At 44.6% G+C, this 122500-nt stretch overlaps 2 protein-coding genes across 4 annotated transcripts in view; both read left to right on the top strand.

The window, feature by feature from the left end:
• Positions 1 to 26436, top strand: part of SLC35E1 (solute carrier family 35 member E1) — a 74143-nt gene extending 47707 nt beyond the window's left edge. Inside the window, exons 2-6 of the mRNA XM_068271289.1 lie at positions 3832 to 3902; positions 3993 to 4130; positions 8308 to 8433; positions 11703 to 11948; positions 25474 to 26436. Of these exons, the coding sequence (XP_068127390.1) occupies positions 3832 to 3902; positions 3993 to 4130; positions 8308 to 8433; positions 11703 to 11948; positions 25474 to 25701 (809 nt within the window). The 3' untranslated portion in view covers positions 25702 to 26436. The remainder of the gene's footprint in view (positions 1 to 3831; positions 3903 to 3992; positions 4131 to 8307; positions 8434 to 11702; positions 11949 to 25473) is intronic.
• A 31394-nt stretch (positions 26437 to 57830) lies between these two features.
• Positions 57831 to 113846, top strand: CHERP (calcium homeostasis endoplasmic reticulum protein). Of its 3 annotated transcripts, none has more exons than XM_068234208.1 (19): positions 57831 to 57986; positions 65942 to 66088; positions 69167 to 69351; positions 69439 to 69576; positions 77030 to 77181; positions 81421 to 81532; positions 85024 to 85113; positions 91710 to 92115; positions 92202 to 92380; positions 92567 to 92999; positions 93514 to 93752; positions 96509 to 96642; positions 97408 to 97494; positions 99666 to 99815; positions 100478 to 100588; positions 102266 to 102360; positions 105747 to 105932; positions 112756 to 112809; positions 113247 to 113846. In XM_068234208.1, the coding sequence occupies exons 1-19, from the start codon at positions 57941 to 57943 to the stop codon at positions 113282 to 113284; spliced, it is 2982 nt and encodes a 993-aa protein (XP_068090309.1). In that variant the 5' UTR covers positions 57831 to 57940; the 3' UTR covers positions 113285 to 113846. The 3 variants fall into 3 exon arrangements, with proteins under 3 accessions (XP_068090309.1, XP_068090308.1, XP_068090307.1); XM_068234207.1 differs by having other exon boundaries at positions 65942 to 66115; positions 99669 to 99815; XM_068234206.1 differs by having other exon boundaries at positions 65942 to 66115.
• Positions 113847 to 122500: the final 8654 nt, after the last annotated feature.

The following is a 122500-nucleotide window of genomic DNA, read 5'->3' as shown; positions in this document are numbered from 1 at the left end:
GTACGTACACACACACACGTACGTACACACACACACGTACGTACACACACACACGTACGTACACACACGTACGTACACACACACACACACGTACGTACACACACGTACGTACACACACACACACGTACGTACACACACACACACACACGTACGTACACACACACACACGTACGTACACACACACGTACGTACACACACACACGTACGTACACACACACACGTACGTACACACACACACGTACGTACACACACACGTACGTACGTACGTACGTACACACACACGTACGTACGTACGTACACACACACGTACGTACGTACACACACACACACACACGTACGTACACACACACACACACTCGTACGTACACACACACACACACACACACACACACACACACACACACACACACACACACACACACGTACGTACACACACACACACACACACACACACGTACGTACACGTACACACACACACACACACACACGTACACACACACACACACACACACGTACGTACACACACACACACACTCGTACGTACACACACACACACACTCGTACGTACACACACACACACACACACACACACACACACACACGTACGTACACACACACACACACACGTACGTACACACACACACGTACGTACACACACACACGTACGTACACACACACACGTACGTACACGTACACACACACACACACACACACGTACACACACACACACACACACGTACACACACACACACACACACGTACGTACACACACACACACGTACGTACACACACACACACACACACACACACGTACGTACACACACACACACACGTACGTACACACACACACACACACACACACACACACACACGTACGTACACACACACACACACACACACGTACGTATACACACACACACACACACACACACACACGTACGTACACACACACACGTACGTACACACACACACACACACACACGTACGTACACACACACACACACACACACACACGTACGTACGTACGTACGTACGTACGTACGTACGTACGTACACACACACACACACACACGTACGTACGTACGTACACACACACACACACACACACACACACACACACACACACACACACACACGTACGTACGTACGTACGTACGTACACACACACACACACACACACACACACACACACACACACACACACACGTACGTACACACACACACACACGTACGTACACACGTACGCACGTACACACGTACGCACGTACACGCCTGCACGTGCGTGCTTTCCATAAAATACTGTGTGAGTGAGATAAGTGCATAGTAATCTTCAAAAATCCCACCAAATTAACTGAATAAAAAGAGGGTTAACTTTATTTTTATCAAGAAATGTTCTGTTTAACCACTTGAGGACCCACCCTTTACCCCCCCCCCTTAAGGACCAGCGCTGTTTGTTGTGATCTGTGCTGGGTGGGCTCTGCAGCCCCCAGCACAGATCAGGGTGCACGCAGAGCGATCAGATCGCCCCCCTATGGGGATGATGTGCTGGGGGGGTCTGATCGCTCCTGCGTGCAGGCATGTTGCGGGGTGGGCACCTCAAAGCCCCCCTCCGTGGCGACATTCTCCCCCTCCCTCTCCTACCTTTCCCCCCCCCCCCCCTGTCACATGGCGGCGATCCCCGGCCGCTGATTGGCCGGGGATCGCCGATCTGCCTTACGGCGCTGCTGCGCAGCAGCGCCGTACAATGTAAACAAAGCGGATTATTTCCGCTTGTGTTTACATTTAGCCTGCGAGCCGCCATCGGCGGCCCGCAGGCTATTCACGGAGCCCCCCGCCGTGAATTGACAGGAAGCAGCAGCTTCCTGATTAATCAGCCTGCAGCTGGCGACGCAGTACTGCGTCGCTGGTCCTGCAGCTGCCACTTTGCCGACGCACGGTATAAGCGTGCGGTCGGCAAGGGGTTAAAGGACATTCAAGGTAAGATGTGACATGAGATAAACCTTTGTATGTACAGTGCCAAGTACACCAATAACTAGGCTGGGTTCTTTTTTTCCTTTCTCTGCCTGAAAGTTAAAAATCAGGTATGCAAATGAGTTTGTTTGGGTCGGGACCAGGTCGGACTATAGTTTAACCCTCACTGATAAGGAATTGCAGCCGTAGAACACTTTCCTGGCAGTAAATGGCTTCTGCTAGCAGGAAAGAGATAAAAAAAATCATTTGTTCATAGATTTTAGCTCTGGCATACTTTAAAGGGAACCTTAACTGAGAGGGATATGGATGTTTCCTTTTAAACAATTCCAGTTGCCTGGCAGTCCTGCTGATCTCTTTGGCTGCAGTAGTGGCTGCATCACACACCTGAAACAAGCATGCAGATAATCCAGTCTGACTTCAGTCAGAGCACCTCATCTGCATGCTTGTTGAGGGGTTGTGGCTAAAAGTATTATAGACACAGGATCAGCAGGACAGTCGGGCAACTGGTATTATTTTAAAAGGAAAAATCCATATCCTTCTCAGTTTAAGTTCACTTTAATGAATGTCACTGAGAAGAGGCCATGCAACATTTTAAAAAGTATATTTAAAGAGAACTTGTAACAAAAAAGTTCCCCTGGGGGGGTACTCACCTTGGTATGGGGAAGCCTCAGGGTCCCAATGAGGCCTCCGCTGTAGCTGCAGGCAATCCAGCGCTGGCTCCCCAAAGTCTCAGGTAATCCAGGCCTGACAAGCTGCGCCTGCACAGTAGAGCGGCCTGACAGTGATCGGCTATTTCCGCCTATCTCCGAGTGGGGGGGGGGGGGGGGGTGGGAAGGTAAATATTTACATCCTCGCCGTTCGGAGGGCCAGAGCAGGACCACCGCGGGACACGGGACGGGGGGAGGCCTCGATAGGATCCGGAGGCTTCCCCCTACCGAGGGGAGTACCCCCCCAGAGGAACTTTTTGTTACAGGTTTTCTTTAAATATGTAATAAAACTGGGATGGCTCAAGTCATTTTTAGAAGGACAGATACAATTGTTTATCATTAGTTTTTTTTTTCACCTCGGATATCCTTTAAGGTTAGGCTCGATGGCAGTTGCTTTGCATAATCATTAGCCTGTGACAGCAGGATAGCAACTGACCTGGAAATGGGCACCCTACATTATTTACATGTTGTCTCATACAGTTAATGAAAAGTACGCTTCACGGTTAATGCACATTTTACAGTAACAATGCCAGTATGCTGCAATGCACCTGCCTCACTGTGACTGTCACATAGGTGGTGCACTGTTCTCTCCAGGCTCTTTTAGCTGGGTGCTCCACCTGGCTAGTTTTGGCGAGCAACCGGCTGTCATCAGCTCCCCTCCTATCCACAGAGAGGAACCAGCCCTGCATTCTCTCATTGCGCCCTACCTGGCTATTTTTTCATGCCACCCAGCTGGAGAAAAAAAAATCTGCGGAGAACACTGTGCTGCATTGTAATGGGCCAACCTGTGTGGTAATGTGTGAAGATGGCTAGTTTATCAAGAATGGATTCAGCACAGTCTTCAAAGTTGTTCAGATAAGCTTTAATACACCAGAAACATGGTTTACAAAGAAAGGGCCATGTTCAGGTTTGTTTGTAAACCAGGTTTCTGGTGGATTAAAGCTTATCTGAACAACTTTAAAGACTGTGCTGGATCCATTCTTGTTTTGCTGGCCACCTTCATTCATATGACCCAGAGATCTGGAAGGGTGAGCTAGGGTTATATGATTTGCTGGACAGAAAAAAAAAAACCTTTTTAAAATTTTAAGTTGTTCAGTCCAACAGTCATGGGATTTATGGCTAATGTTATGTTTATTGTACTCTTTCTTTCTAGTGAAGGCCACAATGCCAATATGGGTGGTGTTGCTGTCTAGAATAATCATGAAGGAGAAACAGACTACAAAGGCGAGTTGTGCATTGTTTGTCATGTAATTGAGTTTTGGCTTCTGTCTGCTGGTCTCCATGTTTTATTATGTTTTCTATTTGTCAACGCAGGTTTACATGTCCTTGATTCCAATTATTGGAGGAGTCCTGCTGGCCACCGTGACCGAGATCTCTTTTGACATGTGGGGTCTGATCAGTGCTCTGGCTTCCACACTCGCTTTCTCTCTACAGAATATCTTCTCCAAGAAGGTCAGTACCCTAACATACTAAAGCAGAAGGCAGGCAACAGGATTTATTGCAGAATCATGAGAGAAAATAACTATATTTACCAAGATCCAGCCCTTTTATGGATAGCTTTTCTTTCTTTCTCTCTTGAATTGACTAAAAAAAACTACTGTTTTTATTTGTGCATGAATGCAACAGGCCAAATCTCCCTACACTGTTAAAGAGACACTGAAGCGAAAAAAAAATTATGATATTATGATTTGTATGTGTAGTACAGCTAAGAAATAAAACATTAAGATCAGATACATCAGTCTAATTGTTTCCAGTACAGGAAGAGTTAAGAAACTCCAGTTGTTATCTCTAGGCAAACAAGCCATTAACTCTCCAACTAAAGGCCCATACACACGTCGGATTTCCGCGACTGACGGGTCGTTTGAACGTTCCGTCGTTCGCCCGCTAAATCGGGCGTGTGTACAGGCTGTCGTTCGCTTGATAGGGCGAGTTTGAGCGATCCACCCGGCAGATCGCTCAAACTCGCCCTTATCAAGCGAACGACAGCCTGTACACACGCCCGATTTAGCGGGGGAACGACGGAACGTTCAAACGACCCGTCGTGCGCGGAAATCCGCCGTGTGTATGGGCCTTAAGTCGTAAGGTGCGTACACACGCCGGACCGGAGGCAACGACTGGTCCGTCGTTACCTCCCGCTGGGTGGGCGTGCCAACGACAGTCCGGCGTGTGTACGCACTGTCGGCGGACTGATACGGCTGCTTCTGAGCGATCAGCCGGGCGGATCGCTCAGAAGCAGCCGTATCAGTCCGCCGACAGTGCGTACATACGCCGGACTGTCGTTGGCACGCCCACCCAGCGGGAGGTAACGACGGACCCGTCGCTGCCTCCGGTCCGGCGTGTGTACGCACCTTTAGAGAGGGTTAAAAAAAAGTTGTTATCTCTATGCAAACAAGCCATTAAGTTCTCCGACTAAGTTAGTCATAGAGAGGGCTGTTATCTGACTTTTTATTATCTCAACTGTAAGTGAACTGTTTACTTTTTCTCTGCTAGAGGAGAGGTCATTAGTTCAGACTGCTCTGAAAGACTCATTTTGAATGCTGAGTGTTGTGTAATCTGCACATATTATAGAATGATGCAATGTTAGAAAAAACACTATATACCTGAAAATAAAAGTATGAGAATATTTTCTTTGCTGCGAATCTTCTAGTAATTATTCATAGTGCACAACCAATTCACTATATCATATTTTTTTTTTTCGCTTCAGTGTCTCTTTAAGGCAACAGTAATTATTTTTGTGGGTTTTAAAGAGAATCTGTATTGTTAAAATCGCACAAAAGTAAACATACCAGTGCGTTAGGGGACATCTCCTATTCTCCTCTGTCACAATTTTGCCGCTCCCCGCCGCATTAAAAGTAGTCAAAAACAGTTTTAAAAAGTTTGTTTATAAACAAACAAAATGGCCACCAAAACAGGAAGTAGGTTGATGTACAGTATGTCCACACATAGAAAATACATCCATACACAAGCAGGCTGTATACAGCCTTCCTTTTGAATCTCAAAAGATCATTTGTGTGTTTACCTTCTGTCCCCTGCAGCTCTCATGCACTGAAGAGTGACAGGCTGTGAGGCTGATTGTTTCTTCCTGCAGACAGCTCTGCCCATGCCTGTAATTCCTCAGCATGTGTCAGCCCAGCTCCTTTCACAGCCTAACATGAGGATTTTTATCCAGCTCTCTTCTCTCACTGATATCAGAGAGCAGAGACGCTGCTGGCTTATGTAAATAACACACACACACGGGAGTGTGCATAGAGGGGCCTGGAGGGGGGTGTGCATAGCAGATCACACTGAAGAGTTGGCAGCCTTCCAGACACAGGGCGACAAGTCCGACAGGGGAAAGATACATTGATTTATTACAGAGACGGTGATAGTAGAAAGTGCTGCAGTAAGACAGAGCACATTAGAATAGGTTTAGGAACTTGTAGGATGGTAGAAAATAGGATGAAATTTTTGTTACAGAGTCTCTTTAAAGCAAACCCGAGCCAGCTAAAAATAAAAAGGTTTGATACTTACCCCTAAGAGGAAAGCCTCTGGTTCCTCCAGAGGCTTCCCACCACTTCCTCGAGAGCATTGCCACTGTCCAGGACCCTCTGACAGTTCATGGCCACTCTACTGTGTGAGTTCTCACTTACTGCTCAGTCGTGGCCGTACTCGTGCAGGTACAGTACAGCGGTACACAGTGGGGAGCATGGCCACGAGAACCTATCCAACAAGCTCTTGTTGGATATGTTCAGAGGGTCAGTGTATGGCAAAAGTAAGGTCTAGAAAGAGATGGGGAAGCCTTTGGACTGCTCAGAGGCTTCCCTCTAGCTAGGCAAGTCTTTTTTTTTTTTTTTTTTTTTTTTTTTTTTTTCCTTCCTCCTCTCCCCCTCCCCCTCTCTCTCCCCCTCCCCCCTCTCTCTCCCCCTCCCCCCTCTCTCCTCCTCTCTCTCCCTCTCCCTCCCTCTAAATATGTGTGATGAGAAATTCCATGGGCAGCAGCCCTTACAACCAATATAAGGATGTGAACAGGCATAGGAAGGGTTAAAAGCCTGTTCACATCCATATATATGTATATTACATAGCGCGTTGCAAGTTCATTTTATATGAATTTGTCTCCATTGAGGGAAGCCACCACAAACCTTATTTTGTTTTTAATTCACTTTATCATTCTCTGGGTGCCTTTTTTTTTTTCTTCTTTTTTTTTTTCTTCATCCTGTTGTGCATTGTATACCCCCCCCCCCCCCCCCCCCCCAGGCTCAGGGTAGAGGATACCCTTGGATCCCTTTTACTAGGGCCTTTTTCTCAAGAAGTGCGACCATCACTGGCTAGCCTGGACCCAAGAGTGGGGTCAGGTTTGTTGATCTCCACCTGCAGTGATTGGTTGCTCTTTTGCAACCTCCCTTTGAATGCCCTCTGCTCATATGTTTTTGGTTTCTTCTATCATTTGTGACGTGCTGCACCATTTGGACTCCCCAGTGTCTGTGTTTTTTTTCGTTCCAGGGTGACTGTTTACCCTCTACTTTGTCTTTACTTTAAAGAAGTAATTTGCTATAGTGGGGGCCTTTGGCAACTGGTCAGACCTTACCAAGTGCATGGTAGGAGAGTTGTCTCATTGTCAAACCAAATGTTACTATATTCCTCCTGGGGACTACAGTAGATTCAGAGAGAAGCTTTGTAAGCCTGAAGCAAGACTTAAGTACATGACAGCACAAGGACACAGAGGAATCTTGTCTTAAAGCGTAACCGTAAGGTGGAAATGAACTCTCCACCCGTGTGAAGCTGAGGGCCGATTTGTAAGAGAAAACTCCTCCGGGGGGGGGGGGGGGGGAGTCCTGCAGCCAATAGAAATCCAGGTGAAATCCCTCCCACTCAGTTCATCCTAGGACTAATTAAAATTTAGCTTTGGATACACAGCCTTGTTGGTCATATCACATGGCCATGCCTTCCTGATTGGCGTAATAAATGCTGCTGATATGTAAAGAGGAATTTTAACCTTGGATTGAACGTCATCCCCATCAGCAGCCAATACCCCTTTTCCCATGAGAAATCTCTACCTTTTCTTGAATAATCGGGGACATCTGTGTGGTTGATGTGGGGAAACCCCTCCCGCAGTGTGATGTCAGGATCCTATCTGTAAACCGCAGTTCATTGTGGGAAATAACGGCTGTTTCTAGCTGTCAACCGAGCAGTGTCTCCCTTTGAGGAATGTTTTTGTTTACTGCGAGTTCTATTAAGCTAGCCATACATCTAGTGATGATGGGCAGATTTGACCAAGAGACAAATCTCACTCTTATTGAATCTGATTAGAGAGAGATCTGGTTGCTGCCTATGTACTGCAGGCCGATTCCCGATCCAATTTATGCTGAAATCGATCCGGAATCGGCCTTGTGACACCGCATCCAATCACCTCGCCATCCCAACACTTCCCCAATGTTAAGTGACGTTTGGGTCTACCTCTACCGATAACTTGCATGTACAGCAGCCACCGATCTAAATAAATAAAAAAAAGTATGTATGTACCATTTCTAAATGTCTATATGTAACAATTCAAATCCTCCACACACCCCAAATTTAGCTTTTAGTGGTTCACAAAATTGTGATATTTGGTCTTGTGGCACTGATAACATTGTTTAATAATGTAACTTTCTAGGTGCTACGAGACTCCAGGATACATCATCTGCGGTTGTTGTGCCTTCTGGGATGCCATGCTGTATTTTTCATGATACCCACATGGGTGTTACTGGACCTTTCAGCCTTCTTGGTAGAAAGTGACTTGGTAAGTTGACTGTTCAGCTGTTGGACTGAATGAAACCTGTTTTTGTTTTTTTTAGTGATAGGTTTATCTACAACAACAACAACAACAAATAACATTTGTAAAGCGCTTTTCTCCCGTGGGACTCAAAGCGCATAAGCATGGCTCTGACCATCGTGGTACTGAGGAAGAATTTTTTATAAGTCCGGAAATGCCAGGCTAAACAGGTGGCTTTTCAGTCTGGATTTGAATAGCTCCAGGGATGGTGCTGTCTTTACTGGGTGTGGTAGGGAGTTCCAAAGAGTAGGGGCAGCATGACAGAAGGCTCTGTCTCCAGATTTTTTGAGGTGCACTCTGAGAGTGACCAAGTTTATAGAACTTGCTGATCTGAGGTTGTGAGAGGTGTGGTGCAGCTTCAGCAAGTCCTTCATGTATCCAGGGCCCAGATTGTGCAGGGATTTGAATGTCAGCAGTCCAATCTTGAAGAGTATTCTCCATTCTACTGGTAGCCAGTGCAGTGAGCGAAGGATCGGTGTAATGTGACAGTGGCGAGGCTGGTTTGTTAGCAATCTGGCAGCAGCATTCTGCACTAATTGCAGGCGACGCAGGTCCTTTTTGGGGAGGCCAGCATAAAGGGCATTGCAGTAGTCCAGCCGTGATGTGATGAAGGCGTGGACTAGGGTTTGAAGATCCTCTGGGGGAATCAGATGTTTAATCTTTGCAATGTTCTTCAGATGAAAGAAGGAAGATTTAACTACAGATGAAATTTGGTTTCTGAAACTCAAATCCCCATCGATTAGTATGCCAAGGCTGCGCACAAGGTTGGAGCTGTTTGTCTGAATTCCCAATCCTGATTGGTGTTGCTTTAGGATAGAGCTGTTTTGATGGCGAGCACTGGCTTTGGACAAACAGGACCTCAGTTTTGTCAGCATTCAGTTTCAACCAGTTATCATTCATCCATGCCTGAAGCTCAGCTAAGCAAGAGTTTATTTTTGGGGTAGGGTCTGTTCCACCAGGTTTGAAGGACAGGTATAGCTGTGTGTCATCGGTGTAGCAGTGGTACGTCAGGCCATGTCGTTGGATAAGTGTACCGAGTGGCAACATGTAGATTGCAAACAGCAGAGGGGATAGGATTGATCCTTGTGGCACTCCGAATTGTAGAGGTGCAGGTTTGGACATTATAGGTCCTAGGGATACTCTCTGTGTTCTGTCAGTCAGGAATGATCTGAACCACTGGAGGACTGATCCACTGATGCCACGATACAAATAATTACAAGCCTTTATTTACAAAGGCAACCGTAATCTACCCTCATGACATACATATTTAAAAAGTCCCTATGGTAACTATTTTGTTTTTGTTTTTTATATTGTATTTTTTTTTTTTTTTTACAAGTTTTTGGTGACTATGGTGTAGGGGTTTAGGGGTTAAACAAATATTAAAGTAAGTGTCTTAAGGTGTATTTGGGTGTATTTTACTTTTTAGTCACAGGATGGCACTACACTTAGTTCACTGTCAGCTGTTAACAGTATATAGGGACTAATGTTTGTGTAACGGTTTCCTTTCAGTTATGAATGAGAGCTGCGTCTCACTGCTGCAAGCTTCCATTCATCAAAGGAACGGTGATTGGGGTTGAGAACAGCTGTTTCTCATGCCTGATCACTGAAGTACGAGGATGCAGTGATTGCGAATGGAAACAGTGCAGTGATCTGGAACAGCGGCGGTAAATTATGCGCATATGCCCCTGATCTGCACGTGAGGTAAATGGGCTTATATATATGTACCAAGGATTTGGAACTGGTTAAAAATACTTCTATTATAATGCTACAGGCCATGTCCAGGCACAATAAAACTAATTCCTAGATAAATTACCTCATGCCCATTTTTGACCAACAACTGAACTGCTCATAAATACCTAAAAGCGCAATTACTGCCAAAGCGTTATCTGAAGCGCTGAACTGGTTTTAGATTTGGGCAATGAAAGTCAAAGCTTGTTCATCTGGATAGAGTAGGGGGAGTGTTATGACGACTAGGTCAGGTAGCTGCTGCTGTATGTTTCCACTGGGGAGAGCTTCATGAACTTTTTTGGAGTGTAGGTATTGAATTGGTATGCATTTCTTCCCAAGAACCTAGAGCCTTTGTTGCTCGAAATACATTCACACTGTAAAAAAAAAAAGTTTGGCTTCTAAATAGACATAATTAATCAATAGCCTGCAGGTCTCTAATATAATATGTAAATCCAAAATAGATGGTTTACTTGCACAGCAATATTAATATTGCCACAGGGACATTTGACAGACACTGTATATACAGGTGAAACTCCAAAAATTATAAGATCATGCAAAATTCCATTTATTTTAGTAATTCAACTTAAAAGGTGAAACTAATATATATGAAATAACCCTTTGCAGGTGTTTTGGATGAATTGGCTGATAAGTCTGACACTTTGAGCCTAGAGTATTCAACGTTTTCACAATATTCCAATGATCTGAGATTTTGGGGTTCTCATAAGCTATAAGCCTTAATCATCACAATTATAACAAAGACTTTAAATAAATCTCACTTTGCATGTAATGAATCTTTCATGTATTAGTTTAACCTTTTAAGTTGAATTACTGAAATTAATTAACTTTTGCAAGATATTCTAATTTTTCAAGTTTCACCTGTATATACCCTTGTGTCAGATAATTAGTGATAGTAGATAATAGTGAAACTTGGAACATGCCTGTATATGGCTATAATGTGCTCACTTGCTGATAATGAAGGACTTTTATGCTGGGAATACACAATGAGATTCTTCAGCAGATTTACTGTCCGATTTTCTAATCGACTTCCATTCACTTCTATGAGAAATCGATCAGAAAAATGATCGAAAATCAGATCGGACGTGTCAGAAATTATCTTTTGAACCATCTATCTGCCAAAAAATCTCACTGTGTATTCCCAGCATTAGATGGTTACCCAAAGTAACTCTGAGAGGCGTATAATGACAAATGAGTGCTGACTGATACTTGCCTCAGAACAATGGATGAATCTGGCCATATTGTGCAGTCCATCATTCCGCTTGTGTGTGCAATATGCAAATGAGTTAATCGTTCAGTTGGTGCATGGAAAATGAAAGTTGTGCAATTGTTTGGTCATGTGATCAGTCATGTTGTCGGGTTGGTTGTGCGCTTTTGTTGGTTGTGTGTACGAGCCTTGACGTAGTGGTAGTCTACTTCAGAAGTCCCATTGTGTTTATACATGATGCTGTTTGTGTTTCTTTCTCCTAATTTCTGTTTGTCTTCCTCTCCAGACCTCCGTATCTCAGTGGTCTTGGACACTTATGCTCTTAGTAATCAGTGGAACTTGTAACTTTGCCCAGAACCTTATTGCCTTCAGCATCCTCAATCTTATAAGTCCTTTAAGTTATTCAGTAGCCAATGCTACAAAAAGGATCATGGTCATTACTGTCTCACTCCTCATGCTTCGTAATCCTGTGACTGGCACCAATGTTCTGGGCATGATGACAGCTATTCTTGGAGTTTTTCTATATAACAAGGTAAGTGGTAATTCATCCTGAAGAACAAGATATCTAATAGGAATATGTTTTGAATATGTCTAGCATGAGAAATTGCACTCTTCAGCAGTAAACAATATTTTGTTTTTGGCTTTAACCCTCCTGGCGGTCTAATGATTTCCGCCAGGAGGCAGCGCAGCAGTTTTTTTTTTTTTTTATGTTAAAATCATGTAGCGAGCCCAAGGCTGCTCAGCGGCATCCCCCCGCCCGCTTCGATCGCCTTCGGCGATATCCAATCAGGAAATCCCGTTCAAAGAACGGGATTTCCTGGAGGGCTTCCCCCGTCGCCATGGCAACGGGGCGGGATGACGTCAGCGATGTCGTGACGTCATTGGGAGTCCCGATCCATCCCTCGGCGCTGCCTGGCACTGATTGGCCAGGCAGTGCACGGGGTCTGTGGGGGGGGGGGGGGGGGCGGCGCGACGGATAGCGGCGAGCGCGGGGCGGCGGCGATCGGTGTGCTGACGCAGCTAGCAAAGTGCTAGCTGCGTTCAGCAAAAAAAAAAAATGAAGCAAATCGGCCCAGCAGGACCTGAGAAAACCTCCTGCGCGGCTTACTCTGAACTACTTTCGGGGTTACCGCCAGGAAGGTTAAAGGAGTTATCAGGCAATCTGAAGAAAATAAGTGCTACTTACCTTCTTCTTCCAGCCCCAAGCTCCCAGCATGTCCCTCGCCGCAGCTTGCTCCCGGTCCCCGACAATGTCAGGCCGACCTCCAGGTCGCAGCGCCTGCACGAGCGGCGCTGTCAGTCACCGCCACGTGGGCTGGATCGGACTGCGTGATTGCCTGATAACGCCTTTAAGTATACAGTATTCTAAAAGGTAGGTTTTTTTTTTTTTTTTTTACCTATTTATTATGCCAATAGCCCCTTTTTTGGGGAAGTGGTGGTGGGGGTTGCTAAGATTTATGCAGAGCGCTCTGCACTGCTGTTAGCTTTGTACTAAAAGGAAAGGGAGTAAGCTTCCTGCCACAGCTTGCTTTTTTAACCACTTGCCGACCGCACGCTTATACCGTGCGTCGGCAAAGTGGCAGCTGCAGGACCAGCGACGCAGTACTGCGTCGCCAGCTGCAGTCTGATTAATCAGGAAGCAGCCGCATCACGGCGGGGGGCTCCGTGAATAGCAGGCTAAATGTAAACACAAGCGGAAATAATCTGCTTTGTTTACATTGTACGGCGCGGCAGATCGGCGATCCCCGGCCAATCAGCGGCCGGGGATCGCCGCCATGTGACGGGACGTCCTGTCACTGGCTGCACAGGACGGATAGCGTCCTGTGCAGCCCGGATCACCGGGGAGGGGACAGGTAGGAGAGGGAGGGGGGAATTTCACCGCGGAGGGGGACTTTGAGGTGCCCCCCCCCCCCGCAACACCCAGCAGGCAGGAGCGATCAGACCCCCCCAGCACATCATCCCCCTAATGGGGAAAAAAGGGGGGCGATCTGATCGCTCTGCCTGCTACCTGATCTGTGCTAGGGGCTGCAGAGCCCACCCAGCACAGATCACAACAAACAGCGCTGGTCCTTAAGGGGGGGTAAAGGGTGGGTCCTCAAGTGGTTAATTTATTTTTTCAGTGGCATCTATGCCAAAGTAGTCTGTGTGTGTTATGAGTCCTGTGTCCGCCTGAGCGAAGTCTAAAAAGTTTGTCAACTTTGTTAGAGGTTTATTTTATTTATTTATTTACTTACTTTACTTTATTTATTTATTTACTAGATGTCCACTAGAATGAGAGCTTACAAATTTGTATGGGAAATAAACTGAATGAAAAGGACAATGGCTTACTTATGATGTCCTTGGCAGTACCATAGCCTGCAATGTTAATTATGGCTATCAGGGCTGTGGAGTCGGGCAATTTTGGGTGCCTGGAGTCGGGAAAAAATGCACCGACTCCGACTCCTAATGAATTTGTAACTGTAATTAAAATAGAAAATATGATAAAATGTTCTATTTCTCAGATAAGTCATTAAAAATAATGTGTATATATACAGTAATAGCTGTGCTTAGTCCACAAAAATGAAATAAACCAATCAAAATTAGTTGTGCTGCTTCAATAAAGCAGTCCCCGTATTTTTAAGGTCAGATACACATATCTGATTGTGACTGTATATATGATGTGTACACAGGAATCTCTTATATATACTAAATAACATCTATGCTGTACGAATAAAGCCTGATGTGTAGCTGTGTCACTAATAGAGATGGTCAATGAGATGGAAATAATTCTGCACTGATGCTGATTTATGCAAATGTATGCACTCCCTTTGCTCATGAAATCAAATAATTTGATATGTTGTTAAAATTTGGTTTGGTGACTACAAATTAAAGGGTACCGGAGACGGATGAAAAGTAAAGTTTTATACATACCTGGGGCTTCCTCCAGCCCCCTTCAGGCTAATCAGTCCCTCGCTGTCCTCCACCACCCGGATCTTCTGCTATGGTAATTCAGCCAGTCAGCACTGTCCGGCCAAATGCCGCTCCCACAGCCAGGAACATTCTGCACCTGCGCAATAGTGCTGCACAGGTGTTGTATGCTCCTGGCGGTGGAGTGTGTGCATGCGCACTACGCCCGACTGGCTCAATTACCTGGACTCCATAGCAGAAGATCCAGGTGGTGGAGGAGGACAACGAGGGACTGATTATCCTGAAGGCGGCTGGAGGAAGCCCCAGGTATGTATAAAACTTTAAGTTCATCTGTCTCAGGTTTACTTTGTTACACAGTAGTACTAAACTCTACATATGCACTCCCCACAGAGCTGCAGGGAATACACTGAGAATGCTGTGCACATTGAACACAGAGGTGTTGTCTGTCACCCATAAACCTTGTTCAGATTGTGCATGAAGAATGTGTAATAGAGGAAGAATCTCCTCATTCCCCTGCAGAGTACCTGCACATCATTCTTACATGTACCCACAGTTACATTGCCTAGGGCCTGATAGATGTTCTTTGTTCTGGTTTGTACCTTTTACAAGTACTCTTACCAAGGACTAGTTTTAGTCTAAGGGGAATAAATATAGTAGTCTACATATCCTTCTCACTTCAGTTGTCTTGTAAAATTCCTAAGCGTTGGCAGTTAAGAGACAAATTTCATGTTACATACTTTTAATCAACAAAATTGTAATATGCAAATTAGAGGAGTCGTGGAGTCGGAGTCGGTGGAATCCTAAACTGAGGAGTCGGAGTCGGTGGATTTTTGGACCGACTCCACAGCCCTGGTGGCTATAGTGTACCAGGGTGCTTAGATTGGGCCCACTTGGCAATTCATTATGACAATCGGGAAGTGCTGGTGCAATGGTATGACAATCTGTAAGTGAATATTGGAAAGAAAGGTTCGCGTAGGGTCTAGTGAAAGGAAGGTTAGTGTTAGGTGTGGTGGCAGTGAGGTTAGCTTTAGGTGTGGCGGCAGTGAGGATAGTGTTAGGTGCAGCGGTAGGAAGGTTAGTTAGGTGTGGCAGCAGTGAGGTTAGTATTAGAAGTAGCAGTAGTAGGAGGGTTAGTGTTGGGCAGGACTGGATTTACATCACAGGAGCCTATAGGCACAGATGTCCTGGCATCCTAGACATTGCCCTCCACTAACCCACAAACACCTGCTAAACCGCACCAGTATGCTGGCTGGCCCAGCTGTCACGTCTCCCTTACTTCCCATGCACCTCATAAGTAGCTGAAGGTGCCCCTAAATATTAGGTAGCTAGAGGTGCCCCCGGCTGAAGGGAAAAAACTGTTCAGTGAAATGCGCAGACTCTGGTGAATATCCTCTTATTTGCACTCTGCTTGGGACTGCATAGGGAAGGAGGGAGGCACTTGTGGAGGGGAGTGAGCCACATTTCCAGCATCAGGTGCCTATAGGCACGTGCCTACAGTGCCTGATGGTAAATCTGGCCCTGGTGTTGTGTGTAGTTGGAGGAGGAGGGTTAGTGTGAGAGAAGGGATTAGGCGTTTTGGTATGAGCATTATATTAACAATTTAATAATATTGGTAAAATAAAATTACATATAAATACTATTGGCCCACTTGCGCCAATCTCATTTGTGACTATACTAAATGTACGGCAAATGCAAATTAAATACAGTGGGATGCGACAGTTTGGGCAACCTTGTTAATCGTCATGATTTTCCTGTATAAATTGTTGGTTGTTACGATAAAGTCAGTTAAATATATCATATAGGAGACACACACAGTGATATTTGAGCAGTGAAATGAAGTTTATTGGATTTACATAAAGTGCGCAATAATTGTTTAAATAAAATTAGGCAGGTGCATAAATTTGGGCACCACAAAAAAGAAATGAAATCAATATTTAGTGAGTTATTTTGAGAAATTACAGACTCTAAATGCTTCCTATAGGTTCCAATTAGTCTGGCTTCTGGTTGAAGGTATTTTGGACCATTCCTCTTTACAAAACATCTATAGTTTATTCAGGTTTGATGGGTTCCGAGCATGGACGGCTCTCTTTAAAGAACAAGCGACACCCATGCTAACCTAAAAATAAAAAACACATATATATGTAGATAAATACTACTTCTACTTGCATAACAGATGTATTGTGCTATCCACGTAATGATTCCTGTGAATTTTACAAAGGAAAAGCAGAAAATCCTAGTCTAGGCAGGAGGCCATCTTGCCAAGCTAATGCTGACATCATATCCTCCCTGACTCTTGTTTCCCCCCCTCCTTTCTCTTGCTCATTGTGTATTCATTAGCTGCCCCCCTCTCAGAGTCTGTGATCAGCTAGGCAGGGAAATAAAAGGAGGAGGAGGAATATATTATAGATAAAAATAACTCCCAGCATTCAACTTTTTGGCACTAGGGCCAGTGCTCCTAAAGTATGTGATAACTCCATACCATAACAGCAAAAGTTTTGAATGCAGTATTAGCATCTTTGTCACTTAATACACTCAGACCAGTTGCTGTTGAAATTTGATTTTTATGGTGACAATACCGCTTTAAATAACTCCACAGATTTTCAATTATATTGATGTCTGGGGACTGTGATTGCCGTTCCAGAACATTGTATGTGTTCCTCTGCATGAATGCCTTAGTGAAATTTTGAGTGTTTAGCACTAAATGGTTTAAAGAGGCGCCCTGGTGGTATATAAAAGCGTTTAAAAGCAGTTTAAAACCGAGAAAGGGCTTTTCCTGGTCGGGTCGCCCGCTGATTGAGGTCTGACTAAGGGCTGCTGAAAGACTTCCGGTTCCGGCGCCGCGATGAGAGGAGGCTAGCTACTGAGCTCCGCTCCGTGAACAGACCCCAGCCGAGCCCACAAACAGCGAAAGTGCCCGCTTCACATAGGCAACGGCAGGGAGACACACAGACCTCCGCAGACCGTCCGGAAAGGAGATGGACAAGTATCTCACCCGCAAAGACAGTCGGGGAGACAGCGCGCTAGAAGACAAGATGGCGCCCATGAGCAAAACTAAAGCAGGCGCGGGAGAGAAGTCCCCACCACCATCCCAGGCCTCAGAGGAGGCGGAGAGCCAGATCCACCAGGAAGGGGATTCGGATAGCGAAGAAGAAACAACTGGGGGTGAGTCTGATATGACTGAATATGATAAAATAGCGGCAGCTGTAGTTAAACAACTGAGGCCTGACTTAGAATCAATGATAAAGGGAGCCGTGCAGCAGACCCTGAAAAAAGTATATAAGGAGCTGCAGGCCCAAAACCAGCGCATAACGCAAACTGAACGGCGCATCTCCGACATAGAAGATGAAACTGCCGGCCAAACAACAAAACTAGACAGAGTCCTTGCAGAAAACAAGGAGATGCATGAAAAAATTCAGGACCTGGAAAACCGCTCTAGGCGAAGTAACTTGAGACTGGTAGGCCTCCCAGAATCATTCGCAGCGGATACACTCCACAAGATATGCTCAGAGGAGATACCACAGATCCTGGGTCTCCCCACACCTTGTAAAGTGGAAAGAGCCCACAGAGTGGGCCCCCCTAAGGAGATAAATCGCAGCGGGAAGCCAAGGGTAGTCATGATCAAATATCTGGACTACGCGGATAAAACTGCCATACTGCGCACATACAGGCAAAGCGATCAGCGTCTGGAATACAAAGGCACAGCGCTCAGGCTGTTCAATGACTTTTCACTGGAGGTTTCAAAGATGAGGCAGAAATTTAATGCAGCATGCAGTGAATGTGTGCAGAGAAAATGGAGATTTACCTTGCTGTATCCTGCCATTCTAAAAGTCACTGATGAAGGGGGAGTTACACATACCCTGAAAACCCCCCAGGAAGCGGAATCCTTGTTCCTGGGCAAAGATACAGCAGCAATAGCCGCCAACAGGTCACCCCCGCGAACAAACGACACAGGATGAGACGTGTCAAGAAGATGGCGGGCACTGATCACCCACAATATAAACCCAACCAATGTAATAGGAGATCGTGGAAACGAAAGACTTTTCAGTGAAGCGACATGAACCCTCTATGCCATCCTATGGGATGGGTTGTGACTAGCCTCAGTTCGGCTGTATAAAAGTTAAATACTCACCAGTTAATAAGCCTAGGAGTTAAGGCCCTGTGCCTGGCCCTTCTCTTTTTTAGGGAAGAAGTGGAGTCGCGTTGCAGGTTCACACAAGGCGAACTGGATACAGTCCAGAAATCAGGCCAGGCCTGGCCGGGTCATGTAAAGTATAAGATGTTGTATTATATGCTTTGGGTGATTTTGGGGAAGGGAATAAGTCTGGGGGGAGGGAATTGTCACTGTTTCTCTAATGCTAAGAAATTGTATACGAACATGATGCACATGCTGAACGATACCCATCCCCCCTGAATCGCCATGGTGATCAAAATTTGTAGTTGGAATGTAAAGGGGCTTAGAACACCACGTAAACGCTCAATGGTGCTCCGCCACCTTAAGAAACTACGAACGGAAGTGGCCTTAATACAAGAGACGCACCTGGCTCAAGAGCACTATAATTTTCTTAAAAAATATTGGGTGGGACAAGTATTTGGTTCCCCAGCAATAGGAAGAAAGGCAGGGGTCATGATCCTAATACATAAAAACCTGAGATTTAATCTCGATGAGGTGAAGCATGATGGTGAAGGGCGATGGGTATCGATAAGAGGTACCATAAATGGGGATAAGGTTCAAATAGTAAATCTGTACGGGCCAAATGAGGACAATAGAAAATACCTGCTGGAGGTGCAGAGCCTGCTACTGGGGTCCCCTGTCTCCGGCTGGATAGTGGGAGGGGATTTCAACACAATCATGGATGCCAACGAGGACAGAACTCTAAATAACACACTAAATGCATTATATAAAAAGAAGATAGAAAACATAAATAGCTTTGCAAAAGAGATGCACCTCACAGACATATGGAGGCTACTGCATCCATATGAAAGACAATATACATTCTATTCCAGTCCCCATGATATGTGGGCACGTCTTGATTTCATGTTAGTATCAGCCCCAATAATAAATAAAATAATCTCGGTAGAGGTGCTGGATATGCTGATCTCAGATCACTCCCCGGTTCAGCTGGAGATAGGGGAAACAATACAAAGGGGAACAGACATCCTGTGGCGCTTCCCTACACATCTATATGGGGATGAGAAGTTTGCTGCTTTGCTAGGACAATGGTGGGCCGAGTACAACGAAGATAATAAAGCACACATGGTAGACCCCATTCTGTTCTGGGAGGCAGCCAAACCAGTCTTGAGGGGAAGAATCATGGGATATGTAGGGGGCAAGAAGAAGCAGGTGCAGAAGCAGTACTTAGAGGCAGTAGAAAAGGTCAGAGAGGCACTCAAACTTTACCAAAACGATTCATCCCCTAGAAATCGTCAAGAGTGGCTCAAAGCAAAGGCAGAAACAGATAGGTGGCTGAAAGCCAAGGAAGACATGGCGAGTGCATTTGCAGATATAAAATTTCGCAGATATGGCAATAAAATAGGTAAACTCCTCAGCAATATTACCAAAGGAGAACGCTCACAGGCCCACATACCAGCTATAAAAGACACAAAAGGAAATATTTTAACTGACCCACGTAACATAAACACATGTCTGCAACAATACTACGCAGAACTATATGCGGACACACCAGATATTGATGACACTAACAAAATAGACAGTATCTTAAAAGATATCCCTTTGCCATCTTTATCTGAAACAGAATTAGAATTCCTGAATGCGGATATCTCACTAGAGGAAATTAAAGACTATTAAACAATTGGCAAATCATAAGTCCCCAGGCCCAGATGGTCTCTCGGCGGAATTCTTTAAGTTACTATGCACGGAATTGCTCCAGCCTTTGAAATCTATGTTCAATACAATAATACACGACGGAATATTGCCCCCAACGTCACAGACAGCTTATATTAAACTTCTCCCAAAACAGGGCACAGATCCCTTGCTTCCTAAGGCATACAGACCCATCTCCCTGATGAACCAGGACATTAAGATCCTAAATAAAATAATAGCTAAACGATTGGCAGAACTTATGCACAAATTGGTCAGTCCCACACAGTCTGGCTTCATCAAACAGAGATCGGCAACTATGAATGTTAGGAAGGTGCTTACAGTCCTGGACTTTGCGCGGTCATACCCGGCCACATGCCGTAATCATGCTATCTTATTATTAGATGCCGAAAAGGCCTTTGATAATGTGCGTTGGGGGTGGCTGCGGAAAGTCCTGGAAAAAATGAACTTCTCAGGGCCCTTTGTTAACCTGATAAAAGCCATGCACTCTAACCCCAAGGCACATATTTACACCCCAGGCTTCATCTCAACAGGTTTTCCCTTAACAAAAGGTACACGCCAGGGGTGCCCCCTCTCTCCCCTACTCTTTGACCTAGCCTTAGAGCCGATACTAAGAGCACTGAACAAACACATCAGGGGCATACCAATAGGCACTATGACAGTCAGTCAAGCAGCGTTTGCGGATGACATAATGTTGTTTATGGCTAACCCAAAAGAAGATCTTCCCAAGGTCTTTCAAGTATTACAACACATAGGCCAACAAAGTGGGTTTAGGGTAAATAAACACAAAAGTGAACTATTACTTTTAACCAGTGGGAATGACTCCTCCATGGTGGCACAGGAACTAGGCATAGCAACAAGGTCCCAAGTGAAATATTTGGGTATAAAGCTAACAAGAGACCCAAACTCTCTATATACTCTTAACTACGTCCCTCTTTTTAACAGTATAAGACAGCAACTACAAAGGTGGACATCTCTGCCACTCAACCTGATGGGGAGGTCGGCTGTAATCAAAAATGTAATATTTGGAAGACTTCTCTACCCACTACAAACTATCCCCCTCTTATTAAAACATAAGGACATCCAAGAAATAGAAAGTATGATATCTAAATTCCTGTGGGCGGGTCGCAAACCTCGAATAGCCATAGCTAAGTTGAAATTACCCAAGGAATGGGCAGGAGTCGGACTCCCAGACATACGACTATATAATCTAGCGTGCCTCTTCCGACATGTAAGGGATTGGGTAAGAAACACTAACATATACTCAAACACACAACTTGAAGAAGCCTTAATGGAGCCCTGGACCACAATGGCAATCCTACATACACCTTTTAGACACCTCCCGACCAGACTCAAGCAATGCAGGACAATAATTGACACCTGGGCAACATGGAAGGCAATTAGAAAGCTCTTCAATAAACCATATCACCTGTCCAAATACATGCCCTTATGGGGCCATCCAGCCTTTCCAGCCAGTATAGCACATAGTGGATTCCTAGACTGGGAAGGGAAGGGGATAACTAAATTGGGGAATGTGTGGTCCTTCAAGAACAAAAGGTGGTATACGTTCCAAGAGCTAAGAGCACTATATGGGGTCCCAAAACACCATTTCCTCTTCTATGCACAGCTAAAATCCTTTGTTCACTCACAAACCTCCGACATCGCATCCATTATGCAGGCGGACTCCTTTGATAGGTTCCTACAGCCGCAGGGAGGGTCCAGGTCACTAGCAGACATTCACCACAACCTACAATCATTAGATCTTGCCTCAATAGGAAAAAATAACTTTAAGGCCTGGCTTAAAGACATAGAAGCTGAGAATCTGGGGGAAGCCATCATAGAAGGGAACAGACTTGTCAGGTCTTTAATATTGAGTGAAAACTGGAGGGAATCCCACTATAAACTAATACATAGAGCGAAGTACGCTTTTAACATCAAATATAAGACCCCACCTTCACACTACAAACCCGAATGTCCCAAATGCTCAACTCCAGATGCTAATCTGTTTCATTGTATGTGGGCGTGTGATAAGATACAAAACTACTGGCACAGGGTCAAAATCTATATCAAGCAAGTTTGCAATGTCGATGTTGATCTATCCCCACAGTTGTGCTTGTTTCACTATGCACCTGGTTCACAACCAACTTCAGACGGAACAATACCTGCACAAATCTCAAAGTTGGCACATCTTATTCTAATCACGGCCAAGAAAGTGATATACAACAAATGGATCTACCCCAGTGTTCCCACAACCTGGGATCTAAAGGAAGAACTGTTGCACCTTTTCAACTTGGACAATTTAGAGACAAAGCAACATAAAGAGAGGTCCACCAAGAAACACTTTGCAATATGGGGGAAATTTATCTCTGCCACCTTCACCCAACAGGAAATTAGAGATATCATGGAGCCCTATAAATATACATCTTGGTATGCGATGAGAGACTTGCAGGGAAGCTTGGGGAAGCTAAAGATATGATGGAATTAGATGCATGGCTATAGAAGCATAATATCAAGCATGACAAGGTTCAATTATGACCCCAAAAGGTGATCTCCAGACTTGCTGTAATGGCGGTATACAGAGAAACAGTGACAAAAGGAGGGGGGAGGGTCAGGTCCCTAGGGGGTTTTCAGGGGGGGGGGGAAGGGCCTCCACGGGGTTATTGTTCTTAGAGGGGAGAGGGGAGGGTTTCCTCTAGGGATGGATGCAGACTATATTTCTTGTTATAATTATTGGAAATGAAAAATGCATAAATTGCCTGTAAAACGAGAGCATGTACATCTATTGTATTATGACAAATGCTGTAAATCCTATGAGGAAAGTTATATAACTTTAAAACAAAATAAAACATTGTTTAAAAAAAAAAACCGAGAAAGGTTTGAGGTTGTTTACCTCAAGGACGACAAATCTTTGTAGGGACAAAAGATTTTATTGGTAGCACAGGCTTTCTCGGTTTTAAACTGCTTTTAAACGCTTTTATATACCACCAGGGCGCCTCTTTAAACCATTTAGTGCATCCCTAACCCCCATACGATACCCGTGTGAGGGGTGGAGGCAGAACATATGTGGTTTACACCATGGTGGACATCTGCCTCCCTTCTTTTTTCCAAGGAGAGCGACCGCATCCAGGTCCTTAGTGACCACCCCGAGTGGAGTCGGGTTAATTGTCTCCACCTGCTTTCTGTGGTCGGTTGCCCCCTTGCAACCCACTCTTGTGAGTAGATTCTTATCTTCTACATTGACAATTTTGACTAAACATATTACACTATTGGGCTCCCGTGTTTTTTGTTTCCTGTGCCTTTTCCCCAGAAGGTGTCCTGACACCAATCATCCACTACTTTTGAGTGTTTAGGGTCGTTGTCTTGTTGAAAGATCCAGCCCTGGCGCAGCTTCAGCTTTGTCACGGATTCCTGAACATTGGTCTCCAGAATCTGCTGATACTGAGTGGAACCCATGCATCCCTCAACTTTGACAATATTCCCAGTCCCTGCACTGGCCACACATCCCACAGCATGATGGAACCACCACATTTTACTTTAGGTAACATGTGTTTTTTTTTGTTTTTTTTTGAATGCTGTGGTCTTTTTCCTCCATGCAGAACGCCCCCTGTTATGCCCAAATAACTCAAATTTAGTTTCATCAGTCCACAGCACCTTATTCCAAAATGAAGCTGGCTTGTCCAAATGTTCTTTAGCTCGGTTTGTGCTGTGGGCAGAGAAGAGGCTTCCTCTGCATCATTCTCTCATACAGCATCTCCTTGTGTAAAGTGCGCTGAATGGTTGAATGATGCACAGTGACTCCATCTGCAGCAATATGATGTTGTAAGTCTTTGGGGCTGGTCTGTGGGTTGACTCTGACTGTCCTCACCATTCGTTGCTTCTGTCTATGCGAGATTTTTCTTGGTCTGCCACTTTGAGCCTTAACTTGAACTGAGCCTGTGGTCTTCCATTTCCTAAATATGTTCCTAACTGTGAAAACAGACAGCTGAAATCTCTGAGACAGCTTTCTGTATCCTTCCCTTAAACAATGATGAACAATCTTTGTCTTCAGGCCATTTGAGAGTTGTTTTGAGACCCCCATGTTGCTACTCTTCAGAGAAAATTAAGAGGGAAACTTACAATTGACCCCCTTAAATACTTTCTCATAACTGGATTCACCTATGTATGTAGGTCAGGGGTCACTGAGCTTACCAAGCCAATGTGAGTTCCAATAATTAGTTCTAAAGGTTTTGGAATCAATAAAATAACAAGTGCCCAAACTTATGCACCTGCCTAATTTTATTTAATCAATTATTGCGCACTTTCTGTACATCCAATAAACTTCATTTCACTTCTCAAATATCACTGTATGTGTCTCCTAGATCAGTGTTTCTCAACATTTTATTGGTATGTACCCCTTTTATAACCCTGTACTCAAGTATCCTAACATAGTAAACATTATCACAAGTACCCCTTGACGAAATACATAGTTTAATCGTAGTACATAATTGGTTCTAAACAATTTCCAAGCATTTACTATTGTTTTAAATTAGCTAAATTACTAATTTGGTTTTGTATAAATAAGATTTATCATTTTCTAAAACCCTACATTTATTTTTGGTTAAGTATATCAAGCACAAGTACCCCCTGGAACCATCAGAGGTACCCCCTGGGGTACGCGTACCACACCTTGAGAACCTAGGTCCTAGATGATGTATATAACTGATATATTTTATCATAACAACCAACGATTTATACAGAAAAATCATGACTTAACAAGGTTGCCCAAACTTTCGCATCCCACTGTAGGTTTTAGACAAAATGCCAGGTAAAAATTACAATTCTAAATATGTTCTTGCTAAAATCTTCAATTCATTTTAAAGTGAATTGAAGATTCAGTAAAATCACTTACCTGGGGTTTCCCCAAGCCCCCTGCTGCTGTCCTGTCCCGCGCCAGTCCTCCACGATCCTCTGTTCTCCCACCGCGGTGCAATTTCTTTACCGCCGACTTGTAAGTCGCCGGCAACTGCACCTGCACAGCCCTGGCCACGCGTATCCTTTTTAAGGTTCCTGTCCGCAATAGCATCCTGTAGGAAGGGAACGTGAAGGATACGTGTGGCCAGGGCTGTGCAGTTGCCGTCGACTTACAAGTTGGCGTTAATGAAACTGCACCGCAGTGGGAGAACTGAGAATCATGGAGGACCGGCACGGGACAGGACGGCTGCAGGGGGCTTGAGGAAGCCCCAGGTAAGTGAAACACTTTGATTTTACTGAATCTTCAGTTCTGCCTGCTGCTGTCTACCACAATTTATTTTTTTCATGTTTGTTGTTTCAGGCCAAGTATGATGCTAACCAGGAGGCAAAGAAGCAATTACTTCCTGTGTCCTCAGGAGAGATTCAAGGATTGGATCACCACCGTAACCACCCTGAAAAGATCCAGAACGGCATCACTGCCTTTATTCCTGGAAGGGACTACCAGTATGGTCGGACCAATGTACTAACTGATCATTTTCAGTACAGTCGACAGAACCACCCAAATGCACATAATCGATACGATGTCTGAATGATCACCCCCCCTCCCCTGCGACCTATTTGGCATTCCTCTGGTCCACCTGCTTCAAGTCAAATCCTGACTAAAAAAAACACCTTATACTTGTTCCTATTGTTGGTTGGAGTAAAGTATCGATTGTTGCTTATCCATTGGAAGCAGTGGAGATTCTCAGAGGGCTCATATGTAAGGAATGATCAAAGCTTTGTTTTTGTCTTGGGCCCTGATTCTTATCAAGATGTTGACACGCTCAGAGGGTGCACGATCCTTAGACTAAACTACACCAAGTTTGGTTGTGCTTTTCTGCTGTCATTATATCCCTGGAATTCCACACCTCCAAACTGCGGCTGTATGTAGCGGAGACAATTTGTAGGAGAGATTCATCATTTTCCTCATCTTTTGGAAATCTCACTTTATCTGTGGGCCTTTTTTTGTTTAAAGATATACATGCTTTGGACTTTAAAGTAGTCATGGGTATCCTCACATTTCTTCATGTGACTCCAGTATATCCTAACAGTCATTCAGCTTGTCGTGTCAAATGGAGATCTATACAGATGTATAATCTTATTCGTGTTGGTGAACATGCCTACAGCATATCAGCTGCTTGTTTAAAGCAGGTCTGTAATATTAAACAAAATAACCGTAATGCTGATTCGATAGCAGGCTTTATTGGCCATTCTGCTGTGCCAGCTTTGAAGAATGTTTCAGCTCTATCCCCTTTTTCTGATTCTTCTTTTGCTGAGAGTAAAAAGTCATGGTGGTTTTGGCTCTTCCTCGGTCACTAACATGACCGCCCTCTGGCCTTTTTATTGATGGGGGGGGGGGGGGGGGGGCGACCCCCACAGGAAGCACATGACCACACAATCGGTACCCAGAGGAAAGGGAGGGGGAGAGGTTTTAAAGCTGGCACAATTGAATTGTCTGAAAGGTTCCTGTTAATGAAGCCTTACTTTTTTTTTTCTATAATTCAAGTTTGCTTTAAAGTGAACCTGAGGTGAAAACTGGTGATAAACAATTGTATTAATCTTCCTTCTCCTAAAAATGACGTTAGATAACCCATAATTTTATGACTAACGTTTACAGTAGATTTCATGTTTGTTGTCTCTGCTCAGTGGCAGTCTATTAAGTGTACTAGAGCTAAAATATATGAACTATTGACTTTTTTTATCTATCCCCTACAGGAAAGTTTTTTTTTTTAATGGCTGTAATTCCTTGTTAGTGAGGGTTACAATATAATCCAACAAAGGTCTGACCAGAGAGAAACTGTCACACTACTAGCATGCCTGAAGGTTAACTCTTTCATGCAGAAAAAGCAAAAAAAGAAACCGCCTAATTAACGTTTGTACTTACCCATATTTATCTCATGTCGCACGTCACCTCAGGTACGCTTTAAATACTTCTGTAAACTTTAAAAACTTGGACAAATGCACAATCTGTGTTCAGCTACCCATTCCTCCTGAGAAGTTAAGTTTTATACTTTTCCGCATAAAGGCAAACTCTATTATAATTTTAGAGTACCCGAACCGAAGCTCTGGTACAAAATTAGATACAAAGTGAGGGAAGCCTCAGGATCCTATTAAGGTTTTCCTCACTACTCAGTTGTCCCCCGTTGCTCAGTGCGCCCCCTGGAAGATTACTGACAAGGCATTGTCGCTAAACACATCTGGGCCACGTTCTTTTTTTTTTTTTTTTTTTTTTTTTTCCCTATAGTATTCTTGCAAGCCTGCGTCTGCGGCTTACTGCCCGTGTGGTCACTGCAAGGCCACGCTATAGGAAGAGGAGATGCGTGGACCCGATGTGGAGGGGGCCTTGCTCAGCAACGGAGGACAACAAAGTAGAGAGGGAAGCCTCAATAGGGTCCTGAGGCTTCCTTCTCTTAAGGTAAGTATCTGATTTTGATCCTGATTGTCGGCTCAGATTCACTTTAAAGACCTGAAACTGACCCATGAGGGTTACGCAATCTGACAACAGGAAACTGTGTATTTAATAAGTCTTAGGTAAATGTGAGATGAAAGAAGAGGTGCTTTGTGCTGGCAATCTTTACTGTTACCTTATATTGGTGCAAGCAGTTCTGTTTGTATAAAGTGATTACACACCCCTTGGGGAGACTGCACCATTTTAAAGCTGCTTTAGAGGTAACAAAGTGTGTATGGTGCAATAGGACACTTTAGGTACTCATGTAGTTAAACCGAAAAACAAAAGCTTAATGTTCATCTTCTACTGTTTACTTTCACTCAAAAACCTTGTACATCAACTATGTATGTGGCGATGAAGGAAGGGTTGGTATTAGCATGTCTTGCCAGTGCATGTATTATAACACAGCTTGACCTATAACGCCATATAGCAGCTAGCCAGGTTAGCGATTTTATAAGTGTAATTTAGAAATTAGAAGCAAATCTCCGTCTGGCTAATATAGCAATTTTCCAAAGTTACCCGCGGAACTCGCTTATGTTAAATTGTTTTTAAATAAGAGAAAGTGAACAGTTGTGTATATATGATCCATTACATTTACATTTTCCCTGTGGTGAAATAAGTGGAAACAAAAGCTGGAATGAAGGGGTGTGACTGCAGTTTAGTGAGATTTGTGAGACACACAGAAGCTCATCTTTATATAATGCATGACACAGCAGTGTTTCATAAGCATTTCCAAGTTTAAGTAGCAAGATCTACCAAAACCGGTAAGTTTTTTTTGGTTGGAAAGTGCAAGGTCATGAAATGAAGGTCTCTAAACTATCAGTTGTCATATTCCTAAAGTCTAGTCATACCTGTTTTGCACTGCTGTTACCGGTCTGTGTGGAGAGTCTTCATACCCTATCAAATCAGTTTGTTGACACGTTGGTGGCACTCCATTTTTATCTTTAAAAAAATAAGTAGTTCCTTGCTGAATGCAATGCAAAGATTAATCACTTAGTAGCTCTTTTTTCCTTTGACTCGGCTGGGAGACCAGGTGCACTGGCTGGGTATGGATAGTGAACAGACAATTAGTATCATGATATACCTCTGACTGTGAACAGTCCTTCCTCCATAAATTAGGAAATGCACAACAGCACAAGGAGAAGAGGATGCAAAACAAAAATTTGGAGTGTTTCTGTCAACCAATCTATTGCTATGGTTGCACAGAAGCATTCAGCATGTCTAGAAAATCATAGCTGTCTGTAGACTGAACTTAAAATGTAATTTAATAACTTTAGATAAGTTTGTGCATCAATGACATGTAGTGTATTTTTGTGAACATATGGTTGCATGTTATTTCTGACAGAGAAAAGCAGTGAGTAAGGAACCTTTCACACAACTAAATTCAATGGGATTTACATTTTAGTGAATTCGCTTTCGCCACAAATGTAATGCAAGTCAAGCATCGCATTTGCAATTCAAATTTTCTGCATAAAAAAGCTGCTTCTGATAATTGAAGAAGCTTTATGGGATAAAAGATTGATAGAATTGTTTAATTGGGCACAATTAACTACAATTGCTTCAAGTGGAACTTTGGGTATCACACTGAAAATGGTACAAATTTTACACACAATATCTTGCTGGCTTGAAAATTCAGCTAGGAGTGAGTTGCATCCTGCTTTGCTGACTGACCAAATAAATTATATATATATATATATATATATATATATATATATATATATATATATATATATATATATATATATATATATATATATATATATATATATATATTTTCTAATCTGGAGAAACCTTAACCACCACTTTAAGGTTCACAGCTTTCTAAATGGCATATTAACTCCATATATAGCCAATAATGTAGAGTTTGCTTTTGTGTCTCTGAAAGCGGGGTTGCTGTGTTCTTTGGTAGCATCTTTCAGTAAACATTTGCAGGGAAATAAAGGGAGAGGCCACAACCCCTCTCATTTGTATTGCAGCACCCCTTCCACTCACTCACTGATAATTAACCCTTAAACTGTCAGCTCATTTTTAAAAAAAGCTACTTGCCACTGCCAGCCATGTTTGAATTGTGTTGAATATTGTGCCCAAATCTACAGGTACCAAAGTCCATATTAGTCAGTAGGGACTGTCAGAGGTGCAAATACATTTGAGATGATGGAGAATTATTCTAATTATTATGATACAGAATTATGCTATTATGAGAATGCAAATCAAATCTTGCAGTTGAAGCATTTGACTGGTCCATTTTTAAGCTGCATAGATTTGCAGTAACATTTTGCCTAATTCTGCATCAATCTATTTCAAGTCAAATAAAATTTTCAAGTTGAGTTGGCACGGAGCCAAAACTTTTGTACTAAATACTTTTAGACTGCCATGGCACACGGAATACATGCAAATAAAGAGGAGGTAGTTTTGTACGAAAACGCCTTAGACATTTGTGGAGTATGGATACAGAAGCACAGAAAAGCCTATAGATGTCTGTGGTATAAAGGATATGCAGACACATAAATGCCTCTAGATGTCTGGGGCGTATAAATACAGAAACACAAACTCCTATAGATGTCTGTGGCAGTCTTAAAAAGCCTGAGACAAGAAGCGTCTCAGGTTCCATACTTACCTGGGGCTTCCTTAAGCCCCCTTGAGGCTGCCTGTCCTTTGCCGTCTCCCCAGGTGGCTGCTGTCGCCCGCAATATTGCCCAAAAGCCTAGCCAATTGAGCTTCATCATGTATGCCTAGCCAGGTACACTCCCCCCATCACGCTCCCGACCCTGGGAGAGTTCTGCTCCACAATGTCAGGACGCACACTCATTCAGGCTATCGGGCACTATTGCAGGTGATAGGGGCCACCCGGGCCTCAAGGGAGGCTCAAGGAAGCCCCAGATAAGTATGGAACCTGAGACTCTACTCGTCTCAGATTCTCTTTAAGGGGAAGTCTGTGGAATGCAAAACAGAATTTACCCATGTGGATCAAATGAGCAGGAACCAAGAAAGTGAGCTGACTTTAATTCTTTTGTTGTTGGATTGCCAAGTCCAGAACATGTATACTTTTATATTACATGCATAAATATTGTCTGCTAATGGAATTTGTTTTTTTACCTTGAGATACAAGCTTAAAGGGACCCTGAGAAGATGATAAAAAACAGAATTTACATTTACCTGGGGCTTCCTCCAGCCCACTGTAGGCCCTGGTCCTGGCTCCAGTTACAGGACGACTTCAGCCTGAAGTAGTCAGGTCTGCTTCTCACTTCTGTGGAGTGCGGCATTACGTCGGCCGGCGTGAGTCCTGCGCATGCGCGGTTCTCTAAGATTAAACCGTGCATGAGCAGGACTCTCATGTAGGCGTGATGGGCTGGAGGAAGCCCCAGGTAAGTGTAAATTCTGTTACCACGCGCTTAGGGTCCCTTTAAAGAGAACCAGAGGTGGGTTTCTGCCATCAATATTAGGACACAGGCACATTCTGCATACAATCCCCATCCTCTTTGTCCTTATAGTGCGCCCCCAGGTTCCCCCCGTGCTCTGCTGTCCCCCAATATAAAAACCGCCAGGCTAGCGACAAATTGTCGCTAGTTGGCTGTTTACCTTTTTGCTGCCACTCAGCGCCGCTCCGCCGCCTCCTGTATAGCACGTCTCCTCGCATGCGTCCCTTCCCTCCCCGCCTCTGTAAGCCGATTGAAGGAAGCTTACGGAGGCGGGGAGGGAAGGGACACAGGCGGGGAGCCGCGCTATACAGGAGGCGGGGGAGCGGCGCCGAATGTCAACCTAAAAGTAAACAGCCGACTAGCGACAATCTGTGTGTCGCTAGCCTGGTGGTTTATATATTGGGGGACAGCAGAGCGCAGGGGGCCTGGGGGCACACTATAAGGACAAAGAGGCTGGGCATTGTATGTAGAATGTTCCTCTGTCCTAATATTGATGGCAGAAACCCTCCTCGGGTTCTCTTTAAAGGAGTTGTCAGCTAAAATTTAAAAAATGAACTTTACTCACCTGGGGCTTCCTCCAGCCCCTCGCAGCCGACCGCTTTGCTCTCCGCCGCCGTCTCGGGCTCCCCGCATGGCGCTGGGTCGGCCTTACAGCGCATGCGCGAAGCGCCGCTGTTAATCATGGCCGCGTGGTCCGCGGTGCAGTAGCGGAGAGCGTGGGACAGTCTGCTGCGAGGGGCTAGAGAAAGCCCCAGGTGAGTAAACCTCCATTTTTTTTTTTTTTAATTTTTTTTTTTAATTTTGGCTGATTCCTTTAAGGTGGCCACACACCATACAACTTTTTAAATATCTTCAATTCAGCGTGGCGCAATATGTTGGCGCTTTATAAATACAATAAATAATAAATTCGAGAATTGAAATCAATTTTTCTGAGTCTAACACTTTAAAAATCTGACCAATGTGTGTACCACACACGTGTTCAATTTTTCCCCAATTATAAAAAAAGATCGAAAACTCTGAAAATTACTTCATGTACAGAACCAGGTAACTTTTTCTATCTACCCTACACCATTCAATTTTCATAAAAAAAAATTATCAGAAAAATCCAACACTTCCAATCTTCTGTCGAATAAACACTGGAAATTCAAAAAATCAGAATTCTCAGACAAATGAAGAACTTTTTTTTTTTTTTTTTTTTTTTTTGTACAACCGATCGTATTTATTGAATTGTTGTAAATTTAGATCTTTTAATTGTATGGTGTGTGGCCACCTTGACTCTTCATCATAGAATGCAAGTGACATGATTTTGGGATGTTTATCCAACCCTCCCCTCCTATTTACAGAGATACCTCAAAAGCAGAGTTCTGTTAGAACAAATAATGCTAATGGCAGCAATTAAAGCAGGGTTTTATTAGAACAAATACTTAATGTATCAGCTAATCAAGGGTAAGGTGTAAATGACTTGCATGTAAGTAATCTACTATAGTTGCATTTTGAAAAAATAAGCGGGTTTGTATGAAGCTTAACAAAACGGTTGTATCTAAATGAGTGGTTGTCATTGAATTCTTGCTTGAAAGCATTATTTCCTGGTCTTTGATAGAGAAGGCATTCAATGAAGTTGTTTTAATTAACTCAGTCTACCTCTGGGAAGGTGAGTTTCAGTTTAACCAGGTACTGTAGAACCCGGGATTCTGTCAGTCCAGTCAAGGTGCCAGGGAACATGGGGTGCAAAGAAGTTTGCGACTCTTCATTTTGAGGGTGCATTGCCCACTTGGTATCTGGGATTTAACCGGTAATGTTTTAAATGCATGTAGCAGTCCTATTTTTGTTCTATCTTTCACATGAAGCATGGAATAGCTGATGTGTTTTGTTTATACTCCTATAACATTCCATTTAAAATGGTGGAATCAAATTAATTTGAAGCTGTAGCACTTGTTACATAAGCTTTTGTGTTCTGTTACTTATAATGTAACTGCAGCTGAGATGGAACACATTATTGTTGCATCTGTTTCTTTGTGAAGACACTTCATATCTGATTTCATATCCTTGTGAAGCACTTTCAGAATGAGTCGTAAGTGGCCAGTAACTTCCCAAGAAAAACTGACGTGCAAGCCCACAAGGTGCTTCATGTTTTAACTACAGTGGGTGTGTACATTGTTCAGCTAATTCAGTATGAAAGTGCACAGTGTGCATTGAGTTGTCTCACAAGGTTTGGTGGATTACTTCCACATCAGCAGGGAAATGAGGTAAATATTACAGCAATACCTGAGGATATGTGAATGGTAGGTCTCCTTTGTGAGGTACAGCGTACTGTAATGTTATGTTTTCGTTCCTGAGTGAATAAAAATGTGTGAAGTGTTTGTAAGAGTGCAACTGAGTTTCCAACATCTTGAGAACGCAGCCTTTGCAAATCTTTGTTTTCCAAATAATACAAAAAAGGAAAGGTTTGTGAATGGATCTTTGAAGTAAAAGGATCCTAGTACAGATGGACATTTTTCCCTTTTTAAAGCACATTATAATGGCCTAATGCTCTCAAGTACAACTGTGCTACGACCTGTGCTGTACACAATCTCAAATGTCTTCCTGAATATTAGTTATTTGTCTAGAATACCTTAACTCACAAAAACTAACCTACAAAGCTTCTTTATTCTTAATAACTTGGGAAGGTCTGTTATGGAGTGCAGAAAGTGTGCACACTACTACTACTCCATTATGGATTATGAGAAAACCATACCTGAAAATGGCAATCAATTGAAGAGAATCATTTATAAGTCTCTTGCTTGGAACAAGTATGCTGGTTGTCTGTGTCAAAGGGAAAGTCAGAACACTTGATCTGCGCATTGGTTTCAGTGATTTATAAAGCAATCCGGTTAAACTGTTAAGGTGTCCTTTAGCTATACATTCTTGATTGTACAATCTTGTTAAATTTTACCAAATCTTTGTATTAGTAAGATAAACTGACAGAATAGACTTCCAGTAGTCTCTTAAATTATATTGATGTGACAAGATTGTACAATCAAGATTGTATTGTTAGTGGCCAGCTTCACTTTCAACTTCAAATAGCAGCTGGCATATTTCACCCCCGACTGTTGTACAGTGTCTAAAATTCTCAGAGGACAGCAGTTGTACTGCACGAGTTGCTTGTGTGCAGCAGAACTCAAGGAGAAGCATATGATCAGGTGATATATTTGTAGACACTGATTTGCTGGGATCTCCTTCCGCTTTAGCCAACAAAGGATGCAGAAGTGGCACACGGATCACGTGCTTCTTCCGAGTTTTCTGCTACACAAGACCAACACTGCACATTACCTGCCCACAATGGCTGCTTTGAAAAGAGAAATGTTCTTCCTTTGAGACTCAGCCTGTTCTCCATTGCATTGGCTTCAGTAACTGTGGTGGCCTTTTCTCTACTCTGTGGCTTTGCTCCAGCCTCTGCATGGTACAGAGCCACAGGCTGACACTGCTTGGGAGGGAGTGCCTATACTTCCACCACATTTGGAGTACTGAGGGTAAATGGATCACTTTCAAAAGCAGCCCCACCTTAAAGGGAACCTAAATTGAGAAGGATATGGATTTTTCCTTTTAAAATAATACCAGTTGCCTGGCGTCCTGCTGATCTTGTGTCTCCTAATATTTTCAGCCACAGCCCCTAAACAAGCATGCAGATCAGGTGACTGAAATCAGACTGGATTAGCTGCATGCCTGTTTCAGGTGTGTGATTCAGCCACTACTGCAGCCAAAGAGATCAGCAGGACTGCCAGGCAACTGGTATTGTTTTAAAGGAAACATCCATATCCCTCTAAGTTTAGGTTCCCTTTAAAGGAATGTTTTTCATATGTTTATAGTTCAGGGACACTTTAAAGAATTCCTGATCTTATCACTATGTGCCCAATATTCCTTTAGTAGTGGTGTTTTGCAATAAGGCAATACAAATGTGCATGTGCAACTTTTAAATAAAATGATTTGTGATATGTGAGTTGCTATGATGATGCTTAATTCTAGAACAGAGCTGTCTCACTTTTTTTCTACCACTGCAAATGTAGCCCTTCAAGCAGCTCAGATAATTGAGTTCATGCAAATTTTGTTAATGTTGTTTTAAGATTTGCATGCAATTTTGATCAAATCTGAGTTATTAGCATCTTATTGTCTATCCCTACATGTAACTTATCATTCTAGGGAATGTGTAGTGCTTTTTCTATTTCTCTACCACCGGTTTTGTGAATAAAAGTTTACCTTAAGAGGGAGGTCTCTAACATCACATAGAGTCACCAGACTTGGTGATAACTAGGCCATATTATCATTACAATTCTCTTTACTACACTGAAGCAAAATTGGTCCTTTCTTGAACTTGCAAGGCTTGCTAGTCAAGCCATCAGATGGAGATCTAAAAACTAGGGTAAGTTAGGCACACGCCTTCAATTACTGTTGCTCACAGAGATTGGGCACTCAATATCAAGGATGACAGTTCAGGGCCCAATGCTGTATAGATGCATCACTAACCTCTAGGCATGCGCTCTGTTGCTATAGAGGGGAGATGGATGGCATGTGACAGTGCGGTAAGGAGGAAGAACAATGGCATTTTCAGGGCTCAGGCAAGATGGTTCAGCAGTCTGGATCTCTCACTGATGCATCCGGGAGTGGGCCCCTGAACACACATTCATTTCGACCTTCTAAGGTGTGTACAAGGCTTTAGGAACATCATTATTCTAGACTTTGTTAGATGCTTTTTTTTTTTCTTTGTAGAGGGCCCATCTGCAATTATGTTTAACTACTTTAGGACCTTGATGATTGAAATCTACGCCGGTTTGATGGCTACCTGGCTGTTGGGACGTAGATTTCAATCAACCGACGCCGCACGTTCTCGCCGCTTTCATCATTCCCAACGATCTTGCCGCTGTCTCCCCGCCACAGCTCACTCGCTCTGCCGTCTCTATAATGGCAGAGTCCTGTGAGCAGGTCAGGAGCCGATTTCATTGGCTGCTGACCCAGTCTATCAACGTAAGCCTATCCCATTGGCTTACATTGATAGGCAGGGTCAGGAGCCAATGAAAGCGGCTCCTGACCGGCTTACAGGAACTCTGCCAGCAGAGTGGATGGTCCAGGTTCCCGTCTTGCGGGCGGGTAAGTGCGGCAATTCGTCGATATTCCGACGTTTCTGGTACCAGCAGTCTCTGGTCCTTAAAGAGAACCTGAACTGAAAATAAACTCAAAATAACAATACACAGGTCAGTGTTCTCCCCAGAAATTTTTTTCACCCGGGTGGCATTAAAAAGTAGCCCGGTGGGGTGTAATAACAGAATGCAGGGCCGGCGCTTTTCTACATACAGCAGAGAAGGTGAGCCGATGACAGCCGGGTGGTCACCAAAACTAGCCGGGTGGAGCACCCACCTAAAAGAGCCTGGGGAGAACACTGCAGGTCATACTTGCCTCCCGTGTAGTCTACTCCTCAATCTTTCTCCTCTCCTGCGTCCCATTTGTCCACTGTGATCAATGGAATTCTCCGTCCTCTATTTTTAAAATGGCCATTACCCCATAACAGCTTCCTGGTCAGCACACAGTTAAACTGTAATATCGCCCACCTGAGCCATAAACATGGACATTACCTTGCACATTCAGTTGTAACTGACAGCTGCTGATATATAACTGACAGCAACTGGTATGTTTCTGTTCTGACAAAATATTATCAGAACTGGAAGGGATCACTGTAAGAAGAAAATGGTGAGCTTCTGAGAGGAACGGAGTTTAGTATGTAATATTAATTTGCAGCTATGTCATGTGTTTATTTTGAATAATTGTACTCGCTTTAGGTTCTCTTTAAGGGGCAGAGACTGCTGGTACTTAAAGGGATACTGTAAGGGGGTCGGGGGAAAATGAGCTGAACTTACCCAGGGCTTCTAATGGTCCCCCGCAGACATCCTGTGTTGGCGCAGTCACTCACCGATTCTCCGGCCCCGCCTCCAGTTCACTTCTGGAATTTCTGACTTTAAAATCAGAAAACCACTGCGCCTGCACGCCCGTGTCCTCGATCCCGCTGATGTCACCAGGAGTGTACTGCGCAGACACAGACCATACTGGGCCTGCGCTGTGCGCTCTTGATGACATCAGCGGGATCGAGGACACGGCAACGCAGGCGCAGTGGTTTTCAGACTTTAAAGTCTGAAATTCCAGAAGTGAACCGGAGGCGGGGCCGGAGCATCGGTGAGTGGCTGCGCCAACACAGGATGTCTGCGGGGGACCGTTAGAAGCCCCGGGTAAGTTCAACTCATTTTCCCCTGACCCCCCTACAGTATCCCTTTAAGTGGGTAAACAGGAAGTGTTTGCCCAGCCCACTTCTGTTGGGCTGATCCTACTATAGGACTATCTTTACTTTTCTGCAGCAAAAAGTTTGACTTTGTAAGTTCACAAAAAAAAAAACTATCGGGAGGAGCTCTAAACAAATATTAAAGTGGACCTGAACTCAGAACGTCCCCTCTGCTCTAAAAGATACTCCACAGCATAGTAACCTTTAAACTAAAAATATTTCTTTGTTACAGCTGATCCAGATCATAAAATAAATTTGCACTGTTTCTACTTCCTCATTCACGTAAGCGGATAAATTGTTCACATCCTGTGCTTTTAAATGAGCTTATCTGCCAAATCTGCCATAGGCAGTCATGTGACACAGGGGAGAGATCAACTTGTGATTAGACACACGAGGGGGAATTGGGGCCTGTACACACCGCTGCGTTTTTTAATCGCAAAGACTTTTGAAAAATTATGAAAAGCGTGAAGACCTGTACACACTGGTGCGATGCGTTTTTTCTATTCTTATGCAGGCTTTGCGCTTTTAAAATCGCATGCGATTTTAAAAGTGCAGTAGTGTGTACAGTCCCGGCTAAACTCTCTAAATACATACAGGGTGCATTTCTCTGTTTTCTTTCTGTCCTCTGCAAGAGTTCCGGTCCACTTTAAATGTCCATTTGAAATATTTTAGTTCCTAAAAGTTTTTTTTTTTTTTTTTTTTTTTTTATATATATCAAATTTACTTTTTATTCCAAATTTTAAACTGAAAAATCACTACACAATCCCTTTTTAACCTCGGCAGCAGTGTCCTGGAGCTTAGACACACTTCCTGATCTGTGCCTGCATGTTTTCTATTATTTATTGGGTTGTAGGGGGAACCTGCTTTCTATTTAGGCCTCTAGTATAGTTCGGGTTTGTTAATTGAATAACCAGTATTGGTGTCTAAACTGACAATGTGTAGCAGATTCTTTTCATACTGCAATGTTAGGGGGTATCTAGGTTTGGTAATTACTGGGATAAACTGGCAATTTTATTTTTATAATTTTGAAGAAAGTTTGAATATTCTGAGAGATCAAAAAGCTTGAAAGTGGTCAGTAATTATATTGTATATTTAATGTTCAATTTGCATATAGGCATGTAATTATGTACAGTATCTTATTAAAGCAACTATCCACCAAGATAAAACTTTTTTTTTTATTAACTTTGTTTTACTACTTTTAAAGAGTCTGAAGCGAGAATAAATCTCGCTTCAGCCCTCATAGATAGCAGGGGCATGTGTGCCCCTGCTAAAACGCTGCTATCCCGTGGCTTAACGACTGTCCCTTCACCCCCAAATCCCCCTCCGTGCGGTGGGGGAGCGCTTCCGCATTGGGGCAGGGCTAACTGCCGCAGCCCTGCCCCACGCGCGTCAGCGCGTATCTCCGCCTCTCCCCCGCCCCTCACTGAGAGGGGCGGGGGAGAGGTGGCGATGCGCCGCTGATAGACGCGCTGTAAGGCAGGGCTGCAGCCATTAGCCCTGCCTTCAGCAGCAGCAAAATCTACGACCAATTTGGTTGTTGATTTTGCGGGGGGGGGGGGGGGGGGTGTTTGGGGGTGAAGGGACCCCCGTTTAGCCGCGGGATAGCGGCGTTTTAGCAGGGGCTAACTATGAGCTGTGAAGCGAGAATTATTCTTGCTTCAGTGTCTCTTTAATAACTCTATCCTGTTTATAGTGCCTGTGCACGCTACTTTTTTTATTTTTTTTTAATTTTTTATATAGAGCTGACTGGCTGTATTAGGCGTAGCCTTGTATGCAACTTGGAAAAATGTCTTGCACATAGCAGCCAATCAGATGTCAGCATTCAGCTGCTGAATGTAGTGAAATAAGATGATTGGTTCTTGTTACTTTCTGCACTTTGATCTTTACCTTTTTATCAAATGGAAAAATAGTTTTTTATGATTCACTTAGGCCTTGGTAAGGAGAAGTTATATTTCTGGCAGTCAGGCCTGCAGTATAGATATTTAAAAAATAATTCTAACATATTTGGATTGCGCTTTTCTCCTGTCTGACTTAAATCGCTTGACAGAGCTGCTGCCAGAAAAGGAGTGCAGGGCCACCCTGCAGAATTGAGGTTTCTTGCTCAAGGACTCCTTACGGAGTATGTACTGGCTTACTGAATAAGAAGAGACGAGATTAGAATCCTGGTTTCCTATGTAAAATGTGCAATATAACGTGATCAGTTTAGAAAAGCACATTATGTTGATAATCTTATTAAACAATGCTGCCTTAGGGCTGGAACCTACAGGAGCGCTTTTGGCAGCGTTTTGGCAGCACTGCGATACGCTAGCAGTTTGCCAAAACGCTGGGCTAATGTTAATGGATGGGGCAACTTCCACAGGAGCGTTTGCGTTTCCCAGAAACGCAAACGCAGGACCTGCAGCATTTTGGGAGCGTTAGCGCTTCAATGTAAAGTATTGAAACGCTAGCAGAAACGCTCAGCAAAACCTAAACTGAGCGGTTTTGCTAGCGTTTTGCGGTTCAGCACACTGTAAACAAAATGAAAAATAATTCACAGGACCAATCAGGATAAAAACGCAAAACGCTAGGCACCCGCTGGGGAAAAAAAATACAATGTTGCAAAACACGACCAAAAACGCGCATGAATCCGCTTGCAAACCGCTCAGAGAAAACGCTAGCGATTGCGTTTTGCGTTTGCGGTTTTCAGTGGGTTCCAGGCCGAAGTGTTAACACATGGCAACTGTAATTGTAGGCATTCTGCACTGAACATAATATAACTTGTGCAAGCTGCCTCACAGAATCATGAGGAGACTGTGCAGAATCAAATCACGTTTTGTTTTAAACCTTTTAAGATTTATTGTGCCTAGGAAACCTTTTTCCATTGTTGCAGACAGTTTGTAAAAGCAATACAATACATTGAAGTGAGCTACTCTTCTAGCAAGTTAATCGCATTTAGCACGGTCTACTCTTGAGTTGCATCGATTCGAAAATATGCTCTCATTCCATAGCGTTCCATACAACATGTGCATCCTGAGGCTGATGTGTAGTCACAAATGTAATTGAAAGTTTGTAAAATGATGATACACATAATGTTCTACTTCAAACGGTTAAAGAGAGCCTGGAAGCTGTTTTGGATGGGTGTCTTTATTTTACTGCCATCAGTACCATCTGTACCAAAGGACTAAAGTCATGCAGTGTTCGAGTAGCAATGCTGGTTCGGCATCATTTACCAGCTTTTTATCCAGAGACTCCTCACAGCAGTTTGTATCCTTATCTGGGAGGCCGTAAAGAGAAAGTCACACTAAGCAGGTGGTTTCATCAAGTATATTTTGAACGACCCATCAGGCATGGCACCCTATTTAGTCCTGTGGCAGCTGGACAGAATTAATAATTTTGTTAGGGAGCTCTAATCTAGCCAAATCCAGCGTTATAGCAACTGCCTGTTATTTCTAGCTTTTTTTTAATTTATTTTTTGCCATTTCATGGTTGGTTTTTTCAATATAGTTAAATCCTTACATGAAAAAAAATGTTTCTTTGCAGTGTTTCCAAAGCCTGTCCTCAGTTTCCACCAACAGTACATGTTTTACAACTTTCTCATATGCTTGTGGCATTCAGAAAGTAACAGCCGTTTTGTTTTCATCTGCCATGCAAAGTATTCTTTCTGTATAATTTAACTTGCCTCTGTCAGGTCAATCTTTTCTGTCAGGTCAATCTTTTCTCTCTCTGCAAAGCTTGTAACTTGTTGCTGAAAAAAAAGTGTTCTGCAGTCATTAACATTCCCCAACTCAGTTGATAAAGTTGGTTTTTAACTACTTGCCGACTGCTCTACGCCAATTGGCGTGAGCAGTGCGGCAGCCCCAGGACCGCTCCATGATCCTGTGCGATTTTCAGCAGCGCTGCACCGGGGACAGCTTTGTGACACGGCTGGCCTACAGGAGAGCGATCGGCTCTCATAGGCTGAAGCCTATGACAGCCGATCGCGTGAGTGATTGGCTGTCTGGGGGGGGAAGGAGGGAAAAGTTAAAAAAATATTAAATTTAAATATATATATATTATAAATGTGGGGGCGATCATACCCCACCAACAGAGAGCTCTGTTGGGGGGGAATCACTTGTGTGCTGTGTTGTGCGGCGCTGCAGTGGCCCAATTAAGTAAGAATGGCCTGGTCACTAGGGGGATTTAACACCGCGGTCCTCAAATGGTTAACAATGCACTTCATATAGTGCAGCACTTGGGGTGGATGCTTAAAGTGTACCCGAGGTGAACCTCTGGCTAAAAAAGAAAATGTATGCTGCCTGAGAAGAGGCGATTATGTGGAGAAATAATCAGAGGATAGTGGCCCATATGCAATTAACTTTTTCTCATGAGTTTTTTCCAAGGAGATAATTTTTCATCTTCAATTTAAAATAACTTTGCAGCCCTTTGCAATTAAAAGTACGTGAAAAGCACTATCAAAAGTATTTTAAGTATTTTCTTGCTAGCTGGTGGTTTTAAAAAGGCATTTTATTGACCAGGTTAAAAATCTCACCTAGGAGTAAGCTCAGGAGAAAATCTGGGCTGCAGCCACTTAGGGTGTTCTCCAGGGGCGACCAGGATCATTAGGAATCCTTGCCCAAAGACTCCTTACTGTTTTATTTACTGGCCTTGAGCTGGGATTCAAACCCTAGTCAAAGGCTCAAACCAGTATGCTATCCAGCTGAATGAAGATGACTGTTACTTCCTGGATAATCCTCGTACAAAGGCAGACATTTTCCTGTCTGAGCAATGAAATGTCAGTACTTGTATAGGTCTATACATGAAACATGAACAGTAGGTGGCACTCACATGGGTTGGAAGAAATGATCTGTTTACCTTGTGTGTTCCTGCTAGCTGAAAGAATGTACCACATGAAGTATCTTCACCATTCCTATGTGACAGTAGGGAGAGGATTTAATTTTCAATCTACAGGAAGGAGCTGTCAGGTGTTCATGTCCATGTTCTTTTAGTAGGAAAATTAGTCATGTGCAAATCTCCTGACCTCACACTTACTAAAAATATGATGCCCTACATAGACTAAAATGTATTCATCTCCCAAAAATCTATTATCAACCTCCTGAGCGTTACGCCGCTCAGGAGGTTTTGTTACTTTTTGCCCGATTTTTAAATAAATGTGCTAAATGGCTATAAACCCTCTAGCTAGCACTAGGCTAGCTAGAAGTCTCTGGCACCCTCCGATCCCCGCCACTCCCCCGTTTATATATTACCCAGCCTGGATCCAGCGATCAGCGCAGCCTCCCCGGACTGCACTATGGGGAGGATCGCAGATGACGTCATGCGCAAACCCGATCCTCCCCATAGAAAGACTGGAGCTGTGCGGGGAGGCTGCGCGATCGCTGGATCCAGGGGGGTAATGTATAAACTGGGGGATCCAGCGGTGACGGGCACTCTTACTAGCTAGCGGATTTACAGCCATTTGGCACATTTATTTATTTATGGGGAACTCCTGGGGCCACAGAGCGGTATGCCCGACACAGTGTCGGACATACCGCTAAGGAGGTTAATGTAAACAACATAGTAAATTAAAGTTTGGTGTTTTTTTTTTTCTGTATACAGGTAGTCCTCGGTTAACGAACGAGATAGGAACTGTAGGTTCGTTCTTAACGTGAATCTGTTCTTAAGTCGGAGCACTTTGCCATCTCTGTCTCCTGTGCCTCCAGTGTCCCCCTCTGTCACCTCTGCCCTTTGTACTTGTTTATACAAGTTTAAAAGCCATTTTTTTCTTTGATTTTTTTTTTTAAATCTATTTTCTTAAACTTACAAGTCCAATTTGAAAAGGTGTTTGGGCTTGTTCCCATGGAAACAGAATCCATGCCGTTGGTATCGGCGGGTTGTTCGTAAATCGGGGACTACCTGTACTAGTAGTAATCAAATTTTACTAATATGCTAATTGGCACCCACGGACAGAATTTGGGCTTAGTAAATCACAACTTCCAACTCAATGGTTCAGTTATTTTAACCTGCTGGGCGGTCTGGACGAGCTCAGCTCGTCCAGTACCGCCGGAGCCTGCCGCTCAGGCCCTGCTGGGCCGATTTGGCTGAAATAAAAAGCAGCCGGCACTTTGCCAGCCGCGTGTGCTGCCTGATCGCCGCCGCTCTGCGGCGATCCGCCGCGAGCAGCGGCGAAAGAGGGTCCCCCCAGCCGCCTGAGCCCAGCGTAGCCGGAACAAAAAGTTCCGGCCAGCGCTAAGGGCTGGATCGGAGGCGGCTGACGTCAGGACGTCGGCTGACGTCGATGACGTCACTCCGCTCGTCGCTATGGCGACGATGTAAGCAAAACAAGGAAGGCCGCTCATTGCGGCCTTCCTTGTTTATTCTGGGCGCCGGAGGCGATCGGAAGAACGCCTCCGGAGCGCCCTCTAGTGGGCTTTCATGCAGCCAACTTTCAGTTGGCTGCATGAAATAGTTTTTTTTTTATTAAAAAAAACCCCTCCCGCAGCCTGCCTGGCGATCTTAATAGAACGCCAGGCAGGTTAATAGCCCCCAACTTCCCCCTGGTTTGTTAGACTTGTTCATAATCCACCACACCCCTTAAAGTGACACTGAAGCGTAAAAAAAACATGATATAATGAATTGGTTGTGTAGTATGGATAATGAATGTAACAGTAGTAGCAAAGAAAATGCCATATTTTTTGGTATATAGCTTTTTTTTTTTTTTTTTTTTTTTAATAACATTGCATCATTCTCTAATTGCAGTTTCCACAATACACAGCATTTTAAATGATTTCACAGAGCAGCTACTGACCCTTTGTTTATGGGTTTTCTGCAGAGAATGCATAGATAACTGAAGTTTCTTAACTCTTCCTGCACTGGAAACAATATGAGACTCATATCTGTGCTACTAATGTTTTTATTTCTTAGCAGTGCTACACATACAAATCATTATCTCATAAGTTTATTTTCACTTTAGATTCCCCGTTAAAGTGAATCTTTAAGGGTATCCAAGGTGACCAATTAAATCTAGCTTTACTTACCTGGGGCTTCTTCCAGCCCCTAGAAGTAATTTGTGTCCCTCGCCGAAGCTCCGGTCTTCTGCTGGGTCCTATTGGTAGCCTCTGAAGGACCGCCAATCCTCGATGGGTCGGCATCTTCTGCCCATGTGCGTTCCCACGTCATCGGGAGTGTACTGCGCCTGTGCAGTACTACTGCGCATGCACACTGTGCTCCAGGTGATGTGTTCGTGGGGGCTCGGCCATGCATGCGCAGAAGGCAGTGATCCTGCAGGGGCTACCAGCGGGGATCCAGGAGAAGCCCGGAGCTGCAGCGAGGGACACAAATCACTTCTAGGGGTTGGAAGAAGTCCCAGGTAACTAATGCTAGATTTAATTTGTCGCCTTGGATACCCTTTAAGCCAGTAGTTAAAAATGGCTGGAGTTGCACTGTAATGCTGTTATTGCTGATTTTAGTTTATTACATTTTTATTTTATTCCATGCCAGTGAATGTCCCTGCAGGTTATTTGTGCATGTTATGCCTCTGTCCAGTCACTTATTTCCTGTATAGCTCGCTTACCCATACCAAGTAAGACACTGGCTTTATTTGAAGAATATTTATTGGCATATTGTATATAACTAACAAAAAGTGCTACCCTTTATGTATATATGATAATTAAATGTTCTATTCTATTCATAGAAAATGAATTAAGCCTTTTTGTGAACATTTGATATGTTTGCAAAGAGATTTTTAGTCTCACTGTATAAAGGGTATTTTTTTCTTTTCTTTTTTTTATTTTTTGTTTGGGGTATATTGATCTAAAGGGGTTTTCATTTTTGTTCTGTACTGTGAATTAGTCTTTAATTGCCTGTGTTTTGAGTTGTACCCTTCAAAAATATCAGAATAAAAGGTTGTTGCTTATTTAAACTGTGATGGAAGTACTTTTTGTGTCTCCTGAGGTCTATCAGTGAAGTTCCAAGCAACTACAGTTACTGAATTATGTCATGCAACAGGTAAGCAGGAGTCTGTGTTTGAAGGGGAACTGAAGAGAGAGGTATATGGAAGCTGCCATGTTTATTTCCTTTTAACCTCCTTGCCGGTTATCCCGAGCTCAGCTCAGGGTAACCTGCGCAGGAGGATTTCTCAGGCCCCGCTGGGCCAATTTTCGGAAATGTTTTTTTTTTTTAATTGCACGCAGCTAGCAGCGTGCATATTTCGATCGCCGCCGATTCGCCGCTACCTGCCAATCAGTGGCAGGCAGCGCTGAGGGATGGATCGGGATTCCCTCTGACGTCCCGACGTCGGTGACGTCATCCCGCCCCGTCGCCATGGTGACGGGGGAAGCCGAGCAGGAAATCCCGTTCTGAACGGGATTTCCTGCTTGCAGAGAGCGCTGGCGGGGATTGGAATAGGTAGGGGGATGCCGCTTGTCAGATGAGAAGAAAGATCAAATTACAACTTGTGATTACTCGCAGATGAGGGGGAATTAGACAGGCTTAACCTGCCTGGCGTTCTGATTCCCGTGGCCCTGCGGCCGCAGGAACGTTTTTTGCATATATTTTTTTGTTCTTTTTCATGTAGCTAGCCTAGCGCTAGCTACATGATTCCCCCCTCCCTGCGGCATCCCTCCCACCCCTCCGATTGCCGCCGGCGCAATGGCCCGACCGGAAATCCGGTTCTGAACGGGATTTCCTGGAGGGCTTCCCCCGTCGCCATGGCGACCCACGTCGTGACGTCATCGACGTCGTGACGTCACAGGGAGACCCGATCCACCCCTCAGCGCTGCCTGGCACTGATTGGCCAGGCAGCGCACGGGGTCTCGCCTGGAGGGGTCCCTGCATCGCGGCGGATTGGCGGCGGCGATCGGGTAAGGCACGCAGCAAGCAAAGTGCTTGCTGCGTGTTTTAAAAAAAAAATTATTCAAATCGGCCCAGCGGGGCCTGAGCAGTGACCTCCGGCGTCTCTGGACGAGCCTAGCTCTTTCAGAACGCTAGGGAGGTTAACTCTCTAAATACATACATGGTACATTTCTGATTTCCTTCTGTCCTGTACAAGAGTTCAGGTTCACTTTAAAGAGACTCCGTAACAAAAATTGCATCCTGTTTTTTATCATCCTACAAGTTCCAAAAGCTATTCTAATGTGTTCTAGCTTACTGCAGCACTTTCTACTATCACAGTCTCTGTAATAAATCAATGTATCTTTCCCCTGTCAGACTTGTCGGCCTGTGTCTGGAAGGCTGCCAAGTTCTTCAGTGTTGTGGTTCTGCTATGAACTCCCCCTTCCAGGCCCCTCTATGCACACTGCCTGTGTGTTATTTAGATTAGTGCAGCTTCTCTCTTATCTTTTACAAGCTGGATAAATCGTCCTCTGAGCTGGCTGGGCTTTCACATACTGAGGAATTACATACAGGCAGAGCTGTCTGCACTCTGCAGGAAGAAACAGCCTGACACTTCAGTGGAAGATAGCTGCAGGGGGAAAGAAACACACAAATGATCTCTTGAGATTAAAAAGGAAGGCTGTATACAGCCTGCTTGTGTATGGATGTATTTTCTATGTGTGGACATACTGTACATCAACCTACTTCCTGTTTTGGTGGCCATTTTGTTTGTTTATAACCACTTTTAATGCGGCGGGGAGCGGTGAAATTGTGACAGAGGAGAATAGGAGATGTCCCCTAACGCACTGGTATGTTTACTTTTGTGCGATTTTAACAATACAGATTCTCTTTAAGATAAAACTCTGCGAGAAAAGGTATGTACCAGGGAAATATACTGCCAGTGTCCCAAACTGACAGTTTTTATATGTGGACATTGCTCTACTCTGCCAGAATCATTGGCAACTAATTTGCCATGTCATATGACTAAAGGTGCCTACACACCTTTGACTGATGTCGCCTGTCAGGCAATGGGACCCAATCTCTGATTGGAGACATCGCTGGGCCAGTCTTTACAGACAGTTTGCTGTAAATCTGATGATGCGTTCAGTTGTGCTGTGGGATGGGGGCGTGGAGTGACGAAAGAGCAGCGTGTAAGTGACTCTATGCGAGGGAATAGCGTGCACAAAGGAGCTTGTGATCGGTGGTAGTTATCATCCGCCTCAGTTGACTTTAGTCATACTTGTGTATGAGGTTTAATGCCCAACGGCTTGATTGATTCATTTTAGCCCCATTGTTTTTTTTAATATAAATGTTGAATTTGATATTTGAAGCCTAGCGCGTGCAGCTGGGAGGGGTGATCAAGACACAGGACAGCTGGAACCGTGTCTCCTGCTCCCTGATGCCTCCTTTCAACCAAAAAGATGGCTGCCCCCATGAAATCACAAATATTTGCCTGTTCTTTTAAAACAGGGTGGGTAAGAGATTATATTGCCTATCTATTTTAATTAACATAACTAATGTAACTTAATGACAGTATGTTTGGGTTGGCTGAAGTTCCTCTCTAACTGCTTGCTGGCCGCATCATGCCGATGGGCGTGGCCGCGGCGGCAGCCCCAGGACCGCCTAACGCCGATCGGCGTAAAGTCCTGGGGCAGCAGTTTGCAGGAGATTGCGCGCAGGCATCTCCTGCTTGAGGGGAAGAGCGGAGCTCCGCCTTCAGTCTCCGAGCAGCGATCGCTGTTCGGGAGACTGTTACACGGCGAAACCGCTGTGTTTACATCCGTACAGCGCTGCGATCAGCAGCAGCGCTGTACTGGGTGCCACGGCTGTCCCCCTGGGGGACTTAGAAGCGATCGGCAATGATAGGCTGAAGCCTATCACAGCCGATCGCTGTGATAGGCTGGCGGGGGGGAGGGAGGGGAAATCTTTAAAGAAATAGGGTTTTTTATTTAAAAAAAATAAACCAAAATGTTTGGGGAAAAATAAATTCAATAAATAAACATGGGGGAGCGATCAGACCCCACCAACAGAAACCTCTGTTGGTGGGGAGAAAACGGCGGGGAGAGAAATCACTTGTGTGCTGTGTGCTGTGTGGTGCGGCCCTGCAGCTTGGCCTTAAAGCTGCAGTGGCCAACTTTGCATAAAATGGCCTGGTCACTAGGGAGGTTTAACACTGCAGTCCTCAAGAGGTTAACTGGTTCAGCACCACAGTCCGAAAATCTCATGCATCCGAGCAACGTTCACCTCCCATTCATTCGCCTATAACTTTATTGCTACTTATCACAATGAATTGATCTATATCTTGTTTTTTCCGCCACTAATTAGGCTTTCTTTGGGTAGTACATTTTGCTAAGAATTATTTTTTTTCTAAATCTATTTTAACAGGAAGATTAAGAAAGAAATGAAAAAAAATCATTTCTCAGTTTTTGGCCTTTATACTTTGAAATTAATATACGCTACCGTAATTAAAACTCATGTATTTTATTTGCCCATCTGTCCCGGTTCTTACACCGTTTAAACTATGTCCCTATCACAATTTATGGTGCAGATATTTCATTTAAAAATAAAGGTGCATTTTTTCACTTTGCGTCCATCACTATTTATAAGCTTATAATTTTAAATAATATAATAACATATTCTCTTGACATGCATATTTGAAAAGTTCAGACCCTTGGGTAACTATTTGTTGTTTTTGTTTTTTTTAATTGTATTTTTTAATTTTATTTTTAATAAAAAAAAGTGTATGTGGGTAATTTTTGGTGTGGGAGGGAAACTGCTAATTTTAAATGTAAAATAATATTTTTAAATTAAAAATGTATGTTGGTGCAGTTTACTATTTGGCCACAAGATGGCCACAGTGAAAAAAGTCCTGGATGCGAACGATCTCGCATCCAGGAACTAAAATGCTGGGGAAAAGTTCCCTGGGGGCAGAAATACCGCGCTCTCTGGAGAGAAAGCGTCGGTATTTCTGCGGGGAAGTTAGATTGGTGAATGGGAATTATATTCCCATTCACTGATCGGGGGGCTAGTGGCGGGGGCACGCCCGATTACGCGCACCAGCCGGCGGCAGCAGCAGTGCCTATCTGGACGAGGAAGCTCGTCCAGATAGGCCGAACTGGATAAAGGACCCCTGTCGTGAAAAATCTTAAAATTTTAAATATATGTAAACATATACAATTAAGAATGTTTCTTCCAGAGTAAAATGAGCCATAAATTACTTTTCTCCTATGTTGCGGTCACTTACAGTAGGTGGTAGAAATCTGACAGAACAGACAGGTTTTGGACTAGTCCATCGCCTCAAGGGGGGGTTCACAGGGATTCCTTTTTTTTCAAAATGCACTTAGTGAATGGCAGTTGCTCTGTCCAACTGCCAAGAGTGTACGGTGAGCAGAGACCTGGTCAGCATCTTTGTATAAATCTTTTTCAGGGAGTGTCTTTATAAAGAATAAAGGCCATGCTGAGAATTCCCTATGAAGAGATTGACTAGCCCAAAACCTGTCGGTAATGTCTGATTTTTACTACCTACTGTAAATGTCACCAACATAGGAGAGAAGTAATTTATGGCTCATTTTACTCAGGAAGAAACGTACTTATTTGTATGGGATTTAAATTTTAAGATTTTTGTGACTGTTCCTCTTTAAGGCCATCTGTCCACCAGCTGAAGCTCAGCAGAAGATGGGTGTTGCAACAGGACAATGACCCAAAGCATAGAAGTAAATCAGCAGAATGGCTTAAACAGAAGAAAATTTGCCTTCTGGTGTGACCCAGCCAGAGTTCTGACCTCAACATAATTGAGAAGACATGACCTCAAGAAAGTGAATTACACCAGACATCCCAAGAATATTGCTGAACTGAAACAGTTATATAAAGATGAATGGTCAAGAATTACTTCTGACTGTTGTGTACATCTGATCTGCAACTACAGGAAATATTTGGTTGAAGTTATTGCTGCCAAAAGAGGTTCAACCAGTTATTAAATCCAAGGGTGTACATACTTTCTCCACCTGCACTGTGAATGTTTACATGTTGTGTTCAATAAAAACCTGGACACATTTAATTATTTGTATGGTATTAGTTTAAGCAGACTGTGATTGTCTATTGTGACTTGGATGAAGATCAGATCACATTTTATGACCAATTTGTGCAGAAATCCATATAATTCCAAAGCGTTCACATAATTTTTATTGCTACTGTATCTGAAACTGGATATAATAATGCGTACACAGGAAACTTTTTTTATATATATCAGAAATAACATCTGCTGTAATGCTTGGCATACACGGCTCGATAGATAATTTACATGTCCGATCTCCCGCCCGATCGTTTTGCCGCTCTCTTCTGGATAGCAGTGAATGGAAAAAGATAAGAAAAATGAGCAGAAGATAGAATTGACTGCGCAATCTAGCGGTGAAACGATCGAGCGGGAGAATCTAGTGGCAAAAACGAACAGTGTATGCCCAGCATAAGAATAAAGCCTGATGTGTAGTTGTGTCACTAGTAGGGATGGTCAATGAGATGCAAATAATTGTGTTAATGCAGCGTAATACAAACTTTGTATTCAAATATATGCAGCCTGAACATGGACCAATCCAATTCCACCTTTGCAGGGGTTGGTCAATTTTTTTAAGCTGCATATACAGTAGTTTCATAAAAAATTTGCATAATTTTGCATCATCTTTATCTACTTTAGTCCTTATTGGGACAGCCAGCTGAGCTATTATGGAAACTGAAGTTCATATTTTAATACAAATTTAGTACATTATAAAATATTATTTCTCTCCCATTGTGGAGGGGGGAAGTATAATAGAGCACACTATAATAGGGGGTCAAAATAATTAGCACATTAATTAAAAAAACAAAATAGCATAAGGAGACAGTATGAGTGGCAGTGTAATAGGGGCAGTGGAATAAACAGCCTCACCTACTTTTTAAGACCATGCCTCCTGCAAAATAAATGCAGGGGTTCCTCGAGATCAAAACTTGTTTGCAGGGGTTCCTTGAAGAAATTAGGAGACAGAGCCTGCGCATGCGCTGTAGGGATCCACAGACTTCATTTTCCGGGTCACAGCACGACTTTCTGTAGGAGTCGTTGTTTCAATACAATTGAGAGCAGGCATACCGGGGACGCCAAGGGATTGCCAGAGGGGCTGGTGAGTGTATACCCTTCCCCCAAATAGACGTTGGTATGCTTAAAAGCATACCCAGTGCCACTGCTCAGGGTCCCTTTAAGCTCCCAAAGAGCAAAAATATAATTAAGGTAAGAAAAGTAATATTGAAATGAAGTTGATCAGGAACAACTTGCTTTGAGTGATTATTTTGCTTGTAAATGTGCTGAAAGGTTATTTTTCTCACTTAGGTGATAAATAGGATTGCCACCTTTTGATGGAGAAAATACCAGCGCTGGGGTGTGGCCTAAAGTGGGAGGGGTTTGTTACGACCCTTTTTAAAAAATAGCACAAGTAAAATTTTAAATTATAAAAATAAACACAAACGTTAAAATGTTAACGTTTTTAAAGAAGGTAAGGTTAAAAATTGCCCCTGGTTGGTACTTAACTTGGGAAGGGGAAGCCTCTAAATCCTAATGAGGCTTCCTCCATCCTCCTTGGTCAGCCTAATACTATGATGGGACCCCTGTTGTCGCTGCGCACAGTAGCAGCTTTCCACTTGGGCTCTGTGAAAATAGCCGAGCCCGATCAGGTCTGCTGTACCAGAGCAGTGCTTTTCAACGCTGCTAAATGTGGGCACAGTCGGCACCACCATAGACTGTAATAGAAATTACATCTATAGGGGGCGCTCAGTGAGTAACGTCGGTGCCGTCAGAAGACTGAGCCAAAGTTGCTTAAAGGATACCACAACTGAAATGTGACATGGTGAGATAGACGTGTATGTACAGCGCCCAGCACACAGATAACTATGCTGTGTTCCTTTTTTTTTTCTGTGCCTGAAAGAGTTAAATATCAGGTCTGGAAGTGGCTGACTCAGTCCTGACTCAGACAGGAAGTGACTACAGTGTGACCCTCACTGATAAGAAATTCCAACTATAAAACACTTTCCTAGCAGAAAATGGCTTCTGAGAGCAAGAAAGAGGTAAAAAAGGGGAATTTCTTATCAGTGAGGGTCACACTGTAGTCACTTCCTGTCTGAGTCAGGACTGAGTCAGCCACTTACATACCTGATATTTAACTCTTTCAGGCAGAGAAAGAAAAAAAGGAACACAGCATAGTTATCTGTGTGCTAGGCACTGTACATACACATGTCTATCTCATTATGTCACATTTCAGTTGGGGTATCCTTTAAACACAATAATTTGGCCTCCAGCAATCGCTGGAAGCTGAATTATATCATTCCCCCACTATCCATGTCGGCCTGGAGAGGGAATAGTGATTAACACGGCCCGGACTTGTGCAGAAGCAGGATCAGCCATATACTGACTATATCCTGTGCCCAAGTCTACCGGTACCGATTTCAAATGTATGCCTGCTGTACTGCGCAGGCGCCTGCAAAATAGGTCAGACTGAATCAGGCTCGGCTATTTCTGCCGGAACCTGAGCAGGAAGCCACCAGTGCATGTGCCAACAAGGAGATCTTGGGGGTCACAGTGCTGTATCCCCTCTACTGCGGAGGATGGGGGAAGCCTCTTTAATATCCAGAGGCTTATTCCCTCCCGAGTAAAGTTCCCCCTAGGGGCACATTTTTTCTTAAGGTACACTGTAAAGGTGTCCATTAATGATACATATCCACGACTGATGGATCACTTCCAATCAATGCGGGAATCGAGCTGATGCAATTGGCCCTGCCCCATTAATAACTGCATAACTGGTAGCCAAGTTGATCAGATCATTCCTCTGTCTTTGTGTTTCTCTCCCTCCATACAGTGTAGTGTGAGCCTGTGCCTGAGCTGAGCAGCTGACTCGTGTAATCATTAGTGTTGTCCGGATCATGAACGATTCGGATCTTTGATCCAAATCTCTTTTGTGAGTCGAATCATCCGGATCATCAATATGAACAAAGGAGGTGGAGCCAGGAGCGGCACGCGCCCCCCCCCCCCCCCCCCCCCCCCTCAGCGGGCAGGGGGGTCCTGGAAGCAGAGCAGAATCGCTCAGTTGGAGGGGAGCCAGCCTTGCAGGGACAGGTAGATGAGAAAGGGGACATGGGTGCCACTGCCAGATATGTGTAGAGTACACGTACTGGCTGTAATGTGCTGCTCATTTTAGGCTGTCTGTTCCGTAGTTGTGCATAGTGAACAATTGGGAAAGTTTTGGCTCAGAAGCACAGCTCAGTAACTTTGCAGACAGCGTGCTGGGCTAGAACGACAGGGCAGGCACTGTGATTGCAGTGCAATATGATCCTCCTGCATGCTGCACTTCTCCTTACATTTATGAGTGTTGGAGGTGAGAAAAGGACACATTGGGGAATGCTTTTTTTCACTGTGAGACGTGTGCATTTAAAAGTATACAGATGAACATATAGGTGAAATATATTTAAAGCATATGATTGCAACATGTGGGTAATGTGTGCAAAAAAAATTCTGCTCTCTGCTCACCCCTCTTCGTCCACCTCCTCCCTTCTCTGTCCACTCCCTGCCCTTCTCTGTCTGTCTGTCCACCCCCCTCCCCTTCTCTGTCCACTGCAGGGAAAGTCCTATACTGCTAGTCATTTCGCCCCCGAATGCTTCCCTAGTAAAATGATTCGAGATTCGGATCAAAGATCCGGATCTTTTCAATGATCTGAATTGAATCATTGAAAACATCCAGACTTCCCATCTCTAGTAATCATGCCAGGAGGACAATTCAGAAGAGTCGACTCACGCTGTTCAGGGAAGATCAGTGAGCTCACAGACTCCCTTTTAGTGTTGTCCGGATCATGAACGATTCGGATATTTGATCCGAATCTATTTTGTGAGTCAAATCATCCGAATCATCAAAATGAGTGATTCGGATCGCACAGGGGGCTGGGCCAGGAGCGACACGCCCCCCTCTCAGCGGGCACCGGGGTCCTGGAAGCAGAGCAGAGATGGATCGCTCTGTTGAAGGGGAGGCAGCCTTGCACAGCCACAGGTAGATGAGAGAGAGGGGACATCGGTGCCACTGCCAGATATGTGTAGAGCACACATACTGGCTAAAATGTGCTGCTCATTATAGGCTGTCTGTTCCGTAGTTGTGCACAGTGAACACATTGGAAACTTTTGGCACAGCTCAGTAACGTTACAGGCAGCATGCTGGGCTAGGACAGGGCAGGCACTGTGATTGCAGGGCAATATGATCCTCCTGCACTGCTCTATACAGCTGCACTTCACTTCTGGGAATGCTTTGGGGAATGGGAGTTGGGAGTATACAGATGAACATATAGGTGAAATATATGTAAAGCATATGATTGCAGCATGTGGGTATTGTGTGCAAACAAACATTTCAGCTCTCTGCTCGTCCCTCCTCCCTTCTCTGTCCACTCCCTGCCCTCTGTCCATCTTCTCTGTGTGTCCACCCTCCTCCCCTTCTCCTGTCCTGCTAAAGTCATTTCACCCCCGAATGCTTCCCTTGTAAAATGATCCAAGATTCGGATCAAAGATCCGGATCTTTTCAATGATCCGATTCGAATCATCCGGATCATTGAAAAGATCCGAACTTCGCATCTCTACTCCCTTTTGGCTGGGCTCCTCCTTCCCCAGAATCCTCACTGGTGATTGGTTGGCAGTGCCTGGCCAGCCAATCCAAGAAGAGAGGAGGGATAGCTGTCTCCAGGTTGCAGAGCTGGGAGCCTGCTGGGGCTAATTTTACCAGCAGATGACGTGCTGGTGAAACTTTTATTCTGGCACTGGCTTTTAACCCTCTGGGCGATACAATTACATCGCCCAGGAGGGGGTGCAGCAATTTTTTTTTAATATCATGCCGCTGCGCAGCGGCATCCCCCACCCACTCCGATCGCCTTCGGCGATCAGAGTAAGCAGGAAATCCCGTTCAGAACGGGATTTCCTGCTGGGCTTCCCCGGTCGCCATGGCGACGGGGCGGGATGACGTAACCGACGCCATGGACGTCAGAGGGAGTCCCGATCCACCCCTCAGCGCTGCCTGGCACTGATTGGCCATGCTGCGCAAGGGGTCGGGGAGGGAGGGCTGCGCGGCACGGCGGGTAGTGGCGGATCGGCAGCGAGCGGCGATCGGAAGTTACACGCAGCTAGCAAAGTGCTAGCTGCGTGTAACAAAAAAAAAATTATGCAAATCGGCCCACCAGGGCCTGAGAACTCCTCCTGCGCGACATACCCCGAGCTCAGCTCGGGATTATCGCCCAGGAGGTTAAGTGTTTTTTCCGGCTGGGTGGCAACCCTAGTGATAAATAATTTAAGACGTTTTGTGAATAGAGCTCATTTTCTGTTTAATAAGATTCGTTGAAGCCCCCTATCTGCTGGGTGCATAGTTCCATCCAGTCACAGAAAATGCCTCTGGCCTATTCTGTATGAGATAAAAAAAAGCATGAGGCCTTTTTCTGCAAGTCGGTGGTGCTACATGCCACAACCCAGCTGATATTGGGCTCTGGTGAATCTTATTATACAGACTATGTGCCAACGCATTTACGTTGACAATGACAGGCTGGGATGGCCGACAGGGTAGTGTGTAAGCTTCCTGGCCAGGAGCTTTGTTTTGTTCCCAAAAGCAGATGTCATCTCAACCACTTCAGTGCCAGTGGTTTCTGGTCTGCCACACATACCTGCCGTTACCTCCATCCACACCAAACTTATTTCGCCTCAAGCCACCCACTCTGCCTCTATGATGGCAGAATAGTGTTGTCCGGATCATGAACGATTCGGATCTTTGATCCGAATCTCTTTTGTGAGTCGAATCATCCGGATCATCAAAATGAACAGATTCGGATCAAAAGGGGTGGAGCCAGGAGCGGCACGCCTCCCCTCTCTCAGCGGGCACCGGGGTCCTGGAAGCAGAGCGGAGATGGATCGCTCAGTTGGAGGGGAGCCAGCCTTGCAGGGACAGGTAGTTGGGAGAGGGGACATGGGTGCCACTGCCAGATATGTGTGGAGCACACTACTGGCTGCAATGTGCTGCTGATTATAGGCTGGCTGTTGTAGTTGTGAACAAATGGGAAACTTTTGGCTGAGAAGCACAGCTCAGTAACTCTGCAGACAGAGTGCTGGGCTGAATGAATGACTGGACAGGCACTGTGATTGCTGTGCAATATGATCCTCCTGCACTCTGCTCTAAACATCTGCATTTATCTTCTCCCTAAATTTATGATGTGTTCGAGGTGAGAAAAGGGGAATGCTTTCTTTCACTGTGCGACGTTTGCATTCAGAGTATACAGATGAACATATAGGTGAAATATATGTAAAGCATATGATTGCAATTGGGTATTGTGTGCAAAAAAAATTTCTGCTCTGCTCACCCCTCTTCGTTCGCCTCCTCCCTTCTGTTCACTCCCTGCCCGTCTCTGTCCACCATCCCCCCTTCTCTATCTGTCCACCCCCCTCCCCTTCTCTGTCCGTCCGTCCACCCTCCCCTTCTCTGTCTGTCCACCCCCTTCCCCTTCTTTGTCTGTCCACTGCAGGGAAAGTCCTGTCCTGTCCTCTGTCTGTCCACCCCCGGAATGCTTCCCTAGTAAAATTATCCGAGATTCGGATCAAAGATCCGGATCTTTTCAATGATCCGATTCGAATCATCCGAATCATTGAAAAAGATCCGAACTTCGCATCTCTATGGCAGAACTCTGTGAGCCGGTCAGGAGCTGCTTTCATTGGCTCCTAATCGTGTGATCGATGTAAGCCAATGGGAGTTGCTTACATTGATGACAGGGTCAGGAGCCAATAAAATTAGAGGACTCTAATGATTTCTGTACCCACTCCACAGCTCTGAAGAGAACAACGCCCTTCACCAGCGTTCAGAAAAATCAATTCTCTGGTCTGATCACTGGCCAAGGCATCCAGGGGCTGCTATAATTGAGCTAGATCCTTGGCAGAGGCAATCATCAGCCGGAATTTCACCTAGCAGGTTTACAAAGTTTTAGTGCTGTTCCCTTGCTTTTAAAAGACAACTGAAGTGAGAAGAATATGGAGGCTGCCATATTTATTTCCTTGTGAACAATACCAGTTGCCTGGCAACCCAGCTGATCTATACAGTAGTCTGAATAACACCAGAAACAAGCATGCAGCTAATCTTGTCTGAAACACCTGAACAGCATATGCTTGTTCAGGGTCTAGGGCTAAAAGTATTAAAGGCAGAGGGATCAGCAAGATATGCAGCTGGCACAGCATAAAAAGAAAAGAAATATGGCAGCCTCGATGTCCTCCTAGTTTCAGTTGTCCTTTAGTGCACAATTCTAGTAATTCACTACTGAAATACTGATGGCCAGCTTTCCTAGCGATTGGATGTAAACAATGATGATCATTTTTCAATTTACAAGCTGAAGCTTAATTGGTTTCAGTTTTGCCTCAATAGTCTTCGCATTACTGCCCCCGAAAAGCCAGGTCCTATAAAATGCCACATTAGCGTTGAAGTAGAATGGAAATCTCTATGTCCTAAACCTCGCAATACGGTAGTTGATTTATTATTTTAATAAGAGCTTCTCAAATAAGCCTGCTAACAAACCAGCCGCCTCATATGCGCTCCAGTACGGATACCCACATGACACCTCTCTCCTGTCCACAGCCGATGATGTGTTTCCTGTGACGTGTTGGAACTCTGCGACTTGCTGGCACAATGCTGGTAATTGAACGTATAACGAGGCGGTGATTTGCGACGCTTCCGGCTGGAGGAAACGAGTGGTGGTGACCTGGAGTGCGGTGTCGGGTATAATGCAGGCCGCAGCGGTCGCCATGGAGGTTCCTATTCCCCCGGAGGGTGAGCGCAGCCCTTAGCTCGTTCCGCATGAATGCAGTGTAGAGTGTGAGTGCGCGCAGGCCCGAGCCGTGTGATGGAAACCCCGGTATGGGGGAGTGACACCATCTATGCTTATTGCATCTAGCTCTGTACTGTATTCTGTATAGTACACATTCCTCACCACTACAATTCAAATAGGAAATATTTAGTGTCTGAAACAAAATGTTTGGTTAGGACCTCATTTTACAGTTCATTAGTAATGAGAGATGAGCATGTAATTCAATCGCTGATGAATTATGTAGGTTGTTTCTACTAATTTACTCATGCCTAATTTCGATTCAGAAGCCAATACAATATAATCTCGTTTTAATAAATTCGGATATAGTAAACCATCTCTACAGGTCCTGCTCAATCTCCATTTTAGGTCTATAGGAGCAACGCCTGGTATAGTAATCCCGGTCCCCGGATAAAGTAAATATTGGGGGGGCTGACTCTGGATATAGTAAAAAGTGGGCGGTGCATGCTTCATATGTCAGTGTGAAATCCATGATAGGTTGCTCTTTTCACACTGGTTTGCAAATGAGTTGATATCTGACAACATTTGTAAGACAAGAAGTATGGAATCGGCGCTGGATATACTGTACTGTACAAATAAGCAGCCTGGTTAAAATTAGGAAATATGTGAATGTAAACAATAGAGGATGCAGTGTTACCACTTCCTCTTTGCAATCACCTATAAAAATATCATCACATTCCTCCCAGGTATCTCTTCCCTTGTTATAGCGATGATGCTTCTGGTAGTGTGTGGAGTGCAGCACTTGTAATGCTAATCGAGAGCAGGCCTACTCACTGCAAAACTAAGGAGAGTACTAAGTCCCGCCCTCAGAGGTATTGGAGGAGTGGCTGCCTCTATTCAGTGACAGCTGCAATTTTCGGGAGCCCAGGATACTGTACCAGCAGTTTGTCCAGTATGGCTATGCAGCCCTGAGTTATACTTAAAGCGGAACTGAAGCTCTTCCTAAAACAAAGTGTTACACTTACCTGGGGCTTCTGCCAGCCCCGTGCAGCCTTTCTGCCCCACGCCGGTCCTCCACAATCCTCCGATCTCCCACCGCCAGCTACTTTTGTTACCGTCTCCCTGAGCCACACGTATCTTTTTCCTCATTCCAGCTCGCAATAGGGACAAGAAGGCTTCACGGGGCTGGCAGAAGCCCCAGGTAAGTGAAACACTTTGTTTTAGGAAGAGCTTCAGTTCCGTTTAACCTTGCAGTCCACTAAATGTGCAGGTGCTTGTACTGTACCTGCAATAGAAAAATGAGTTTGTCCATTGCAGCAGAGAATGTACCAGGGCATGCTTGGCCATTTCTAGGACAATTTCTGATATAGAAAACACTTTTCCTGGTTCCTTGGAGTTTACTTTGAGATTATACTAAACCAGGGGTGCCTACACTTTTTCGGACCGTGAACTACTTTGATGACGACCAAGATGGAGCGATCTACCACCTACTACATGACCGAGTATGAGTTAGCCCAAAGATGCAATGGTTGAAAGAAAATCTAGTGAAGCAGGGAACAGAAGAATGGATTGGGGAAAAAAAACTGCAAAGTTTATACTCTAACTTCATTCATGAGACTGACAAAATGCTGCAGAAATATGAATGTGGAGAGTTTGCAGTCCTAAAATGCAAATACATTATAGATTGAAAATCCATAACTGTTCATATATTAACATTTTAAAGGTTAATCATAGTTTTGCTCTTTTGAAAAATCAGAAGCGTGACATCAGAAGCGTGACAACGCGAATTATTTCCACCTCATTGACCATCTCGGTCAATGAGATGGAAATAATTTGTGTTGATGCTGATTTATGCAAACGTATGCACTCTCTTTGGTCATGAAATCAAATAATTTGATATGTTGTTAAAATTTGGTTTGGTGACTACGAATTAAATGGTACCTGAGACGGATGAAAAGTTTTTTTATACATACCTGGGGCTTCTTCCAGCCCCCTTCAGGCCAATTAGTCCCTCGCTGTCCACCTCCACCACCTGGATCTTCTGCTATGAGTCCCGTTAATTAGGCCAGTCAGCGCAGTCCGGCCACGTGCCGCTCCTACAGCCAGGAGCACTCTGCACCTGTGCAAAAGTGCTGTGCAGGTGTAGTACGCTCCCGGCGGTGGAATGTGCATGCGCACTACGCCAGACTGGCTCAAGTACCTGGATTCATAGCAGAATATCCAGGTGGCAGAGGAGGACAGTGAGGGACTGATTAGCCTGAAGGGGGCTGGAGGAAGCCCCAGGTATGTATAAAACTTTAATTTCATCTGTCTCAGGTTTACTTTGTTACACAGTAGTACTATACTCTACATATGCACTCCCCACAGAGCTGCAGGGAATCCACTGAGAATGTTGTGCACATTGAACACTGAGGTCTATCACCCATAAACCTGGTTCAGATTGTGCAAGAATAATGCACAATAGAGGAAGAATCTCCTTATTCCCCTGCAGAGTACCTGCACATCACTCTTACATGTACCCACAGTTACATCGCCTAGGGCTTAATAGATGTTCTTTGTTCCGCTCTGTACCCTTTACAAGTACTCTTACCAAGGACTAGTTTTAGTCTATGACTAAAGGGAATAAATATGGCAGTCTCCATATCCTTCTCACTTCAGTTGTCTTTTAAAATTCCTAAGCGTTGGCAGTTAACCACCCTGGTGTTCTATTAACTGCGTCAGGGTGGCGGCGCAGCAGGTTTTTTTTTAAATATTTAAAAAAAAAAAAAAATTTTTTTAATTATGTAGCTAGCCTAGCGGCGTCCGGCACGTACCTTCGATCGCCGCCAGCTCGAACCCTCCTAAGGAAATCCCGTTCTGAACGGGGTTTCCTTTAGGGCTTCCCCGGTCGCCATGACTACGATCGTGATGATATCATCGGCGTCGTGACGTCAGACAGAGTCCCGATCCACCCCTCAGCGCTGCCTGGCCCTGATTGGCCAGGCTGCGCAGGAATCTCGAAGGGGGGGTCGTTACGCGGCGCATTGGCGAGCGGTGGCGATCGGGACCAGCATGCAGCAAGTAAAGTGCTTGCTGCGTTTTTTAAAAAAAATTGTGAAAATCGGCCCAGCAGGGCCTGAGCGGCGCCCATACCGCCAAGAAGGTTAAGATACGAATTTCATGTTTATTTATTTATTGTATTTATAAAGCGCCAACATATTACGCAGCGCTGAACATTAATTTAGGTTAGACAATATTTAGGGGTGAGATACAGCAATATGACAATACAGGATACAAGAAAACCAGATCACACACCATAGTATGAGTACCAGGTAATGCTTAGTCAGTCACTGGATGGAGCATGGAGATTAGGCAAGTTAGGTTCACTCAGATGCATAGCATGGGTTCACAGTAATGGAGGTGCAAGATCAGGTAGGACACAAAAGGAGGAGGACCCTGCCCAAAGGCTTACAATCTAGAGGGAGAGGTAAGGACACGAACGGTAGGGGACCAGAGTTCAGCTGTAGGTTTAGAGCACTTGTGAGGGGTAGTAGGCCAGAGTGAAAAGGTGAGTTTTGAGGGCTTTCTTGAAGATGTTGAAGGAGGGGGCTGCCCTAATGGGTGGAGGTAGGGAGTTCCATAGTGTTGGAGCAGCTCTTGAGAAGTCCTGGAGGCGTGCATGGGACTGGGTGATGCGTGGGGCGGTTAGGCGAAGTTCATTGGAAGAGCGGAGTGAGCGGCTAGGTGTGTACCTCTGAGTAAGATCAGAAATGTAGGTTGGACAGGTTTTGTGGACAGATTTGTAGGTCAGACACAGTATCTTGAATCTGATTCTGGACTGGATAGGAAGCCAGTGGAGGGATTCTAGGAGGGGATCTGCCGTGGTGGAGCGGTGGGAGCAGTGGATAATTCTGGCTGCCGCATTCATGAAGGACTGCAGTGGGGCTGTTCGGGTCATAGGGAGACCAGACAGCAGGGCATTGCAGTAGTCAAGGCGGGAAATTATGAGGGCATGGATGAGGAGTTTGGTGCGGGCAGAGGTCAGGAAAGGGCGAATCTTACAGATGTTACGAAGGTGGAAGTTGCAGGACTTTGTGAGGTTTTGGATGTGGGAAGTGAAGGAGAGTGCGGAGTCCAGGGTGACACCCAGACAGCGGGCTTGAGAGGTAGGGCGAATGGTAGTGTGGTTAACAATGACATGCACATCTGGGAGGTTCGTGGATGGCCGGGGTGGGAAGATCATAAATTCTGTTTTGTCTAGATTTAGTTTCAGGAACCTAGCGGACATCCAGGAGGAGATGGCTGATAGACAGGAGGAGACCTTGTCCATGGTAGTGGTGGATATGTCAGGGGTGTGGAGGTAGATCTGGGTGTCATCTGCATACAGATGATAGTTAAAACCCATGGAGGAGATAACCTTGCCAATGGAGGATGAATGTATAGGGTGAACAGTAGGGGGCCAAGGACCGAACCTTGGGGGACTCACACCGAGAGGTGGTTGGGGGTGTTGCATGCTTTCGATCAACAAGATTGTAATATGCAAATTAGGAGTCGGAGTCGAAAGAGTCGGTGGAATCCTAAACTGAGGAGTCGGAGTTGGTGGCTTTTTGTACCGACTCCGCATCCCTGGTTGTATAATCTTCTTGTATCATTGTATATATTTATTTTCCAGCGCTGCGTAATATGTTGACACTTTATAAATACAATAAATAATAATTATACAATAGGATGAGCAGGTTGTGTTCTAGATTACTGTTGTTGTGAAGAACTTCAGTTTAACCTTTCTGCTGGTTTTGCAAATTCAAAAATGGCTGCAAATTGTAATGGAAATATAGTTTTAATTAATTGCAGAACTGACTGTGCAGCACTTGTCTATTTGTATTTTTGCAGCAAGTTTTTACAGAGGTGCAATTTTTTAAATAATGATGCTTATCACGAGCTAAAAACTGACACCCAAACAATGAATTCCATCCCCCTTCCCTCATCTGATGAATGTACAGGAGCAGGCATTCTGTATTGCTAGACTGCATATTGGCTTTGTATCCCTCACCAGTCCGGTGATATATATTGTACAGTGTGTGTGACAGAGCAGTGTCTTCCCAACTGGATGTTGCTATTATGGCTGAGTAGATGAACACGAGCTGTGGAGCATAGATACAGCACAAAACTTAGTGGATATCAGTTTGGTGGGTTTTTGAAGTGGAAAAGGCTTGCCAGTTACTTAATTTCCCTCTGGTGTGATGCTAGGCACAACCCATACAATTTTGTGTTAGATGGTTCGTTAGATAATTTCCGTCATGTTCGATCTTATTTTTCGATCACTTTTCTAGTTGATTTCTCATAGAAGTGAATGGATTTGATAAGAAAAGATCGAGTATCGAGCGGGAAATCAAACGGAAAAACCAATCAAATCGGTCGAACAGAAAATCGACCGAAAAACACATTGTGTGTACCTAGCATAAGACTTAGGAGTTAGGGGGTGGCAGCAGGAAGTGAGGTGCTGTAAAGGGGTGGAGAAAGGCTGTCCTTTCAGTAATAGGGAAGGGGGTCATATGTTCCTCAAAACTTTGGACCTCTAGATTAATATGAGGGGGTGGTACCAGGGCTGTGGAGTCGATCCAAAAATCCACCGACTCCGACTCCTCAGTTTAGGATTCCACCGACTCCGACTCCTCGACTCCGACTCCTCTAATTTGCATATTACAATTTTGTTGATTAAAAGTATGTAACATGAAATTCATCTCTTAACTGCCAACGCTTAGGAATTTTACAAGACAACTGAAGTGAGAAGGATATGTAGACTACTATATTTATTCCCTTTTGACTAAAACTAGTCCTTGGTAAGAGTACTTGTAAAAGGTACAGGCCGGAACAAAGAACATCTATCAGGCCCTAGGCAATGTAAGTGTGGGTACATGTAAGAATGATGTGCAGGTACTCTGCAGGGGAATGAGGAGATTGTAAACAGACAACACCTGTGTTCCATGTGCACAGCATTCTCAGTGGATTCTCTGCAGCTCTGTGGGGAGTGCATATGTAGAGTATAGTACTACTGTGTAACAAAGTAAACCTGAGACAGATGAAATTAAAGTTTTATACATACCTGGGGCTTCCTCCAGCCGCCTTCAGGATAATCAGTCCCTCGTTGTCCTCCTCCACCACCTGGATCTTCTGCTATGAGTCCAGGTACCTGAGCCAGTCGGGCGGAGTGCACATGCACACACTATTGCGCAGGTGCAGAATGTTCCTGGCTGTGGGAGCGGCATGCGGCCGGACAGCGCTGACTGGCTGAATTACCAGGACTCATAGCAGAAGATCCGGGTGGTGGAGGACAGCGAGGGACTGATTAGCCTGAAGGGGGCTGGAGGAAGCCCCAGGTATGTATAAAACTTTACTTTTCATCCGTCTCAGGTACCCTTTAATTTGTAGTCACCAAACCAAATTTTAACAACATATCAAATTATTTGATTTCATCAGCAAAGGGGGTGCATACATTTGCATAAATCAGCATCAATGCAGAATTATTTGCATCTCATTGACCATCTCTATTAGAGACATAGCTACACATCAGGCTTTATTCTTACAGCATAGATGTTATTTAGTATATATAACAGATTCCTGTGTACACATCATATATACAGTCACAATCAGATGTGTATATCTGACCTTAAAAATACGGGGACTGCTTTATTGAAGCAGCACAAGTAACTAATTTTGATTGGTTTATTTCATTTTTGTGGACTAAGCACAGCTATTACTGTATATATACTGTATACATTATTTTAATGACTATTATCTGAGAAATAGAAAATTTTATCATATTTTCTATTTTAATTACAGTTACAAATTCATTAGGAGTCGGAGTCGGTGCATTTTTTTCCCGACTCCGACTCCAGGCACCCAAAATTGCCCGACTCCACGACTCCGACTCCGACTCCGACTCCACAGCCCTGGGTGGTACACTTTATTCTGTTGGAGGGTGGATTGTGAAGCTAAAAAAAAAATCCTGGAATTTGACTACAGCCAACAGGAGGAAAACTTGTTTAGAGGAACCAATGCTAATCCTTGCATCTGTTCCACATTTGCCCCAGATTTGCTGCAATTGTCTGCATTGATTTTGCTAAATCTGCCATTAGGTGTACAGTGGACACTTGCATGTTTAAAGGGAACCTAAACTGAGAGGGATATGGATTTTTCCTTTTAAACAATACCAGTTGCCTGACAGCCCTGCTGATCTCTTAGGCTGCAGCAGTGGCTGAATCACACACCTGAAACAAGCATGCAGCTAATCCAGTCTGACTTCAGTCAGAGCACCTGATCTGCATGCTTGTTAAGGTGCTGTGGCTAAAAGTATTAGTGACACAGGATCAGCTGGAGAGTCAGGCAACTGGTATTACTTTGAAAGGAAAAATCCATATTCTTTTCAGTTTAGGTTCCCTTTAATGGGCATCTGAAATGAAAGATATATGGAAGCTGCCATATTTTATTTTCTTTGAAGCCAGTGGTTTCCCAACCTTTTTGAAGTTGTGACACGTCATGCCAAAGGTTTAGATCTCTGTGACACATCACATATGTATAGTAGAAAAATACTAATAATCATGAAATGGATGGAAAGAGTGCATTATCCTGAATGCACTTAAAATGGACTTGGTATTAGACCCCACCTTGTGTGCTGTGTCGTGCGGCCCTGCAGCTTGGCCTTAAAGCTGCAGTGGCCAATTAGCAGAAAAAAGGCCTGGTCTGACAGGATTAGCTGCAGGCTTGTTACTGGTAATATTCAGACACTATTGCAGCCAAATAGATCAGCAGGGGTGCCAGGTAACTGGTATATCTTAAAAGGAAATAAATATGGCAGCTTCTATATTCTTCTCACTACAGTTGTTCTTTTAAGAACCATAGGTACCGTAAGTCAGTTCTTCTTCTTATGATCAATGTTTTTACTACGTTCTGTTTTTAAACGGTCATTCTTTTGTTGTTACAGACCAAGAGCTGCGGAACGTCATTGACAAACTGGCACAATTTGTAGCTAGAAATGGGCCTGAATTTGAGAACATGACAATGGAGAAGCAAAAAGACAATCCCAAGTTCTCTTTTCTGTTTGGAGGAGAATTCTACAGCTACTACAAATGTAAACTCTCCATGGAACAGCAGCAGCGTATGTTAAAATTTACAGAAGGCTTAATAACCTTTCCTCCAGGATATTTATCTACACCACCACAGGATGTTGGTGTAGTGATTCCATGTTACTGTAATATTACCTGCCCTTTTCAGATTACAGTGCACCTTTGTACAATATATATTGCATATTACATTTGTAGAGCAAAACCACCATCTTTTCCATAAGTTATAAACATTATCTTCATATGGGAACATATGTCCACGTAGTCTATTATGTGCTGGGTCACAATAATATACTACAAAACTTTGCTGTTAAGCCTATTACACACAGGGAGTTTCCTAATTAGCAGCACAGCAGCTAGTGACGAGCTGTCTCGGGCTATTCATACTGGGGATCGCGAAACGCTAGCGTTTTGTGACAGGGATTTTTTGCGATAAATGCATATTTTTATTGTACATTTTTCCGACTTGTGAGCGATCGCGGTTACATAGTTACATAGTTATTTTGGTTGAAAAAAGACATACGTCCATCGAGTTCAACCAGTACAAAGTACAACTCCAGCCCGTCCCCCACATACCCCTGTTGATCCAGAGGAAGGCGAAAAAAACCCCACAAAGGTGCACATTTTTAACATTGCAATCGCTGAAAAATTGCAAAAAAGCACTGCATTCACCACATTTGTGTTTACCGCAAATCACCGGCGATTGCAGCAGTGACATCTTTGCCATATACTTTATCACGAAAAGCGCTAGCGATCGCCGGCAAATGGCAGCTAATTGCCCCACTGTTTAAACTTTGTAGGAAAAGTGAACTTGCCTATGTGCTCTTTCTGACCGCTAGAGACTGTCAAAAATGTAAATGTCTAAATGTAAGCATGTAGTTCTATCCTTCATGTTATGTTTTTGGGGCACCAGCGTGCTTCCCACCTACTAGACCTTCCATATTTTCATTATACAGCCTCCTTGGCACTGCAGGTAGACTGCTGACTCCAGTCTTTTAATTTTCTGTCATGGAGATATGTGCTGTCATGGACATTTGTGCACCTCTCTGGGGACAGATGAATATGATGCATTTGTATTCACCTAAATGTCACCAGTTATGTCAATCTTCTTAATGATAAACACAAATTATCGTAATATCGCCAATGTACACATTTGACAAAGATTGCCATAGAAACATGTAGACGCTGAACAGTGAGCATCCTGTCTTGCTGACTCCCAACAACTACGTACGTAGTCGCACAAGAACCGGAGAACACCTGCCGTATCCAATCTGCATTGGCGGCAACTTGTGCAAGAGGCTTAGACTGTGCATATGTTACAGTCAGACCCAAAACCGTACTGTCTGCGCAAAGTCAGAAAAAGTAAGTGAAATACGACTTGTTTTGCATATTGGCCACAGTAACCGGTCACTTTGCAGATTTCGGGTTCTTGCTGTAACACCTGTACTGTACCAGCGTGAAGCTGGCCGGGAGCTGTGGACTTTGCCAGAAGTGAATTTATAACTGTTACACGGGAGCCCCTTGCTTGGGTTGTATCCCATGTTTTGCTTCATTAGTTTTTGCTTTGCATCCTATATTTATCCATTTGGCAGTGGGGATTAAACTCTTACAATATGGTTATTAAGAGGTACCCTGGAATTTACACCGCTACTGACTTGATTAAATGCCAATACAATGATATTTGACATTCTAAAGGGAATTTTGGGACATTTACCATTTAAAGTGGATCCGAGGTGAACTTTTACACATTGCATAATTGTGTTCCTTTCCTATTGTTTATAGGGCATTCCTCAAGCCAAATACTTTTTTTGTTTTAATACTCTAATTCCCTATAAATTAAAAAAGCCACGCCCACAGGTTTTCAGAGAGCCTTGGCAGTAGCAAGGGCTCATGGGAGCTCAGTCTGGGCAGGAGGAGGGGGAGGTGTTTACTAGCCATTGATTTCAGAGGCAGAGGGGAGGAGGAGAGGGGATTAGGCTGATGGCTCAAGATACAGATAAGCCTTCCTCTGTGTAACGTTTACAAACAACATGGCTGCTGTCATTGTATCACAGGAATAAATAATCATATTCTATTAAAGCTGTTTGCAGCTAGATTTGCTGTGTAAACCAGCTAAACTTTAGATAAGATATATAGACAAGTTACTTGTTATAGTTAGTTTTTCATCTCTGATCCGCTTTAAAAGGGAAATCTGTTTGAGTGTTTATTGGCAATATTGTAGCATCCACAGATATTTCGAGGTTTTGATTTTTTTTTTTACTTGCTGGTTATGGCTATAGTGTGTTAGGCCTGGTTATTTTATCATTTTGAAAATTCCATTGTATGTTGCCATTGGTTATTCCTTGATTGATAATCATTCATGAAGTAGCCATTAGTGCTTCACATGACAGCAGTGCCAGACTTTAACAGCTACCAGAAGTTGGAATCCTGCCTTCAATCAAAGTGTCTAGAATCTATTGGACTTTCATGGGTAGATAAAGTTGATAGCTGTGTTTGTAAAGCACTGTGGGCATGTCTTGAGTGCAACGTTTTCTATTGTAAATAAGATCTCATCAAGCTACATTAACCCACATTATAAATGTATTCTGCTTTTAATTTTAATTCCATTTTACACACACAGCCTAGTCTACTCACTTGAGTATGTTGTCTTTTCCTGTTTTGGAAGGCTAAAAGCATAAGCTATTCAAACACAAATGCAAATTATCTGACACAGATAAAATACTATTCAAATGTAAATTAAATACAAATATGGTACACGTACCCTGTGAATTTTGAATTTCTTTTTTTATTTTATCATGAAACTTTCCTTTAATTTTCCCACTGTAAATATACATATGATCTCCTAATGAAACCTAGATCACCCATCTTTCAACAGTTGGTAAAGCTCATTGAGCCTTTTTGTGCGTTTTTGCTTTGCTATATTTTTTTTCTTCAGTTTCTTTATTTTCCCCTCAGACGTGATGGGTGATTGGAAGCTAAGAATATGTTTTTAACTGATGAATTTTGCCTTCATGTGGTAGGCATGTTGCAGTTCAGCAATGATGACTTATACTACACTTACTTCTTGTATCTTTTTCTAAATTCAGTGATTTGCAAGCAAACCCAGGATATAGAGCCCACAACTCAGATCACAATAATCCCCCCTCCGGTCTTGTCTCTGCCTCCTACTCTGGTAGCACCTCCACAAGGTACACCATCCGTAGATGACCTTATTCAGCAAAGCCAGTGGAACGTGCAGCAACAAGAGCAGCAGCTGATCACACTGAGACAGGTATCAGTACAGCTTTCTTTTCTTATGTCATCTTTAGCATTTATTATCACACAGCTTATTTGGTACTTGTGATTTCTTGTGTGTCAGGAGCAAATCTCAGCTGCTGTAGCGCTTGCCGCTGAGCAACAGATGCAGAAGCTGAAGGAAGAAACTCAGCTGGATATGACGGAGTTTGATAACTTGCTGCAACCAATCATCGACACCTGTACTAAGGATGCCATTTCAGTAAGCAAAATTCTATTTTCTCTACAGTTCTCAACTGGATTGTCCTTTGCATTGCTCAGTGTTCTCCCCAGAGCCATTTACCAGGGCGCGCCGCCCGGCTGATCTCCTCTGAGCGCCCGGGTAAATTAGCCCTGCTCTTTGCATTTCTTAGTGATCAGCGTCGGCCGTATCAGTGCAGCCAGCCGCTGTCACTCAGAGACGCTATCTCCGCCCTCCTCCTCAGCTCCCGGCAGTTGTGTGGAGGGGCGGGGGAATGCAGGAAACGTCACACAGCTCCTAATGAGCTCTGAAGAGAGGAAGCACGGCTCTGAATGTTCAGCCAGACGCTGCCCCCCTGCTCACTGTACTCGCAGCTCAAATGAGAGAGCACACAGCTCTGATCTTTGTGGAATGTTTTGCCAGACGCTGTCCTCTCCCTATACTGGTCCAGCCGCAGCGTGTTTGTGTGTGTTGTGAGTCTCGCTGGTGTCTAATGGAGGAGGGGAGCTTCTAACTCAACTTCTGCCAGTCAGAACTTAATGATACTTGACCCCTTTACCCCATGATTATCCTGTCCTGCCGCTGCTTTTCCCAGCCCTGATTAGCGCCAGAAGTGTCACTGGTGTAAAAGAGCTGCAGCTTGGGGGGAGAGGAGAGAGCCTGTGTGCAGATGGCCACCACCCAGGGCAACTGCAGACAGAGACACAGGGTGATTAGTGAGACACCCTGGCCCCTTTACAGCCACAGCCAACAATATCCTGTGTGACTGACAGTGTCACATTAGAAACTGCAGCCAGGTTCAATCTGCAGTTTTGAAAGTGAAACCAACAATATTCCCCCCCCATGTTTCCTATATATATTGGTGGTGTAAGTGGGGATATCTGGGCGGGGGGGAGGGGGGGGGGGAGGGGTAATGCACACGCAATTTCCCACCTAATGCCACCCAGCATAACATTCCCCACCCGGCTACTTTTTCATACCACCCGGCTGGAAAAAATTTCTGGGGAGAACACTGTTGCTTCTTTAGTTTATGCTGTATATGGCAAATATACCCAGCATCGCATGCACTAATTTATATAAAGCATTACGTTTATACATTTCTTAAGGGATTAGTGAACTTTTACATTTCACTTATCACTCAGCACCACCTGCAATGAACCAAAAATAACCTTTACCTGAGATGCATTCCATGTTCATTAGGGGGGGGGGGGCACAGTTGCTTATTGCTGCTGTTCTCTCGTTACGCTTATTAAAACCTTTAAGGATGCTTGGATCTTAGGGTAACTGAAATGACGCAATGTGTGACATGAGATAAATGTGTATGTACAGTAATAATGCTGATTAGAACAAGACTTTGTGCACTTTTTTCTTTATTACTAGAACGGTTTATAATCCTGGACTCTAAAGCTTTCCATCCACCATGCAATATATCCAACATCTATAAACTGTGAGACCAATCCATTGGCTGATACCTGGATCTATTGTTTAGGCAGTCAGTTTACTACAGAAGTATGGTTAGATTGGGGATTGATTGTACTTTCTGAGTGCAGGAAAAGGGTATGAAAAAAGTTTAGTAGTTTAAAATTTGCCTGGGAGCTAAAAATATTAAACTGTCATCTTTCCCCCGAGGGAGTAAAAACTGCATTCTTTTAAACTTTTAGATACAAACTTGGGGAGTTCAGGAAAGTCCTGTTTAGGATTACAGCTCTAGATATCATTGTTTGTTTCATCAGTTTGTTCACGTTACCTTTGCTTTAAAATATAACTTTTTGTTTTCATCGTTAAAACTCACATGAATCAATACGTTACATTAAAGGAATACTGTAGGGGGGTCGAGGGAAAATAAGTTGAACTTACCCGGGGCCTCTAATGGTCCCGCAATGACGGGACCCGGTACCGGCGGATCCAGGCAGCAGGGGACGGCGGCGTGGGAGCGATCCATGCGTATGGGGCTGGAGGAAGCCCCAGGTATGTATAAAAGCTTTTTTTTTTAATCATCTCTGGTTCTCTTTAAAGTCTGAAATTCCAAAAGTGAACCGGAGGCGGGGCCGGAGCATCGGTGAGTGGCGGCGCAGGCACAGGATGTCTGCGGGGGACCATTAGAAGCCCCAGTTAAGTTCAACTCATTTTCCCCTGACCCCTTACAGTATTCCTTTAAGCTTTACCATATGTTCAAAAATGTAACAAAAGCTCCAACTTTGCTTATACAACTTGTCCCCTGAGCTTTGTCATATAACATTTCCACTGTTTTGCCTTTATCTGTAAGCTTGGCATGAAGTAATGGGTGGAGAGAGATACAACTTTGAAGCAGTGTCATGACATTGCCAAATATGGCCCATGCACACATATATTGTACTAAATACATTGAAACACCATTTTCCATCATAGGCCACATATGCACTGGAAGTTTATACTAACTAGGTGATGTCTGCTTTGTAACAGGCATTGTGGCTGTGGACAGATGGTTTTAGCAAGTGTTTTCCAGGTGCTAAGGGATTCTGCACAGCATATTCCTAGCTTCTGTGCTTGCTTTCCTTCTGGCACAGGCTGGTGTTTTAGTAGCTTTACAGTGAAAGCCCTATTTCAGCCTCCCATTTTTAATGTGTATGATGTGTATGCACACAGGATAGCAATCTGAATAAGATACTGCTATATCCAGAGTTTCCTCTAAATGTTTCGACCAGTCTCCTTTCAATGGGCCGGAGGCTTCGGGCGATCTCCACTAAGACACAGAGACGCTTTTCCCTCGGCTGTCGGGCTCCTAAACTCCCTCCATATAGTTCCATCAGCGCAGCCCCCTCCAACGAGCTGTGGCCCTAGCTGTGTCACATGGCTAATCGATCAGCACTGGAACTGTCATGTACTAATGAAAACCACTTTAAGAACTCATGTACAATGTAAACTGTTTTCCTGCTTGTAGCCTGCATGCTTATGAACCTATATTTCTATGCTTTCTTTTTGAGCTGTGTATTGTGCCAATCCCAATTCCGGGCAGGATTTAGTCATGCTTGGCAAAATAAAAGATTCTGATTCTGAGACTTCCCAATTCATTGCATATGACAGTTCATTGCATGTCTATACTTTAAATTTCATTTATCCATGCCATATACTGTATTTTTCGGAATATAAGACACACTTTTTCTCCCCAAAAAATAGGGAGAAAAAGTTCCTGCGTCTTATATTCCAAAGGCAGGGAATCCCCGACTTTGGAACCGCCCGCCGATCCGCCGCATTGTCGGGACTCCCTGCCTTGTCCCCCTGTGTGGTCCGCCTGTCCCCCTGCATGTCTCCGCTCCCCCATGGCAACAATGACAGCAGAGCAACTCACCTTCCTGGATTCCAGCGCTGTATTGTCCTCTGCCTCCAGCATGTCAGCCCTACACCTGTAAAAGAAAAGTTAGTGTCAGAGTGTAACATCTGAAACCATGGCGACTGCGGATACGCAGGCTATACCCGCAGCCGCCTTTGTTCCCTGTTCACAGGCCTTATCCGTCCTGGCGGCGTCCAGCACGCTGGGAACAGCATTGTCTTGCTCATAAGGTCTCTGTATCGGAGACAGGGCCTTTATGCTGGAAGAAGGCGCGTCAGCTGACGTACCGGTCGGCTGACGTCAGGAGTGACTCGCGCCGCTCGGATTGGCTGATTGCTAAGGGACGTGGCGCTGGGCTCTCCTCGGCTTCTTAAGCCTTCACAGATCATTGGCAACTCGTCTGCTGTTGCGAATAGCACTCGTGTTAGCGCTCAGACCTAGTGAGGTTCCTGTTGATGATAGATGTATATGCAGTGTTTGCGATATACATCTATCTATAGTTACTTATTATTACATTGTATTCTGATAACCTGTGTATGATTCTGGCTACTCTCTGACCTTGCTATTGCTAAACGATTCTGTACCTCTGCCTTTCTGACTTAGTTGCTGAACCTCTGCCTGATAATCACTACTCTCTTGCCTGCCGATTTTGTACTATCTCCGCCTGCCTGTTATCGAACCTAGCCTGTCTGACTACTCTACTCTACTAGGGCCAGCCACTGGTGAGGTGCTCTTTGCTATTAGAACCCACCAGCTCCTCTGGTGAGGTTCAGATTTAGTGATATAGCTCCAGTGACTGATAGTACCTTGCCAGCTCCTCTGGCAAGGTCTAGTTAAACTATAAAGTCATTTGTGCTGTTAGTACCTTACCAGCTCCTCTGGTAAGGTTTAGCCAAACTTCCTTGATTCTCTTATTGATAGTGCTTTGCCAGCTCCTCTGGTAAAAGCCTTTTGTTTATTGTGTTGGTAGACCCTCCAGCTCCTCTGGAGAGGTCTATACTGTTGCACCAAACACCACACCTTACTATCTGCTAGCTATACTGGTATTATTGGTGATACTGCAGATCACCACATAATCAGGTATAGCGTCTGTATTATTGGTGATTCTGCAGATCACAAATAATCAGATGTCTGAGTTGCAGCACCCAATCGTTACACAGAGAAGCTCACTGTTATGATCACTTCTGCAGCATGTACTGCTGGCTGCAGTTTTACTGTAGACAAGCAGTTTTTGATCTCTTTGCGTGCATTTGCTCGCATAGTTTTGCTTGCGCTCACACTGAGTGTTGATCCATCTGCAGTCGCTCTGAAATTAATGACAGTTTAAGATGCTCTTGTGTAAGCAAACATTGTCTGTTGCAGTGGAGCTGCAATTCCTTTCATGCAGGCTGCATAGCTTTGTCTGCCTTTCCCTGCTGTCAGCTTGTGATTGATTATCATTCACCTGTGTGGGAATCTGCATGTCTGCTCCCATTGGATGACCTCAGTATAAAGAACTGCTTCGTGCAGTGCTCCATGGGCTATCATAGTTCCAGCATCAGCCTGTCTTGCTGTTACTTTGGCCCCAGACCGTGTTCCTAGTTCTAGTGTTAATTCGTGTGGACTGCACTGATCTCCTGCATAGCAGTCAGTGAGTCCTTCTAGTCCTGTTCCTGTTTATCAGTATTTGTTACTTTGTTAGTCTTGCGTCATATATTGGTCCATCGCCGATATATACGCATACTAGCGCGTTATTTTCCTTGTATTCGTGTTACGTTAATATATCAGTGCTGCTGATATATACGTACTCTGACTGTTTATATCCTGTGTTCAGTCAATCAGTTTTAGCAAGTTTCGGTAGGTTGCGCTTATCGTGATCACCCGTGCTTAGCTAGTTCAGTCCTGTTCCTGTTACCTTGCGTGGATTGCGCTCACTTCTGCGTAGAAGTAGCGAATCCTTCTGAGTCCTGTTCCTGAGTCCTGTTCCCTATATTGCTCCAGTTTCTAGCCAGTGTTCTTTGCTTATGTTATATATCGGTTCATCGCCGATATAGTCATATGTTAGTCAGTCGTTTGTAGTTTCATTGATAGCTATAATTGTAATATGCTAGGAATATCATATCCATTGTATATTTGTATGTATTGCGTTTGCCTGCCTTTGATTCTGCTGTTTCCTGACTATTCTGTCCTGTCATTGCAAAGTAGGCCATCGCTGCGTCCGCGATTGGCTACCTTGTTTCAGTCTGTCCAGTTGTGGGCGCTTGTTGTCACTAAGGCAGTGACTAGTTTAGCAAGCGTTCATTCTGTCTACCTGTCCCTGTCCTTCGGAGTTCTGATTGATACGCTCACTGCTACTTTTGCGCTGAGCTATTATTAAGTGTTGTTTGTGGTTGCTCGGATCTACGCCTGCTCTGTGTGCCACATCTCCTACGGGAGTCAGTCCTCTCCTCCACTACACTGGGCATATCCTGGTTCCTTGTGCTTGCTTGTGTCTCCTTCACCTCAGGTTATGTATTACGTGCTGACTGTGGAGAATATACCACGGAGCGTAACACTCACCTACTCAGCGGCAGCGATCTGCGAACATCTTGCGTCCCGGGCGGCTTCCTCTAGTGACGGCTCCTGTTTATGACTCATTGAGTCATGGGAAATGATTTAATTAGTCATTTCCCATGACTTAAAGAGAACCCGAGGTGGGTTTGAAGAATATTATCTGCATACAGAGGCTGGATCTGCCTATACAGCCCAGCCTCTGTTGCTATCCCAAACCCCCCCTAAGGTCCCCCTGCACTCTGCAATCCCTCATAAATCACAGCCAAGCTGCTGACAAACAGCTTGTCAGAGCTGGCTGTGTTTATCTCTATAGTGTCAGTCTGCTGCTCTCCCCGCCTCCTGCAGAACTCCAGTCCCCGCCTGCATCCCTTCCCTCCCTGCTGATTGGAGGGAAGGGACGGGGGCAGGGACCGGAGCTATGCAGGAGGCGGGGGAGCAGCTGAGACTGACACTACAGATGTTAACACAGCCTCACAGCAAGGCTGTGATTTATGAGGGATTGCAGAGTGCAGGGGGACCTTAGTGGGGTTTGGGATAGCAACAGAGGCTGGGCTGTATAGGCAGATCCAGCCTCTGTATGCAGATAACATTCTTTAAACACACCTCGGGTTCTCTTTAATGAATCATTAACAGGAGCCTTCACTAGGGGAAGCCGCCCCTGGACGCGAGATGTCCGCAGATCGCCGCCGCTGAGTAGGTGAGTTTCTCTGCCACTAACTTTTCTTTTACAGGTGTAGGGCTGACATGCAGTGGGTGGAGGACCACACAGCGCTGGAATCCATAGGAAGGTGAGTTCCTCTGCTGTCGTTGCCAAGGGGGAGCAGAGACATGGGGGGGGAGGGGGGGGGAAAGCATGGACAGAGGACAGGATGGGGACTGGGGTGGAGGACTGAGGGGGGGGGGGGGGGGCGGCACATACATGTCCATACACAGGAGACATGGACATGCACATGAGGGGGCACACACACACAGGAGAGGACACAGGGACTGGAGCACCATACATCGGGGGTGAAGGGGGCACAGAAATGCACACAAGGGGGGCAGGAGGACGCACGCACGTACGTACGTACGTACGTACGTACGTAGAGGAGTGGACACAAGGGAACTGGAGGACCACACAGGGTGGCAGGAAGGGATGACACACACAGGAGGACAGAAAGGGAGACATAGTGGACACAGGAGGATAAAGGGGGAGAACATGTACAAGACGCTCCTGAAACATGGACGCACCAGGTTTAGTATGTACTGTATACATTTTTTTTCCCTGATTTTTGCCCTCTAAACCTAGGTGCGTCTTATATTCTGAGTTGAGCAGAGTTGAGCAGAGGAGCGGCGGCCCTGTATTCTCTCATCTTGCCCGACCCGACTACTTTTTCATGCCACCCGGCTGGAAAAAATTTCTGGGGCGAACACTGCAGTGTATTGCATTTATTTGGTGATTCTGTTCAACTGCTGTAGATCTCATCTTTTTCTCTTTCTGCTGATTGCTATGATGATTTCACTGGTTATAGATTACAGAAATGTGTTTCAAAAGTTTGATCATGTAGATGCAGCAGTATAATTTTATGCATCAGCAAGCCTAAAAGTGTAAAGAAAAGCAACTAAGTTAGATGTTGTATATTGTGTTCACAGGCAGGCAAGAATTGGATGTTCAGCAATGCCAAATCTCCGCAGCATTGTGAGCTTATGGCTTCACACCTGCGCAATCGCATCACAGCTGAGGGGGCACACTTTGAATTGCGCCTGCATTTGATTTATTTGACTAATGACGTCCTCCATCACTGGTAAGTAGTACATACACACAATGGTTTTACCTTTTTATTCTGAAGTCCAGCACAGGCCAGCAGCAAAATGTGGGTATTTATTACTGCAACAACAAAGAACGAGTGACCGCCACTCAAAGAATTATAAAAGTACAAAACTTTATTGGTCAATAACTCTTCCAAACCCCCAGCTGTTCCCCACAATTCAAACCTCCCCCCCATAAAAAACTGCATAGGTTATTCTTCTAGGAGCGCTCCCAACCTCACATCCATCATCAGTTACACCACACACACACAATCCAGATCGGCCGATCTTAAGACTGACATTCCGTGGAAACTGAGATTTTGCAAAGGGTTGCCCACTTCCATTGGACTGAAACCATCAACTCATCTGGTACCTGGATCTTCAACAATTCACCAAAAAACCCCCAGGTAAACATTCGTAAGCATAACAAAGTCCTTCTCTTTACATCGCCTTCATGGCCGGATTCCGCCTTACTGACAGCCTGCGGCTGTAAGATCAATTAGCAGCCAAGCCCAGTCAGCATGTGACAGTAACAGTCATTCAAAGCAGGGAATCCTCCTCATCGCGGCCACCAAACGTCTAACATAAGCTTTTACCTTGTTGCTTCAAAGTGAGGGAGTATTCATGGATGTGTTGCGGCGTCCCGCAGCACCAGGTACCTGGTTTGTACAGCCCAGCGGACGGACATTAACCTTGCGGCATCCATGAGGTAAAGGAGCGTCCCATCAACCTCTTGCAGTTAGCCACGCCCACATACGCGTTACGCCCACATCACGTGGGCTTCTTCAGTGTGATGCTGCTGTGGATGAAAGGCAGTGGGCGTGCTCTCTCTTTTGAGCAGTAACTTTGAACCAAGCCTCGTTCTGACACACGGGACCGATCCTCCTCTTCACATTACTAGAGCTCACTCTGTTGCAACCATGCCTCGTTTTCATCATAGCAGGGAAGTACATACAATATACCGATATATCCATCTGCTATAGCTCATCAGATTACCACTTACACTTTTTCAGATTTCATGTGCATCTTGACGGGATCCTTAATCATAGGACCCCATAGTCCCATAATGTCGTTTTGCATAATAATTTCCACAAATTCTTACATGCAACCGACATACATTCTAAACGACTTTTGATGCTGCCTTAAAGGGGAACACTCCGCTCCAGATCTCACAGCAATCCACATTCAGTTTCTCACCTACCACTCATTTATTTCTTATATGCAGGTAGAAAATGGACTAGATTTAAATCTGAATTCAATCCATTTGGAATTAATGTTCCCAAATTGTAAATCCACCTGTTCTCGATCTGGTATAGTAATTTTTCGTGATCACCCCCTCGTTTATTCCTTTTGGGTTTTAAGATCCCCTTGAACCGCAAACAATCTGGATTTCTATCATGAAACAAGGCAAAATGTGCACCCAGAGGACTTTTTTCATCTGCTTCTTTGATGTTGGTAACATGCTCCCCTATGCGTTCTTTCAGTTTTCTCTTAGTTTTTCCTATGTATTTAAGCCCACATGGGCACATAATCATGTAAATTACTCCCTCTGATTTACAATTGATAAAACTTCGTATCTCATATTCTACCAAATACCAAATGGAATGTTTCCCTGTGGCTCGTGTATACACTGTAAGCTAGTTGAGAGAACAAACACTTTTAAGAATGCCAAAGAAACTAGAGAATATGAGATACAAAGTTTTATCAATTGTAAATCAGAGGGAGTAATTTACATGATTATGTGCCCATGTGGGCTTAAATACATAGGAAAAACTAAGAGAAAACTGAAAGAACGCATAGGGGAGCATGTTACCAACATCAAAGAAGCAGATGAAAAAAGTCCTCTGGGTGCACATTTTGCCTTGTTTCATGATAGAAATCCAGATTGTTTGCGGTTCAAGGGGATCTTAAAACCCAAAAGGAATAAACGAGGGGGTGATCACGAAAAATTACTATACCAGATCGAGAACAGGTGGATTTACAATTTGGGAACATTAATTCCAAATGGATTGAATTCAGATTTAAATCTAGTCCATTTTCTACCTGCATATAAGAAATAAATGAGTGGTAGGTGAGAAACTGAATGTGGATTGCTGTGAGATCTGGAGCGGAGTGTTCCCCTTTAAGGCAGCATCAAAAGTCGTTTAGAATGTATGTCGGTTGCATGTAAGAATTTGTGGAAATTATTATGCAAAACGACATTATGGGACTATGGGGTCCTATGATTAAGGATCCCGTCAAGATGCACATGAAATCTGAAAAAGTGTAAGTGGTAATCTGATGAGCTATAGCAGATGGATATATCGGTATATTGTATGTACTTCCCTGCTATGATGAAAACGAGGCATGGTTGCAACAGAGTGAGCTCTAGTAATGTGAAGAGGAGGATCGGTCCCGTGTGTCAGAACGAGGCTTGGTTCAAAGTTACTGCTCAAAAGAGAGAGCACGCCCACTGCCTTTCATCCACAGCAGCATCACACTGAAGAAGCCCACGTGATGTGGGCGTAACGCGTATGTGGGCGTGGCTAACTGCAAGAGGTTGATGGGACGCTCCTTTACCTCATGGATGCCGCAAGGTTAATGTCCGTCCGCTGGGCTGTACAAACCAGGTACCTGGTGCTGCGGGACGCCGCAACACATCCATGAATACTCCCTCACTTTGAAGCAACAAGGTAAAAGCTTATGTTAGACGTTTGGTGGCCGCGATGAGGAGGATTCCCTGCTTTGAATGACTGTTACTGTCACATGCTGACTGGGCTTGGCTGCTAATTGATCTTACAGCCGCAGGCTGTCAGTAAGGCGGAATCCGGCCATGAAGGCGATGTAAAGAGAAGGACTTTGTTATGCTTACGAATGTTTACCTGGGGGTTTTTTGGTGAATTGTTGAAGATCCAGGTACCAGATGAGTTGATGGTTTCAGTCCAATGGAAGTGGGCAACCCTTTGCAAAATCTCAGTTTCCACGGAATGTCAGTCTTAAGATCGGCCGATCTGGATTGTGTGTGTGTGGTGTAACTGATGATGGATGTGAGGTTGGGAGCGCTCCTAGAAGAATAACCTATGCAGTTTTTTATGGGGGGGGAGGTTTGAATTGTGGGGAACAGCTGGGGGTTTGGAAGAGTTATTGACCAATAAAGTTTTGTACTTTTATAATTCTTTGAGTGGCGGTCACTCGTTCTTTGTTGTTGCTAATATTGTTTGGTGACCTGCCTTCCCCTTAATTGGGTGAATTAATTAATTAAGGACCTGTGCACCAGATTACTATCCAATTTATTTATTACTGCATCCAGTATAAATAAAGCCTTAAATGTGATGCAGCCCCTGACCCCGCTCGGCCAGCGAGCCACATGGCAGATCACTTCAGCTGACTGACGGCCTAGGGCAGTGATGGCTAAGCTTGGCACTCCAGCTGTGGTGAAACTACAAGTCCCATGAGGCATGGCAATAGTCAACAGCTCTAAGCATAACTCGGGGAGGCAGAGGCATGATGGGATTTGTAATTTTGTCACAGCTGGCGTGCCAAGGTTAGCCATCACTGGCCTAGGGCATAGTTCTCTCCAATAACCCTGCACACCAAATGACGTAACATTCTCCTTTCAAGAGGAAACTTGGACTGTTTAGGAGATAGTATAGTACATTTTTAGTATCTAAATCCACTTCAGGTTTCGTTTATCAAGTCAATTTATCATTTGAAATTTCCCTTATTTAAATGTTCTCATATATCAGCTGACTGATGTTTACTCACTAGCTATATGTGTGTTCTTTTTCACTTCTATCAATAGAAGTATTAGAAAATAGGTATACTCATCTTTGCCTAGTTCCTTTTTTTTGTCATGTAAGCAGTATATGTATAGGTAAAAATGATGAAACCTTGGTATAGCCTAGGATACTTGTGTAATGAAATGGATTACACAGCCGTTCCTTCTGGTTCTCAAGTGGCATTTCTGCAAAAGTGGCTCACCTGAAGTGCCACCGAGTGGGGTGGATTTGCCCATAGCTTCCTGACTCCATGCCTGCTATTACCGTAGTGATGATAGAGGGCTGTCTGCATACTAGTATACATGGGGAGGAGAAATAGAGGAACTTTAAAAAGCCTCTCTACATAGAGCAGTGGTAAGAGGACAGCAATGGCGTTCAGGTGTAGCCAGTCTGATTGTCCTTGGGGCATTATAGGTAGCACTTGAGCATATTCCACATTTTATGGTTTTGCACAGCTATTTTTTTTTCTATTTACAGTCAGAGGAAACAAGCTCGGGAACTTTTGGCGGCCCTTCAGAAGGTAGTCGTTCCTATTTACTGTACCAGCTTCCTGGCAGTAGAAGAGGACAAGCAGCAGAAGATAGCACGTGTAAGTATGTCCTTCAGTCAGACAGCAATTGCTTTTACAGTTCAGAGTTATTGGTCATGGCATACTTTTAACATATTACTATGTAACATGTACTTGGGAGAATGCCCATTTTTTCATTTTTTAAATTGCATTATTTATTTAAGTAACTTGTAATTTAGACCATTACTTAATGGGCATGAGCATGGTGCCCCCACACAACCGTACATTAGTGAGCCTGCGCATTTGGCGTTTGACACAGATGCAGTCCATTGATGCAGATTGCTTGGTTTTTGTTAGGTAGGAAGAGCTTGAATAAAATGTGTGTGTGTGTGTGTGTGTGTGTGTGTGTGTATATATATGTATATATATATATATATATATATATATATATATATATATATATATATATATATATATATATATATATATTTATATATATTTATGATATAGTCAGTGTTTACCCATTGTGAAATCTTTCCTCAACTTAATTTACATTCTGAAAGTTATCATAGGTGGTGACATCTTTACTGCTTGCAGGTGCATCTCTAGGTTCTGAGGCCAGTAAAAATAATACCTGGTCTCCCAGAATGCCTGGGGGGGGGGGACTCCACATTGCTAAACAGCCTAGGCTCCTCACTGGGAGGCGGAGCTACATACCATTATACAGCAATATAGATATAGGAAGTATTTCTAAAGCTGCAACGAGGATAATTAATGTAAAAGTGGGTACCCTGAATAATCTACTGCATGGTAATATATGTCATTACAGTGCCTCTTTAACCTGTTTCAGACGACGCTGATTGAAGGAGGCTGTTATTCCAGCCAGGGACCCCATCATCAACATGAGCCAATCTCATTGGCTCACAATAATCACAGGGTCAGGAGCCAATGAAATCCGCTCCTGACTGGCTCACAGAGCTCAGCCGTCACAGAGGCAGCAGAGCAGGGTGGGCTGAGGCGACAGGTGTGAGGCGGCAGCGGTGATTCGTCTGTATGCCCCTGTATTTGGTACCAGCGGTCTCTGATACTGAAGGGGTTAAGAAAAATAGCTGGCAAGGGTTATGAACAGATATATTTTAAAATGTTCTTTCAAATTCTATGTCAGGACCAGAAATCTTAACATTTTAAAATCAGGCTGAAGGTTTGGACATTATGTAGTTGTAGACATTACCTGCAATCAATTAACCATTGATTGGTTGGGCAGCACGGTGGCGCAGTGGTTAGCGCTCTCGCCTTGCAGCGCTGGGTCCCCGGTTCGAATCCCAGCCAGGGCACTATCTGCAAAGAGTTTGTATGTTCTCTCCGTGTCTGCGTGGGTTTCCTCCGGGCTCTCCGGTTTCCTCCCACATTCCAAAAACATACGGATAAGTTAATTGGCTCCCCCTAAAATTGGCCCTAGACTACAGTGCTTACACTACATAATATAGACATATGGCTATGGTAGGGACTAGATTGTGAGCTCCTTTGAGGGACAGTTAGTGACAAGACAATATATACACACACACACACACACACACACACACACACACACACACACACACACACACACACACACACACACACACACACACACACACACACACACACACACTGTACAGCGCTGCGTAATATGTTGGCGCTATATAAATAATAATAACCATGTGCTTTATGAACAGACCTTAGTGATGGGTTCACCTCCAAGACACATGGGGCCCGATTCATGTACTGCCAGTAATGTCGTGTGCAGGAAGCGCACAGCAATATTACTTGTTCTAACAGCAGCTGAGTGCTGTGCATTGTGTAATGAGTGCATCTCGTGGTACATGGGTAATGCAAGTGTTGCAATGGTAATGTGCTTATTGCTCAATGTGTGATACTGTGCTGCTGTTGTCACCTGCAATATATTACCGGCAGTACGTGAATTGGGAACATTGTTCCAGACTTGATTATCACTGAAGGATTGTCAGCATTGAGAGGGACAGAATCACAACAATTTCAGTGCAGTCTCACAGTAGCTGGTGTAGCTGCTATAACAAGCCTGTGGTCTGACCTGTCAGGTGTAATTGTTTTTGTTTTGTTTTTAAGTAGAACTACAGTCACACTCACAACATAATATAAATCAGCAAAACTAATCTTTGTTTATAAATTCCATCTACACATTTTTAGACCTTTGCACCCTCCCTACTTAAAAAATATTGCAACCCCCACCCCATCACCATCTTTACTTGCAAGGCCCCTGAAGATACAGTGATGACATCCATGTTGAGGCTTCTGTCTAGGCTACAGGAGAGAGGCCACCAAGTAATTACAGCAGCCTGGTCTTTCCCAGCTACTGCTAAGACCAAGAATTGGTCTTGTACCACCTTCTCCCTCCCTGTGTCACTAATTGGAGATCAGGCATGGCTGATAAAGCTACAGATTTCTTCTGATATCAAGCAGTGTGGGGTATGAGGTGGAAATTGAGTTTTTTTTTTTTTTTTTTTTTTGCTCAGTCCAACTGTCATATTAGTGTGCAAACCAGTAGGATGTCTGCAGGCATTTTTGTATAGATCCTTTCCAGGGAGTGCTTTTGTGAAGAATAAATGAAATGCTGAGAATCCCCTATGAAGAGATGGATGAGTCAAAAACCTGTCAGATTTCTCATACCTACTGTAAGTGACAGTAACATAGGAGAAAAGTAATTTATATTTCATTTTACTCTGGGAGAAACCTACTTCTTATTTGTATGTGTATGCATGTATTTTAAATTTTACAATTTTTTTCGTGATGGTGGTTCTTTAAGTTAAAGAGGAGCTGTTAGGTATAAGGTCTCAGAGAAAATAAACACATATATCAGTAGCTAAAGATTGGCTGTACTTACATTACATATGCATTTCACTGTCCACGTTTGGATTTCACAGAATTTGTATATAGTATATGCAGAGATAGATGCTCCTGACAGCTCATGGCAGGCTCCATGTTTTTCTGTCAAATGTGTCGTCATGTCCTGCCTGCTTCCTGATCACAGATAAGCTGGTACTAAATAACACAGTGTGCAGTGAATATTAATGAGCCATGTGGCTAGGAACAATAGCCGACTCCTGCAGTGTACTCTGCCGGAGATTTATCAGTGCTACGCGATTACAAGCTGCTGTAACGTCTCATTAGCAGCCAAGGGGAGAGCCCCAGAATGCTTTGCAGTATGGTATGCGGCTTGCGTCTTCTTAAGAATAACAGCCTTGCTGATAAGCACACATCAAAGGTAACTGAGATTTTTATCTTCACTAATTGCTTTTGGGCTTCCTTCTAAACTGTTTAACACAGGAGAATAGAGGTTTAAATTAGCTTCTGCAGCCTGACAGTTACTCTTTAAAAAGCTTTAGCTACTGGTCATTTTATATCAGAAAGACGTTCCCTAGCATTTTCCTGACTTTCCACACTGCTCATTAGAATGTTTAGGTTGGCAGCTTTCAAGACTTCACCCAAACAAAAACTGATTTTACTTTCTTTGATAAATATGAAATACATGCTGATTTATCTGTTTTTGTCCACAGCTGCTTCAGCTATGGGAGAAGAATGGCTACTTTGATGAAGCCACGATCCTGCAATTGCAGAGTCCTGCTCTTGGATTAGGCCAGCACCAGGTAACTATTTTTTGATTATTACAGTAGTTAATTGACTCTGACCATCAATCCTGACTGAAGCATTTTCAAACCAAGGTAGAGTGGTTGCTTTATTAACCTCCCTGGCGGTACGCAGTTTATGAGGCTGCGTCTGCGGGAGGGAGTTTTAGAATAAAAGTTGTTTTAGAATAAAAGTTTTAAACTTCGTAGCTAGCACTAGGCTAGCTACCTGTGTCCCCCGGCACCTATCTTCTCCCCCCGATCGCCGACAACACTCACCCGTCCACGATCCCGCGAGAGGCGCAGCTTCCCAATTAGCTTCAGTCGTCACTATGGCGATGATCGGACATGACATCATGCACAGTTCCGATCCTCCCCATAGCGAAGCCTGGAGCTGATCGGGAGGCTGCGCCATTGCGGGATCCCTGGGGGGTATGTATTCCGGCGGGGATCGGGGAGTAGAGCGGAGGCACTTGGGGGGCACAGTAGGGCTGCACGATTTTAGGAAAAAATTGAAATTGCGATTTTATTTATTTATTTATTTTTTCTCAAATTGCGATTTCGATTTTTTTTCACGATTTTTTTCAAATCGAGCTTTAGCACTAAATTCACAATGCCCCCAGTATAGTTTAGCCAGGTAAGCGCCTCCAGTATAGTTGCCCCAGTATTAGATCCTGCTATAAATAAAGAGCATTTTGATGACAATTGAGGCAGACTGTGTACGAGAGAACTTGTTAATCTGGCCACAGAGCTTCCAGCAGGGTAATAGTTAAAGTGCAGAGTATCATAAATAACAGTGAGAGAAGGCTGAGGAATGTGAGAAGGGCAATGAGGGGTAGGAGTGGGTGATCTATTACCTTCAGACCATCACCCGCAGAATAAAGACAGAACACCAGCGCTGCGACATTAAGGAAGTGTAGGCAGAGGGACAGAAAACCATCACTGCTTCTATAAGCAAGTGTGCAGAGAGGGAGACATCTGTGTACGGAGCACAGAAGCGGTGCTCAGAGGTGCCAGGACAGGAAAGAGTTCGGAGCCCCTCCTTCTAATAGTCTAACCTTACAGCACTGCCTTTCCTCCTGGCTAGCTCTCGTCACTTTCAGCAGCTGCTGTTAACACGCTGGCTCTGCCTCTTTCCCTCCCGGCAGTTCCTGGGGCCAGCTGATGAAAATATAATCCTGCATCACTGCGCTCCCCATGTTGTTGGAAGGGGGAGGCGTGGCAGAAGCTAGGACTAGCAGTGAATATTTAATTGTTAATGAGCCGGGCAGCAGGGGGAGGGCGAGTCCAGTCCAGAGCAGCACACAGCACCACCAATCACTTTGTACCACCCTCTGTACAGTTCCGCCTACCTCCTCCGTCATACAATCTCTATCTAGCTATTGGTGGCGCTGTGTGCTGCTCTGGACTGGACTCGCCCTCCCCTGCTGCCCGGCTCATTAACAATCATAAATATTCACTGCTAGTCGCAGCTTCTGCCAATCAGTGGCTCCCAAAACCGAAGCTACTGACAATCCTGAAATCGGCTGCACGTGAATCGCGGTTTCGGTTTAAAACCGCAAAACCGTGCAGCCCTAGGGCACAGGTAGCTAGCCAAGCGCTAGCTGAAGAAAATTGAACACATTTTATGAAAAAAAATCCTCCCATGGCCATGCGATCCCCTGCGGCGGCTAGCCCAACACTGTCGGGCTTACCACCAGGAAGGTTAAACTAGTGTTCAAGATACTGCAAATGTACTCAAAATATTTTATTGACACTATAAGAGACCTGTTTGGCAGTGCAACAGCAGTGACACAGAAGGAAAAGAACCCTGCAATTTATTTTAACTTCTGTAGTTATCTTGTGCTTAATCCACTAAGTCCAGTAAACGTTTCATGTGAGGTAAATTACCTCATGTAGTAAAAAAATAAGATTTTAACCCATGGGGTAGTAGTTTGATAAATTATCAAAAACGTCATGGTTATTCACAAAGGTTTTTACCTCGTGCTTTTTCATTTGGAATTGAGGTAATCTGAAGCGACTTTAAAAATAAAAACACAGATACTCACCTAAGGACAGGTAAGGCTCTGGGTCCTGCAAAGCCTTCCCATTGTCCTGCAGGTCTTCTCGTTACCAAACGGTCGAGGACTGCTACCGTGGGGAACCTGCGAAGGAACTCTGAGACCGGTAGAAGAACAGGAAGGCTCTATAGGACCCAGAGACTTCCCTCTCCTTAGGTGAGTATCCGTTTTGTTTATTTTTAAAATGGAGGCTCCCTTTAAGGAATCGTGGTATTTCATTCAGACATCATTGTTTATTATTATTATACTGACAAGTAAAGAGCAAGTCCAAGCTGAGAAATTTTAATAACTTTATTATGTAGAGGGCATGGTCTTTAAAGTGGGTGTGGTTAATCTGTATATTTCATCGTAATACTCTTCCTTTTCCCTGCATCTCCATTATTACGTTTTACAGTATTCTGTTACATTTCCCCATTTGACCCTTCCCATTCCCTTATACCAATTTCCCTGGTTGTCGAGTAGCGCCCAGGCATGGTCCCCTGATAGGGCTGAACAAGGTTTACCAGCATCAGAGATGAGATGCTGGTGAAACCACCACCCAAAAGGTAGCCAGATGTGCCCTCAGTTCCTCCGCAATATAGATCACACACCGTATTAGAATTGGGAACACCATACTAATACGGTGTTTGACCCCCTTTCGCCTTCAGAACTGCCTTAATTCTACGTGGCATTGAATCAACAAGGTGCTGAAAGCATTCTTTAGAAATGTTGACCATGTTGATAGGATATTATCTTGCAGTTGATGGAGATTTGTGGGGTGCACATCCAGGGCACGAAGCTCCCGTTCCATCACATCCCAAAGATGCTCTATTGGGTTGAGATCTGGTGACTGTGGGGGCCATCTTAGTACAGTGAACTCATTGTCATGTTCAAGAAACCAATTTGAAATGATTCAAGCTTTGTGACATGGTGGATTATCCTGCTGGAAGTAGCCATCAGAGGATGGGTACATGGTGGTCATGAAGGGATGGACATGGTCAGAAACGATGCTTAGGTAGCCCGTGGCAGTTAAACGATGCCCAGTTGGCACTAAGGAGCCTAAAGTGTGCCAAGAAAACATCCCCCACACCATTACACCACCACCAGCCTGCACAGTGGTAACAAGGCATGTTGGATCCATGTTCTTATTCTGTTTACGCCAAACTGTCACTCTATCGAGACTCATCAGACCAGGCAACATTTTTCCAGTCTTCAACTGTCCAATTTTGGTGAGCTCGTGCAAATTGTAGCCTATTTTTCCTGTTTGTAGTGGAGATGAGTGGTACCCGGTGGGGTGTTCTGCTGTTGTAGCCCATCAGCCTTAAGGTTGTGCGTGTTGTTGTTTGATGCATACCTCGGTTTTAACGAGTGGTTATTTCCGTTAACGTTGCTCTTCTATCAGCTTGAATCAGTCAGCACCAACATCCATGCCACACTCAAAATAGCTTAACCTCCCTGGCGGTCTATTAGAAACCGCCAGGGGGCAGCGCAGCACTATTTTTTTTACATTTATTTTTTTTAAAATCATGTAGCGAGCCTAGGGCTCGACAATATTTTAAAGAATCTGCACGTACTCAACCTCGTAATAAAACCTGCAAACTGTGAACAGGAATGACAGCACAGCTAAATCTACCACAACTAACAATAAACAAGTGCTATCACTCTGCAGGATTCAATAAGGTACCAAACTTTATTAGTAGAAAAAAGCACACTTCGGGTTTAAACCATAAAACCATTTTAAAAACACTGGAGCGCTCCGTGCCCAGACATGCCGCAACTCACTCTCACAAACACCACCCATACAGGCTATCTACCCTGCAGGGGAAGGGGAGCAGAGATATGGTGCAAATAGTCCGGAGAGTGACAAACTACTGGCCAGGATGCAATCAAAATGGCTACTGAGGTAACGGCAAAGTGTTAGTGGGACTCTTCACCCGCAATGCAGGACTCGCCACTCTTCATCGCTATGTCGTCCTCTGGTAATAGTTGTGCCGCACAAGAGGACCTTCACTTTTTCGCCGGACCTCAATCCTGAAAAGGAGAGGTCTCCAGCCGCATGAATCCAGTAGCAACCAGTCCAAATGCCAAATGATATGAGCCGACTCAGTGGCACTCCGGAGGGCTCCAGGACTCAGTGCGGGTTGAAACCCCGCCCACCTACGTGTTGCACCCGCCTCCTACGGGCTTCAACTGGGTGTAGCTGGTTAAGGTAAATCTCTTCCCCTTATATGTGCGTTCCAGGCTGGTTCTTCCTCCCTCTGCCTGTCGCATTCTCTTCCAGCTGTTAAACACAGTAGCTCTCTTTGTCAATTGTATGTGCAACACAATGTTCAAAAGCGCTTCAACACATTACGCATAGATGCATAGGCACTTCCCTCTCAGGTCAGTACAATTCGGGGTCATTATCAATCACCTACATTATTTGTGTATGTAGAAACATATATCTGTTTTTAGAGAGCTAAGCATTATCCTACAAATTACTCCATGTAGGATCCATTTTAAACTTTACAGAAAAGGTGCAAAGTCCAGTTCATTATTTAAACCAGCAGGTTCAAGGGCATTCAGTGTATATATCCACCGGCTTTCTTTTTGCAGAAGGGTCCTCTCTCTATCTCCTCCCCTTCCCTTATCAGGTAATTTATAAATACCCCTAAATCTAAGGCCAGTTGGATCACTTTTATGTGCCTCTCCAAAATGTTCCGCTACGGTGCTTCTAAATTCACCATTCTTCTGTTTTCCACACCTGATGTCACTCAAGTGCTGTCCAATGCGTTTCGTCAAGGGTTTTGTAGTCATGCCTACATATATCTTTTTACATGGACAGGTAAGCTGGTACACAACCCATTCAGATTTACAATTTATGAAGCTCCTTATGTCCCATTTTCTGTCCCCTGCTGAATTGAAAAAAGTTTTTGTCACATCCACATGCGAACACACTGAACATCCTCCACACCTAAACATACCATTCAGAGCTGTACCGCCTAACCAAGTATCGGTGTCCTTAGTAATAACCTGAGCGTGTACCAAAGTGTCACGTAGGCTTGGCGCCCTACGGGCCACCATCAATAGTCTTTCTCCCACAATTTTCGATAAATCAGGATCAGTCAAGAGTACCCCCAAGCCTAGGGCTCGTTACATGATAGCCGCTGTACAGAGAACGGGATTTCCTGAAGGGCTTCCCCCTTCGCCATGTCGTGACGTCTAAGGGAGTCCCGATCCACCCCTCAGCGCTGCCTGGCACGTGTTGGCCAGGCAGCGCACGGGATCTCGGGGGGGGGGGGGGGGGGCTGCGGCGGCACGGTGCGGCGATCATCTGCGATTTTGCGCGGAGCGGCGGCGATCGGAATGCACAAGCAGCTAGCAAAGTGCTAGCTGCGTGTTGCAAAAAAAAAAAATTATGCAAATCGGCCCAGCAGGGCCTGAGAAATCCTCCTGCGCGGCATAGCCTGATATGTATATCTATATCCCCTGTGTAGTCAGATAGGGTCCCTCTCCCCTTCAGTATAGATAGCCAGATGTGCTCCCAGCATTAGGCCACACACCCCCATTACAGACAGGCAGATGCGCCCACAGTTCGTCGTATTCCCCCCCCCCCTCCCCAGAAGTATAGCCACCAGATGTGCCCTTCAACGTTAGGTCCCCCATAGATTTCCAGATGTGCCCTCCAACCCCCCAGTGTAGTCCGATGTGTTCCCCCCCCCCCCCCCTCTGCTAAACGGCCCCCCTGATTAGGCAGTGCTCCCCCTGTGGCCAAGCTGCTGGAAAATGAATCTCACCTCTACCTGTTCCAGCAACGATCCTGCAGCTGGAGCCTCCGTGCACAGCTCTTCACTCAGCCCCATACTGCCGAATACCCGGGTCCCAGCTTGATGTCATCAAGCCAGGACTCGGATATCCGGCTGCAGGATCATCACTGGAACAAGCAGAAGTGAGAGATTGTTTTTCCAGAAGCTTTGCCACGCAGATTTTTGTAGTGGGGGGAAGAAATTAACGGTTACTGCTGTTGGCTACAGCAGTGATCATTCATCAGTTTTTTTTGGGGGGGTGGTCAATAATTGGCTACGGGAAAATATATTACCTGACACCAATTAGTGCTGCAGCTAAAAGTGCCGGTGGCACGCACGTGCCCAGCTGTACCCCAGAGAAATTAAAGTTAAATAGCTTTCCTCTTTGTACCTTTTGTTTCCCCTTCTCCTTAACACCCTTCTATAAACCTCATAAATGGCTGTTCACCAACAGCTCCAAAACTGATGATAAAATACAGAACTTCTCACTTGATTTACCTGTTTATATTTATCCTTTGTGAATCAACATTTATAAGGTACTTGCCTCACAAGTCTGTAACTTTACCGCACTAGTCGTTAATTTTAGTTTTCCATGTGGTAAGAGCCTATGTGAATTGACATTTAACATAATGTTCTGTAATATCCATTTTTGGCTTTACTGCATACAGTAATGCTTGTGAATTGAACCTCTTGTACCTTTAATATTTTTGTTTTGTATTAGGTAATTGGCTAGCTTTCTGTGTCAGCTGTTTTTAATGCTAACTACCTTTCGTTTTTATTTTTTTTTGTATAGGCTTCTTTACTGAGTGATTACTCTAGTGTGGTGCAACCAATCCTCCTGGCATTCCAGCAACAGATTCAGACACTGAAAACACAGCATGAGGAGTTTGTGGTTAGTTTAAAACAGCAGCAGCAACAACAGGAACAGCAGCAGCAGCAGCAACAACAGGAACAACAACTACAGCAGCAGCAGCAGCAACAACTACAGCAGCAGCAACTACAGCAGCAGCAACAACTGCAGCAGCAGCAACAGCAACAACTACAGCAGCAGCAACAGCAACAACTACAGCAGCAGCAGCAACAACTACAGCAGCAGCAACAACTACAGCAGCAGCAGCAACAGATTCAGATCCCAGTAATAGAACAAATTCCAGAACCGCCCGCACCTGCCCCTGTACCAGCTCAGGTTCCTCCACCAGGTAATTTGCCATGTGATCTCTTGTTCTTTGTGGTGATAATGTTTATCTTGTTGGTTACAACTCTAAATGCTGTTTTTTCTCCACAGAGGATGTAAAGCCAGTACTTCCTATACATAGTCCTGTAGAATTTGAGCCCCCTCCTGCAGCTGTTCCAGATCCCGCTACTACAGGAGGTAGAGGTCCAGCTCCTCATGACCTGATGCCCCCTAATAAACCACCTTGGTTTGACCAACCACAGCCTATGGCTCCATGGGGACAGCAGCAGGTAACTCCAGGCATTCAAGTCTCAATTTACCTGCTTGTAATACATAGATTAAAAAAGTGTACAGCTTTTTCCTAAGATTACTGCTTTCACTGCTACATATTGCTATTGTTGTAAGTCTTATATTTTCTCAAAAATAATTAGTTTTCATTTCATTTACCATGTTCATTCCCTTTTGCTTTTCAATAGCCTTGTGAACAGCCCCCTTTTGCTCATCACCAGGCTCCACCACCACACTGTCCTCCATGGAACAATAGCCATGAGGGTATGTGGAGCGATTGTGAGCCAAACTGGAGCAATGATCCGGAACCAGCTTGGAACAACCAAAGAGAACCTCCGTGGAATAACCAGTTTGATGCTCCTTGGAGCAATCAGCATGATCAGCCACCATGGGGTGGCTCTCAAAGAGACCCTCATTTTCGAATGCAGAGACCTCCTCATTTTCGGGGGCCTTTCCCTCCTCATCAACAGCACCCTCCTCAGTTCAACCAGCCGCCCCATCCTCACAACTTCAACCGGTTTCCCCCTCGCTTTATGCAGGATGACTTTCCTCCACGACACCCATTTGAGAGAATGCCTTTTCCTCATCGTTTTGACTATCCTCAAGGAGACTTTCCTGCAGGTAGTTATTAGCTGTGCTGTCTTTTCAGTGTCTCCCTATTTGTTTACTTTAAGGTTATTTGAGTACACTTATTGAACACACTTGTAACTGTCCCATCATTTTTTTTGTGGAATAAAGTAAACCTGTCACAAGAGAAAAAGTTCTAATTTAATTACCTGGGGCTCCCGAAAGCCTTACAGGACCCTCTATTTCCACCCGTTGTGCTCAGTTTATCAGCTGTGACCCTCTGAAAATCAGCTGTCACGGGCTAGTGCGAGCAAGGTACGCATATCCAGAACCATGCATGTGTAATAGCTCCTGACTGGTGCGTCTGCATAGTTTTGGGGGGGCTCAGCTGGTCAGTGGAGTGCAACAGGAGAAAACCGAGGGACCTGTAAGTCTTCATGGGGCTGGAAGAAGCCCCAGGGTGAAGCCTTTATCAGAGCTGCTACAAATCTTTATACATGTGACACAGCGTTTATGTGAGTATCATAGTACACTATGCTTCCCTGTTACTTTCTATTTTGTGCTTTAGATATGGGACCACCACACCATCACCAGGGCCACAGAATGCCACACCCTGGCATGAATGAACATCCTCCATGGGGAGGTCCCCAGCACCAAGACTTTGGCCCACCACCACACGGGTTTAATGGTCAGCCTCCTCATATGCGCAGGCAAGGACCACCTCATGTCAACCATGATGACCCCAGTCTTGTTCCCAATGTTCCTTACTTTGATCTTCCTGCAGGACTTATGGCACCATTGGTTAAGGTAAGTACTCTTTCCTTTGAAATTATATGAGCTGTAATTTGCAATTGCTGAAAACCTATCATAGATACATAGACTTGAATCTTTCTTCACAGAAAGCTCTGAAAGTAATCCAGCTATAAAACAGAACTCAGAAGATGAGGGAATAGTGACATAAAATGTGGCATGTGTTTTTCTTTGACTTGGGCTAGGTTTACAGCATGCCTGTGTGTTGCATTAAAAGTTGCCATCTCCCTTCTATAATAAACAAAGCTATATCAGTTGCCTGGCCTATGTGCTGCTGCTCTACTTCTGGCTGGATAGAGTACTGGTTAAGGGCTCTGCCTTTGACATGGGAGACCAGGGTTCGAATCCTGGCTAGGTCAAGTACCTATTCAGTAAGGAGTTCAAGTCAAGACTCCCTAACATTGCAGGGTGGCCTCATGAGTGCGTCCCAGTGGCTGCAGCTCTTGAGCGCTTTGAGTCCGACAGGAGAAAAGCGCTATACAAATGTTCAGGTTATTATTATTATTATTACTTCTAATGCATAAAGATGCTCTGAAGTCTCTTTTTTCCCCCTGATTTTCTCATATAGTGCTGTTAAGAGTTAATGCCTAAGTGAAATCGCGGCATCCCCACGGCAGAAGACAGATTTATTGCTGAGGATTAACAAAGCTCGCAGGGCTTTAATTCCTCAATGAGGCAGAGCTTTAGGCTGTAGCTCTGCCTCCTCCGCAATCAATCGCTGCAGATTGCCGCCTCTCCCCGCCCCTCTCTTCTTTCACTGAGAGGAGGCGGAGACCAGCGGAGATTGATTGCAGAGAGCCAGAGCTACAGCTGAAAGCTCTGCCTCTCTAGAAGAAAAGGCCCTGCGAGCCAGGGCAGCATGATCCACGACTTTGCAGGTCGCTTTCCCTATTTTTAATCACTCATCTGCCGTGGGATGCGGCGATTTCACTGGGGCATTAACTCTTAAAGGGATACTGTAGGGGGTCGGGGGAAAATGAGCTGAACTTACTCGGGGCTTCTAATGGTCCCCCGCAGACATCCTGTGTTGGCGCAGCCACTCCCCAATGCTCCGGCCCCGCTGCCGGTTTACTTCTGGAATTTCTGACTTTAAAGTCAGAAAACCACTGCGCCTGCGTTGCCGTGTCCTCGCTCCCGCTGATGTCACCAGGAGTGTACTGCGCAGACACAGACCATACTGGGCCTGCGCTGTGCACTCTTGATGACATCAGCGGGATCGAGGCCATGGCAACGCAGGCGCAGTGGTTTTCTGACTTTATAGTCTGAAATTCAAGAAGTGAACCGGAGGTGGGGCTGGAGCATCGGTGAGTGGCTGCATGGGCACAGAATGTCTGCGGGGAACCATTAGAAGCCCCGGGTAAGTTCAGCTCATTTTCCCCCGACCCCCCTACAGTATCCCTTTAACAGGATGATGTGAGCAAAACGGGGGGGCGGGGGGGGGGGGTGTAAAGACTTCAGAGTCTCTTTAAAGTCGCTGTCCAGAATGAGCATGCACATCCGATGCTTTGACTCTGGTCCGACTCGACTGGCTGCATCCTTGTTGCAGTTGTGACTCAAAATAAAACAAAAGCTCAGCATGGCAATATATATATGGCAATAAAGGTGGCAGCCTCCTCATTCTTCTCAATTCAGGTTCCATTTGAGCTTTAATGAAACACCCTGCATGTTCTCTGCAGTATAATTTCAGCGCTGCGTAATATGTTGGAGCTTTATAAATAAATAAATAATGCCATGCATTAGATAAACGGCAGTGTGTCAGCTGAAAACGTCTAGTGTGTGTGTGTGTGGGGGGGGGGGGGGGGGGGATTAGAATCAACGCAGTATAATACCCAACTCCAAATGGTGGTGGGTATATTCTTCTGCCATGTTGCAGTTAATAGCCCCCCCCTTTAATATCCCCTCTGTGGAAGTTAGTCGAGGACCACTGTACTGTTGGAACCACTGGCTAACATATACTTCGGTTTCCTACCCACTCATCCCGCACTGCATTAGAGAGACACTGAAGTCTCTTAAAAATCTTTTTATTACAAAATCCTGTGTAACATTACTGTTCTAACTAAAACGCTGCATCCCCGCGGCTGTAAGCGAACTAAATCCACCCTAACTCCCTAAACCCCCCCCCCTGCAAAATCCATGACTTTCTTGGTCATGGATTTTGCCGCTGTTGGAGGCAGAGCTTTCAGCCGCAGCTCTGCCTCCATTCGCATCTATCAGCAGCGGATCTCCGCCTCTCCCCTGCTCCTCTCAGTGAAGGTACACTGAACTGGGCAGGGGAGAGGCGGCGATGCGGGCTGATAGATGTGCTGAGAGGCAGAGCTGCGGCTGAAAACTCTGCCTCTCACGGAAGCGCTGCCCGGATTGCCCCCCGGGGAGTTTTGGGGGGATTTAGTTCGATTACAGCAGTGGGGATGCGGCGGTTTAGGTAGGGCAATAATGTTACACAGGATTTTGTAATAAAAAGAGGATTTTTAAGAGACTTCAGAGCGTCTTTAAAGGGGCATTCATATTTTGTCATAATATACAGCTATTTCCATCTGCAGTGTAGTGCTGCTTATGAAGTGGTCACTGATTGTTGCAGAAGCCGGTATAAAGAGGATTATTGTTACAGGTTGGGTTCTTGGCTTTTCAAATCCCATCCAGCCTCCATTTGTGTGTTATATTTTCTGTCTATTGTAACTTACTATGCGACTCTTATTCTTATATGATTTTATGCTTCCTTTCAAAAATTCTCTTGTATAAATCTTTTTTGGCAGCTGGAAGACCATGAGTACAAACCTCTGGACCCCAAAGATATCCGTCTCCCGCCTCCAATGCCACCTAGTGAAAGACTCTTGGCTGCTGTAGAAGCATTTTACAGCCCTCCCTCACATGACAGACCACGGAACAGGTTAACCTTCATTCTTTGCTTTCTCCTCATGTTTTTGAAATTACCTCTTGAAACATAAGGCTCAACTAAACCCACAACTGAATTCTATTCGCAATCAGGATAAGTGAAAATAAACATATATAGAAGCAAAGTGGTGGACAGAATGCCATAACTTGTTTTTTCACTTTCTGGCTGTGGGTTGGGATAGTTAGGTGTGGACCCCCCAAATAGGAAGAACAATAGATGCCTGACTACATTTCCCAGAATGTTATGGTCGCTGAAAAAACATGTATCAATAGGAGGAGATTGGACTCTGTAATTCATGGGAAGTAGATGTAAAACCCCAGCTCACATAACCGGTTGTAAGAGGTCTGTAAGGAGGGGTGCACACTACCAGTCATGTGTACAGCTTTACAAGGGATTTTTCAATTTGAAAAGGTAATAATTTACGCAATATCAACAGGATTGCCTTGTTCCGTTTTGCTTTAGTAGAACTTCTGCCAAAATTCTTATGTAGTAACATGTATTTGTAATTTATCTGTGTGTGTTGCGTGTATGTGTGATACCCATGCATGGCTATATCTTATCTTAATTGTCACTGTGTCACAGGTGTACCACACCACTGTGTAATTTGTAACAATTATAGTAAGATTATTCTTATAGTATTGTAAAATCTGTTTTGCCATGCGTGTAATAACCTTTAGATTTCCCTACTATTTATCTGTATGACTTTTTAACTGTTGCACTATGTTAGTCTTAGTAATGTATGTTGTTTCATGTGTGCAGTGAAGGCTGGGAGCAGAATGGCTTATATGAATTCTTCAGGGCAAAGATGAGGGCCCGACGCAGGAAAGGACAGGATAAGAGGGGCAGGTAAGGTGCAAAAGTCAGATTTTTATCAAACATCTGATCTGCATGCTAGTTCAGAGTCTATAGCTATAGCAGTGGATCAGTAGGGCAGCTAGGCAATGTGCATCATTTAAAAGGAAATATGGCAGCATCCATATGTGTCTCACCTCAGGTATAGTTTAAAGAGACACTGAAGCGCAAAAATATATATGATGAATTGGTTGTTTAGCACGGATAATTACTAGAACATTAGTAGCAAAGAAAATATACTCATATTTTTATTTTCAGTTATATAGGTTTGTTTTTGTTGTGTGTGTATATATATCTATATCATTGCATCATTCTCTGATATTTGCAGTTTACACACTACTTAGCAATGATTTTACAATTTTTTTCCCCGCTTCAGTGTCTCTTTAAATGATGTTGAGAGTTTGTTTCCTCATAAATAATTTAATGTAGCCAATCTATATCCCTGTAGAATTTTGAGAATAATTTATCAGGGCAAACGTAGCACCAACTTTTTTTGTTTTGTTTATTGTTCCAAACCAGGTTTCTCTCTAACCAGAAAATTTTGTAGTGCAGTCCGTTAAAAGACCAGATGTTTTAAAAAATAATAATAATCGGGAACTTTACATTATACAACTGACTACATTCGGGGTAAAAAAAAGGCCTTTTTATTTTTTTTTTTAATAACTTTGTTTTGTAGTGCTTAAAGGACACATCTGTGCAGATTTAAAAAAAAAAAGCTACTTACCTGGGGCTTCCTAATGCCCCTGCATGCCGTTCTGTGCCCACGCCGCAGCTTCACTCCACTCTGGTAGTCCTGGGTCCCCTCCAGCGCAGGCAGGATTCCTACTATGCCTGCGTGAGTGACTCTGAGTCGCACTGATGTCATCTGGACTGTACAGTCTGCGCTTTACAGTCCAGATAACATCATGGCAACCAGTGAACCGCACACTGGAGCGCAGAGGAAGCCGACCTGGCGAGGTAGATTTTCCACCGGAGGGGACCGGGAGCCACCGGAGCTGCAGCGAGGGCACAGGGCAGGTGACAGGGGCTGGAAGAAGCCCCAGGCAAGTGGATCTTTTTATTTTCCTTGGACCACTCCTTTATAGGATACTTTAGCTCTTAATAAATTCTGTATTTAATGTGTAGGGGGGGGGGGGGGAGGTACACATAGGCCTACCACACCTCCAGTGGCCCTGCGTTTCTCTCCGTTTTTCATAAAAAGGTCCTGGTACAGCATTGGGGTCGGCACAGCAGCAGTTTGTCCGTGGGAGTATGCATGCACTCCCCTGGAAACCATGACCGGCGTGCGTGCCCTATGGTGCCCAAGCAGCAGTATGTCTGGGTCAGAGGGCACGCACACCAGCCAAGTCTTCCCACGGGAGTGCGCGCATACTCCTGCTGACAAACTGCGGCTGTGCCAACCACAGCGCTGTACCAGGACACACACATGCGCGCACACACACACACGTGTCAAATACAGAACTTATTAAGGTATCCTTTAAGTATTTAATGACACTCGGTGAATAGATGTCAAAAATGAATTGGTAAACACTTAATCGGCTGAGACCAGCCAATATAATTCAGTCTATATTAAAGCGGACCCAAACCAAACATTTTTTTAATTAAAAATATTTAGTTGCAGCACTCTGACACATACAAAGATAAATAAACACTCCTTCAAGCCTATGAGCATTTCAGTGCATGCTTTTCACCTTCTCTTGTCATAGCTAGGGTTATACTGGGGGCAGCCATTAACAATTCCTCCATTGCTACTCCACCAGTTTGCCAGATTTTGTCCCGGCAATTTGAAAGGAAGGGAGGGGTTCCTCCAATAAATGTAAACTATTTTATATTTGTCGTCATGCAGCTGAAAAAAAGGCTGCTATTTATTATTATAATTTAGAAAATAGATTTTATTTCTGAAATCTTGTATTTTTAATTTGGGTTCACTTTAAGTCCTCTGAGGGTTTTGTTTTGTTTTTTGCCAAAGAAACTGCAACATACACATATATGTCGTACACATATATGTTGAACAGCAAATTAGCGCTCATGTAGAGTGTAAGCAGAAAGAAAAGTAATCTATTATAATGTATTTTTGTGAATGGTTGTCTATTTATATGCAAGGTAATGAAGTTCAGCTTTAATGTTATTACATTATTTCATTGTCTTGAGTTTGTGTTTGTCAGTAGGGCATCAAGATCGAAAAGTCGATCGAAAAGTCGAGGACAGTCCTCTTCTCGCTCCCGTTCCAGATCTTCAAAGTCTTCACGCTCCTATTCTGGATCTCGGTCACGCTCTCATTCCCGTTCCAGGTCATATTCTCGTTCCAGATCTAGGTAAAGTGTGTATTTTACAAACATAACTAGATTTACAATAGTAAAGCTTTAATAAGTTATATTTCTTTTCATTTAACCTCACCATTTTACTTAGTTTATCGCACTGTATAAATAGGCTGTATGATACAGCCATTTTATATTTTCCTAACTTTTGTATTAATAAGTTTGTTGTAATTCACATTAAAACAATAATTCAGCTGATATGCACATATTTAAAGCCATACTGTGCAGGGGAGGTCGTAAACCAATACAATTACCTGTATTACCTGTGTGTAATGTGACCAGCAGAACATGGCCGCTCTCATTGTATCACAGGAATAAATGATCATAAACTGTTGAAGCTGTTTGCAGCTAGATATGCTGTGTAAACTTTAGATAAGATATATAGACAAGTTACTTGTTATAGTTAGTTTTTCACCTCAGATCCGCTTTAAGCATGGTTTTGATCAGTGAACCTACAGCAAGGTAAAACAGAATTTTAACACTGGTTTCTGTGCCTTCAGAGGATATACTTAACACTTTCTAAAAAACAGGTTATTTATTCCCGGTGTAAGAACTGTGTTGGTTGGGTATTATGGTACATAATATGGTATTATACTCCTGTACAGTCACTGGTAAAACAGCTGATGAGCCCTGTACTTTTTCTTGTAATTTTATTTTAGGAGTAGAAGCCGATCCCAGTCGTCTCATAGTCGGTCAAGGTCGAGATCAAGATCAAAGTCTTACTCACCTGGGAGACGGCGAAGATCTAGATCACGCAGTGCAACCCCACCGTAAGTAACCAGCTAACTGAGCGTGTTGTGGTTTTGTGATGCAGGATGATTGGGTTTTAACTGGGGTCTAATTTAACAAGTGCACATAAGGCTCTGTTTCCACTAGGATATTAGTTTTTGCATATGTTTTTCCGTGTACGAATGTACACACAGGAAAATGTACGTATGTTTGCATGCTTCTAGCATATTGACAATCATTACATCTGAAATAGTTGGTATGTCACAAAAATGCTGCAGGCTGTCAGTTTTTTCACACAGAAAATTTGGATTTAGTGGAAATGGTATATAGTGGTATATAGAAAATGCTTTGCTTTCAGGAATATAAAGGATGATTTCAGTCTTAGTGGAAACTGAGCTTTAAACTTCTATAATTAACAGTCACTCTGCCTCTGTGACTCCTGTGTCGGTAATGTGTCTAAAGGATATCGTACTTCATTAAATGCGGCCTCTTATTAGGTAAACTATTAACTGAACGATATTGATAGTTTATCTGGATACTGTTGCGCATACTCAGTATTACATCAGCTGTCAGCAGGCATCTGATGCCATTTCGATCTGATGCTTGGTACTGCTCAGTACAAGGCTATTGAACATTTGGCCAGTTAAACTATAGATCCACCTGTTCTACGAGGTGGCTGCAATCCGGTGAGCCTCAGTCCTACTGAAGGTGGATTTGTTGATCACAAGTTACTCTGCTTGTCACTGTTTGAACACACTTATCACCGGATGGTGTTAGTTGCTGAACGTTACAGTATTAAGGTGCCCATACCTCTAGCGATTTAGCAGTATGAGCGACCATTTAATCGAATCGAGAAGGAATCGAGTGTGTTCCAGGATTCCCAATCGATGAAGTGTCTGATTTCATGTCGAATCTACCAGCTTACTCGATAGAGCAGGATGCAAGATATTGGTTGATTGCACAGGAATCTGCTGCTGTTCACATGTCATTTGATCGATTTTTGCATTCAGAGCATGGAGACACATCGGTCAAATCGAATGTGAAGGTGAATCGCATAGGATATCGTTTGTAGTGTGTGGGTCACTAGTCGGTAGACTTTTGATCAATCATACTAAAGTCGATTCCTTACTAAAGTCTATCAATTTTTCGATTGAATCAGAATTGCTAGATGTATGGCTACCTTTACGCTATGTTAGTTTTTATCTTATCTTTTTAGGATTTATATGTGTGGAGAGCGCAACAAGGACATTAATTTATCTTTGATTGCAGATAGGCTTTAGGTTTAACTATAAAATGTGACAGTTTTAAGCTGCAGCTGTGGAGTTCTGTTATTAATGAATAAAGATTACACACAATTTTAACTGGCCAAAAAGTTAAGGCAATCAACATGCATTGTCACTTACACTGGGGAAGGCAAACACAGGCTCATCATAGCTACACATTATTTTACATCACCCAGCTTGTATCTGACGCCGTGTCATTTGAAGGTCTGATATGAAATGCAATGATGAAATGTTTGCATGGAGAACAACTTCAGTGCTGCCATTCTCTAGGGCAGTTTGTGGAGCAAGCTGGCCTACTGTAGTAAACCTGTCTCACTCTGTTGCTGCTTTGCACTCCTTGCCATGGGACAGAAGTAGTAAACATGTAGAGCTTGCCTTGTGAAATTGGATGCTCCTAGTGAAACCCTGTTTTCATAAGTTCATGTCCTGTTTTAGCTCCTCCTCTGGACTGGGCTCTGGATCCGGAGGAAATGTACCGAATATCCGCCTTGGAGAAGAGAACAAGGGCCACCAAATGCTAGTCAAAATGGGTAAGAAATATATTTTGCCTAGAGTTGTATCGAGGAGCACAACGTTTTTATTTCGCTATTTCAGAAGTTGCCTTTTCCCTCTCAGGGCTGCTGTATGTGGCAGTTGAAGTGGAGCAGTCTTGTATGACATGACTTTTGACTTCACCAGCTATTTGTTTCTAGTCATGGCACTGCTAAGTGGTGGCACCCTGGATGAATAAGTAAAAACAACCAAGCAAAGTCCAAGTTTCTCTGTATACAGTGCTATGTTTGGTTTGCCTTCTTAATACAGAAGGAATTCATGATACAGAGCCATGCCAACCCCACATGCAGACAGCCTGTTTCAGACTTTTGGTCCTCTTCAGTGCAAGGCAGGGATTGATATGGCTCTATGGAATAGGGCTTGGACCAGTACAACACAGTACCAGCTTTAGGGCACAGACAAGTTTGTCACAGCAACTATTCAAAGGGACCGTTGCTAGATAACGCAACTAGACTCTGCAGGCTATGACTAGTTGTTATAACAGACTTGCATTAGGAGCAACTGTTGTTGTCAAACTTCGTTTGGTACTTGTAGTCACCCAACCACTAAATATTTTGTGGCAATACAGTTACTGACTTCACTCACTTTTAATAGCAAGTTTATTGGTAGCATCTGGTGGCTATCTGCTGTTACTGTGTTGCCCATGTGGCATGGCCTTTAGGCAAGTAACAAATGGTACCTATGCATACACATTGTAAATAGACTCTTAGGCCTGGAACCCACTGAAATCCGCAAACGCAAACCGCAACCGCTAGCGTTTTGTCTGAGCGGTTTGCAAGCGGATTCATGCGCGTTTTTGGTCAAGTTTTGCAACATTGTATTTTTTTGCCCAGCGTTTTGCGTTTTTATCCTGATTGGTCCTGTGAATTATTTTTCATTTTGTTACAGTGTGCTGAACCGCAAAACGCTAGCAAAACCGCTCAGTTTAGGTTTTGCTGAGCGTTTCCGCTAGCGGTTCAATACTTTACATTGAAGCGCTAACGCTCCCAAAATGCTGCACGTCCTGCGTTTGCGTTTCTGAGAAACGTAAACGCTCCTGTGGAAGTTGCCCCATCCATTAATATTAGCCCAGCGTTTTGGCAAACTGCTAGCGTATTGCAGTGCTGCCAAAAGCGCTCCTGTGGGTTCCAGCCCTTAGGCTGGATTTGCACTGTTGCACATGTTGCATTTGTTACATAATGTAAGCATTGTGGGTGGACTGCAATGGAGACTGGACATAGACTTTAATACAAAGCCTGCAAGCAGCAAGTTAGAATACAGCTCTCTGTTACAATGCAGAGATGTGAACTGGCCCATAGAGTTATATGGGCAGTGAGTTGACATGCAAACTTATTCTGCAATGCAAATAATGTACTGTGAAAGGACCCTTTCTGTGATGCACAGCACAAATTCTATCAAGAGCATAACACTATGTAGAGACTTTATTATTCATTATCAGTCTTCACGTTTAATGTTTTTCTTGTTAAACTACCCAGTCAGATTCAGGAGAATTTAATAAACAAAGTAAAAAAATTCTGTCTTTATAGCATTAAGTCCACACAATTGGTAAACCAGCAATAATATCTATTTTCTTAAAATGCACATGAAAATCAATTTATATTTAGTATTTGAACAGAGCTCATTTGTAGACTTGTAGGTGCATGTCAGACATTAACCACTTTACCCCCAGCGGTACGAATTTCTCCGCCCCTTTTTTCCCTCCTAAAAAACCAGGGACGGAGAAATCCGTACCTTCCGCGCTACCGCCGCTGTCCGCGCTCCCGCCGCTCGTGCGCGCGCACCCGCCGCTCGTGCACGCCGCCGCCCGCTCGCCCGGAGATCAATGAACGGGAAAATCCATTCCCGTTCGTTGATCTAAGCCCCCGCAATGATCTGCTGCTTCTTTCAGAAACAGCGAGATCATTGTGCGTCTCCCAGCCTCCTACTGCTTCCTGTAAGCGTCCTTCCGGACGCTTACAGGTCGCATGTAAACAAACACTCTGTGGCCATCTTGTGGCCAAATAGTAAACTACACCCTAAAAGCATTTTACATATACAAACATTACATTTACACAATAAATTAACTCATTACCTCCCACACTCCCCAATTTTTTTTTTTTTTTTTGTAATTATAAAAAAAAAAAATACAATAAAAAAAAAACATAAATAGTTACCTTAGGGACTGAACTTTTTAAATATTTATATCAGGAGGGTACAACACTGTTACTTTATAAACTATGGGCTTGTAATTAGGGATGGATGCAAAACTGAAAAAAATGCACCTTTATTTCCAAATAAAATATTGTCGCCAAACATTGATCGGGACATAATTTAAATGGTTTTATAACCGGGACAAATGGGTTAATACATTTCATGGGTTTTAATTACAGTAGCATGCTTTATTTAAAAACTATAATGGCCGAAAACTGAAAAATAATTTTTTCCCACATTTTTTCCTATTTCCCCATTAAAACACATTTAGAATAAAATAATTCTTGGCATAATGTCCCACCTAAAGAAAGCCTAATTGGTGGCGAAAAAAACAAGATATAGTTCATTGCATTGGGATAAGTAATAATAAAGTTATAGACGAATGAATGGAAGGAGCGCTGAAAGGTGAAAATTGCTCTGGTGGTCAGGGGGTAAAACCCCTCAGTGGTGAAGTGGTTAAGGTTAGTCGCCTGGTTGGGTGGGTGAATGCCTTGTTAGGTGGGCTCCGTCTGCCATATAGGCTGAGCAGAAGGGATTTTAGGGATAAAGCCATTTTCTGCTCCACTTGTGAATAAAGCTGTTGATGGACCTTTTTATAGAAATAGGTGGAATAAATAAAAATCCTACTAATAAATGGGATGCAGAACATGCTTATACTAGAAGGCTAGGTTCACACTTGGTCAGTTGTGGAAAATTGATCGATCTTAAGCCAACTCTCTGTGGATATTGGGATCCATTCGCACATGTCCATGACTGAACGTGAAGTCCTCATAGGACGTTTACAGAATACTGGACAGAACACGGGCCTGTCATAGATAGCAATGTTACTTATGACATGTCTGTTATAATGGCCACCAATGGAGTGTGGAATAATGGGACTGTCTCAGCAGATTGGTCAAAGGATTCGCTGTGGCTGTTTATTGCACGGAACCCTACCGAGTGTAAACCCATCCTAAAGAAATATTTCCTAATTTTGTATGTATAATGACTAACATAAATAGCAGCGTATTTTTGTGCTATAATTGCATTCATGTTTATTTATTGCTACTTGTATATCTCACGACTAACACAATTACAGTATATCCACATTTATGTAATGTCCATTTTGAATGAAGACATGTTTGATTTATTTTGGCTGCTGCTACTAAACCTCTCTGCTACTTGCTTTGCCTAGGGTGGAGTGGCGCTGGGGGCCTTGGTGCAAACGAGCAGGGGATTCAAGACCCCATTAAAGGGGGAGATGTGCGAGACAAGTGGGACCAGTACAAAGGAGTCGGAGTCTCCCTAGACGACCCCTATGAAAATTACCGAAGGAATAAAAGTTACTCCTTCATTGCGCGAATGAAAGCCAGGGAAGAGAGTAAGTGCTGATAACCGTACCCATTATAGGTACAGTTGTGAGAACGTTTCTGACTCCTAAAGGTGGCAATTAACTGTACAATTCTCTGGACAATCGATTTGCCCGTTTCGATCGTGAAATCGATGGGAAACGATCGTTCAACCCCACAAACAGAAAGCTGCTATCCAATTTGATCAGATTGATGGAATCAATCTTTTTTTCAGATCAGTTCCATCAATGTGATTGAATTAGATAGCAGCTTTTCTTCTGTTAGTGGGCCCAAACGACAGTTTCCGATTGAAATTACGATTTAATTGGACGATCGATTGGAGAATTGTACTGGTTAGGGCCCACCCTTGGAGAAAAAAAAGATTTTCTGAACGTAGGTTCAGAAAATATTTTGATGCTTTTACTTCTCTCAATACTGTATACTCAAAATGTGACTTATGTGTTTTCTCTATATTAACCTTTAGCTGGAGGATCTCTTTTCTAAAGTCCTGCTTTGTGTATGATCTTGGCTTTCAGCTCCTTCTACATTTAATGTCATGAACAGACAAATATTCTGTTAATTGAATTAGTTTGTTCCTTCAAACTATGGCTGAATCTAGCAGTGTGTAAAATCCTGTGTAGCCTTATATATTATTATTGATTTATAAAGCGCCAACATATTCCGTGGCGCTGTACAAAGTAAGAAACAAACATGGGGTACATAATACAGACAATATACAAGATACATAATTAGTGACAAAATACAAAGAATGATACAAAATACAAATTATCGAATTGGTAATGACAGTGATAAAATTAACATGATGAATAAAATGTATAGTGGTTACCAAGACACAAAAGGGGGAGAGAGCCCTGCCCTTGCGAGCTTACAATCTAAAAGGGAATGGAGGGGGGGGGAGGGGACAGGAGGAGGGGTAGTATGCAGCAAATATATAGAGGCTTTGTGTTTTAGGATACCTAGCAGGAGTGCAATTTTGTCTTAGTCCAAAGGGAAGTGGCCTAAGGAAGCGCATATGCTTGTCGGAACAAGTGTGTTTTTAGAGAGCGTTTAAAGGTAACAAAGGTTGGCGAGTGACGGATGTGTTGTGGGAGGGCATTCCAGAGGAGGGGTGAAGCGCGTGCGAAGTCTTGTAAACGTGAATGTGAGGAGTGGATTCTAGAGGAGGACAACCGAAGATCATGTGCCGATCTGAGATTGCGATTGGATTTGTATCTGCAGATTAGTGAGGATATGTACCGGGGAGAGAGATTGTGGAGAGCTTTGTAGGTTAGGGTTAGGAGTAGTGTTGGGCGAACATCTAGATGTTCGGGTTCGGGCCGAACAGGCCGAACATGGCCGCGATGTTCGGGTGTTCGACCCGAACTCCGAACATAATGGAAGTCAATGGGGACCCGAACTTTTGTGCTTTGTAAAGCCTCCTTATATGCTACATACCCCAAATTTACAGGGTATGTGCACCTTGGGAGTGGGTACAAGAGGAAAAAAAAATTTAGCAAAAAGAGCTTATAGTTTTTGAGAAAATCGATTTTAAAGTTTCAAAGGGAAAACTGTCTTTTAAATGCGGGAAATGTCTGTTTTCTTTGCACAGGTAACATGCTTTTTGTCGGCATGCAGTCATAAATGTAATACATATAAGAGGTTCCAGGAAAAGGGACCGGTAATGCTAACCCAGCAGCAGCACACGTGATGGAACAGGAGGAGGGTGGCGCAGGAGGAGAAGGCCACGCTTTGAGACACAACAACCCAGGCCTTGCATGAGGACAAGAAGCGTGCGGATAGCATGCTTTGTACCACCATGCAGTCATAAATGTAATAAAGATAAGTGGTTCAATAAACAGGGACCACGCGGCAACGCTAACCCAGCAGCAGCACACGTGATGGAACAGGAGGAGGCGCAGGAGGAGAAGGCCACGCTTTGTGAGACACAACAACCCAGGCCTTGCATGAGGACAAAAAGCGTGCGGATAGCATGCTTTGTACCGCCATGTAGTCATAAATGTAATAAAGATAAGAGGTTCAATAAACAGTGACCACGCGGCAACGGTAACCCAGCAGCAGCAGCAGCACACGTGATGGAACAGGAGGAGGCGCAGGAGGAGAAGGCCACGCTTTGTGAGACACAACAACCCAGGCCTTGCATGAGGACAAAAAGCGTGCGGATAGCATGCTTTGTACCGCCATGTAGTCATAAATGTAATAAAGATAAGAGGTTCAATAAACAGGGACCACGCGGCAACGGTAACCCAGCAGCAGCAGCAGCAGCAGCAGCACACGTGATGGAACAGGAGGAGGCGCAGGAGGAGAAGGCCACGCTTTGTGAGACACAACAACCCAGGCCTTGCATGAGGACAAAAAGCGTGCGGATAGCATGCTTTGTACCGCCATGTAGTCATAAATGTAATAAAGATAAGAGGTTCAATAAACAGGGACCACGCGGCAACGGTAACCCAGCAGCAGCAGCAGCACACGTGATGGAACAGGAGGAGGCGCAGGAGGAGAAGGCCACGCTTTGTGAGACACAACAACCCAGGCCTTGCATGAGGACAAAAAGCGTGCGGATATAGCAGCAATGCTTTTTGCCGCCATGCAGTCATAAATGTAATACAGATGAGAGGTTCAATAAACAGGGACCGGAAACGCTAAACCATCCCAGATGTTCATCGGTCATGTTACTTGGTTGGGGTCCAGGAGTGTTGCGTAGTCGTTTCCAATCCAGGATTGATTCATTTTAATTTGAGTCAGACGGTCTGCATTTTCTGTGGAGAGGCGGATACGCCGATCTGTGATGATGCCTCCGGCAGCACTGAAACAGCGTTCCGACATAACGCTGGCTGCCGGGCAAGCCAGCACCTCTATTGCGTACATTGCCAGTTCGTGCCAGGTGTCTAGCTTCATGCCCGGTTTCAGGTCCAGCGGTGCCAGCCACAAATCCGTCTGTTCCTTTATTCCCCTCCAAATTTCCTCCCCTGTGTGCTGCTTATCCCCAAGGCAGATCAGCTTCAGCAACGCTTGCTGACGCATGCCAACAGCTGTGCTGCACTGCTTCCACGATCCTACTGCTGCTGGTGCTGGGTTAGCATTTCCGGATGAGGTACAGCTTTGAGATGCGTTGGAGGAGAAGGAGTCAGAGAGGTAGGTGCTGCTGTTGTTATCCAGCTGTTTGCGGCGTGGGCAACACCCGCGCCGTAGCAGGTGAGGAATCGCTGCCAGGCTCCACAAGGTTCACCCAGTGCGCGGTAAGGGAGATGTATCGACCCTGGCCGAACGCACTCGTCCAGGTGTCAGTGGTGAGGTGAACCTTGCAGGCAACGGCATTCTTCAAGCTTCGGGTTATTTAGCTGACCACGTGCTCATGCAACTCAGGCACTGCAGAGCGCGCAAAGTGGTAGCGGCTGGGAACCACGTAACGTGGGATGGCCACTGACATCATGCCCTTGAAGCTGTTTGTCTCCACCACTCGATATGGCAGCATTTCGCAGGCCAGAAGCTTGGCTATGCTGGCTGGCTGTTACTGCCACGGCCCGGGGGTCATTTGCTGGCAATTTCCTCTTGTGCTCAAACATCTCAGAAACAGACAACTCAACCGTAGCGCTGCACACCGAAGGGCTGTTGGTTGTTGTGTTTGATGAACACTGGGAGACCTCAAGAGCACTAGTCCGGAAAGTGACAGTGTCAGCATCGTCTGATGTTTGTGAATGTTGTGAACCACGCAATGGCTGGGCTACTGCTGCTGCTGAGGCGGGTCTGGTGGTGAGTCTGGTGAACCCAAGGGAGGCAGTGTTGCTGGTGGTACCCTGTCCTGCCGCGTTTGCCCACAGAGTGGGATGTTTGGATAGAATGTGGCGGCTCATGCTGGTGGTGGAGAGGTTGTTAATACTTTTCCCCCTGCTCAGGCGGGTCTTGCACACCTTGCAAATCGCCATGGTAACATCCTCAGTGCAGTCTTCAAAGAAAGCCCAGACTTTAACTGGCTGAGGACTCGGACCTCGTGCGTGATGTGCTGGTGCTGCTTAACCCACTGCTGGACGCTTGAGAGGTCATCCAAGTAATTATCTGGTCCTGTTCTTTTGGATCTGTGAGGGTTGTTGTCCTGGACAACATGGGCAGTATTGAGTGGGTTTTCTTGGGTGCTCCCCTGTGGCCTGTACGTGAACCGTCAGGGGAAACACCTCTTCCCTTGCCCCTCCCTCTTTCACCGGATTTCTTCCTCATTTCACTTATCCTTAAAGTACACGCTGACTGGCAGCAGTACAGTGGCAGTACAGAAATGCTATACAGTGGTGGGTGAGCGGTGTACCACTATTGTCAGCAGTGACACAGAGCACAATGCTATACAGTGGCGGGTGAGCGGTGTACTACTGTTCCCAGCAGACACAGAGTGGAAGTAAACACAATGCTATATAGTGTGGCTGAGCCGTGTACACAGAGTGGCATTAAACACAATGCTATATAGTCTGCTATATAGTCACCCCGAACAGGGTGATGTTCTGCAGAACCCGAACAGTGGCAAACACTGTTCGCCCAACACTACTGGGAGGGAACGCAGATTTTAGTACCTAAACACACGATACAACATGTTTTCCGGGGTCGGACTCTGAGGCACATACAGATGGTCCCGATCATCATCCTCATCATACAACTCTTCTCCTGAGTCTGACCCACCCACCACCTCTGCCACCCCAACATCCCCAGACACAGACCCCTCATCGTCCTCAACATTAACTTGGGATGCTGGCCTGAGCCAGACCTCCTCCTCCACATCAGGCCCCATCATCTCCTCAATGGCAGCCCTCATTAATCGCTCTGGCGACGGACTGATGGACACAACGTTCTCCTCCGGGGAGGGCTGCTGCTGACCACTGGCTGCTGGGGTGGATGTTATAGCTTGCGTGGGGCGTTGGCTGTTGCTGTTGTTGGGAGTGCTGCTCACAGCGGAGGTCTCTGGGGAACTCATGTTGAGCTCATATAGTGGTTGACGGTGAGTGGAGTATTACTGATCCCAGCAATATACACACTGACTGGCAGAGTACGCAATGCTATATAGTGTGGCTGAGCGAGGTACACAGAGTGGCAGTAAACAGAATGCTATATAGTGTGGCTGAGCGAGCGGTGTACCACTATTCCCAGCAGACACAGAACAGTGAACAGAATGCTATATAGTGTGGCTGAGCGAGCGGTGTACCACTATTCCCAGCAGACACAGAACAGTGAACAGAATGCTATATAGTGTGGATGAGCGAGCGGTGTACCACTATTCCCAGCAGACACAGAACAGTAAACAGAATGCTATATAGTGTGGCTGAGCGAGCGGTGTACCACTATTCCCAGCAGACACAGAACAGTGAACAGAATGCTATATAGTGTGGCTGAGCGAGCGGTGTACCACTATTCCCAGCAGACACAGAACAGTGAACAGAATGCTATATAGTGTGGCTGAGCGAGCGGTGTACTACTGTTCCCAGCAGACACAGAACAGTACACAGAATGCTATATAGTGTGGCTGAACGAGCGGTGTACTACTGTTCCCAGCAGACACAGAACAGTACACAGAATGCTATATAGTGTGGCTGAACGAGCGGTGTACCACTATTCCAAGCAGACACAGAACAGTGAACAGAATGCTATATAGTGTGGCTGAGCGAGCGGTGTACCACTATTCCCAGCAGACACAGAGTGGCAGTAAACAGAATGCTATATAGTGTGGCTGAGCGAGGTACACAGAGTGGCAGTAAACAGAATGCTATATAGTGTGGCTGTGCAAGCGGTGTACTACTATTCCCAGCAGACACAGAGTGGCAGTAAACAGAATGCTATATAGTGTGGCTGAGCGAGGTACACAGAGTGGCAGTAAACAGAATGCTGAGCGAGCGGTGTACTACTATTCCCAGCAGCGACACACAATGACTGGGGGGGACCCTGGCTAGCGTGGCTGGAGCGCGAACTACCCTGCCTGCCTACCCAAAGCTAAACCCACAGACAAATGGCGGAGATATGACGTGGTTCGGGTATTTATTTACCCGAACCACGTGACAGTTCGGCCAATCAGAGCGCGTTCGGGTCCGAACCACGTGACCCGTTCGGCCAATCACAGCGCTAGCCGAACGTTCGGGGAACGTTCGGCCATGCGCTCTTAGTTCGGCCATATGGCCGAACGGTTTGGCCGAGCACCGTCAGGTGTTCGGCCGAACTCGAACATCACCCGAACAGGGTGATGTTCTGCAGAACCCGAACAGTGGCGAACACTGTTCGCCCAACACTAGTTAGGAGTTTGAACTGAATCTTCTGGTTAATTTGCAGCCAGTGAAGAGCTTGACAAAGAGGGTCGGCGGAGGAAGATCGAGAAGAAAGATGAATGAGACGAGCAGCTGAGTTCAGTACCGACTGGAGCGGGGCCAGTTTGTTAGACGGTAGTCCACTAAGTAGTACGTTGCAGTAGTCCAGACGAGAAATTATGAGAGCATGTATTAACATTTTAGTTGTGTCTTGAGTGAGAAAGGGACGGATGTGAGATATGTTTTTGAGTTGGAGATGGCAGGAGCTGGTTATGGAGTGAACATGAGGAATAAAAGAGAGAGATGAGTCGAATATCACCCCCAAGCACCGAGCTTTGGGAACTGAAGTTATGGGAGTGTTATTAACATTCATTGTAACTTCAGGCAGGGAGGTGGACAGAGACGGTGGAAAAATTATTAGTTCTGTTTTACTCATATTATGCTTTCATACGTTGGCCTGTATACACACTCTTGTTACGTGTTGTCTTTCTGCCTTGCACATTTTTGCTATGATGAGTCCAGGCCTAGTTATGTCAATTTGCATCTGTTTTTAATTTTCCAGACTTTAAAGCGGGTGCTGCAGCCTTTCCACCAGGGTCAGCTCCACCAGGAAACAGTGAGTATTTTATCCACATCTTTGTTTACAAACTAGTGACCTTAAAATCTAGCGACCTTTAGTTTGCTCAGGTCTTTGGCATCAGTTAAGGTATCCCCATACTATCCAGTAAGTGGTAAATACTGATTTATTCCTGTTCTATCACTCTATACCATTAGATGTGTATATATCTGGTCTAATATTAGTCTTGCCACTGCAGCCGCTAGCCTTATAATGCCCAATGCAGTACAGAGCTTTGGCAAAACGCAATCCCCCTCCTCCCTCTTTTTTTCCCCCCCTCTGTTCTGGGAAGTATAATCGTTGCAACATTCTTCCTTTTATTTTTATCAACAGTTTGGTTGAGGTGCCACCCAATGATATGCTTTGGGAAAATCTATAGTAAATGTGTTTCAAAGTATTGGTGAAGTGTCTGACACTGTTGTTTCATGCTCCCACAGTGAAGCGGGAATGCCAGGATCCTCCAGTACAAGAATAGCCCAACCCTAGGTGCTGACGCTGGAGATACAGACTCCTTAGTGGGGATGGACTTTGAATTTTACCATATACATTCTAAGAATTATTTCTGGCGGTCTTTACCATTGAAATGGTAAAGGTTTTTTTTTTTTATGATGCACAGAGTACATCTCTGTTTATCAGGATTATAGTCCTGTTTTCATCTTTGAACTGGGGGAAAAATGTAGTCAATGAATTCTCTTATAAATATGGAGTTTACCACAATAAAGAAAAATAGAAAATGTATATAAAGTTTTTCTTGGATCACCAGCAATCTCCAGTACTTCATGAGGAACTACTCTACAATAAAACAGCTTGAAAGCAAGATCTTGAACTGACTGTAAAGAATTTCCGTAAAAGGAATGGTTTGATACTGGTTAAGTGTTTGAGGTGGAATGTGAATAGTATTTTACTCCTTGGCGATTCTGTGTTGTATGCTGTCACTGTATGTCATAAGTGCAAACATTTGACTGATTTCTGTTTTGTACGTGAAAAGGCCACTGCCACGTACAGGTCATTTTGTATATTAAACATGAAGTGAAAGACTGCTGCGTTTTGTTGGGTGGGGTGTTTGAGTTCCTGCATAATGTAAATGCCAAATCTGCCACTGATGCTACAAATAAATACAACCGTACTTTACTGAACAAACTTAATTAATAAAGTTGCTATCAACAATGCATGTGGGGAGCACATAAACTCCAGTCACTGGAGGGCCCTTTTCCACTATGAAATGCGATCGCGATTCCAATCGCGTTTCAATTTCCACCATGCGATTGCGATTGAGCTACTATATTCATTATAGTCCAGCTCAATCGCATACAAAACGCGGCAGGACGACGATTGCGCTTTGACCAAAATCGCATCGCAATCGGATCGCACTAATGGAAATTGCTGCTGCAGTTTCCATTAGTTTAATGTACCTTGCGATTTGCGATCAGAAGCAAATCGCAAATCGCAGGCTAGTGGAAAAAGGCCCTGACTTTGTAGCAATCCAGTCCATTCAGGCAGGCACCTCTATTTAAAAATGGCTCTTTTATTGAAAAATCATTGAAATTATTTCATTTGAAATAGAAAAATGGCTTCCGCATTAGGCCTGCTGTTTCAAGCTGTTAAGCCATAAGTCATTACAAATTTTGTCTGTTTGCCCATTGCAAAATCTTACCTTTTGATTTACATTCTTAAATGTATCGCTGTTTCAAGTATCTTCACTGCTGGCAAGGTAAATAACTGAGATCCCCACCACACGTCCTGTGTAGTGAGCAGTAATGGCAGTTGATTTCCCAAAGTACTTTAGGCAATAGGCTGTGTGACATCATTGCCTAAATGCTTATCACTGGGAGTTTGGGGTTACATATCCATATACAGCAATTATAGTTCTAAGAAATGTTTCTTATGCTTAAAGGGGCACTATGGCGATACATTTTAAATTGTGCAATTTAAAATATGCAAACATAAATAGTATGCTTTTGCCAGAGTAAAATGAGCCATAAATTACTTTTCTCCTATGTTGCTGTCAGTTACAGTAGGCAGTAGAAATCTGACAGAAGCAACAGGTTTTGGACTAGTCCATCTCTTCATGGGGGGGGGGGATTCAAGGATTTATTTATTTTCAAAAGCACTTAATGAATGGCAGTTGCTCTGTCCAACTGCCAAAAAAACACTGTGTAAGGAGCAGGGAAGCTGGCCAGCATAATTGTTTAAATCCTTTTTAGGGAATATCTTTATAAAGAATAAGAACCTTGCTGAGAATCCCCTATGAAGAGATGGACTAGTCCAAAACCTGTTGCTTCTGTCAGATTTCTACTACCTACTGTAAGGCCCGGTTCACATTAGTGTTCGCTATCCGGATTTTCCGGATCTGATCCGGACCGCACACTACTGTACAGTACGGAGCCGGACCGGACTCCGGACTCTTTTCCAACATGCACTATTTTTGTAGCTAGTCTACTTTAGGGGACCCATCGCAAATCCCCATAGACAATTTCAGCTGGGCTGCAAAACGGAACAAATGTCTTCCGTTTGCTTGTTTAAACCTCCACAAGCCTTATATCCTCTGGTAGCTAAGCATGCCCTCTAACGAATTTTGCGGGTTTCGGTCAAAAAAAAGTTGTAACTGACTGTACAGGAGCCGCCGAACGGCCGCAATTTCGGGTCCGTCAGCCATCTTGGTTGCTCTGCAGGTCCTTTCTTCCTCCTCATTGGAGGGAATTGTTGGGTGGGGGCGTGCCAGCTTCTGTCAGCAGCTAACAAACCCTCCAATGAGGAGGAAGAAAGGACCTGCACAGCAGAACGAAGATGGCCGACGGAACCGAGATAAATGGCCGTTCGGCGGCTCCTACACAGCCCATTTCAACTCTTTTTTTGGACCGAAAACCTCACAATTCGTTAGAGGATATGCTTACCTATCCATGGGTATAAGGCTTGTGGGGGTTTAAACAAGGTGAAAGCGGACATTTGTTCCGTTTCTGCAGCCCAGCTGAAAGTGTCTATGGGGATTTGCTGTGGGTCCCCGAAAGTAGACTAAGTCCCTATTTTTTGTGTCCGGATCTCCAGCCCACGCATCCTGACCGGAGCCTAACCTGAGCCTGACAGCACCATCAGGAACACAGAAACCAATGGGAAACGGAAGGCACAGAACACACTGCCTACAAAAACCTGACGTTCTACCCCACTTCCTATGCGTATCCAAGCGGCCATTTCGGATGGGGGCACATGGGCCAAGCATGTCTGGAGTGGAGCAGCAGTGACAGACGTGCTGGAGCTGTTTGGCAGAATGTCGGAGGTGGAGGTGAGGCCTACAGCGGAGGAACCTGATTGTACATGTGCACCAGGTGCACCTTCTGCTGACCCGAACATTTTTTATGTATATTTAACTGTTTTTTGCCCACTGATCCGGATGGCAGCCTGATGCATGCCTGATACAAACGGACCGGATCCGGATCGGAACCGTACGGTTCTGATCAGGATCCGGTCCGTTTACTTGCCAAAACGCAAGTGTGAACGGGGCCTAAGTGACAGCAACATAGGAGAAAAGTAATTTATGGCTCATTCTACTCTGGAAAAAAAAAATGTACATATTTGTATATGTTTGCACATTTTACAATTTTTCTTTATAGTGCCCCTTTTAAATGAGGATAATTAAATTAAGAATTTGTATCCTGAATTATTTTGTTGCAGGGTTTAAAGTGCACTGAATGCTGTCATAGGCTTTGAACTAATCCATCGCCTCATGGGAGAATGCAGAGTAATGATTATTTTTTAAAGCACCTGGATGACAATGGAACAGTTTAACTACTTCCCGACCGCCGTATAGACAAATGGCGGCCGGGAAGTGGACGCCGCAAGGACCGCCGTATTGACAAAATGCGGCGGTCCTTGTATGAGCATGGGCGGAGCGATCGCGTCATCCGTGACGCGATCCTCCGCCGGGAGTCGGAAGCCCGGCATTTTGCCTCAACTCGCCGGCCACTTAGCAGCGCCGGCGAGCGGAGGGGTCTCGGGGATCCGCCAATCAGAAAGTATAAGGCACTTTGTTAGGTAAACAAAGTGCCTTATACGTGCTTCCTCCTCGCCTCGTGGTCTCATTGTTGCAGAGACCACCAGCGAGGAGGAAGCCATTACAGGTATACACTGCACATTGCTTTTGTTTTACCCACAGCCCCTCATACCCACCCCAGGCCTCATACCCCCCCTGATCACCCCAGCAGACCCCTGCCCAGCACCCTTGCACCCCTATAACCCCCCTTGATTGTCCCGTGATTGTTTGATTGCCTCTGAGACCCCACTTCCCACCAACCCCCACCCCCCATCACCTTCCGAGTGCATCAGATTTGATTGTGCTGCGCTTGTATTCGATTGTGCTGCGATTGTATTTGATTGTCCCGTGATCTGCTTCGATTGTCCTGTGATTGTTTGCCTCTGAGACCCCACTTCCCACCAACCCCCACCCCACCACCACCCCCCATCACCTTCCGAGTGCATCAGATTTGATTGTGCTGCGCTTGTATTCGAGTGTGCTGCGATTGTATTTGATTGTCCCGTGATCTGCTTCAATTGTCCCGTGATTGTTTGCCTCTGAGACCCCACTTCCCACCAACCCCCACCCCACCACCACCCCCCATCACCTTCCGAGTGCATCAGATTTGATTGTGCTGCGCTTGTATTTGATTGTCCCGTGATCGGCTTCGATTGTCCCATGATTGTTTGTTTGCCTCTGAGACCCCACTTCCCGCCACACCCAACCCCACCCCCCCCCCCACCACACCCAACCCCCCCCCTCACCCCCCCCACCACACCCAACCACCACCTTCCGAGTGCATCAGATTTGCTTGTGCTGCGATTGGAGTCGATTGTGCTGTAATTGTATTTGATTGTCCCGTGATTGTTTGATTGCCTCTGAGACCCCACTTCCCACCAACCCCAATACCTCTCAAATACTCCCTTTTTGCTAGGTAGGTGCTCTTTTTTTCTGGGTAGTCTTGGAGGAAAACCCCATAAATTTAGCAATCCACAATGGCAAGAAGGGGGCTTTCCGATGACGAGGTATACAGGTACATGGACCAGTCGGATGAGTTCTTTTGGGAAGAATCATCCGTCGAATCTTCCGGGTCCGAATTTGAACCTGTAGAAAGCAGTGGTTCCCTGACCGAAAGTGATGACGAGGCTATGGTCCCGGCTAGAGCCAGGCGTACCAGACCCCAAGTCGTTAGACCGCAGGTGGCGCAGGATCCGCCTCAAGGGCAGCAGGGTGGTGCTAGCGCTGTTGATAGTTTTCTTGGTGAGGCAGGCACCAGCAGCGCAGCATCTCCTGGACTTGGTACCAGTACTTCTGTAGACCCTGGCGAAGTGGTGAGCGTCAGCATGGAAGTTGAAACTGGTACGGTGGCAAGTGCAGTAGTACCCCCGTCGCAGCCACCAAGAAGAAGACGGGCCCGTAGTACCCATAGACTCCCAGAGGTGCTGGCACAACCAGATTGGCAATCCCCTGATTCCGCCGCACCCGTAGTGCCCCCTTTCACCGCCCAGTCTGGAGTCCAGGTGGCGACAGCTCATCTAGGAACGGCCCTAGAATTTTTGCAGCTGTTCATCACCCAGGTTCTCTTGGACTTAATTGTGGTTGAGACCAACCGTAAAGCCACACAATTCATCACCGAGCACCCGGAGAGCATGTATGCCCAGCCTTTCGGGTGGAAACCAGTCCAAGTTTCCGACATTAAAATCTTTTTGGCCCTTATCCTTCACTTGGGACTAATGAAACAAAATGTATTGCGGTCGTATTGGTCTATGAACCCAGTACATCATGTTCCCTTGTACCCTGCTGCCATGTCCAGTACATGATTTGAGTCCATCCTGCGCTTCCTGCACTTCAACGACGACGAAACCTGTCATGAAAGGGGAGACCCTGCTTATGACCGGCTCCACAAAATTCGGCCCCTCATAGACCATCTGTCCTCAACATTTGCAGATGCTTATATCCCTGAACAGCACATCTGCGTAGACGAGTCCCTCTTACGCTTTACCGGGCGCCTTGGCATCAAACAGTACATCCCAAGCAAGCGCGCCCGGTATGGGGTGAAACTGTATAAGCTCTGTGAAAGGGCCACAGGCTATACATGTCGTTTTAGGGTCTATGAGGGAAAAGACTCAAAATTGGAGCCGGTCGGATGCCCTGACTACCTGGGGAGCAGTGGAAAGGTTGTGTGGGACTTGATGTCACCCTTGTTCCAGAAGGGGTACCATCTTTTTGTGGACAATTATTACACAAGTGTGGCCCTCTTTCAGCACTTAAAGTTAGAAGGAATCCGATGCTGTGGCACTGCGCGGCCTAGTCGCCAGGGCTTCCCCCAACGGCTCGTTACCACCAGACTTGAACGGGGGCAGAGGGCCGCCTTGCGTACTGAAGACCTGCTCGCGGTGAAATGGAGGGACAAGAGGGACGTTTACTTTCTGTCCACCATTCACACAGACACGACAGTCCAAATTCAACGGGCAACTAAGGTAATTGAAAAGCCCCTTGTCGTCCACGAATATAATGTCAACATGGGAGGGGTGGACTTCAATGACCAGAGGTTAGCGCCCTATTTAATTACCCGGAAAACAAGACGCTGGTATAAGAAAGTGTCTTTTTATCTGATTCAATTGGCAGTTTACAACAGCTTTGTTCTCTACAGTAAGGCTGGGAGAACTGGATCTTTCCTCCAATTTCAGGAACAGATCATTCTGGACATCCTGTATCCAGGAGGTGCCAGCCCCCCCCCCCCCCCCCCGATGCAACTAGCCGACTGCATGGTAGGCATTACGCCTATCAGATTCCGTGTGCCCCAGGTCAACGCATCCGAAGAAAACGTTGTCGTGTCTGCAGCAGGACTGGAAGAAGGAATGACACCAGTTTTTATTATCCCCGCTGTCCTGACCAGCCTGGCCTATGCGTAGGGCAGTGTTTTGAGAGGTACCACGAGCAGGTACACTATTAGAACCTAGGAAACTCCAGACACAGGAGTAGGCACACACTCAGTGGTCTTTTGCACATTGTCGCAGGGAGAGGAGAGGTAAGCTTGAAAACCAAACGGGTAAGCATAAAAGTCGGAAGAAGGATCGGTTTCCATGCTTGATATTGCTGATCTGTCCTGGGTTGGCGATATAAGACGGCATGTTTGAATTTCCCTTGAGTGTGGACACCCCCGGTTTATATGTGATTTGGGCCTATGATGATACTTTAACCTCTTGAGGACTGCAGGGCTAAACCCCCCTAGTGACCAGGCAATTTTTAGTTTAAAAGGCCACTGCAGCTTTAAGGCCAAGCTGCAGGGCCGCACAACACAGCACACAAGTGATTCCCACCCCCCCCTTTTCTCCCCACCAACAGAGCTCTCTGTTGGTGGGGTCTGCTCGCTCCCCCCATGTTTATTTTTTGTTTAATAAATATTATTGTTGCCGTATTTTGAAAAAAAAACCCTCTTCCTTTAAATCCGTTCCCTCCCTCCCCACAGCCGGCCAATTACGGCGATCGGCTGTCATAGGCTTCTGCCTATGAGAGCCGATCGCTCTCTTGTTCCCCAGGGGGACAGCCGTGTCACACGGCTGTCCCCAGTGCAGCGCTGCTGCTGATCGCAGCGCTGCACAGAGTAAATAGACGGCGATCACGCCGTCTAACAGTCTCCCGAGCGGCAATAGCCGCTCGGAGACTGAAGGCGGGGCGGAGCTCCGCCCCCCAAGCAGGAGATGCGCGCGCAGCCTGCGCGCGATCTCCTGCAAAACAGAGCCCCAGGACTTTACGCCAATTGGCGTTAGGCGGTCCTGGGGCTGCGGCCACGCCTACTGGCGTGACGCGGTCGGCAAGAGGTTAATGCCACACAGAGTCATCTCTATTGGCAGGCATATTGCTGTATCCTACAGGCATAATGCTGTATACTAAAGTTCTGAGGCCCAGTCACATAAGTTGGTGGCTCACCCTGAGTGCAGGGTGGCACGGGGTGTCTCTCTCCTGAGGTTATCACTGCCATTGATGTGGAGGAAGGTATGTTTGCCGTTCATTTTTCCTTTCAGCCCAGAGTGCATTACTTGTATACCCAATATAAGGAGTATAGCAGAAACTCCTAATACTGGCCATACATGTAATGATTGCAGAGACCCTAAAATGCCAGGACAGACTCCACAAATGACCCCATTTTGGAAAGAGGACACCCTAAAGTATTATGTGAGGTGCACGGTGAGTTCATAAAAGATTTTAGTTCTTGTCACAACTTAGCAGAATTTTTTTTTTAACAGTGTCATTTTCCGTTTACTTGTGACAAAAAATAAAATTTTCAATGACCTCACCATTACCCTCATGGAATACCTTGTTGTGTATTCTTTCCAAAATGGGGTCATTTGTGGGGTTTGTTAACTGTCCTGGCAAGTGGGCGGGGTGCTAAATTATGAGCACCCCTGTAAAGCCTAAAGGTACTCATTGGACTCTGGGCCCCTTAGCGCAGTTAGGGTGCAAAAAAGTGCCACACGTGGTATCGCCGTACTCGGGAGAAGTAGTATAATGTGTTTTGGGGTGTATTTTTACACATACCCATGCTGGGTGGGAGAAATCTCTCTGTAAATGACAATTTAATTTTTTTTACACACAATTGTCCATTTACAGAGTTATTTCTCCCACCCAGCATGGGTATGTGTAAAAATACACCCCAAAACACATACTACTTCTCCCGAGTACGGCGGTACCACATGTGTGGCACTTTTTTACACCCCAAGTACGCTAAGGGGCCCAAAGTCCAATGAGTACCTTTAGGATTTCACAGGTCATTTTGCGGAATTTAATTTCCAGACTACTCCTCACGGTTTAGGGCCCCTAAAATGCCAGGGCAGTATAGGAACCCCACAAATGACCCCATTTTAGAAAGAAGACACCCCAAGGTATTCCGTTAGGAGTATGGTGAGTTCATAGAAGATTTTATTTTTGTCACAAGTTAGCGGAAATTGATTTTAATTGACTTTTTTTTCACAAAGTGTCATATTCCACTAACTTGTGACAAAAAATAAAATCTTCTATGAACTCACCATAGTCCTAACAGAATACCTTTGGGTGTCTTCTTTCTAGAATGGGGTCATTTGTGGGGTTCCTATACTGCCCTGGCATTTTAGGGGCCCTAAACCGTGAGGAGTAGTCTGGAAATCAAATTCTGCAAAATGACCTGTGAAATCCTAAAGGTACTCATTGGACTTTGGGCCCCTTAGCGTACTTGGGGTGTAAAAAAGTGCCACACATGTGGTACCGCCGTACTCGGGAGAAGTAGTATAATGTGTTTTGGGGTGTATTTTTTACACATACCCATGCTGGGTGGGAGAAATAACTCTGTAAATGGACAATTGTGTGTAAAAAAAAATTAAAAAATTGTCATTTACAGAGATATTTCTCCCACCCAGCATGGGTATGTGTAAAAATACACCCCAAAACACATTATACTACTTCTCCTGAGTACGGCAATACCACATGTGTGGCACTTTTTTGCAGCCTAACTGTGGTAAGGGGTCCAAAGTCCAATGAGCACCTTTAGGCTTTACAGGGGTGCTTACAATTTAGCACCCCCCAAAATGTCAGGACACACCCCACAAATGACCCCATTTTGGAAAGTAGACCCTTCAAGGTATTCAGAGAGGGGCATGGTGAGTCCGTGGCAGATTTCATTTTTTTTTGTCGCAAGTTAGAAGA

Source organism: Hyperolius riggenbachi, chromosome 1 (genome assembly GCF_040937935.1).
Source record: "Hyperolius riggenbachi isolate aHypRig1 chromosome 1, aHypRig1.pri, whole genome shotgun sequence".
NCBI classification, from domain to species: Eukaryota; Metazoa; Chordata; class Amphibia; order Anura; family Hyperoliidae; genus Hyperolius; species Hyperolius riggenbachi.
This window is presented reverse-complemented; position numbering and strand designations above follow the sequence as displayed.

Bases quoted from the DNA above. Each gene is read 5' to 3' on its own strand.
- CHERP (XM_068234206.1), top strand. From the start codon at position 57,941: ATGCAGGCCGCAGCGGTCGCCATGGAGGTTCCTATTCCCCCGGAGG. The intron at 69,352-69,438 runs GTATCAGTACAG...CTTGTGTGTCAG, and splicing joins AGCTGATCACACTGAGACAG to GAGCAAATCTCAGCTGCTGT. The intron at 85,114-91,709 runs GTAACTATTTTT...TTTTTTGTATAG, and splicing joins TTGGATTAGGCCAGCACCAG to GCTTCTTTACTGAGTGATTA.